The 144,179-nt window shown below is 32.6% G+C and overlaps 11 protein-coding genes and 1 pseudogene across 14 annotated transcripts; 6 read left to right on the plus strand and 6 right to left on the minus strand.

Annotated features, from left to right (window-relative positions):
* Positions 1-7,685: 7,685 nt before the first annotated feature.
* Positions 7,686-10,768, minus strand: LOC142621026 (pentatricopeptide repeat-containing protein At4g13650-like). The gene is made up of 2 exons (XM_075794348.1): positions 8,231-10,768; positions 7,686-7,865 (listed from the first exon to the last, which is right to left on the minus strand). Exon 1 carries the CDS (start codon positions 10,765-10,767, stop codon positions 8,383-8,385), a length of 2,385 nt encoding a protein of 794 aa, XP_075650463.1. The 5' UTR covers position 10,768; the 3' UTR covers positions 7,686-7,865; positions 8,231-8,382.
* An 8,784-nt stretch (positions 10,769-19,552) lies between these two features.
* On the plus strand, positions 19,553-20,989 carry LOC142618312 (transcription factor MYB8-like). Its single transcript, XM_075791222.1, has 3 exons — positions 19,553-19,752; positions 19,843-19,972; positions 20,200-20,989. Exons 1-3 carry the CDS (start codon positions 19,620-19,622, stop codon positions 20,747-20,749), a joined length of 813 nt encoding a protein of 270 aa, XP_075647337.1. The 5' UTR covers positions 19,553-19,619; the 3' UTR covers positions 20,750-20,989.
* A 7,079-nt stretch (positions 20,990-28,068) lies between these two features.
* On the plus strand, positions 28,069-29,389 carry LOC142621214 (transcription factor MYB123-like). The gene is made up of 3 exons (XM_075794532.1): positions 28,069-28,226; positions 28,460-28,589; positions 28,858-29,389. The coding sequence occupies exons 1-3, from the start codon at positions 28,094-28,096 to the stop codon at positions 29,387-29,389; spliced, it is 795 nt and encodes a 264-aa protein (XP_075650647.1). The 5' UTR covers positions 28,069-28,093.
* Positions 29,390-37,945: 8,556 nt separating this feature from the next.
* On the minus strand, positions 37,946-39,560 carry LOC142620930 (cytochrome P450 89A2-like). Its single transcript, XM_075794243.1, has one exon. It carries the CDS (start codon positions 39,519-39,521, stop codon positions 37,962-37,964), a length of 1,560 nt encoding a protein of 519 aa, XP_075650358.1. The 5' UTR covers positions 39,522-39,560; the 3' UTR covers positions 37,946-37,961.
* A 9,554-nt stretch (positions 39,561-49,114) lies between these two features.
* Positions 49,115-49,591, plus strand: LOC142620044 (uncharacterized). Its single transcript, XM_075793485.1, has one exon. It carries the CDS (start codon positions 49,115-49,117, stop codon positions 49,589-49,591), a length of 477 nt encoding a protein of 158 aa, XP_075649600.1.
* Positions 49,592-51,627: 2,036 nt separating this feature from the next.
* LOC142618989 (DEAD-box ATP-dependent RNA helicase FANCM) lies at positions 51,628-64,986 on the plus strand. The gene is made up of 23 exons (XM_075792064.1): positions 51,628-51,733; positions 51,826-52,198; positions 52,972-53,115; positions 54,296-54,378; positions 54,544-54,658; positions 55,709-55,800; positions 55,933-55,987; positions 56,066-56,187; positions 56,287-56,397; positions 57,660-57,853; positions 59,124-59,254; positions 59,460-59,520; positions 59,636-59,706; positions 59,921-59,970; positions 60,036-60,201; positions 60,353-60,480; positions 60,616-60,948; positions 61,034-61,100; positions 61,895-62,548; positions 62,656-63,117; positions 63,335-63,386; positions 63,552-63,698; positions 63,990-64,986. The coding sequence occupies exons 1-23, from the start codon at positions 51,704-51,706 to the stop codon at positions 64,576-64,578; spliced, it is 4,230 nt and encodes a 1,409-aa protein (XP_075648179.1). The 5' UTR covers positions 51,628-51,703; the 3' UTR covers positions 64,579-64,986.
* A 960-nt stretch (positions 64,987-65,946) lies between these two features.
* LOC142620959 (TMV resistance protein N-like) lies at positions 65,947-72,002 on the minus strand (annotated as a pseudogene).
* Positions 72,003-72,949: 947 nt separating this feature from the next.
* On the minus strand, positions 72,950-77,900 carry LOC142619968 (uncharacterized). The gene is made up of 5 exons (XM_075793382.1): positions 76,957-77,900; positions 75,397-75,864; positions 74,672-75,049; positions 74,521-74,588; positions 72,950-73,444 (listed from the first exon to the last, which is right to left on the minus strand). Exons 1-5 carry the CDS (start codon positions 77,575-77,577, stop codon positions 73,231-73,233), a joined length of 1,749 nt encoding a protein of 582 aa, XP_075649497.1. The 5' UTR covers positions 77,578-77,900; the 3' UTR covers positions 72,950-73,230.
* Positions 77,901-98,290: 20,390 nt separating this feature from the next.
* LOC142621163 (transcription factor MYB3-like) lies at positions 98,291-100,110 on the minus strand. Its single transcript, XM_075794480.1, has 3 exons — positions 99,691-100,110; positions 99,446-99,575; positions 98,291-99,089 (listed from the first exon to the last, which is right to left on the minus strand). Exons 1-3 carry the CDS (start codon positions 99,821-99,823, stop codon positions 98,372-98,374), a joined length of 981 nt encoding a protein of 326 aa, XP_075650595.1. The 5' UTR covers positions 99,824-100,110; the 3' UTR covers positions 98,291-98,371.
* A 7,527-nt stretch (positions 100,111-107,637) lies between these two features.
* Positions 107,638-117,240, minus strand: LOC142621374 (O-fucosyltransferase 9). Of its 2 annotated transcripts, XM_075794690.1 has the most exons (10): positions 116,520-117,230; positions 113,678-113,750; positions 112,881-112,957; positions 112,468-112,556; positions 110,856-111,053; positions 109,993-110,197; positions 109,729-109,896; positions 109,133-109,300; positions 108,822-109,012; positions 107,638-108,066 (listed from the first exon to the last, which is right to left on the minus strand). In XM_075794690.1, exons 1-10 carry the CDS (start codon positions 116,931-116,933, stop codon positions 107,898-107,900), a joined length of 1,752 nt encoding a protein of 583 aa, XP_075650805.1. In that variant the 5' UTR covers positions 116,934-117,230; the 3' UTR covers positions 107,638-107,897. The 2 variants fall into 2 exon arrangements, with proteins under 2 accessions (XP_075650805.1, XP_075650806.1); XM_075794691.1 differs by lacking the exon at positions 107,638-108,066 and having other exon boundaries at positions 108,840-108,998; positions 116,520-117,240.
* Positions 117,241-123,269: 6,029 nt separating this feature from the next.
* On the plus strand, positions 123,270-126,774 carry LOC142618258 (transcription factor IIIA). 3 transcript variants are annotated; one of them, XM_075791164.1, is made up of 7 exons: positions 123,270-123,415; positions 123,839-123,966; positions 124,334-124,468; positions 125,224-125,512; positions 125,728-125,963; positions 126,102-126,245; positions 126,366-126,774. In XM_075791164.1, the coding sequence occupies exons 1-7, from the start codon at positions 123,397-123,399 to the stop codon at positions 126,549-126,551; spliced, it is 1,137 nt and encodes a 378-aa protein (XP_075647279.1). In that variant the 5' UTR covers positions 123,270-123,396; the 3' UTR covers positions 126,552-126,774. The 3 variants fall into 3 exon arrangements, with proteins under 3 accessions (XP_075647279.1, XP_075647281.1, XP_075647280.1); XM_075791166.1 differs by lacking the exon at positions 123,839-123,966 and having other exon boundaries at positions 123,285-123,415; XM_075791165.1 differs by lacking the exon at positions 123,270-123,415 and having other exon boundaries at positions 123,832-123,966.
* An 11,726-nt stretch (positions 126,775-138,500) lies between these two features.
* Positions 138,501-139,899, plus strand: LOC142619047 (zinc-finger homeodomain protein 2-like). Its single transcript, XM_075792123.1, has one exon. The coding sequence runs from the start codon at positions 138,717-138,719 to the stop codon at positions 139,623-139,625; it is 909 nt and encodes a 302-aa protein (XP_075648238.1). The 5' UTR covers positions 138,501-138,716; the 3' UTR covers positions 139,626-139,899.
* The last annotated feature ends 4,280 nt before the right edge of the window (positions 139,900-144,179 follow it).

The following is a 144,179-nucleotide window of genomic DNA, read 5'->3' on the forward strand; positions in this document are numbered from 1 at the left end:
TTTTTTACATTTTTTTAAAAATTTCATTACTCTAATCTCACGTTTTTATTTTCCCAAATCTCTTATTTTTTATTTTTTATTTTTAAAAAAACTTCTACTATAAAATCAGTACTATAACTTCTATCCATCCTTATCATTCCAACATCCCCACTAAAAAGCAGTTACTACTATATAATTTCTCATGCTTTTATTTTTGTTTTTCACTTTCTCACTCACGATCTCCTTATTATCACTAACCTCCATGTTTGTTAGTCAATTTTATATTTATATTATATTTGTGAAAGCCAAGTTCCATTTTCATCAATCTCATGTTTCTTTTTCTCTATAAATTTTTTTTGACATTTTGTTCAATTTGTGCTTTTCAATGGTTATTTTTTAAAATTAAGCCAAACTTTAGCAACTAATTGATGACTTCAATGGATTTGATGTTAAAGATACATTTTACGGGGTTTGGAATTGAGATTGGCAAATGCAATCAAGACTCAAACCATTCATTGAGCAAACAGGTATTTTCCTAAATTCTTGGTAGTATTGATTTATGCATTTATGGGGAAAATAATTTTTCATCACATCCTTAGGGTTTTTTTTTTTTTTTGTGATTGGAAAAAGTAGAAATCCCAAATTATAATAAATGCAGATTATTAATCTTTACCCAAAAAATAGAAGAGCCTCTAAGTACGCACGTGAGTGTGTGCTCAGAGGCTAGTTTACATTCTTTGTATGTGTGTGTGTGTATATATATATTAATAGACAAAGCTGAGAGAAAATTCAATTAAATTTTAAATTGGAGTATAATTTTGCGCACGTATCTTATCTAATTTTTAAATTTATGTATCAAGTGAATTATTAGATGCAAAAATCTAATAGTTTAAATTCGATTAGATTTTAAATTGAAATTTAATTGGAGTTCAATTTTATGTCATGTATCCCTTCTAAGTTTTTTATTTTTGTGGCAAATGAATTATTAGGTGCAAGAACTAAAAAGCCCAGATCTAATTAGATTCTAAATCATGTATATTTATTAATAGATGTCATACAAATATATTTGTTAGAAAACTAAGGGCTGCTGTGTATTATTTTCCTATCAATAGTTGTGCCCTTAACTCCCATTACAAAAAAAAAAAGAAAAAAGTTGTGCCCTTAACCAAACTTGGTAATACAATTAATATAGTAAAATAGGATATTGGGTCTACGTGATCATAACTCATAAGCCTAATATTCTAATAGCAGTATTGTAAACCACAAGGATATCATGCATGATGTAACTGCCATGCGCAATAAATTATATTAGGTAAACATTGTTCTCATTCATGGCTGAAAATCGAGCTAAGAATTCATAGCTTTTCACTCAAGAAATATTATTAGGACACCGCTTGGTATTTATTGTAGTTTCTGTCAAACTTATGCTAGAAGATAAAAGCACGCAAAAGTACTCTCATGCCTTTATTAGGTCTGTCCAAACCTAAATTCGCACCTGACAAACTCGATGTATCAGACCGAATTCGAACCGAAAATTAACCCGATTCGATCAATGAGGTAATCAATGGTGGATTTTCTCTTTCAAAATTTGACAAACCCTACCTAATCGACGAATTCCATTTACTTTTGTCAATCTTCATCGTTCCTCACTATGATACGACAGCCCAATGTTGATTAGATTTGACAACTTCGACTGATCTAATAGCTGGAATAATAAAGGCATGGTGGTCGGGTATCTAACGTCATATATGATAAGTGTGTTTAAAGAACAGTTTTTAGTTTTTTTTTTAAAATACGTGTGGATGAAAAAATGTGTGAAAATACGTGTAATATTGTTTAAAAACTGAAAACATGCTTTTAAATACATGTACCAAACATGCCCTAAGTATCCACGATTGGCAATAAATGACATAATTAAATACTTAAAAATATCGGGTCAAGTGGTGGGTGCATTCCAAACCTGACCTAACTTGACTTGTGGACACTTCTACCTTTATAATTTAGTGTGCGTCTAGGATGAGTTGAATTTTTTAGCTTATTTTCACTCTAACTTATTTTTGCTACTATTCATGAGTATCACTGCACTTTTTAATACTATTCATGAGTTCTACTGTACTATTTAGCTAACTTTCACCTTTATCTACAATACTTTCAACAAAAAAATTTCAATTTTAACTAAATAAGTTATTCCCAAACGAACACTAATTAGTCATTTTTGGATTAAACTTCTATTGTATTCCAACAACGCTTTAAAAAAAGAAGAAGATTTGTTTCACATTATGTTGTCATTTTTATTTTTTCTTACGCATCTCAATCATCAAATTTGTACATTTTTAAATCAAGAGTTAAAGCTAATAATTTATGTCAAGAGCCTCTTCACCAAGAGATATGCCTCGCTTTCACTTGTAGAGAATGGATTCAATATAAAGCAATACTACATATACAAAATATCGAGAAACATCATGAATATAGAATAGATTCTGATGATGTGGAAAATCGTTAGTGAGCCAAATATTCCTCACATGCTCTTGACGAAACCTGCAAAATACAAACACAGAGAAGACCTTACAGAGAGTACCAGTGTGGTAACGACCAAAGATCCTCCGAACGTTAAGTTAGAAAGGAATCTCTACAACTTTAGAATGTTAGAGCTGGGAAAATTATGCGTACTTTGATTTATGAGGACTTTGGGATTTTTATAGTAGTGTAGAGTTAACTTTTGTTTCTTGGTAGAGAAGGTTTTTCCTTATAGAGAGGATTCTCATTAATGCTCGTATTTTATGGGATCATTTCCTTGTAGGGATTCATCTGATTATGGTGGGGCGTAGGATGTAAGATATTTCCATACCAAGATTTTTGGAGACCACTCATGCCACATAGGTGCCACGTGGCTTCAACAAACCGTCTCCCTTGGATTCGTCCACTTTAAGGAGTCCATTTGTCGCCCTGCCTCTCCGTCCAGGTTATGAGTCCGTTTACTAGTTCATCGGTTGGTAGAATAACTAGGTTGTCTGTTTTGGCAACTCCGTCACTTATGACCGCCTCCGTTAATTGGATCTGTCTGTTTTGGGATTTATCCTTTTCAGATTCAATATAGAGCAATAGTACATACACAATTATTAAGAAACATTGTGAATATAATGCAATATTACATGCATAATATATTTTACAATTATTGAATTTTTAAATCGTTATTGATTCTTATATAAGTTGACAGTTGACCCATTTTATTTCTACTATTTATAAATCACCTCTTCGTTAAGTGTGAAATTGGTGACAATATTAATTGATTGAAATATGGAGGATAGCTATACCTCCTATCTTTTCAGCCACTTAAATACTAAAGACAGAATTTAAAGTCAGATTTCGACATATTCCTAAATCAAATAATTCTCAATACTAACAAAAATATGGACACTTATTTGTATGGTTACCAACCTGTTAATCACTTGATATTATATTTGATTTTAAATTGATTCTAGAAACATTATAAATTTTACTAACCAATATGTCATCAATTGCAAAAAAATAATTTATTTATTTTATTAACTCATTATAAATTTACAATATCAATTTGTAAAGCTTTTTCTGATAAAATTAATAGAAAATTTTAACAATTTTTCTATATAAAAAAAACCCATTGTTGATTAAGAATCTTACGAGAATATGGGATTTTTCTATTAGTTGTACCAAAAATAGTTCATATTGTTTTATGTTTAATATGCATTAAATTGAGAGTAAAGAGAGGTCTACGTTGGGAGAAATTATAAGGTCCCGGAGTACGGAGAATAGCATCTCCCTTTCTATTTATAGTGGGGTTCACTCATTGAATCCATGGTAGAGTCCACACATAGTATTCCATGTTCATTAGTCTAGGTCTTACCACACTTATGTTATAATTTGTTCATAATAAGCTCATATTAAAATCAAGTACTCGACCAAACTAGTTAATATATTTATTGTTAGTACTATAAGTTGATTAATTGACATAATTGTAGATAGGACAAAATATGACACTTCACCTAATTCTAATTGACCACAAGATCAATTTTTTAATCTTTTAATTTTTATTAAATTTCTCTTGCAGAGAAAATACAATAAAGTACACAGATTTCTTATGAAGTGTTTGCTTATAGCAGGCAAAGAAGCCAATGAAGCTGTCAAGAATGTCTTTATGAATGGAAAGCTTTGATAAGAGGTGCTTAATGAAATAATATTTCATTAATGATTAAAAAAATAAAAAACACAGAAAGTATGGTTCATAACAGACTGTATCTTTATATATACAAAGTGTATTTTATACATGCATGTTTGAAGGAATAAGGAGTTTTTGTTTTTGCTTGAAATGAATGGTACAACATATCCATAATACAGCTGGTTTAGTGAATAATATAACAAAGTCTTCAGCTTTGCCAATTTGTTCATGGCCATGCTTACATAGCCAAATCACCATTGTTTCTTTATAAAAATTTTGACAGATTTTTCCATGCTGCCCATGTGATCACAGATCACAATAAAAAGAAATTATTATTATTATTATTATTATTATTATATACATCCATTGAGACAAATAGAGAATCATCAAGTCTTGTAGTATTAATGGTGGTAAAAAAAATTTCATCACAAAATGTACCATCATTCAATAGTATTGTGCACCTAAAGAGTAGATGAATTAGACTCGTTTTCAGTTTCTGAAAACTTTATTATTAGTTTTTATTTGCAGTATCATTTGAACTTCTTGAGACATTATAGGTTATGAATTTCTTAAAGATCATTGTGGTAAATAGCCATCTAGATCAAACTGAGATGAACTTTAACAACGTTGATGGTCTCTAGAAATAAACATAATTATCATTTAAAATTTTAAATAACGTGACATACTATATATTTTCAAATCCCCCCAAAAAAAAAAAAACCTCAAACGTGAATGGGTCTTTTTCCATTTCATATGAAATTGAGAGAATCCTATTCTCAAATTCATAAATCCAATAAGTTATTCCGGTGTGTGTGAAAATATCAAAATATCATAAAAGAAAGTAGATGTACTAAATCTTATTGCCAAATGCAACATACATAGACTTGGCCCTCTATAATAAATCCAAGTCAGAAACTTAAACCCTTATAATTTCTAAGAGAAATCTAAACCAACATCCTAGTCCCTCTTTAAAAAAAAATCGAGGGAAAACTAGAATATTTAAACCAAAAAACTTTCTAATACTGCACTAAAAAGTCTCACGCAAAGCTATTTTTCTAATAATATATAGCTTTTACATAATAGAACATGAGTAATCTGGATCATAGAATGGATCAATCTTCATTGGTGATGGTGGCTGTGGAAACAACTGTGCTGGTGGCTCATAGGACTGGTGGTGGGGATAGTATGCCATTGGCTCATAGTAACGTGGCTCATAGTGTGGCTCATAGTTTGGATAGTGATGAGATTGGTACAGAGTAGGCTCTGGTCTTCCATAATTATAATAAGGATAGTCATTGAAAGACTCATAATTATGGCCATACATTGTGTCACTATATGCATAGGGATCTTCAGAATGAACTTCAATGAGTTCTGCCTTTTTTCCAGCTTTTTGTATCTTCTTCAAAAGCATTTTTGGTTCTACTTTGCCATAAACACGTGCAACCCCTTCTTTTGCATCAATATCATAAGATAGACCTATCAAGGAATAAAATCAATATAAATAAATAAATAGATTTTTTTTTTTTTAAATCAGTAATTTTTCTTCAGTACATGGTAAATTAATAAGAATCAACATAAATAAATAAAAATATATTATAAAAATCAATTTTTTCTTCAATGCATAACATATAAGAGTTAATATCAGTATGCATTAAAAATGTGTGTCAATGTGTGAGAGAGAGATTCAAATAAGAAAAAGAAAAACCTTTAATATTCATCAACACTTTGCTCAGTGTGGTGTGCCATCCGGGAGATTGGGTATCAACTTTTAGAGTACAACTCTGCAAAAACATAATATAGGAAAAGCATTATATTTTGTAAAAAATAAAAAATGTATAAGAATAATGAAAAAAAAAAAACAAAAGAAAATGATATCAGCTAACCATGTATCCAGGGAAACCCATTGAAACTAAAGCCTTAGAAGTTGATGAATTATTGAGAAGCAAAAGGGATTAAAGAAAATGATATGTGAAAATTTTGGATGATAACAATATTGGGGTTCAGTTTGTTTATATATAGGTCTAGGGCAACCGTTTCTCAAAAAAGGAAAAAAAAGTCTAAGGCAACTAACTAAAAGATTAGATTTCATTTCAGATAACGAAATTTGCACACGTAATAAAATATATCAACCGAAATTATAATTTTATATGGTAAGAATCTTTGGTATATAGAGTTGGTTATGCGGTGAGATTAACTTCCCACATTAAAGGAGGCTATTTAAGGTATGGAATATGTAAATAACCGACCAAGATTAAAAAAAAAAAAAAAAAAAAAAAGAGAAAAAGAATGAAATCATGCATACCTTGGAATGAAAGTCATCTATTCTTACAATTGCTAGAGGTTTCCGAAATTTTGAGGCTTTTACATCTATTATTCAAAAATCTTAGCACATCACTTTCTAAACAAAATAGAAAACCATAAAAATAAAAAAATAAAAACTCAACTTTATGTGCCATTGTCCTTCTCCAAAAAAAAAAACTTTGTGTCATTGTTATATCATACATTTAACATCATAAATGCACGTTAAATGTTAAAAAAAAAATTATATTTAACCATAAATGTATGTTAAATCACACTTTCAAAACTCAAATTTGAAAGTACAGAAAAATATGCATTTATTCAAAAAGAGAAAAAGAAAAACAAACACTAAAAAGTTCCATTTCGGTCATATGTATATACGTGTGTGTAGTACATATATAGATAATAGAGCCTTTCAGAAAAATCATATATAGATAGTATATTGGATTCTCAAAAAGAAGAATATATATAGATAATATATCTGATGTGATATATTAAGCCCGCATCTCAATAACATAGCCAATCAAGCCTCAATTCAGGGATGCTTTACCAATCTTATTAATATATTTCCTGCTATTACTCCAAGTTGAGAAGTTGACTGATTAACATAATTCCCGCTACTGCTCCCAAGTTGATAATTATCACTATTCCATATAGGACAAATATCAAATATGTTAGTAAAGTTACACCAAATTCTAATTGACCCTTTAATAGTTTAATCCCTTCCACCCCAAAATTCCTAAATTACACATTCAGGAAAAAACAAAAGCTAAGTTTTTAGATTTCTTATCAAGTTTTGTGTTCCCATATAGCAGGCAATGAAGCAGTCAGGAGTCAGGACTCAAGAATGTCGTTATGAATTGAAAGCATTAACAAGACTGCTTAATGAAAGTATGGTTCATTACAGCTGTATACAAAATTCATTTACTAGGTACAACTGGTTAATGGATATTATAAGAAAGTCTCCAGTATTCACAACCTTCTTCCAGGTAGTGCTTAGATACCCAACATCACCTTTGTTTGGAAAATGTTCAAACTACCATCAATTTTATTAAAAAGACTTACAAACTAACATGTCAATAAATATGATTAGTGCCACATCAACTGCATTGTAAAAAAAATTGTGAATTATTGTTATTAATTTTTTTTAAAATTTCATGTTTAAAAGTTGATACGTGAGTTTGTAAAGTTTATGTAGTAAAATTACCATGTTGCATGGAAGCCAAGTCTTAATGCAAAGAGATCAAACTCAAAAATCACCCAGTGGCAAGGTCCAATAAGGATAACAGAGTCAATCTGGTCTGGGGACTCAAGTAATCTGTAATCATACTATTATTGAGTTGTTGCAGCCCTCTTAACATGGTCAGAGGAACCTCATAAGCGAGATGGTATCCTGTCAACAAAGAAAAATAAGGCATTATAACACCAATCTGGGGCAAAATTAGAGCTCAACATGTAAGTCCTAAGCAGTAAATAATTTCTACAAGTAAATCAACTAAATTCAAATCTGATCATGATTATTATAAAGAAAATTACAACTTTTCAAACACACACACACACACTCACACATGTAGTTAAGAACTGCAAGAATCATTTAATAGGGTCCATGCAATTATCATCTCTAATGAACAGTGTATAAGGAATGGAAGAGGCCTAATAAATCTGAGCCCCATCATTCTCATTTATGTGCTTAAATTTCAAAACAGGAACTGTAAGGGCTGGAAGTTAAGTACGAATATAGATTAATCAAGTACTCACCTTGGTACTGTGCATTTTAGCAGAACAAGATGAATGGCTGGCAATAGGCAGGTCATCACATTTCTCCCCATCAGAATATGCAAAAACTGCAATGGAAACATACCAGATTTTCATGCCTCAAAGCCTCCTTTTTGAGGGTATCATTCTTCCTTTCAAGATGGAATGTTTCTGCTTTCAATCCAGCTGGTGCCAACCTTCTTTGATAGCCCTACTTTCATGTTCATTAGCTCCCTTGCTTTCATACTATCACCCCATCTCTCATCAATAGCACATAACTTTGAAAACAATGCATAAGTTGAAATTTCATCTCCACCTAGCACTATCATCTTTGCTACAACAACAAAGCCAAGTTGACTGCACCCATGAAGAATGCAATTACTGAGCAATGATCTTAACATTAACATGCACGGAGTAAATTTCATTGCCTCCATGAACTTGACTGCTTTCTTAAATAATCCAGCACGCCCAAGAGAATCTATCACACAAGCGTAGTGCTCCACCATTGGACTGATCCCATGAACATCACGCATCATACAGAAATATTCCATCACCTGATCAGCAAGAGCTCCATGACTGCAGCCAGAGAGGATTGAAAGGAAGGTGATCCCGTCAGGCTTTATTCCACAATTTTGCATCTCATTAAAGGCCTGCAAAACTTCTTTGCTGTTCCCTTGATGTGCATGGCCTGCAAGCAGGCTATTCCAAACCACAATATCTTTTTGTTGTGCTCTGTTAAAATGATGAACAGCATCTTCTATGGCCCCACACTTCGAGTACATGTCAATCAGACTGCTAGCAACAAAGTTTTCATCTTCAAGTCCTACTTTTATAATTAGGTTGTGTAGTGACCTTCCAGTCAAGATAGATGTTGATTTAGTAGAAGCCGTAAGTGCACAAGCAAGTGTGTAATTGTTTGGTGAAACGCCTTCCCTAAGCAATTTTCTAAACCAAAACAAAGCTTTTATACTGTATCCAAATTTTGCATAACCTGACATCAGTGCAGTTACTGAAACAACATTGTAGTCCACCCTCCTAGCAAGAAGCTTTTCAGCACTGCTAAAGCATCCACAGCTGGCATAGAGGGAAATCAAAGTAGTCTGAACAGAACTTTTGGTTCCATTTCCAGACTTGGTGACATAAGCATGTACCATTTCACCATGTTCAGTAGCCTGCATACCAATGCATGCAGTAAGAACACTCACGCATGCAACTGTATCTGGTCTCACACCTTCATTTAGCATTTGGGAAAAATGCTTTAGAGCTTCCATGGGAAGCCCATTATGAACACTACCGGAAATAACTATTGTCCAAATTAATAAATCACTATTGCGACCAACTTGTTGACACACCTTGTGCATATCTTCTAAACAAAAACAATTTGAATACATGTCCATTAAAGCAGCAACAGCAGCTTTATGTATGCTGATTCCGGTTTTAACAATGATGGAATGTATTTGAGTACCCAAACATAAGCACTTAGATGCAGCTGATGCACTAAGAATGCATACTAGCATGACTTCATCTATTGCAACAACTTCATCATGATGCAGCTGCTGGAAAACATCCATGGCTTCTTGAAAGCATCCATGAATGCTGAATTGGGATATCAGAGTAGTCCACGACATCACATTCTCACTACCCAAATAAAGGAGCAAGTCAAAAGCTTCACACATGGCACCAAAACTACAATACATCCCAACAAGCGAGTTCTCCACTAGACCCTGACCTTCCAACCCAAGCTTAAATATAAACCCATGAACTAGCAATCCTTCTTTCAAACTCCCATATCCACTTATTCCACCCAACAAGTTAACAAAAGTAGCTCTGGTGGGTCCTCTCATATCAGACACTAGCAACCGAAAATTCTCAAAAGCTTCTTCTACATTTCCCATTTTCGTATATACCTTTATCATGGTATTAATCACTGCAACATCCTTAAAGACCAGTGCATCAAATACATTCAACGACTCATCAAAGCAATCAAATTCATCATATAGTTCAATAAGCCCATTACCCACAAAGGCATTGTCACAGAGACCAAGCTTAACAATAAGTCCATGAACTTGTATACCTCTACTAAGATCACCATTTATAACACAACCTTTGAGCACGCTATTTAGACTTAAGTGGTCAGGTACAAAACCACAACTAAACATCATTTTAAAGAATATAAACGCATTCCAACCACACCCAATTGAAAGATAGCCACTTATCATGGTATTCCAGGACACAACATCTCGTTCAGGCATTTCATCGAACACCTGCTCAGCAAGTGAAACACAGCCACATTTCCAGTACATATTGGCCAAACTGTTGAGTAAAATAGTCTGAGGCTCTGCTAAGAGTTTGATAATATGGCAATGGAGGGCTTGTCCCTCTGAAATTGCTTTTGATTCTGCACATATTTTTAAATGATGGGTATATATTTTCTCAACATGAATAGTTTTACTATAAAACTCTCTTATTATGCTTCTACTTCTTAATTCAATATCTGTGTTATAGAATTTCAGACATACAAGTCTGACCCTTTGAAGCATGGCCTTTTTACATGACCAAATAAGAACAAAGAAAAAAACATGACCTTATATCTCATGATTAATAGCCTGGAACAGAACAGAACCAAAATTGTGTTGCTTCACCAAGAATGGGCCAGGCCTGAGACCATACTTTTGTAAAATATATTTATGGACTGGTTTAATATCTACCCTCGTTTTAATTAACAATGAGGCCCAAAGCTTTCTTTTGGGCTAGTCCACGCACCTTTGAAAAATTTCCTAATTTTAAGTCTCCTGACCCAGGAGACTTAAAAAAACAAAAAGCCATAGGGAAAAAATTGGTTTTGGAAAATGATTTTTTAACTCTATAGATGAAAAAAAATAAAATAAAATAAATGTGTGAATAGTGTGGTTGAAAACTGACTGAAAACTGAAAACTACTGTAGCAAAATAATTTTTAAATGTGTGAATAGTATCGCGGGTCCCATTTTTAATAAAAAATTGACTGAAACAGTAATGAACAGTGTGCCATAGTGCCTGAACAGTGCGCGCACAGTACGCGCACAGTGGCACTTGTTCCCTTCAGCAGAAACGAAAAAAAAAAAAAAAAAGGTTGGAAACGCTAAACGCTGGACGCGTTCAGCCACATCCAAACACCCTCTAAGGGCTGGCTTGGTTAGCTGAAAAAAGTAGTGCTTTTTATTCTCAACTTTATTTTTTATTGGGACTGACTACAAAAAAAAAATTGTTTGGTTTAAGAATTTGTACTTAGTTGGATCTGAATACAAAAAATAAAAACACATTTTCATCGTTTTCATTTTCATAGAAAATGAATACAGTGGCAATTTAGTAAATATTTTGAAATCACAAAAGACCCCACTTGATTGATGTGAGTGTGTGTGAGTGAAAAAAGTAACTTTTCTTTACAAATAAAAAACAATGCCAAATCATGTATGATGAATTTTATTCTAAAATTATGTATATAAAATAACTTACCAAACACCTTCACACGTAAAAATAGGTCATTTTTTTATATTCAATTTTAGAATTTGAATACATAAAATAGCAAATGAAAAGTGAAGGCATCACTTTTTAAAACCAAATAGGGCCTAAATATTTTCATACAAATTTATGTGGAGTTTTCTTATGAAGACTTTGAAAATTGAAAGTACTAACAAGCTTAATGAGAGAGAGAGTTATATCTACCCTTAGGCCCAAAGTTCTATTAGGCCAGACCATGCACAAGAAATTGAATATTAGCAATAATCAAGGATAAAAAAAAAAAGTGGTGGAGCCGGGAATATATTTTTGGTTGGGCTATATATATGTGTGTATTTTGTGTGCGTATAAAATCTAAAATAGTAATGTACAATACAATTTAATAATCAATATAAAAATTAAGTAAATGTTAACATAGTAGTATTAAATATAATAAACAACTACTAAATGCATGTTAATATAATAAACAACAACTAAATACATGTTAATATATTAGTATATTTTAATCAAGTACATTTATAATATTCCATGGTATACAAAATCTTTATTAGATTTTATTTTTTACATTGCAAATCACCAAACTACAGCAGCCTAAAGGAAAGAACTGCAGGTGCCCAAATGAAAGAACTGAAGAGAAAGAAAAAGAAGAAGAAGGCAAATGGAGAGAGAGAGAGAGAGAGAGAGAGAGAGAGAGAGAGAGAGAGAGAGAGAGAGAGAGAGAGAGAGAGAGAGAGAGAGAGAGTCACCTGTGGTGGCTTGGTGCGGCGAATCAACATTCAACAAAGCTTCTAACCTTTCAATTTTTCTACTATTGTGGTACAAGTAAGCCCTAAATGTGTTGGTATGAAAATTAGAATTTTTTTTTTCCTTTTATTCGTTGAGGTAATTGCTAAAATACTCATGTGTTCATTTTAAAGATGGTGAATGTTAAATTATTGTAATTGTTTGACATATATATTTATCACTAATTGGATTGTATTCTATTTAAATGAAAGTTATATTAATTTTTAGACTTTTTATTATTAAATTTTTACAATTCCTTAGTATACTATTAGGTATGGGGGCCAGAATAATAAGGTTCTTTAAAATTTTCAAATTAGTTAGGGTAATTCCAAAAATATATATTCCTTACCTTTTAAAAAAAAAATTGGGAGGGGGGAAGGCCGCTCAGTCCTTAAATGGCTTCGCCACTGATTAACAAACTAATACTCTTAGCAAAAAATAGTGCAAATCACAATCAATCATCTTTATGTGAGGATTATAATAAGGTGTTGGTTACATATATAACCACACTTAATTATTATTATTTGGAAACAACTTTTTTTTTTTTGAGAAGATTATTTGGAAACAACTTAATTGCATAATTTGATTTGAATACTTGTTGTAACTAGCTCCTTAAACTAAAGGGATGTGATACACATTGTCTATATAATTATATATGCACACACATCTGTAAAGAATCATACAATTTTATGTGGAACTCTCTTATTAAGATTATGAAAATACTAACAAGTTTAACTTAAAAAAAGTGTTATATTCTATTTCCCTTTTTATCTAGGATAAACATGTCCTCCTCTAAGTGATATTCCTGATAAATCACAAGAAGTCTTGCATCATGGATGACATTGACTGACATCAATATCAAAGATTCAAAGTACACATGATAGGATTAGGAGCTGGATTTTTATGTGAGGATTATAATAAGGTGTTGGTTACATATATAACCACACTTAATTATTATTATTTGGGAACAACTTTTTTATTTTTTAGAAGATTATTTGGAAACAACTTAATTGTATAATTTGATTTGAATATTTGTTGTAACTAGCTCCTTAAACTAAAGGGATGTGATCCACATTGTCTATATAATTATATATGCACACACATCTGTAAAGAATCATACAATTTTATGTGGAACTCTCTTATTAAGATTATGAAAATACTAACAAGTTTCACATAAAAATAAAAATGTGTGATATTCTATATCCCTTTTTATCTAGGATAAACATGTCCTCCTCTAAGTGATATTCCTGATAAATCACAAGTCAAAAATTGGTTTTTGCCCACTTCACCTAAAAGATGTAGCAAAATACTCCTGTTTTGAAACTATCTAGCAAATATCTATGTTCTGAAACTTGATTTTCTAAAAATCGAGTTTTACATTGAAACTCGATTTTTAGAAAATCGAGTTATAGGCAATCAAACTTTTAAAAAAAAAAATTTATGGAACTTGAGTTCCATGTGAATTTTTCCAAATAACTCGATTTTCATCAAATCGAGTTTCAAAACAGGGACATTTTGCTACATCTTTTGGGCGAAAGGGACAAATGTCCATTTTGGCCTCACAAGAAATCTTGCATCATGGATGACATTGACTGACATCAATATCAAAGATTCAAAGTACACATGATAGGATTAGGAGTTGGATCTTTATGTGAGGATTATAATAAGGTGTTAATTACATATATATAACCACACTTAATTATTATTATTATTTGGAAACAACTTTTTTTTTAAGAAGATTATTTGGAAACAACTTAATTGTATAATTTGATTTGAATATTTGTTGTAACTAGCTCCTTAAACTAAAGGGATGTGATCCACATTGTCTATATATATATATATATATATATATATATATATATATATATATATGCACACGCATCGGTAAAGAATCATAAAATTTTCTGTGGAACTCTCTTATTAAGATTATGAAAATACTAACAAGTTTAACCAAAAAATAGAGAGTGATATTCTATATCCCTTTTTATCTAGGATAAACATGTCCTCTTCTAAGCGATATTCCGGATAAATCACAAGAAAGCTTGCATAATGGATGACATTGCCTAACATCAATGTCAAAGATTTGCCTAACATCAATATCAAAGATTCAAAGTACACATGATAGGATTAGGAGCTGGATCTTAAATATTAAATCCTTAGGGCTGTTTGGTAACGTTATTTTAGTAACGTTGTTTGTATTTTTTGGAAATATGTATGGATAAAAAAATGTATAAAAATACGTATAATGTTATTTAAAAACTGAAAACATGTGTTTAAATACATTTACCAAACATACCATTAATTACAAGAGTTTTTAAAGAAACTTTGTCTCTGTCTTTTTCTTTGCTTTAAAAAAAAAAAAAAAGTGAATCTATAGGATCATTAAGAGATCCTCATCGTTCAGCTCACCCGAAAAAAGAAAAGAAAAAGAAGGACAACGTGTTAAGAGTCTTTGAGGGAGCATTAATAAGGAAACTTTGTCGTTACATTACTGTTATGTAGTAGTAATTAATAATAGTGCAAACCTAAGAAACATTTATGATGTTCCAAATTATTTGTCATGGCTATATAAATTAATGCAAGCCCTCCAATATCAGTGTCCTAGAAACTTAACATGTACTTCAATTCCCTCTTAAGTCTTAACTCTTAATTGTTAGTTCAGCAATAGCCTCTTAAGTGTGCTTTTAACACTGGTCAGCTCTTCCGTCTGGGTGCAAGTGTCAAAACTCAAAAGACTCAAAACCTAATCTGGCCTAGTTTGGTTTATGAAAGTTGTAAACCATATCACAGGAAGTTTCTTTGAAAATTTAAGTCAAAGTTTCAATAAAATAGAAAAAAGACAGATAGTAAAATTATTTAGACGTTGTATTTGTAACTAGGGTTTTTTAATTAAATTATGAAAAAAAAAATTAATGAATGCTTTTAAGGAATTGGTTTAATTAGAAAGTATTTTTTAAAAAAATTTATGAAAAAAGAAATTAATTGTTTTGACAACTTTTTATATTTTCAATGAAAATTGTATTAAAACTTACTTAAAATGGTTTATTAATAATTTGTCCTAAAAGCACCAGTTAACAGGATTTAGGGGTGGTGCTACACTTTGTTCAGGGGGTTCAAATGACCACTGACTTAAAAAAAAAAAGTGTATAATATATATTTTTTGAAGTTTAATAATTTAATTTATTCCTAAAAATATTTTTACATAATCTGACTTAAATCTTATACACTTTCATTACAAGTATTTTCAACTCTAAAAATAAGAGTAAGTATTTGTGAATTGTAAGTGTCACTCTTTATTGTAAATTTATATTATATGTGTGTGAGTGTGTCTAATATTGATTATGTGCATTAGTTTTTATTATAATGTTATTTGTGTGAATAATAATATATGTGGATGTTTGTGTATATAGTATAAATGTAATATAACTTTATATAATTTAATAATTAGAAAATAGAGATTACATGTATGTGTATCGTTATCATATTATAATACAATAACTTTTTGTTATAAAGTGAGCAAAATTCAAGAAAAAAAATTGTAAAGTTAGTGATTGTTCAAGCATTTGATTGGTTAAGGAGACATATAGTGTTTTATTTTATGTATGAATGAGTGTGGTTGTGAGCGTCAATAATTAATAACGAGCCAATGAGTTGAGTTTAGTCATTTAGTTTTAATTTTTTTTATAAAACAATAACAAATAGATAACAACAACTACATAAAAATAAAAATTTTAGACAAACTTAACAGAATAAAATGGTCATAGTTACCTACATTGACAATAAATATTCATATTGAACTATCATGTAACAATTCAAAATTTGAAAACTTGTAGAAGGAAATTGTAATTTTTTTTTTGACGATAATTCAATATATTCAAGTTCTCTTTTTATTAAAAAGTTTTTAATTTAAGTTTCTTAGTGACCCCTTAAACAAAATTGCAGGAGTCACCACTAACAAGACCTTTAAATTAATTATATGATTGTATTGGTCAATAAATCACATTGTTTAATAACTGTTGTTGTAAAAGACGATACGGTTTGTATTGCATCAATCAATACAACCATATGGTTGAATTTAATTGAAGAATCTAAAATATTACACTTAAGAAATTTTAGCTACTAATCTTCTCAAAAAAAAAAAAAAAAAAAAAAAAAAAAAAAAAAAAGAAAGAAAGGAAGAAAGAAATTGTAGTAATAAGTTTTGTCCCTTTGCAGCTTGTGAGGAAAACTCTTCCATAAAGTGCCTTCATTTGACCTCGAGATTCATTTAAATTTTCTGGACACCTAGATCTCTAACGTAGTAATTAATCAACTAATCATGTACTAATTGTGCGTGACCAACTTTCTTCTAATGTTTATAAAAAAATAAAAAAAATTCTTCTAATGGTTTTCGTTCAAGCAATGAGTTTTTCAGATCTTGAAACTTGATTTTGATAGGATATGTTTCCAATTGAAACATTTAAAATTTGAATCTCTTCCTTCTTAATTATCAAATAAAAATAAAAATACCAAGAATCTTAGAATTTAACTGGTTAATTTCTTCATCCAGGATTCAAATCTCGCACCTTTCAACTATCGAATTAAATTTTTTTTTTTTAAACTATAACTTTAGCTTCAAACCTGCACGTTTCTCCAATGATAGAAAATGTGCAATTTTTTAATTAGACCCACTAGAGAAATAAGTTAGAATGAACATATAGTAGTTTGTCACTATACATGTTATGAGTTGGTTGCCACTTACGCAATCATTTTACTAGAAATCCAAAAAAGAGTTGAATAAAAGCATATGGACATTTGCTCATTGCTCATTCTAATCATTTTTTATCTAATCAAAAATATTCCTTCAATATTTTAATTAACTAACAACTTTTTCACTACGGCACTAGAATTAAAGTATGACATGATTAACAGTTAAAAATGTTACTAAGCAATGTAGTTACTAATTACTATCGTGTTGTGTGTGAGAAAGAGCATTATTGAAAGGATGAAAAGTATAATAAAAATTAGAAGTCAAGGGTATTAGGTGTTGAAATTTGAGGGTCCTCTTGTTCCTATTTATGTTGAGAAAATTTGGATCAGTGCCATTGTGACTGCTGTCATATAAACATAAACAATAGGGTTTCGATTTTTTTTTTTTAATTTTTTTTTAAAACTAGTAGTCCAAAATGAATTTCTAATGCTTCAATCCACGTGCTGAAGTATAGTTGACATTTTTTTTTTTTAAAATGAGATGATCAAATAACTTGGTCTTCGCTCATCATTACCTAGTTACTAGGGTTGAGATTATTAGTTCCCACAATTAGTGTTAGGAAACGGTGATTTATTACACTGCAATGATTTGGGTTCTTTGCCATAACTTTTTTTTTTTTTTTTTTTTTGTGGCAAGGAACGTAATTCTTTCATTTCATAATTATAAATTTATCTTACTCCCTCTAGTTTGTTTGTCCTTTATTCCATTTTAGGATGTCCCAAAATATTATCCTATTTCTAAAAATAAAAGTTATTAATTTACTAGTGTTCCTATTACACTCCTGCTTTAAATTCAAAACTATTTGAAAAGAAAATTAACAAATATTTAAAAAATCAATCTAATTGAGGTACCTTTTTAGTTGCCTCATTAAGAATAATTTTTTTTTTAAATGATAAATTTATTTAAGGATAATTTTGTAAACTTATACATTTTTATAAGGCAGACAAAACAATGAATGATGTTTCCTTAAAAAGTTTGCTTTTTCAAATAAGACAAACAAATTAGGGCGGAGGGAGTATAAATTTAAAACTATACCATAATTTAAAATTTTTAAATAATACGACTTTTTAAATATTTTTAATTTTATAATATTTAATTTAGAATGTAAAATGAATTTCTAAAGAGATCTATTTCTTAAGCTTTTGAATTTTGAATAATCTATACTAGGAGTGCTGTTTAAGGAGCTTCTCCTGTTTAGAATCCTCAATTTAGATGCCCAAAATACCTTCAAATTCATCCATTTTTAAGGCTTAAATTATAAGGTTAGACATGTAAAATTAGTAATTTTAAAACTCCTAATTTTTAGCTAAATTTTTTTTTTTAAAGTTTTTCTCCCACCTCCACATGTCTCTCTCACATTAGTTATTAAGTATTAATATAACTTCTTCTTTTTGAAAATATATAAAAATAAAACTGTTTTTTTTTTCTTCACAAACGTACAATTTTTACTATCACTAAACTGTTATTTTCTCACCTCCACATTTCTCTCTCATATTAGTACTAGTAGTCAAGTATTAAAACAACTTTCTCTTAAAATAAAAAATAGAATAAAACTGCTATAAGTAAAACGTGTAAAACCGAAAAATAAAAAATAAAAAACTTTATCGCATGTGTAAAACGCGTGTAATGAGACTAGTATCATTGAACTGTATATTGAGATGTGCATTAACTTGAAGGGAGTTACTAAAAACACAAAATAAGTATTTTTTTTGGAACCCACCAAAATAAGTTTAATAAAAACCCAAAAGAGTGGGGGTATGCTTTTTTTTTTTTTTTGGGCTTATCATGATTATCTTACACTGTCTAGTATACACCGTCCATACAAATGTTGAAAATGTTTTTCGTAAAATATTTTACAATGAAACAAATAGAGAGTAAAACTCTTCGTCTAGGCATTCCTTCCCACGTTAAGTTGACATTTTGGGTTTGAATGATCCAAGGTGTTGCAAATAGTTGTACTCCTTTGTAGGACCACTTATTTGCTTAAAAGTTAAAATATTTTTCCTTCACCTTTAGCTTTAAGCAAGTAAATTAACAAAACAGAAGCCTTACTAGTTATTGCATTCATATTAACTTGATGTCCCATCCCTTTAACTAGTTATTTTATACCATAAAAGGCACGACCCTTCTATCATGGGTAAGATTTTTTAAATCCCCATGTGATGTGGGACTGGGAGTCTTGCTATTGCGTGACTAATGCTCCGTGCAGAGAGATATGTGGAATTTTGAAACACGTTTGTTTACTAACTCTGTCGAAGGAAGCCTTATAAATAGCATCACACTTCAAGAAGCAGTATTACAATAACTTGCTTTCCAGTGCATGTGTGTCTGTGAGAGAGAGAGAGAGATCTAGAGCTCAAAAATGGGCAGAAGTCCTTGCTGTTCTAAGGTGGGAATGAATAGAGGAGCTTGGTCTGCTGAAGAAGACAAAATTCTCACTGATTACATCGCAACCAATGGTGAAGGAAAATGGAGAAACCTTCCAAAGGAAGCAGGTAAGACATAAAAAAAGTCCTAGCAAACGAAATGCATATATATGCTTTCCTCTTTGGGATTTAATTATATTGTTCCATGCTTGCATGCAGGTCTAAAAAGATGTGGAAAGAGTTGCAGGCTTCGATGGATAAATTATCTCAAGCCTGACATCAAGAGAGGAAATATTACATCTGCTGAAGAGGACCTCATTATTAGGCTCCACAAGCTCTTAGGCAATAGGTATTTTCCCACCTCATTATTCTTTTTAATCTTTATTTTTGTTAAAGATCAACTATTGTATTGAATTGGATAAAATGTTGTATAAAAGACTGTTTTTATATAAATAGAGTCACGAGCTTTGTATAAAGTACAAGTAAATAAAGTACAACGAGTCTAAAGCTCGTTGGACTTGTATTATACATCAACAATGTACTATGTATTGATTGTATTCTAAATTGTTTTTACAGATGGGCTCTCATAGCCAAGAGGCTGCCTGGGAGAACAGACAATGAAATCAAGAACTACTGGAACACTGTCCTTAAAAAGAAGCTGAGCAATAAAGGTAAGGAAGCAAGCGACGATAACAAGAAAATCAAACCTTCAGTTAAGAGTGTGCCAGAGGTGGTCAAGACCAAGGCATTTAGGTTCACAAAGGTCTTTGTTGCACCACAACAAGACAAACATGAAGCTTTTGGTGATAATAATAACAATGTCCTTCAAGAACCCATCTACTCTGAGAACGATAACCTTGAAATGGAATTGAAATCCATTGATCGTCAACAACTACTTCCGTTGGTTTCTTTTGATGAAGACAATTCATCAAACTTTGCACTAAACTTTAGCACGGAAGAGCTTTTGATGTTCGATAATTTCGAAACGGATATTTGGAATTTATGCATGTTTGATGATAATATGGAAGGAGAGGCTAACAATGGTGGTGCCAATGATCTTTGCTCACTTTTGGATGAGCCTCTTCCATTCTATGAAGGGAATTCTGAGCAGATGCAATGGATCTAGATTAATATACTCTTTGATATATAACTTCTTATAAGTTAACCTTAGTCGGTAAAAGGTTAGAATTGACACCCCATGAAGCAGAAAGGCATTCTCACTCTCTCTTTATTTTTTATTTTATTTTTAGCTTCTCTTTGTGATAACAATATGTACAACTTGGTATAGAGATTCAAAGTAGCTTGTACACTGTAACACCAAGTTGACTACTTCTGAATATTGTGAAATAAAACATCTAGGTTAAAATATTATCTCGTCCCCATAATATGGCATACATTTTATTCTCATCTTTAAAAATATAAAATATTCTGGCTAATTTAATCGTTGAAAATTGTAAAATGCTCTAAATTTCATTATTCTATCCACTATCTATTACGCACGGTAGGTATTTCAGTTTCAGTAAAAAAAATAGAAACTATATATATATTTTTTTTTATCCCTTAAATATGCATTCTATTACACACATATTTGATCACCCATAGAGGCATAGACCCCATCCAGGTAAGTATCCAAGAGTTTAGGAAAATTATTGAATACTCCCAGAGTATCATAAATGCGTACTTCCTCCTCTTATATGAATTATAGGTCCTACCATAAATTTAATTAGTGGAACATACTGTTATGTGAGAAGAGGGAGTATGCATTTTTAATACTCCAAGAGTATTTAATAATTATCCAAGAATTAGGCTATTTTAAATATATACCATTGTAAGTTTATTTAAAAAATCTTCTCCCCTCTCCCATGTGTGTTAATACTTACTATTCTCAAAAAAAGAAAAAAAAAATATATTATATACATATGTTGACTGAAAACATTACAAATGTAAATGGAAGGGTGACAGATACAAATCTGTCTATATCATACACTTTTCATACTGATTTTTCAAATTATCTTTACCTTTTTGTATGGGTCACATGCAGAACATAAAAATTCAAAGCCTTTTTTTCCTTATGCTAAGTTATTAGACTACGAATTGTCGGGTCCCAAGTGGCGGAACTATAGTCAATTCTGGCATGTATGGGTTTTTTAAAATTATTATTATTTATAATTATTCATTTATTTTATTTTATTTTTTCCTTATTTAGGACTTGGGACGAGGGATTTGAATCTGACCGACATTTCCATTTAAAATACTAGCAAATATATATAAGACTCTACATTGACTTTTGTGTGGGTTAAAACTTAAAAAGTTAAAAGTTTCATTCGAAGCATATAAGGTGGTTTGAATAATGCTTATTTTGTTAAAATTAAAAGTTATTGCTAAAAATATTATAGATAAAGGTAAAAGTTAGTTGATAAAATAGTACAATGGAACTCATGAATAGTGCCAAAAAGTGTAGTAAGACTCATGAATAGTAGCAAAAATAAGCTGAATAGTGAAATAATTTTAATTTTTCATCCACATCCAACCGCACATATAATGTCAAATATTTCATCTTTTCATACTCAAAAACAGGTTTCAGTGTAAGGATTTATAATTTTATATCCCCTGATCATTTAAGGCATTCCATTGATCATGAGTTTGATTTTTAAACCTTGTTTTTTTTATAGATAAAACTATACTTTAAATTTCAAGTCTACTTAAATGGGGGGAAAAATACTTATTTTGTAATATGGAAATATGAAACTCGTGACAAATGGAGGTTTAGCTCAGAATTATTTTCCATAAAAATAATACGAGAAGCGAGTGATGAGGCTTTGATTACCCAAATAATCTATAATATTCCGTGAAAAATGGGCTAGCGGGCATGTGAGATGGAGCAAGGTCTTGTTTGTTTTCTATATTCTTCGTATCCTAAAAATTGGAATATCCCAAACCCAAAGGCATTTAATGATTCGATGCATTCATCTTGGCCATTCGACTTTTCAGTGAAATTGGGGACTGAAAGGCCATGATAGATTGCAAAGAAAGAGATGCATCAATTTTGAGGTTCATTTGGTGTCTTGTACATATGGGTATCTATTTGGTAGAAATTTTGAGGGGGTAGAGGTGCTTGGTAATTCTCAATTATGATAGAGATCGACCGTGGACAATAATACAGATGATTTACTCTTTTGGTGAGAAAGACTATAATAACTAGTATTTCGGTATCAAAGATAGGATGAGATTTTTTTTTGAGGATTTTTTTTAATAATTATTATGTATTTAGATAATAGAGGTCGAGTCTTGGTGCGACGACAAGTGTCATCCACCAAAAGAGGAATGATGCCTACTATAACCTTTCTTTGATGGCTACAGTTCTCAAGGTGGGAATGTACTAAATATGATGGAGAAAATTTGTTTTCTATGCTTTTGGAGATGTAAATATTTTTACCATTTTTAAATTATTTATTATTCAAAAGTATTTTTATTTATTTATTAGGCATGTTAAAGAATGAGTAATATTATGTCTACAACATTTTCATAACAAAATCTGAATAGTAAGCTGTACGTTATTAGGTTTAATCTGGACTTAACATTGACATCACTTTTTTACCCACCAATAACAACTTAACATGTAAAATTTGTTATGAAATTGTTGCGGATGTGACATTAATCATAAAGGATAACTATTCCAACTGTTTAGAAAAAAAAAATTAAGGACAAAATAACTACTTCTTGTTATTATTTCATTATTATATGACGTATTCCTATTTTCCTACCTCCTAAATTTGGATACGCTGATCAACTTGTTTAATTAATGGCTTGCTCTCATGCTAAGATCAAAATCTAATTTTAAGGAAAAATTATTTTGTAAGACGGTATTATAAAATATTCTCTTGTAACATGTATTCATCCTACTTCTCACATATTGTGAAAGAGATATCTTATGAGACCTACATCTTACATACTATAAAAGAGATATTTTATAACACCGTTTCACGAGATACCTTCTTAATCCCAAAAAGGTAGAGGGGAAAAATATATTGTTAACTAGGTATACACTGTGTTGTGGTAGAAATCTTTAATTACTACCGAATAATTATCATCACTCCTTTTCTCATAAGTTAAAAAATAGCTAATGCCAACGCCCAGGTGCTACGGCGCCACGCCTGCCTCTTTCCCATCACAGTTCACAAGACAATTTTGAACTGCCAGTCTTGTGTTGGACATGGTAAAATTTTGCTCAGCAAATAGTCAACTAGTACTATCTATCCAAAAACCAAGGAAGGACTATACAGTGTCATTAAGTTGAGAAATTGAGATCCTAACAGCAAGTTGATAGCTAGTTGCCAAGGGCTATTCATTTAAGAATAAAATAGATTTTAGGTGGGGATTATAAACTTAGAATTATGGTTATTTGATTTGAGATCCAAGATTCTAGACTTTCCAATAAAAAAAAATGTTAAAAAATGACCAATAATGATGTTGTACGTTAAAAATAATAATTAAAACCATTAAAAACAAAATATAAGTTCATATTCTGAATCTCCATCTATTAAAGAAATATTGTGTTGTTCTCAAAACAGATTAGTCTACCATCAAATCAGCCAATCTATAACATTTAATAAAAATCAGATTCTTAAGCAAGGATTAAAAATAATATTCTCAAATTAACAACATAATTGCAAGTTGAGACTTGGGACAAGATTGTAGGTGGGGATCATTGCTAAAAAAAGACTCGAGAAATAATATTGGGGGGGGGGGGGGATAAGTTCAAAATACTAAAACCCCCATTAACGCTCGGTGTACTATTTATTCCTCTCATATAAATGTGAGTCTAATATGTAAAATTCATATATGGGGTCATTTTTTATGTGAGAAGAATGTATAGTATACTGAATGTACGGAATAATTTTTATGGATAAAATTTAAGTACAATTCCTTTGGTGCAATATATTAAACATTTTTAATTAAATTCAAATACTATTTGATTTAATTTAATTATTCTTTGGGAAAGATAATATTCATGCTTCATTGAAAAATGTAACCATGAGATTGAATATAAATTAAGAAATTTAATGCGCAACATCTAAGTAACTGGCCTTTCTTTGTTGCCTTGGTGGTTGGAGAGCAAGTATTTTTATCCAACTTCAAATGTTCAAATGCTGTTAAAGAGAATGAACTGTACCAAAGTTTTACCTTATCACAACATCCCCAGTCCTTTGATAACTGCTATTATAAGAGATGATTCAAGATATAATTTATTAATGCAGAAAGGGGAGGGAGAGGGTGAGTTTCAAATACTGAAACTTTATATGTATATATATATATATATATACTAGTTTCTGAGCACGCACTCATGCACATGCTAAGAAACTTTTTATTTATTTTAATAAAGGTTAATAATTTGCATCTATTATAATTTAGAAATATTTTTTTTATTTTTCAAACAAATAAAAAGGATAAATTTTAGCGATAAGCAGTAACTGTAATTTCTTTTTTGAACAGGAAGGGAAAAAAAATCCTAAATTTTAGGAATTCTCTTTTTGAATTTAAAATGAAATTTGTTATATGACATTTATGATCCTATTTCTAAATGAAGTTACCCTATATTAATGAGGGTATTTTTGAACCACATAAAGTCCAGTTGAAAGAGGGAAATCCTCTTATATATAATGTGTGTGTGTTGTGTGTGTGTATATATATATATAAGAATTTATTTTTTTCAATTTTGGGGGCCAGTGCCTCTCCTTAAAATGAGGTATGATTTTAATTTGAACTAGAATTCAATTAACAAAAATAAAGATATTAGTTATTGCTTAAGAATTATAATACTATGACTTAAACCGATAATTAATATTTTCCAACAAGGTTTTTGAATTTTAAAATATTTAATGATTAGGAATTTAGGATCCCTAAAATGTTGTGGAGTCAAGGAGGATTTATAAACTATTTTCCAAGAAATATATTTTTCTGTTGTTTACTATGAAACCATGCATCAAAGAGATTGCTCAAAATTTTAAAAACTCAAGTTTAACATATCAAATAGTGAATACAAGTCCTCTATCCCATTTTTAATGAAAAAGAGCTTTGTGAAAAAGCTGAATTGGTGAAATATAAATTGAAAGTACTATAAATTTACAGGATTCTTATATGCTCATTTAATTAGGTACACTTTTTCGGTCAAGAAAAACATATTATGGAGATGAGTAATGTTACTTTTATAACATTTTTACAACAAAATCTAAGTAGTAAATTGTTATTGGTTCTAATCTAAGCTACTAGTATCATTTTTTCATCCATCAACAATAATTTGACTCTAAATTTTGATGTGAAAATATTGTAGATATAAAATTACTCAAGATAATTAATTTTTTTTTTTTGACTGAAAGAGGTAAAAACTCAAGATAAATAAGACAACTAAGGTTTGTCTTTAATAACTAATAAATAGTAAGAATCATTTCGAATAAATTATAAATAGGAAGAATCATATCGAATAAGGCCAAAACTGATACATAGTACTATAATAGTTATTTTTTTTGTTATTTGGCTTGTAACAAAGGGCAATGAGCTTCATCGGTATTTCCAAAGTGTTGATCTGTTTCATGTCTACGAGTTCGAGGTAATATAGGACAGATCCTATCTCTCAGAAGGAAACAAAACCCTCCAAAATCACGTGTTAATTTCTTATATTATTTTAATGATTAATTTTTTGTACATCATGTAGGGATGGCAATAGGTTGGGGCGGAGCCGGAGGATGAGATCTTCGCCCCCATCCCGTATAGATTTTTCTTACTCCATCCCCGCCCCGCCCCGCATAACGGGGAAAATTTCTTCCCCCATCCCCGCCCCTTAAGACTCCGCGAAGACCTGCGAAGCCCCGCCCTACACCATAAAACTTTATTTCTTGTTAATTTTTCCTATAACTATTACCATTTTTTCAAATAAAATGACATGTTTTAATATTAAAAATATACTTGAAATTATAAATAAATTTATCCTATCAAATCAAACTAATTTTTAGCAAAAACTAAATAATATTATCTAAATGTTTAACAAGACAATGTCACAACAAAAATCTCATAGTTAGACACGAAAATCTCATATTATGTTAAGGATGAAAAGTAAGTTGAGAAAAACATATGAATCATGAATGAAAAGACAAAAAAAAAAAGTTAAAATTGGTACCTTATTTCCAACCTTGCTTGAGAGAAAAGAAAGGTAGAACCACGTTAGGTAGAATAAAATAAGCTGATGATATTTTTGTTTAAATAATAGGATTTTAGAGTATGAAAAAATTATAACTTAATCCTTATTAACGTGGGGTGGGGCGGGGTGGATTTAAAAAGTGTAAACCCATCCCCGCCCCGCCTCATGGTGCGGGTCTAAAATCTTGCCCCATCCCCACCCCATCACCTTTGCGGGGCGGAAAAAATCCACACGGGGCGAAGCAGGGAGGGGCGGGTCAAGCGGGGCGGGAAAAAATTGCCATCCCTATGTACATGTACCCTACTTAATATATTTCTTGGACTGAATAATGTTCGGCTGCAATTTCATTTACCATTTTTTAAATAGCAATACTTCATTTTGCTTTTGGAACTGAAGCAAACGCATAAGTCTCTAAAAATAAGATAAAACCCTATAGAAGTAATAAGTTAGTGTACTATTTAGTGACCAATATCATATTTTCTTAAATTCAAATGAGAGAAATATGAATAAATCATGATGGCATGAATGTCATTCAGCTTGCTTGGCCAACCAAAAAATCTAGTTTCATGCTCATTGTTTTTGTGCTGATAATTAAACTATTTACTTTTATTTCATATTTATACATTTCTACCTTATCAATGCCATAGGTGATTTTGATCATTTTTCCTTGATTTTATTCCTTCATGGTAAAAGTTTGAAACTGATAATTCAGCAATGTATGTATAGGACATGAATGGGTACACTACTACAGCAGAAGAAGCAATCTGTGACTGTGTGGTTATCTGGTAAGGACAGCTTTTGGCCACTGCAACCTGTTTTGGAAGACATTTGGAATTCACAGCATTTACTATACGGCTTATGTGTATCGAAAAGTGGATCCTCAAAGAAGCTGACAATTAGCTGCGGTGGCTGTTACAGATTGCATAGACTTGACTTTTAGGTTAATCTTGGAAAAAAGATATGGTCAAATCCAAAAAACATCTTTAAGTTTGGGTGAATTGTTTATTCCGCTCCTAAAGTTTATAATCTGCAGTGGAATGAATGATGGATTTGGTCCATTTGATGGGAGAAAAAATATTGTCACCAATCATAAAATATGGACTTTTTTTTTTTGTTAGATAAAGGGTTTTTGGCCCGAAGGCCATAAGCACTAGTATATATAGCTTGCTTTCCACTAGTACTACTATACATAACTAGCTTTCCTGTGTGCATGTGAGTTTGAGAGAGAGAGAGAGAGAGAGAGAGAGAGAGAGAGAGAGAGATACTAAGCTCAAAATGGGTAGAAGTCCTTGCTGTTCTAAGATGGAAGTGAATAGAGGAACCTGGTCTGCTCAAGAAGACCAAATGCTCAAAGATTATATCGCAACTCATGGGCAAGGAAAATGGAGAAGTCTTCCAAGGAAAGCAGGTTAGTCAAAAACCATAACAAACGCCTTGGCTTAGCTGACATCTTTTAATATTTTTAATGAAAACTTCCAAGTTCAAAACCCCACTACCCCAACTATCAAATTATTAATAAATAAATAAATAAACAAAATATACTTTTCTCATGAGATTTTGTATTATATAACTTAGTGAAAAGCCCTTTACCCTTAATGTATGAGTGATACAAATGTAATATATGTTGTTCTGTGCATGTAGGCTTAAAGAGATGTGGAAAGAGTTGTAGGCTTCGGTGGATGAATTATCTCAATCCTGACATCAAGAGAGGAAATATTACACCTGATGAAGAGGACCTCATTATTAGGCTTCACAAGCTCTTAGGCAATCGGTATTTCCCTTTATTCTTCCTAATTCAATTTGTATAGTCCATTGAGTAAGTTTTAAGGATATATAACATTTTTCACAATTTTTTCATAATTGCTAACATAATTTTTTATAATTAAAGTATCATTTTCATATGAATTTATTACTAATACTATTTTTATTATGCACTTATCACAATAGTTCACCGATACTAGTCACACTTTGAAATTTTTATTATTGCTTTAAATAAGTATGTACGTACTAAATATTGTTTCACTAATTTGTTATTCCAGATGGTCTATAATAGCTAAGAGGCTGCCAGGACGAACAGACAATGAAATAAAAAATTATTGGAACTCTGTCCTTAAAAAACAGCTGAATAATAGTAAGAAGGCAAGTACTGAGAAAACCATTCTTAAACCATCCGATAAGACCAAACTCCCTAAGACCAAACCCCATAAGACCAAACCCTCCACGACGTCGAGTGTGTACGAGTACAAGGTGATTAATAATAATATGGTCATTGAAGAACCTCTTACCAAGGATATACACTTGGTGAATATTGACAACGTTGCAAAGGAATCAAAATCCAGTGATGATGAATCCGCATTGGTTTTTTCTGAAGAGGATAAGTCACAAAACTTCTTGTTAGGCTTTGGCATTGAGGAGCTCAATGAGCTTTTGAAGTGTGATAATTTGGATGTGGACTTTTGGAATCTATGCATGTTGGATGAGAGTATGGAAGGAGAAGCTAATAATAATGGTGGCGCTAATGACATTCTCTGGTCTTCTTTGGAAGATCCTCTTTCATTCTTTGAATTCTAAGCCATTGCATTGGAGATGACTGTTCCCTATTTTTTAAAACTTCTTATAAGTTTGGTGTAATAATTAATTGGGAATCACAACCTATGAAGAAGAAATCATTGGTTCAACTTTCTCTTTTATTTTTTCTTCGAATCATTCACTTATATAACTAGGGATAGAAATTCTATGTGATATGTACCCGAAGTTGGCTTATATTGTGAAATAAAAATATCTTTGGCTAATGTGACCATATCTTTTCTGCTTATTTTTAATTGATCTTTATTTTTATTTACTGAATAGAAATAGGCATGTTTTGCCAAACATTTAATTTTTGCAAAAAGTAATAAAGTCTCTGCTTGAAATTTTTTAGTTATGTAGACATTTTGAAACTCAATTTTGCTAAAATTGAGTTTCAAGTAAAAAATGAGTTTAGTGAACTCAAGATTTTAAGCAAATAAGTACTCACGTGGATCGTCTAATGTGGCATTTTAAAATAAAATATCTCGTGTGGAACTTGAATTTAGTAAATTTTAATTCCATCAAATACTTAAAAATGAAATAGGCAAGACAGATGTACTATATGTTTGATGGAATTCGAGTTTCAAAAGAGACTATATAACTAAATAACTTTGGGCAGTGGCTTTTTAGAAATATTTTTTTTACAAAAATTGGATAATTGAAAGAAAAAAGGCCAATAGAAATCACTATCTTACTTCTTGTGTTCCATTTTATGATCTATCAATTATAATATATATGTCATGTGTATAACTTTTTTTTTTCATTTTAAAATTTTGATATTTATAAGGAAAGTAAAAAGAATATATAACAAGATTTTTTTTTGAGAAACAATATATAACAAGATTATAAATTTATACTATATTCTCTTACATAATAGTACATAGATTCTACTATTAAATTTAGAGAAATGATATGTTCACAATATTTCTACAACTTTTTTATAACAAATCTTAAGTGGCAAGTTGTTACTAGTTGCTATTATTGGGACAAAAAAGTAATCTTAGTATTAGTTTCAAATTTGAACCAATAACAACCAACCACTTATGATTTGTTGTAAAAATATTATGGACGTATCATTTTTCTTAACTTAAATTTATGGTAGACCCACTATTTATGTGAAAGGGGAAAAGTGCACATTTATTGTACTCCAGAAGGGAAAATTATTAAATACTCCCGGAGTACCATAAATGCGTACTCTCCCCTCTCACATAAATGGTGGGTCCTACTATAAATTTAATTAGTGGGACTCACCATTCATGTGAGAGAAGGGAGTATGCATTTATGATATTCTGGAAGTACACAATAATTTCCCCTCTAGAAGCACTATATAATTTTTCAAATTTATGATAGACTCACTATTTATGCGAAAGGAAAAAAGTGCATATTTATTATACTCCAGAAAGTACTATATAATTTTTCGACAACTTATACCTAGTGAAGTATTAAGTGGAATATAAAAGGTAGGATAGAATTTATTTTTTCTTTGTTCACTACACGCCCTAACTTAAAGCTTTGCCCAAGATGTAATAAGGTCAAAGCCAACTATTCATATAAGGTTGTTTAGGGGTCCAGTCCAGTTAATTTTAGATCTCCGCCAAATCTGGACGAAGATCTCCGCTTGATCTGAAATCTCTTTGAGATTTTCGTCATAATTGGTTTGATTGTGTCAGATTTTAATCTGGAAAAATCGACACTAGAACCAAAAGGATTAGTTTTTGGAGAGACTTCAATCCACCACTGACCACCTCTTGCATGCCATCGTAAAATCACTCGAATCATAAGGAGCAGTCTGGGTCCAGCAGTTGGATCAGTTTGAACAAGTCCTTGGACAGTCCTATATAGAATTCATATGTTAAAGGGACTGTTTATTGGGCCCAACATATCCAAGCTTCCCTACCCATACCTCATCAACAAACTTTTATCTATTTTACTGTCTTTCATACAAACTCTGGTTTTCCAGAACAGATTCATGTAACTCACAGTTAATTTGGATTATAATCTTGTTATTGGTTGCCAAGATATAAAGCTAAAATCAGGTTCAACCCTAGTAATTTTCAATCCTGACTCCATCTTGTCATTGATGTCTTGTTTTGTCTATACTGTGAAGTGAACTCGTCTGCAAATGTTTTGGTAAAGAAGCCGAAGCCAACATGAACCAGTACAAGAATATCAACAGTCATTTTTTTGCATTTTGATAGAAGAAGCACAAACTAGGTCAAAGCTCAAAAACTTATAAATCTAAAGTTGAGCCTTAGTTATAGCATTGTATGCACATCGTTAGAAGTATAATGAATATTAAAACGATATATTCATTGATTTTCACCTTTTAGTTTGATTTAGTGTTTAATGAATACTTCATAACCGTGCACTCTTGACGTAATCGATGGTCACTCTGCAAATATAAGTTCTTGTGAGATGGAAAGTAAAGACTAGAGTTCAAGTCTTTAGAAAAGTGCTTCATACATATACATTTAGATTAAACTATAATAGAATTTTTATCTCATCTCAAAAAGGAAAAAAAAAAATCTATTTAGTCAATTATTATCAAGATTTAGTACCTAGTTAATTTATAGTTTTATTGATCCTTTTTTTTAGAAATTAAAAATCTGCCAATTTGCCCTTGGTCGAGCCAAGCAAGTAGTACTCAAATATTAGTACTTATCCCAAAACCAAAAAAATAAATCTATAGAAATGTGTGAAGTTGAGACCCTGACAGCAATTTGGTAGTTACCAAGATAATTGTTAGTCTAATAATAACATAAAATAAATAAAAACCAATTCTCAGAACCATGTGAATTGTAATGTCCAATAGGTTTTCTATCCAGGGCATCCAAGAGCTAGCTAGAAGCTGTCACTAGACAGGCAAGATGGAATTTTTTAACCTCTGTATGAACATGTGACACTGATCAGGTTTCAACAGAGTATTCCAACTTTATATCTATGATTTGGTACTCCCATCTGTAACAGAGTTAAATAATAGAGGGAAATATATATATATATATATATATATATATAGAGAGAGAGAGAGAGAGAGGGCAAAACTTAAGTACAGTATTTAGATGTTGTTCTTTAGGTTTCTCTTTTAAGATTTTGCCATGTGAATTTTTTCTTATAAAATGAAAATGTATTTTTTAATTAAATAGTCATTTGGCTGAATCTTAAGATGAGAACTTAAAAAACACTACCTAAAGTACTATACATACGTTTTATCCATATATACACATGGCTACTTTGAGATGGTCATGTCCATGCATGCAACCTCATATATATTGAGTTTCAACAAGATTTTTTTTTTCTTTTTCATATTTTTTTTCTTAACAATGCTGCAAATCAAATTTTACGATTTATTAATATGATAAATTATGATTAATGTAACATTACTTTTTTATTGTATTATCACTAACATAACTTTTATCATATACTTATTATCACAATCCATCATCTTAACAGTTGTAAAGAATATTGTGAAATTTGTTGTGTATTTATTTCTCCGATCTTATACTGTTCCTTTGGCATGCCGATGCAGGCATGCTTCAATCTTACCTAATCTTGGCAATCAACTTACACATAAAGTATCACCTATAGATAAAGTATAAATCATAAAATTAAATATATTTTTATTCCACATAAAAATAAAAATAAAAAGAAATCTGTTTCCTACTGATACCCCCGAACTTTCCCTTACCCGTGACATGCATGCATGTTCCAAGAGTTGTGGAGTCGAGGAAAGCTTTATTTTTTTTGTTGAGGGAAACTTAATAATATAATTTACAATTACAAGTAAAATATTTGTAGTGTGAGGCGTACTCTTCATCTCATTGCCACATGAAGCCATTCATTAAAGAGAGACAAAAAAAAAAAAAAAATTGGATTCAGGATTGTAGTATTTCGAGTTAATAAGTTATTGTGTCTCCAAGGTAATACAAAATGATGCTCCATTATTTTATCTCTTCCAAGATCCAAAACAGTAAAAAAAAAAATTTATTAAAAAAATCTTGGATCACATGTTCCTTTTATTATATGCAATGTTTAATTCTTGATGTCTCATATATTTCTTCACGACTTATTAGATATTGTATCAAACTCCTATTTCGACTTAATTTGAAATTTGTTAATGTAAAAAGAAATTTTAGTTTATTTTCTATTAAACAAGTAATACTTATTGTCTATGAAAAAAAAAATCTATTTCTTATCCGCTAAAAAATGTATTCAATGTCCATAAAAAGTAAAGACTAAAATCTTATAAATAAACAATATTACAAAAGGTTAGAGACTAAAAACTTATAAACAGACAATACTATAAAAGGTTTGGTGGCTCTAATCCAAAGGACTAGGAAAAAAGTTTGAATTAGTTTGACGAAGCTTAATTTAGAGATAATAGTTGGCCTTTTCCTAGAGAGAGAGAGAGAATATTGCACATTTTGCATGTGAATTATGCAAAATGCAAAAGGGGAAATGGGGAATACACATGACTATTCTTGAGTAAGGCTATATGATGAGGAGGATGTCTCGAAGTTAGTTTTTTCTGAGGCCATAAAATCCGTCTTTGAGTTAACAAATATAACTTTTTCTAGTCTTTCTCAAGCATGTAACTTCAATACTAATTTATTTGTTTGCTCCCCAAAAAATTTAAGATTGGTGAGCCCACAATGCACAACTCTCTAATGTGTACTATTAAGACAATATGATGAGACCGTATGGCTAAGATGAGCAGGTAAACATTTATAAAAGGAGGTGCTGGGAAGTTTTTAGTGACTGCAACTTCCTTGCATGCCAATTCATCAAATACATTCACAGACTCATTCAAAACAATCAAATTCATCACATCGTTCAACAAGTCCTTTCCCACAAAGCCATTACCACATAGACCAAGAACACAAGTAGTCGATGAACTTGTACTCCCACCATGATCATCAGCATTCAAAACACAACATCTGAGCATGCTGTTGAGACTTGAGAGTGACATGGTCAGCAGCAAGATCACAACTTAGCTTGTGTTCGGATTAGTTTTTCTCTGATTTGTTGATTTTCTGAAAATAAGTAAAAGTATAATAGTACTATTAAAAAATTGAAGCTTTAAAAAACTATACATAACCAAATAAGCTAATGAACTAAAGGAAAAAGTTAATCCGGATTCATGCTTAACATCATTTTAAACCGCCTAAAAGGCATTATAAAAATTAACCAAAGTTTGAGAAATAGCCTCTGATCATTGTGTTCCAAGACACAACATCTCCCTCAGTAGGGACGGAATTAGGATTCAAACTTAGGGGGGCCAAAGTTCTTTGTTCAAAGATTTTAAAAAATTGGAATATCAATACTAGAGGTTGATAAAGTTATATTATTAGCATTAATTTATTTATTTTTATTTTTTCTTTTGAAAAAAATTTAATAATAGGATTTTATAATCAAAATTTTTGCAAGTTAATTGGCACGTCCTAATATTTTCATGGTCTAACTAATGTGTGAATGGAGCGATCAATATGTAGCATAAGAGTTATTTCTATGGCTATGAGGGTGGAGTCATTTGAGAGAGGCATAGAGCTCTCAAGTGAGAGGGAGATATTGGGTAAAAGGTTATTGGGTTTTTGTGATTTTTTTTGTTAGGATTTGTAATTGATTTATTATTATTGTTTTTACTTAAACCGAATTTATGATTTGTCCAAAGATTTTTCTTATTATCTGGGTATGTGAATTTTTTTTTTTTTAAATATTTTATTGTTATCTATTTGTTGGATTTCTAGGGTCAATTTGTAAAATTTTTGGGAAGGGGGGGGGGGCCAAGTATATAAATTTAAGAGCCAAAATTAAAATTCTTTTTTATTAATATACATACTAGTATTTTTTTTTTCAAAGGTTGGGAGGGGGGGGGGGGGGGAGGGATGGCCTCCCTTAGCCCTTGAGTAGTTCCGACCCTAAATATTAATGAAACAACGTTAAACATCATCATGCAAACGAATTCACTGAAGCAATATTAATATAAAATAGAAACAAAAAAGTCAAACCGCTATTCTATTTATGCATAAAGAGTAATCAAACTCATAACAACGGTGTCAAGTGCATAAACTTTCTAATAATTGTATACCCATCTTGACAATCTACGTTGATAAGAAACATAGCGATTTTTATCCACCGTGTTCAACTCTAATACAAAGATTAGAAATACACGGCACCAAGCAAAAAGCTATAATCGTGATGTCAACGAATCAAGTAACAATTAATATATCTCATATATTAATCACGGCACATGGGTCTAAAGTTTATAGAACAAAACCACAATGCAGAAAAAACTATTGCAGAATTTTGAATTAAACATCAAGAAAACGGTTTTCTTTAATTCTAAAACTCAATCACATGTTATACAAGCATGATATTGAAGTTTGCTCTGATACCAATTGTTAGAAAAATTAGTTTTGCATATCATACAAAACCCACAGCAGAAGTAACACAATGATTTATTTCATTAATGAGAGATAACAAGTAATCTTGAATTCTAGGACAAAGAAGAGAAAGTGTACCCTGGTGCAGTAAAATTCAAAAACAAGACTTGAGAATACCTTCAATCTTCATCCCAATTCCACATGGTGCCTAAGATGAGTGGTCTCTCAATCAGTTCTTACGTACGTTAATTTTCCTTTAGAAAAATGTATTCCAAAAAACTTGTAGAGAAAAACTGTTTTCTCTTCTTTTAATCATACGTAGGTTTTAACTGCCTTGGCAATTACTTTATTTAATAATTCTGATTAAATAAAAATTGATTATCTAATTGGGTTAGCCTTTTGGACCTGCCCAATTGGGCTTAAGTGTGTGACTTGAGATGGGACCAAAGGGATTAATAAGGCTCTTGCTCCAATGGGCTTCAGACTTATCTGTCAACTCTTGATAAGGCCAAAATTATCATTAATTATATAACAAGAACCACTATGGAAATATAATTGCATTCTAGACTTTATTAATAAATTATTTCCCAAGACTCTAATATGATATCATTTGACCCTTCTATGAAATATCCGTAGTGAATAAAGTCATAATAAACTGTCACTTTGTAAACAACTATTTTATTCCTTGAGTATCTGATTTAATCTTTTAGTTATTCATATTTATGAAATCTAATTTCAATAAATATAAACTTTAGTAACTCTTTACTAAAGTGGCCAGCCCTAAATATCCAATTCCTTTAAACTTATCTCAAGGGGATATTTCATGTCTCTATAAAAAGAGATTATAAATTCTATCTTGAGAATATGTGTTCCCTCAACACTACGTGTGGTTATCCAACATACTGAGGTTTTGACTGTTAAACTAGATCTAATATATCAAAGTAACCTACACTTCATGATCGGGTTTACTATCCTCTCAGGATTGAGAGTCTATGAAATTAGAAGTCGTAAGATTAATTATTCAGGTGACAGTTGTTAATTGAATAATTAATTTCACAGCGGTCTAGTTCAATATGTCGTACACACTTAAGACATATCAACACATTCAAATGACAGTTGTTAATTGAATAACTAATCTCACAACGGTTTACTTCAATATGTTGTACCCACTTAAGACATATTAACACGCCAACTAGAAGTCTTTACTTCCATAATCAAAACAAATTATCTTAGTTGATGCATTATAATTTTCGCAGATGAAATGCCCAATTTCATTACTGACTAAAACTATATTTTGAGTTTACAAGGAACTTGTGATTTATATCTTGAGGGTGAGTTGGACCTGAGGAACCAAGTCAGCCCACCTGGACAAAGCCCAACACGAAGCCCTTGGCCCATTAGGTGATATGGGCCCGATACACATGGGGGAGGTAACCCCGAGCTTCATCATAATGTTCTCTAGCTGAATGCCGGGAATTCTGGCGAACACATCCTGAGAGATTCCTTAGAGGTCAGTAGTTTGAGCTGACCACAAAGGAAATTTGTGTGCAGTCCTAACAAGGTTGGTCACCAAGAGCTAACGATTTTGAAAGAAACCACTTCCGAACACTGTCTGACGTTTGGCACAAGTTCCAATGGTATCTTTTGAATTTGTGAGGATCCCTTAGGATTTTGATGGATATGGGAATGTGTGAATAAGTGGGGAAAGAAATGATAGCCACCCCACAAATGGGGGGCTATAAAAGGAGGTCGAAGCAAGGGTAGAAGGGGTTGGACATTAGAGAGAGAAAGAGAGAGGGGATGAGAGGAAAACACAGAGAAAGGGTGAGTGAACACGCTTGGATATTCAGGGGAATTAAAGGGGAGTGCTTTCACTTATTTGGGGCTTCGATTAGTCAGATTGAGTACAACCCCCCATGTACAAATAAATTGTAAGTCCATTATTGCAGAAGAGACAACTCTAGGCTCACACATATCTTCTGTAATTAAATCACATAAACATACCATACATTTCAAGGACTATAATAATGTCTCATTAATTCATTTATAAATAGTCTCATATAATTAAACATTGTGACTATTTATAACATGTGAATTAATTAGATTTTAAGATATAAACCCTAACATCACAGTAGAGCTATATAATAAAAATAAATAAAACATTATCATAGACTCTTAGTCATAGACCTAACAATTTAAAGTCTTGGATATAAGTGGGCCTTGAGAGGATTCTTCATCACCGTAGTGAACTCTAGCTTCTCTGACAAATCAACCTCATCACCATCAACAGCTTTCCACTCAAAATTCCAAACCAGATTGGCCACAAAATACTCCAAATGCAGTATTGCCAAACCAGAAGCAGGACAAATCCTCCTCCCTGCACCAAATGGCATCATCTTAATCTCTCTGCTTCCAGTTATATCAAACACACCATCATCACCACTCAAGAATCTCTCAGGCTTAAAGTTCATAGGATCTTCCCAAACCCTCGAGTCCCACCCCATTTCTGCCGCCATGAAATTCAAAGTAGCATTCTTTGGTACCAAATATCCATCCAAAACCACATCCTCAGTCACTGCATGTGGCAACAAAAAATGCCCAGGTGGGTGTCTCCTTAAACCCTCCAAAACTACTGCTTTCAAATAAGGCATCTTGCCCAGATCCTCTTCTTTAACTTCCTTTTCTCCATCACCAACAACCCCTTTAATCTCCACAAAAAGCCTCTCTTGGATTTGTGGGTATTTCACCAAATTCGCCATAATCCACTCCAATACTGTGGACGTAGTATCTGTACCCGCGTTGAGAAACTCCGAGCACAAACTAGCCATTTCCTCCTCTGAAAGCTTCCTCTTTTCCTCTGGTAACTCCAAGTCCAACAACGTATCCACATACGACACAACAAACTCATCATCACCATCATTATTTTTTTCTTCATTTACTTTGCTCTGTCTTCCTAGCCTCACTTTCCTCCTCGCTTCTATCAAAGGCCTTAACACAGCATCCTGGTTTCTCCGAATTTGAAACAACTCTTCCCAACGCTTACGAAATACAATCCTTCCAATACTGGGCCAAAAGTTGAGCATACTAAACCGACCTATGCTCAAAAGCAAGCGACGATGAACCTCTTCGACTTTCTTAATCTGGGTTTCTCCAAGTTTGTCTCCGAAACACATAAGCACCAACAAACAAAACATGGAGTATTGGAAATCTTCTTTAACAACAATCTGTTTACCAGATTTAGACTGAGAATCAAGGCGGTTGAGGAGGATATCCAAAACCCACTTGCGGGCGTGGGAGTAGGATTTCACTCGTGAAGGGTGAAGAATCTCCGAACTGAGATTACGACGAAAGAGTCGCCATGTGGGACCGGAATAAGCAGAGCTGATATTGTGCTGGTTACTAGATATGACCGCGTCTGTTGGTGGAGGAGTTGGGCGGTCAGCAAAAACGGCACCGTTTTGGACGAGAGCTTTGTGAGCGAAAGAGCGGTTGGCAACGAAGATAGCCGGGCGAAAGCCTATGTAAATGGTGAAGATGGGTCCGTACTTGGCATGGAGTTTGGGGATGATGTGTTCGAGTTCAGAGAAGGGTTTGCGGAGCCATAGGAAGTTGCCAATGATGGGAATGGTGTAGGGTCCAGGAGGGAGCTTATTGTTTTCAGAGACTTTGTTGTTGGTGGTGGTGTGGTTGAGGAGAGATTTGAGAAGGGCTGAGATGCAGAGAGAGATCATAACGATGATGAACCAGGTCTCCATGTTTGATAAGCGTGTTTGTGGCTATTCAGTTTGGGTAAGTGTTAAAATGAGCTAACATATATAAAGGGAAAACCTTTGCTGAAGAGAGATGAGTACGTAAGGACTTACGCGCTTTTGCATGCAAGGATGTTTTTATAATATTTTTCAGGTGTTTGCTTTTAAAGTCTTCTGACACTTGTGTCGCCTCTTTTATACTTTTTTTACATTAATATACAAGGACAAATATTTTTTTTCAGAGAGAAAAATATAGAAAGAGAGGACAATTATTGAAGGAGAAAAACTCAAAAGCCTGTTTGATCTGTTTGGATGAAACTTGTTTTGGATTATATTATTCAGTTTCTATAATTGAGTTCTCAAAATACGTAAATTTCATAAAAAGAAATTTGTTTGGCTTGATTTTCAACCCTTGTTTCTATTACTCAATTCTTTGATTTTTGAATGATGAGTTATAAAAATTTAAAACACATTTTAAGTGTTTTTAAGGTATGAAAACAAAGTTATGATAATATTTTTGTAATTAAACCCACATACCCAGTCGCGATATTTGACCAATGGACTGATTTTTTTTTTTTTTTTGGGTGAAACCCAGTCGCAATGTTTGACAAATGCTTTGATTTTTTTTTTTTTTTTGTGAAACCCAGCCGCAACTTTTGAAGTTGAAAACTGGGTCTGAGTTAAGGTGTCAAACATGAGTTTGAAAAATTGAAGTATTTTAAGTGATGAGTGATGAAAATTAAATGACTGACAAACTAAACCGCCCGCAAAATTTTTTTTTTTTTTAAAAAAAAAACTGAAAACATGAATTATGCACAAGCTTGTTATGAGAAAATCTCTTTCACACACTGTGTAAAATCCTCTGACACTTGTGTCGCCTCCTTTGTACCTTTTTTTTACATTAAGGGTGCGTTTGGTTGGGTGTAAAATATTTTCCAGGTGTAAAATAATTTCAGCTGCAATATTTTTGGGAAAAGAAAATATTTTTAGGTGTTTGGTTGTGATCTTGAAAATATTATAGAAAATACATTTTCTACTTGTTGCTCACATTTTCTCAGCTTCCAAACAAATATCATTTCTCAATACAGAACAACAAAACCCAAAAAAAAAAATCATCAAATCCGGTCAGAGAAGAACGAAGAGAGAGAGAGAGAGAGAGGCGACTGGGTTCGACGATCAGACCGGCTTCATCAGAGATGGGTTTGAGCATTGAGCGGCGTGAATCAGATCGGCGATGGCGATGGCGATGGCGATGGTGAAGGTACGATCTCGCCGGCGCGGGTTGGGGCGCGATCTCGCTCTCTCTTCGTGCTCTCTCTCTCTCTCTCTCTCTCTCTCTCTCTCTTCGTGCTCTGTCTCTCTGTTTTCTGAAAAATTTCTATTTGAAGGTAAAATAGAAACAGAATTTATTTTACGGGTGGGAAGGGCTTTTTTACGGTCAAAGGTAAGTGATTTTTCGGTTGACCAAATTTTCAATTGCTACCAAACATACATAAATGCGGAAAATAATTTCTGAAACTGATTTACCGTTGAAACAAACACAGCCTAATATACATGACTTCAGTCAAAAAAAAAAAAATTTGGTTGTTGGATGCTAGAGGTAGTAAAAATAGCCAGCAAGGACTTTTTTTCTTTTTTTAAGAGAGAAAAATATAGAAAGGGAGGACAATTATTGAAGGAGAAAAACTCAAAATCTGTTTTTTTTTTTTTTTTTTTTTTTTTTAATACTGAAAACGTGAATTACGCACAAGCTTGTTATGGGAAAATCTCTTTCACACCGTGTAAACTCCTCTACACTTGTGTCGCCTCCTTTGTACCTTTTTTTACTTTTTTTTTTTTTTTTTTGAAGCCACCTTTTTTTACATTAATATACATGACTTCAGTCAAAAAAAAAAATTTTTGACTGTTGGATACTAGAGAGGTAGTAAAAGTAGCCAGCAAGGACAATTTTTTTTTTTTGAGAGAAAAATATAGAAAGGGGGGACAATTATTGAAGGAGAAAAACTCAAAATATTTTTTTTTTTTTATAAACTGAAAAAGTGAGTTATTACACAGTATGTGAAACAGTGAAAAAAAAACAGCCCATTATTGAATGAAAAAAATGAGAAATGATATGTCCACAACATTTTTACAATATTTTTACAACAAATCATAGGTGGCAGGATGTTACTGGTTGTTATTGTTGGGGCAAAAAAGTAATCTTAGTGTTAGGTTCAAATTTGAACCAATAACAACTAACCACCTATGATTTGTTGTAAAAATGTTGTGGATGTGTAGCACCTCTCGAAAAAAATATATCAAAGGAATGCCAATTTTGTTATAAAAAGTTTACATATTTGATAATAAAATGTGATTAGTAGGATAAATTTCTTAATTGTTTTGGTTTTCTATTTAAAGCCAGGCACATTAAATTGTTTTGATTTTCTATTTTTGCCACCTTGGTCCCACTAAAAATCCCTTATACATAATGTTTTTATAATAAATTTTACAGCTGTTAAGGTTTTTTTTTAGAAGATCAACAGTTGAGTTTGTCTACTTGAGTGGTAGACATAAATAAGAATAATGAAACCACAATTCTTTCTTCATCACTCAAGCAGTAATTATAAATTTTGTAGCTAGCGAATAAAATTTGATTCAATATTATTGTACTTTTTTCTTCTCTATTATTTCTCCATTTTTTAATGCTATAAAATAGGAACAGCAAAACATTCTCAAAAAAAATAGGGACAGCAAAAACTTATCCTACATAGGTAGTCTATTTCTATCTTCAAAATATTTGTCTTTCACTTCTCTCTTGCAATGTAACCCACCAAAAAAATGCACCCTACCTTCTTCTTCTTCTTCTTCTTTTGTGTGTGTGTGTGTGTGTGTGTGGTTTTAGCCAAAATGGTGTTGGAATTACACTAAGGACTACAATCATGGTTTTAAAAACCGAACCGGGCATCGAACCGTTTTTTTTTTAATTTTTGGTTTAACCCCAATTTTTGACCAGTTTTTCGGTTTTTACCCAATTTTGGGAGTTTTACCGGACCAGACTGGCTCCCAGTTCCCGGTTGAACCGGTCTGATTGGCTGGTCCAGTCCGATTTTTAAAACAGTGACTAAAATCACAACTTATAATACCTGCATTTTCAACTTTTGTTCCCATTCCTCCAAATATAATTTGTTTTTTTTTTTTCTTGGAGAATTTTTTTTATGTATGTCTTTTTTGTGATAAATTCTTTATATATAATTCTAATCAATACATAATTTTATTTTAATGGTTGGTAGGAATTAATCTTTACAACGTGAAACTTGTGAAGGTTGTTTCTTTCAAATTGGGAAGACAGGTTTCGGCCATAGTTATTTATGTCGGACCTTGAAACTTGATGCTCTCCTTTGATCCTCCCATTTTGGAGGATAATTAAGAAGTTAGCTATTTGAGGAAGAAGACCATAAACTGAAGTCTAGATAAGACATCGGTCCATATTGGCCAAAAGAAGACCATAAGGGGAAAGCATGGCCCCATGAAAGAACAGCTTCATAGGTGGTAGCAAATGAACGAAGCAATCAAACACTTCCAAACATAAAATAATACTCCCTCCGTCCTAGTTTGTTTGTCCTCTATTCTATTTTGGGATGTCCCAAAATGTTGTCCTGTTTCTAAAAATAAAATTAATTAATTTACTAATATTCCTATTATACTCTACTTTATTTTCAAAACTATTTGAAAATAAAACTAACAAATATTTAAAAAAATCAATCTAATTAGGACACATTTTTAGTTGCCTCATTAAGAATAACTTTTTTTTTTAAAAAAGCTGATAAATTTATTTAAGGGTAGTTTTGTAAATTTATACATTTTTATAAGGCAGACAAGACAATAAATGATGTTCCCTTAAAAAGTTTGACTTTTTAAATAGGACAAACAAAGTGGGACGGATGGAGTAATAAAAATTTCACTTCTGAAGTTTTGAGGAAGAAGACCATAAACTGAAGTCTAGATAAGACAGATATGGAAATTCTTCACCGGTGTAAAATTTACTATCTCATTAATGTAGTAACTCATAGTCATGTTATTATTGTTCCTTAGAATTTTTTTTTTTTTTTATACAAGATAGAATTCTACTCTATCCTAATCTAAGTGTATGTGTATGTGTGTGTGAAGCTCCCTTCTAGAGACTTGAACCCCGGCCCTTGCCCCCCCATACTCCACTAGCATTAATTCTTCTTGTCAAAAATAGAAAAATAAAAATAGCATTAACTCTCTGCTCTACATCATCATCTTCATCTTCTCTCCCACTCTCAAAAAATATGGGAATAATAAATAAGGTAGTAATCAGTATTAATAGATTTTTTTTTTTTTTTAGCGTTAGATCTACTTAAATCTAATGGTGTAAAAAAAATATAATTCTAAGGAGTTACACCAGGTGTAACTTGAACTCAATCTATATATATATATATATATATATATATATCAAGTTTTAACAACTTAAAGATCTCATTCTTGCTGGTTTGGTCATTGACAAGGGTGTTGATAAGGGATTTGGCCTTAGCTCTACACTCTTTTCTGAAATGACCTCTTTTTCCACAATTGAAGCATTTTCCTAATGCTTGTGGAATGGGTTTTCTTGTGGATTTGGATTTTCCTTTCTTATAGAAATCATCAGTCTTGTACTTCTGTTTTCTATAATACTTGGTTGTTGTCCTCTTCCTATGGAACTTCTCAGAGGATTCCTTTCCTCTATATCTGGATTTCCTCTTGGAAGGGTTAACTGAGGGTAAGCCATATTGTGTACAGAAGTTTCCTACTTTGTACTTGGCTTTGTTCTTGTTGGCTTGGCTTTGGATTTTCAAATCTCTGCACATCTTCATTCCTTCACTTCGGTTGGTGCTAGATATATCTTCATAGGTTAGGTTATCATAATCTATGACACCTAAGGAGCTGCAAAGAGTTTCTTTGACTTTCTGGCCAAAGAGCGTGGGTAAGCCATTGATGAACTTCTCCTTCCAAAACGGAGAGTTACAATCGCTTCTGTGCATGACTCTGATAGTAAATCATCCAGTAGTTCTAGTGATCAAGAGATCCAACAGTTATATCAGACATCCTATGAAACCTCTAAAGCCTCCTCCAATACCTCTAGCGGCCCGGATGCACCCATACCATGCAAAGATAGTTGTTGTAGGAACAAAACTATCAATGTTCTCACTAAGCAAGAAGAGCTTCTTCTAGACCTAATAGAAGCAATAGAAGACCCAGTCATCAAAGCTTAGAAGCTTAGCATGTTCCATGAAACCTTAGTAAGGGAAACCAGTAAACCTGAACTAAGAATCCAGTAGCCCAAAGTAGATTTAGAAAAAATCTACAATAGATTCACCAAGTCCAAGAAGGAAGTAACGGTTAACGACCTTCAAAAGGAAGCCAAGGAAACAAAGTCAGAAATTAGAACCCTTACGCAAGAACTAACCATTCTTAGGGTTGATTACAATTTCCTTGACCAAAGAGTAAAGAATTTGGAAAATACTTCTCATCAAGGCAATGGGGAAGATCCCTCATTTCAGAACCTTTCTGATGAAGAAGTAGATGAAACAGTTAACCCTACAGCAGACATGATCCAAGAACCATCCAGTGAGAAGTTCTTAGATACCATCAGTAGGATTAACTTCCAAAAATGACATTCCAAAGTCAGGATTGTCATTAGCAAAGATTTTGAATTCGAGGTCATTGTCTTAATAGATTCAGGTGTTGATCTCAATTGTATCCAAGAAGGAATCATTCCCTCCAAGTACTTCAAAAAGACTAAGGAGAGATTAACATTCGCAAGTGGCGGAAAAATGCAGATTGAAAATAAAATGTAACTTACAACTTCGACCGGCCAAACTTAGCTCTGATACCAAAAAGGGGGGTAAGTTACAGACAAAGGTCGATTGAGACCATATAATTACAAAGATAAAGGCTGACTGAGGCCATCTGATTACAAATGTCAAAAGGTGGGTAAGTTGCAGACAAAGGCCGACTGGGGCCATATAATTACAAAGATAAAGGTCGACTGAAGCCATCTGATTACAAATGTAAAGACCAACTGGGGTAATACAAATGTAAACTGGGGTTGTCATTTGATTACAAGACTAAGGGTTGTAATGAGAATAAGGTGTTTTGCTGAGGGGACTGGACCTTAGCTAAAATTGGACTTGCTTCAGAATGGAGTCTTGGCTGCCTTTTATAGCTGGAGGGAGCCTTGGATTCTTCTGAAGATTGCTGGAAACTCGAAAGGTGAATTGCTTTTACTCATAGGTGAAAACCTTTTCTACCGAAAGCTAACATCACTTCTGGAATATAGTGTTGAATACTGTTCACGAATAGTAACTGTTACTGTTCATGAATAGTGTCTTGTCTTTCGTCCTTATTAGGCTTCTTTTGTTCGGAATTGTTCATCAAATAGTAACTGATGTTGTAGATGAATAGTGACTTGTTCGGAATATTGACTGTTCACCAATAGTGACTGGTACCATAGGTAAATAGTAGCCTGTATGGAATTATCCTGAATAGTGAATTGTGCTATCCAGAATTAATCGCTATCCAAATTGTAACCATTATACGAATCCTGGAAAGGATCAATCGGATTGCATTTAATTGAAGCTTCTAAAGAGGCAGGAGAAACCTTTTCTTCTGACTCTAGCTGTTCTGACCGGAGAAGCAGTTGCTGGGCAAGATCGTTTAATTCTTTGCTAGATTTTCCGGTGACCTGGATGGAGTCTAGACTAGACTGAGATCTTGTAACCATTCTTTGAATTGGAAGGGGAAAGTCCTTATGGAGTTGACTGATGACCTGATCAATCTTAAGGTTGCCCCTCTCCATTGCTATTATTAATCAGTTTCATAAGCTTCAGATGGGTACCTATCATAGGGATCCTATGGTGGATCATCGTTGTTGTCATGCTTATGATAAATGGAATACTGGTTGCATAACCCGCAATATATCAGAGGTTCATATACTGGTTCTTTCGTAATGAACTGCCTGGGATCAATGTAACCAATCTTGTGGAGATTTGGGATGGCAGAAGAGTAACGCTTGGTAGTAAAGACAGAAATTCTTCATGTGTTTCCTACGTGATGGTAGTCTTTCCATAAGTCTTGAACAGTGTCAAGGATTTCATTGGTGAAGTAATTTCTCCAACAATCTGCAAGAGTATATGGATAGCTGTAGGACAAGTGGGAGTCTCCTTCATACCAGGGCCCTTGATGAGTATAGCCATTGATGAGTACAAGGTGGGTGGAAGGCTGGACTGTCATCCAGTTGTTTCTTTCCCATCGTGGGATCGTGCTCCAACACCTAATAGAAACAAACAGACTTTTGATCTGAGTCACAACCTGTTGGATGATATGTGGGAATTGGCTTATCTGACTATGGTGTATTAGCTTAATCAATCTTATAAAAAGCCATATTCAAACATCTAGGATAACCAGCTAGGATCCCTTTCTGAGTCATCTGATCCATCCTCATAATTGATGAGAAGACCTGGAAATGGATGATTTTGTTCATATACTCTGAGATTACTCCCAAAGTATTGTTCCCATCTGGCCTGTACAAGAACATCATCAGTGTCTTCTGGATTGGCTGGATCAGGAATAGTAAACTCGCTCCCTTGTCTACCACAAGGTTGGTAAGCATTGAAACTGAACCCAGAAAGCAGCTTTGTGAAAAGTTAAAGATGTGACTGACTCTCCCACCTCTAGCTTATGCAACAATAGAATATACTTATCAAAAGACCATGACCCTTGCAAAAGAACCCTATCCAAATCCTCCATCTCCTGAAACAAAAATAAGACTTTATTCTCTCCCATGTCACTGACCTCAAAATCTTCCTTTGTTCTCCAAATTGATCGTAAAGCCCACCCTATAGCTTCTAAGTTCACTCTCCGTTTGGTGCAAAACTTCCCAGCAACACCAATCCTTAGTCTACCCCTAGGAGTACAAGGTTTACTTCATTTCCTTCCCTCTCTGAGAGTTTGAGGTTCGCGCACTTATTGTGATTGCATCCATTCGTGCTTGAGATCTAATTTCCACCGCCAAAGCAAGGAAAGAAATTGCATAAAGGCAAAGTAGTTCACACCCCCAAGCTTTGCCGAAACCTAGGGGGAGAATAATTGATAATATAATATAATTCTTTGTTAGTAAGATATTGTTGGTTCATTATGAACATTATAATATTTTTATTTTTATTCTTCAAAATCTCTATGAATCTAGTAGTAACTAGTAACTTCGTTAATAATAATAATAATAATAGTAATAATTTTTAACATTAAATGCATTAAAATATGGCAAGATAATATTAACAATATAGTCAATTCCTTTTTGTTAATTTGAACCCAAAACAGCAATTTTAGACCAATGTTATCCAAATAGTTAACTGTGAATACGTGATAATTATAAAAAATGACAAAATTTAGCTACAAAATTGGTTATAGCATAAAATTACAACCTTACTTGATATCTTTTTTACTGAAGGTGAATTTTGACAAATCCACCATTGGATTACATCTTCTTCTTATATCCTCCATGTTTGCAAAATTTCAAATTTAAATATTAATAGCTATGTCATCAATAAATTGTTAAATTGCAATTTTTTGTAGTTTATATTATACATAAAATATAAGCTTATAGATCATATAGTAAATAATATCCGATTAATACAAAATTTAGCATATGTATTAAAAGCATAAAGAACATACAATTCAACGGTTAGATTTTCAAAATATATAGTAATTGTTAGAAACTGAAGCTAGATTGAAGTAAGATTGATGAAGCAATGAAGTGTATAGTTTCAATTTTATTAGTGCTTAAGCTACTTATAGTTTAGTTACTGATATTATATTAGTGTACAAAATAGCATGTCGTTTGTACATAGAGTAGTTGATAGTTAGTTACATAGTAGTGCCACTTGTCATGCTTAGATTGGCTAGATAGTTGGTTATTCTGTTATGTGGTTTTCTCGCTCCTCTGTTTCTCTTATATAAAGAAAAGAGGCAGATATTTATCAATACACGAAATCATTTCACAAGCTTCACAATGTTCACTCTCTCTCTCTCTCTCTCTCTCTCTCTCTCTCTCTGTGTGATTCCATTTCCTCCATTGTTAAACCTTCGAGCTTGTGTGTGATTTCAACATGGTATCAGAGTTGAACTAGTTCAAAGATTCGTTCAAGTCTGGTATTCTCTGATTCTTCCTAGTTCAATTTCGTTCTCTTTGATTTCTTGGTGCTTCTTCTTCAAATCAACTAGAAATTTTATTCATTGTGTTTTGGTTGATTCTTGCACTAAGTTCATCATCTTATAGGTCTTGATTTCTTTAGGACATTGAAATCTTGATTTTTTTTCTCATAATTGGAAATTGAAATTTTGATCTTAGGGTTTTTCAATTCCCAATCTATAGCTTTCTGTTGTGATTCCATTAAGATTGTAAATTGTATCTTGATTTGATCTGTTTTTCACATCATATCACAACATTCATTACTTGTTCCTTGAAGAATTCTCTAGAAAGTCAATTCTTGATTTTCGTTTGCTAATTCTTGTTTGGGACTCTGAATCTTCATCATTTTCTTGATAAAATTGCACTAAGTATGACTGAGAGTACTTCTAGTGCTACTGCCCCCACTGTCCAGCCTTGGAAAAATACTTCTAGTCCATATTTCCTATCCAGTGATGATAATCCTGGTGTTTCATTGGTGGTACAACCTCTCACTGAGGAGAATTATAGCACATGGAGTAGGGCAATCCTTATTTCTTTGGATGCCAAGACCAAACTAGTATTCATTGATGGTTCCATTCCCAAACCTCAATATGTTGATCATCCCTATTACACAGCTTGGTGTAAATGTAACAGCACAGTTTTGGCTTGGTTATTTAATTCTGTTTCTAAGGATTTACAACCAAGTATAGTTTATTTCAAGACTACCAGAGATGTGTGGATTGATTTACAGTACAGAAATGGACAAGGCAATGGACCTAGAATTTTTGAGTTGAGAAAGGAGATTAGTTCTTTGACTCAAGAAAATTTAACCATCAATGCATATTACACCAAATTTAAGGGACTTTAGGATGAATTTTCCAATTCTAGGACATGTACCTGTGGACATCAAGTAGAGGAGTGTACTATGTCTTTTTTGATGGGGTTGAATGAGACTTATGCAGCTGTTAGAGGATAGATTCTTCTTATGGATCCTGTGCCTCCCTTGAGCAAAGTATTCTCTCTTATACTTCAAGATGAGAAGCAAAGGAAGGTAATTCAAATATACTATCAATTTTAGCTTTGTATCTCCTTTCTTGCTGGGATTGTTTGTTCATCAACATAATATGGACGTTTTTTTGTTCATAATGTAGCTCATTGGACAATTTTTTGTAAATAAGACGAGCCTCTTCCCATCTCCTCTCTTCCTCCTTGAGTTTTTTGTCCCAAGGTTGGAAATGAGCTATGCTTCTCCTTGTCTTTTTCTCAATAAATCATATTTATCCATAAAAGAATATATGGTGATGAGCTTAGCTGCAGCATTGACATTGATGCTGACCCAGATTTTCACATTTATCCTCAATTATTAAAAAACGAAAAAAAGAAAAGAAGGAGAAGTCTATTTTGTGTTTGTGCTATGAAGAACTGAGTTAATTTTTGGGTTTTTAGGGATTTCTATACGAATGGATTAATTTAAAGTTTGGGTCTTTTTCGTTTTATTAAAGTATACTTTTTTGCACTTAAAATTTTGGGTTTTTTTATTATTCCCTTTTAAGTTTCTAAATTTTCATTTTGATCCTTCAATATATTATAATATTTTCAAATTGGTTTGCCTCCTTTTTTGTTAATAATTCAATAGTTAAGTGGCGCAAAAGGCATTAGTTATATAGAGTTAGACTGCAAGACCAATATGCTTCAGAAGGCAATAGTTACTAATAGAAATGGACTGTAAGGGTAATATGAAAACATAATCAAATATGAAGGGTCATAATTAAAATTTTGAAACATAAAGGCCCAAAATAAAAACAACTCGAAACTTTAAGTACAAAAAATTTACTTTAGTCTTTTTTGGGGGTGGGGGAGGGGAAGGGGGAGGCCGGGGCGGGGGGGGGGAGGAAGGAGTAATGCAATATATATTTGTAATTGTGAAAGTGGGTTATGCTTCATTATAAACAAACTACTATTACTTGGTATGTTAATGGTGGTTCCTTGTGTTGATAGCTATATAATAATAGAACCAAATTGGACCAAATAAGACCAGATAGACTGATTAGGACCGAATAGGATCAAAGTGGATCAAATAGGACTGGTTAGAACAGACTAGGACCAAATTGGACCAAATAAGACTAGATGGACCTATTAGAATGGAAGTGGACTAAAGTAGACTGACATGGACCTAATATGATCTTCAAAAAGAAAAAAAAAAAAGACATGGGGGTATTGAAGCTATATTTGTTAAACAATACATGTGTGTGTGTGTGTGTGTGCATATTTTATGTGATGGGTTGTCCAGAGGTTGCAAATTGGATATGCCTCTCCTCAAATCAATAAAATTATATTTATTTACAAAAAATGTTTTTTTTTTTTTATATTTTATTTGCTTTAGAACAGAATTTAGATGTTATCATTTAGGTTTCACAGTTGAATTAAATCGTAGGATTATATTAACTAATGCTACTAAAATAATGTTATCTTCTCTAAGGAAAATTAAATTTAATACTAAATTGTGATTTATATACTTAAATTTTGGGGTGATTTGGATTTTGTTCCCTAAAATTTTAGAATTTAGATTTATTATCATTAATGAGATAGTCATTTAGTACTAGAAAAGTCTGCAATCTTTAGAAACGGTCCATAATTTTAAGGGTGTGAATTGCCATTCAATCTATAAATCTATAAATTTAACAATGTGATTGTATTAGATTGTGATAAGATGATTGAGATAATTTACCCAAAAAAAAAAGAAAAGAAAAAGAAAACTGAGATTTGGGCCAAGCCTATTGCTTACTAAAACAAAAGCCCAATAAAAAATAGCTTGCCTCGTACTTCTCATTATGCCCAAAAATTAAAAACGCACCAAACGGTATAAAAACATTTTCAAGCTTTCCCGCCACTCTCTCTCTCTCTCTCACACTAAACTCACCGTTTTTAGCTTCTCACTTCTTCACCCTCTCTCTCTCTTCAGCTTCCACAGTCCCATCCAATGACCTCAATTATCGAAGAAGACGACGACGTAAGTCCCATTCTCTCTCTCTCTCTCTCTCTCTTCAAAACTCACCGTTTCGTTTCGTTTCGTTTAATTTCTCACTCTCTCTGTGTTTTTAGGGTTTTGATTGGGAAGCAGCCGTTAGAGAAATCGACGTGGCTTGCGCCACCGCCACCGCCACCGCCAATGCGAACACGAACGCGAAGCCTTCGACTTCTACTTCTGAGCAATCTTCCCATTTTGCCCCTCCCGAAACTCCCAAATTCCAATCTTGTTCTACTTCATACACCAACAACAACAACAACAAAAAACAAGGTCGGCAATCGACGCTCGACAAGTTCGTATCCAAGTCGGGCCCACCGAGACCGCCACAGTATCGTCATCAAGCTCAGGATTTCGTCGAAATCGATCGAGATTGCTTCGACGGTGGCGATGAGCTCAGCTGCGGCATTGACATTGATGCTCACGCAGCTCAAACTTGGATTTACCCAGGTTTTCACTTTTTTTACTTTTTACTTTTTATCCTCCATTTTTGGGTTTTTAGGGATATTTAAACAAATGGGTTAATTCAAAGTTTGGGTCTTTTTTTTTTTTTTTTACTAAGTTGTACCTTTTGCCCTTAAAATTTGGAGTTGTTTTCATTTTGGTCATTTTAATTGTTTTAGAAGTGGATGATAAGACCAATATGAAAACAGAATCAAACATGAAGGGTTAAAATGAAAATTTTGGAACGTTAAGGGGCGAAAATGAAAACAACCCGAAACTCAATGGCAATATAAATAGGATAATGCAATGTAGTTCTTTAATTGTGAAAGTGGTTATGCTTCAATATAAATAAATTACTGCTACTTGTTATGTTAATGGTGGTTTCGTGTGTCGATAGCTATTTTAGTAATTCTGATGTGTCACTAAACGCAAAAATGTAATTTAAACATTTATTCACTATGTTTTGGAGTGGCGCCAATCACGTTCATTGTCATGACATTGATACTTGTTTATAAGCTTTTTTTGTAGTAAAAATGATAGTCACTATGAAAATTTCCTTGAGTTTTAACCCATTATTTCATACACATAAATTGAGTGGAAAAAGAGTTGTCAATGATACTTGTTGTGTTATAAGTCTTTTATAGTAAAAGTGGTAGAATTTTAGCACTTTTTCATTTTTTTTGGTTATTAAAAATTGTATTATTGTCACCAAGTTCAAGCATTGCAACAACAAGCTTATCTGTTTGTCTCTCTTAAAAAAATTGTTTTGAATCATGCAGTTAATATTCCTCTTCGTGATTATCAATTTGCTATCACCAAGAAAGCATTATTTTCAAATACATTGGTGGCATTGCCAACGGGGCTTGGGAAGACACTTATTGCTGCAGTCGTTATGTTTAACTACTTCAGATGGTTTCCTGATGGTAATACACTCTTGACTATTATTTAGCGCAACCAACATTCAAGTTCAGGTTGAATTTATTTGTTCCCTAATGAGATAATATTTTACTATAAGCTGTCTGATGATGATGATACACAAAGAAAGCACCATTTTTGTACCATGTGATAATTTTGTTGAATTTTAAATGGTTTTTCATAAAATTAATAATTAGTAAACCTCTTCGTGAAATTAATTTTAAGAAACTTGCCATCTGATACCTTCAAAAAGAAGCAAACTTTCCTAGTTCTAAGTGTCAATTTAATTTCAAAGGCCATATTCTTGTTGAATCTACCTCTCAGACATCGTGTTTCTGTTTCTTGGTTTGGTTTAAGAAAAACAACTTTTGTTCTAAGACATCTTTTTGCAGTAATTTTATCTTAGAAGTTGATTTTCTTTCTCCTCAATGTTTGGAAGATTGCCTCTGAAAAACTATTTGGTATGATAGAAACACTATTTGAAAAGTTTATCCCATACGAAAACATTTTAGCCTTTTCATCTCCCCAATCCCACTTTTCAGGTAGGCTATATTGTAGAGTCTCATTGGCAGGAATTTTTTTCTTTCTAAATAGATTTTTTTTTTTGTCGGAGCTCTGGGCTATTAAGGAAAACCCAAATGGACTATGCAAGCAGTGTTATGTGGCATCTTCACTTCTTGCACCATTATATTCATATTTAATACTTGGGGCTATATGTATACTCCATCACTTCTACAAGTTTCTTTGGTGTTATTCCATATATTAATTAACATATAGCCAATGAGCTATAGCTCAATTGGCACTTCCTTCTCCATAATTATTGGATGAAGGGTAAGGTCGTGGGTTCAACACCCATTGGGTGCATGTGTAACTTATTAGTAAAAAAATTTAATTATTTAGCTGGCAATGCTTTGTTGAATATAAGAGAGGTCAATGGGTCACCATTCTCCAAAATTGGTCAAATCAGATTCCAGTTGAACAATTGAAATATTGGGCCACATATGTGGCCATGATTTATTTTTTTCCTTGTTTAATTGCCTCTTTTTATTTCTTTTGCAAAGCATTTGGAAAAAAAAAAAAATATATATATATATATATATATATATATATATATATATGTATATATATATTGGAAGCTTAACTTCTGAAACATTAACATCTATGCTTGGCTTGGTCTTCCCATGGCAGGAAAAATAGTCTTTGCCGCTCCCTCTCGACCTCTTGTCATGCAACAGATTGAAGCATGTCATAATATTGTGGGAATTCCTCAAGTAATATGCTTTCTTCAGTCATCAATGTGGTGATATGCTCACTTTTTTGCCTCTTAATGGACTCTTTTTTTTATTAAAAAAAAGAAGTCATTTGCGTGTTTTTTTTAAAAAAAAGAAGGAAGTCATTTACATGTTTTGGGAAGACATAAATCAAACTTATTGCAGGAATGGACAATTGATATGACGGGTCAGATAAGTCCTACAAAAAGAGCAGGCTTTTGGAAAACAAAACGAGTTTTCTTTGTTACTCCACAAGTGCTGGAAAAGGATATTCAGTCTGGTGAATCTTTGAACCACAACTTAATATTTTTGGGGTTGCTGAATTGTTATGATTAATTGTGACATTGAACTAACATGGGAAGGTATTTTCTGCATGTAATCTGAATTGAGTTAGTGGCATAAAGACTTCCACAATCTTAGGAAGTACTAAAAGAAGTTTTGGTTGGAAGGAGTGATTCACAGTTTATGGAGATGTTATTTTTCTATTTATAAATGTGTACAACTTTTGGAGAATATTAAGTAACGTATTGAGTTTTCAATATTTCAGGGGAGATGTTTATCCTGTCAAATCTAGAGTATAATGGAAACAAATCCCTTGGAAGTTGGAATAACAATAAGTAATATTAAGGCAAAGAGGAAAACAATGGGATTGAAATTTCCTTCTGTGCAGGTCTAGCCATATAAATTTCTATGGTATTAATTTAGGTTAAAATTCAAGAGGGATTTAGTTGTTAATAACTATAGCTACCAGAGTATTATCTTATATTATTTCTTCTTGTCTATAATTTTATTTTGGAATTGCTCAGCCTTGGTATAAATTGAGAAAATCAACGATTGGAGTGTAAATTTATGTAAATTAATTTCACTCTTGTTTGTATTACCGTAGCTTTAATTGAATGATTAATTATTTGTGCACTTGAACTTACAGCTTCTCAAATTAATATTTTTGCCTTTTGTTTTTGGTTAAACTTTTTATCCCAACCCTTTCTAAGTTCAGCATGATGCTTTTGAATTCCCCCCCACCCCCCCCCCCCCCCAAAAAAAGAAAAAGAAAAGAAAAGAAAGGAAAACTTGTATTTTGAGGCCCTAATTATTTCGGGTTCGTTTGGAATCTGCTTATTTTGCTAAAATTGAAAACTTTTTGCTGAAAATACTATAGATGAAGGTAAAAGTTAGCTGAAATAGTACCGTAGGACCCATGAATAGTATCAAAAAGTACAGTGAGATTCATGAATAATAGCAAAAATAATTTTTGCCAAACGCACACTTCATGTGATATTTTTCTGTTCTATCTCCCATTATTGATCACTCATGAAGTAATTTGTCCCAGGTACATGCTTGGTGAAATACTTGGTGTGTTTGGTGATTGATGAAGCTCATCGAGCAATGGGAAATTACTCTTATTGTGTTGCAGTTCGTGAGGTTTGTGTTTCCTTTTTTTTAATTCCAAATCTTTATTTTATTTTAAATCTTCTGGTATACAGGCTTTGCTCAAGCATCTGTTTTTGGATACAATAACTGGTTTGAGATACTAACGATACTCCAAAATTTTAGTTAATGGCTGTACCAGTGCAACTGAGAATACTAGCTTTGACGGCAACACCAGGATGTAAGTTGCTAACATCTACTTTGGTTCTGTAAAGTTTCTAAAACATTTTAGATCCTTATGCTAAATGCAATTAATCAGCAAAGCAGCAGACCATCCAGCAAATTATTGATAACTTATATATCTCAACTCTTGAATATCGTAATGAAAGTGATAATGACGTTAGCCCATATGTGCACAACAGAAAGATAGAGTTGATTCAGGTATGCACAATTTTTCCTCTTGTGGTTTGTAGCCTTTTTTCTTAATAACCATGTGTTTCTTTGTGCGTGGATATCCCATTTTGGCTGCTATGTTACTAGGTTGCAATGGGGCAAGATGCAGTAGAAGTTAATAATAAGCTCTCAGAAGTAATACGTCCAATAGTAGCCAGGCTTTGCGCTGTTGGAATTCTCAATAGAGACTATCAAACTGTATGGTTTCGTATACAGTAAATTCTTTTAATTTTGAAAGTCTACTCTGCAAGGTTAATTTGTTTGTTTTGCATTCCCTCATTTGAGTATGCCATCTAAACCTTATAATATGCTCTGTTCCAAGTTCTGATGAAGTTCCAGGTGTATAATTTTTCTTGGCAATTGAGTTTTTATGAAAAATGTACTCCTTGGTTATGTAACAAGGAGACTCCTGTTTTACATTTTGGGCCTCATCTAGTGCTTTTAGACTAACTCAGGTAGTGGTGACCTTGTTAGAGATTTAGAGTTTGGATACCAACACCTGTTAATTTTACCTATAGCAGCTTCTTTGGAATTCATCCGCTCAATTAAAATCAGTAAACCTTAAATGATTAGTCAGTCGAAGATGGAATCCTTGAAAGGAACAAATTTAAGAGGCTCATGTTCTTGCTAATATCCCCCCCCAAAAAAAAATCCTCTTTTCATCCCGGTTAGAATTTTTTATAAGCTCAATGGCCTTTGTTGTGCAACTTTTAAATCGATCCTTGGTAAGATTTCCATTAATTGTTGGAGTACATTGATACTGTTATTGCATACCCAAGGTGCTGATGCCTTCATTACATCTTTAAATACATAGGGAGATTAAGTAAGTAGCTATCTTACAAATTTTATTCAGGATTCAGATGCAATTCTCCCGATTTGGTGAAAAACTAATTATAATTTTATTTAGCTCTGGGAGAATATTCCTGGTCAAGAAGCTGCTATTACAAATTGATGGTAGTATTTTTTTTGTCCCCTTAGAATATAATGGTCTCATTTTAAGTTACATAGCTTTTGATGGAAATAATCTGTTATCATGATATATGTGTGTGTGTGTGTGTGTGTATTATCAAGTCATTGGAAAAAGTGGTGCTGTCAAATGATTCTACACCATTCTTCTAGGGATTGCTCCTTAAAAGAAATGCATATGTGATCATGTATTTTTTTTGTTAATAGCACAAAGAGATTTCTATTTTATAAATGTCTAATTGCTAGCACCTGGGTGTTTTATTGAATTCAACACATCTCTGGTGTCATATGTTAACATTATTCTTCAAATGAACTGTTGTGACCTGAGATGAAATTTGGTTAATTTCTCAGCTGTAGTTTTAAATTGTAAATTTTAGCAGTGACAGTTTTGCACCCTACTTCCATTTGATATCTTGTTAATCCTTAATAATACCATCACATTCTGTTCTGTTTCTTACTCATTTCTCTCTGTCTCTCTCTTTGGTGGTTGGCAGTTGAGCCCATGTGAGTTACTTAACCTGAGGGATAAATTTCGTCAGGCACCCCCTCCAAATCTTCCCCATATTAAGTACAATGAAGTGGAAGGATATTTTGGAGTTCTTATTACTCTCTACCACATTCGTAAGCTACTCTCAAGCCATGGGATAAGACCAGCATATGAAATGCTTGAAGAAAAGTTGAAACAGGGGTATGTTCTTGTGCACCCTTTATTTTTGCACTGACTTGACAAGTTGACACGTGATCTTTGAAATCATGCGTGCTTGCCCTTCATGCTTGTTATGAACTTGTTAATCTATTTCACAGAACCCTGTCCAATGAATTGTTGGTTAAAATATTTTATTGCTAAAGAACATGGTTTTAATCTTGAATTCAAGTGCCAAAACCCTTGTCTGAGCTCTACAAGTAGTCTTGTATCCAGGGGCAGAGGGAGGGGCCCGAGGGGGGGAGGGGCAGGATGGCCCCAACATTCACTCCCTCCCTCATGTGTTGTAAATTAAAAATATTAAGAGTCTTCTATTTAAAATATCTACTGTTTCGCATTCATCTTATATATTTATGCATTTATTTATTTACGTTTATCTCTATCGTAAGTTGTATGTTTAAGATCTCTTTTAAAACTAATAGTTGTCATTTGTCATTTTGAGATTATTGAGGTGATTATAAATTCTTACTTGTGTCATATGACTTATCAATTCTTTAGACATAAAACCATTTAATTATAATGCTATAGACTATAGTTACAACATCATGTTCACATATTTTTTACTATTTATTTTTAAAAAATGCAGATATCAACAAATATGAGACTAGGGATTCATTAATATCTGTGACAAAAATATTTATGACAACAGTATTGCTTATAGTTTATGAAAGGTGATGGTTGATCGCTACTTAGCAAGCTAGATAAATTAACATAGCGTTTATTAATTTCACATTTGTATGACATAGCATGGAGTTGAATCAGTTTGTGAAGTTTATTACCTTGATGCTAGCTTGTGAATTGTCAAAATAGATTATCCTTCAGATAAAATACTGGCTTTAAAAAGTTCCACACCACTATATAACATTGGTCCCCTTGAAAAACTTTTCTGGCTTTGCCACTACCTATACCCGAGGTCAGAGTTCCAAATGAATAGGACATTTATTCAAAAAACAGAACAGGTTTTTCGAGTTAAAGGCTGATATCCTCCATTGTCCAATAAGAGATTGATTTGGATGGAGAATTGGTACAAAATAGTGTTTGAGTTGAAAGAATTTCACTAATTGGAGTTTCATTTAGGTGGCAAAAAATTTTCCCCCTATTTAAATATAACTAGCATTGTGGTCATTAAATTAAATGCCGATGACATGGAGTTTGAAGCCATTCAGAACATGCTCTCTTTTTTTAAGTGCCACTCAGAACATACTCTTTCGAGTTTAACATCAGTTTTAAGGTATTCTAGTTTAAATTTTTGCAGGTTTTTTGCAAGGTTTATGAGTAAAAATGAAGATATTCGGAAAGCAAAGCTCTTAATGCAGCAAAATCTGTCTCACGGTGCACCAAGTCCCAAATTGTCCAAAATGTTAGAAGTACTACTTGATCATTTCAGTAGGTGACATGTTATCTTACTATTATAGTTGGGATGATTTCTTTTCCATTTGTAAACTATAAATGTTGCTAATAATTGACACGTAGCAGTTTCTGAGATATAATTATGTTTATATTCATAGGCAACCTTAAAACTCAAAATATGAGTGTGTTTGAAAGTTTTGCTATCCATTGGTAAAAGTGACAACTATAACTGTGGTTGCAGAAACAAAGGATCCACAAAGCTCAAGGGTAATTATTTTCTCAAATTTTAGGGGAAGTGTCAGGTGAATAAGATATTTGATAGTCAACTCAGTTATGTTGCTCCCAGTCTATTGTGTATTTCTTAAATTTGATTTTAGTTTTTTTCTTGGTTACCATCACAATTATGCAAACATTCAGGGACATAATGGAAGCACTAGCGAATATTGGGGATTTAGTTAAAGCAACCCAGTTTATTGGCCAAAGCTCAGGTTTGTTGGTCTCTTCCTCTACTTATATTTTTGGGAAAATTTATTTACTTGGTTTTCTAATTACTTTTCCTATTTCTTTTAAAGTTATTATCTTCCTGCACTTCAAGAATATTTCAATTTTGATTCCTAGAATGGATTATCATATCATTATGGGAAGCAGGAAATATGATATACTAATCTAATGATAATATTTGTTATTTATGGTTGCTTATAGGAAAAGCATTGAAAGGCCAGTCACAAAAAGTTCAACAAGCTGTTTTGGAGGTAACTATGATAGTCTTTATTGATTTTCTCAGCTCTTTGCATCAGCTTACTTTGTTCTCCCTCAGAAATTTCGGGCTGGTGGATACAATGTCATTGTTGCCACATCAATTGGTGAAGAAGGCTTGGATATCATGGAAGTTGATCTTGTAATATGTTTTGATGCTAATGTCTCACCATTGAGAATGATTCAGCGCATGGGGAGAACTGGAAGAAAGCATGATGGACGAGTCGATATCCTTTTTGTATTTTGAATAATGCATTATATTAAGTTGGTTGGGGGTGAGAATAATATGAGCATTTTTTTTTCCTCCCACTAATTTCAGGTTTCAATATCTTTACAAGTTTCTAATGCCATTTCAAGTGATTCCTTGACAAGTATTACTAGTTTTAGCTTGTGAAGGGTCAGAATTGAAGGGTTACATGCGAAAGCAGGCAAACGGCAAGGCTGTTAGAAAGCACATGCGAAATGGGGGGATGCACAGCTTCAATTTTCATTCTAGTCCTAGGATGGTGAGATCTTTTACAAAGATTTTTATTTTTTATACTTTAAATTCTACAATTTTGCTTTCTCAGCCTAAATGTTTTCCTATCATTATTTTGATTATTCTTTCTCAACCTATATGTATTTTTCTCTTTTTTGGGTAGATTCCACATGTTTACAAACCCGAAGTCCAATTTGTTGAGCTGTCAATTGAACAATTTGTTCCTCGTGGAAAGAAAGTGAAAGATGACCATGCCATTCAGACATCTGTGTTCGAAGAAAAACTAACTGTTGCTGAAACTACTTTAATTGCCAAGTATTACCCTACCGGTGAAAACATATGGACACCATCTCTTATTGCTTTTCCTCACTTCCAGACATTTCCTTCCAGAGTGCATAAAGTAATGCACGCAAATAGAACTGGGATGCTGATTGACATGATGCAACGTTTGCAAGGACTATCATTTTCTGGAGATAGTGAAGCCACTGTTGTTGAGGTTATAATTGAACTTTTTGCGCATCAGTTGTTTTCTTTTATTGCATTATACTGTCTTTTCTTATTCAACCATTTAATGGATCTAGGATGAAATCATTCTTGGAAAGAGCTTGGTAGTTGATGCAGCTGAACAACACGACCCTGAAACAAAAGGTAATACCATCCTTGATAGCTCTGAGAGGCTTGAATATAAAATAAAAAAAAATAAATAAATAACTGGGTATTCAGAAAGCGTTCTGTTGTTTTCTCACTTTGAAGGGACAGTTGAGATTCTATGTACTGAAGCACTAAGCAAAAAAATAAATTTTGTTGTACTAGCATATTATTCAAAAATAGTCGGGCTAGATACATTTACTTATGTCATTTTTTTTTTCGAGTCCCAATGCTAATGACATTCAAGCTACAGTTATGTATTTTCTTATTTATAGAGAGACGTGTATTTAACATTTATAATTGTGTATCTCTACAAATAGTTTCAAGGAACAAAAGTACACTGCTTATATATATATATATAGGTGTGTGTATATATATATATATATAGGTGTGTGTATATATATATATATATATATATATATATATATATATATTCACTTTTCTTCGTCTCCCAACTCACAAATTATCCCCCCTGTTTATGTAAATAGATATATGCATTGTTCATTTTCGCGAGTGAAGTTGCACCCTGCGTTTGTAAGCCTTTTCAGCCAAGTTATGATGAAGGTTTTGAGCCTTGAAACTTTCAGCTTATATAGTGCGTTGTACATTTTTTTTGAAACCCGACCTCACAGTGGCTTTGGATTTTTACTGCTGTTCCTCTTGCTTTTGCCCCATGTATTATATAGTTATTATCTACCTTTTTTTGGGTTGCAATGTTGAATGTTTAGGAGATGCATGCCATTATAGTCCTCTATTTTATTAGTATTTGACTTGAATCTTAAAATGATGTGCAGGTTTGCTGGTTTCTGTTGATTCTCCAAGCATAGAGTCTCAAAGAGAAGTATTTGATGTATCACCTAGGCAGATCTTAAAAACAAAAGAGAAACACAGTGTGCCTGATTTTTGTGGCCAAGATCCTCCTTTGCACTCATACCTCTTTGGTTCAGATTATGTATCTGTTGATGCTTTTGGAAAGGTCTTAATTTTATCTGTCCCATTACTTCCTTTTAAAGTAGTGTCACATGCTAAGTGTACAACTGCACGCAGTGACAAGTTGTCAAATTATTTAAAGCAAGATTCTTGCCATTTGAGAACTTCAATTGAAGACAAGGAACTGACTATGCAAGCTACTGCTGTTGGAGAAATAACTTCTCTGACAAGATGCATAGAGAATGAGACTCTGCCAAAATCTGGATTATGCGATGCTGATGTCCAGCAAGAAAAGAAGTTGGATGGGATTGAGAATATTCCTGAAACACCAATTTTAAAGGGAAATCCGTCAAATGAAGGAGATAGTGGTGGTGAGATGCCTGATGCTACGGAAATCAAGGCACCCTTGCTTGTGGATGATGAATGCGGTAATGATTTCATAGATGTTGAGCTTAGTCCGCGACTGACAAATTTGATCAAAAGCGGTATTGTTCCAGAGTCCCCAATCAACAATAGAGGTCTGTATTTTTCCTCACTGTATCTAGAGTTTTGGGAATGTAAATTTTGCTTAGATTTGAAATGTGTGCAGGATAAAAAGTTTATGTTGAAAGATTGGATTTTGCAGGCTTATTGAATGGTAAAAACACAAATGAGTTTCTTGTTACAGACTTTGTTTCTCCTGCCCAGTTGCGTACCGCATCAATATTGAATTCTCCAAGTCCAGAAAGAAATGGAACGGTTATCAGAAGAAATAGCTCTGTTTCTCCTATTAATAATGTGATTCAAACTCCTGTATCTAAGTTGAAAAATAATGTCCATATAAGAGGATGTACATCCACTGCTCCAGGTATTGAGGAAGCCCAAACTCCCTTTGCAAACTTGACAAACACTAGCTGTAGCAAAGATTGGCTTTTAAGTTCTGGAGAAAAGTCAGAAAGTATTGAACAGAGGCGCAAGCTTAAAAGGTTGCGTAAGGTTGGAGATTGTGGTAAAAGTAGGAATCTGAAAAGCGTCAAAGAAAATAGTGTTCCAATAGCAAACCTTGCCAGATCATTTTCAAGTCCTTTCCGAAATAAGTGTGTCAGAGGTACTTTCCAAGTCTAATGCATCTAATTGTCTGTACTATCCAGTGTTGGAATTTGCTAATATTTCTAATAAAAATCTTTTCCCCTTAAATTCTGTTGTTTTAGCCAAACTTTTCAGTTGACTGGAGCCTGATTTATATTGGTTATGGTGTAGCAATATGTTTGCCAACCAAATTTTCTATTGAATTATATACCAGTACTCAATACTTGTTGCCTCAGGTAAAAAGAATCCAGTTATTGGTGGCAGAGCCTTCATTGAGGAGGAAGCTGAGTAAGTTCTTAATTAGATAGATAGTGAATTAATATAACTTGTTTTATTGTATGCATAATTTCCCATTTAAAAACATGCCTCCCCTCCCTCCTCCCCCAACTTGAAATACTTGATTTAATTTTTGAAATATATCCATACTGATTTCCATGTGATGTTTATTCTCAGGGTGTCTTCAGATGCTGATATATCTGATGATGAGGAAGATGAGCAGGACAACAATTCAAATGATAGTTTTATAGATGACAGGATCAATCCAACAGCAGCAAGTACGCAAGCTGAAAGTTGCAGAGTTGACATGATGGCAATCTACAGGTTCTCTCTCTCTCTCACTCTCCCTCTCCTTAAGAGCCTGAAGTTATATTAACACGCATGAGCATAAATTGTTTAGAAAATCATGGTATGGAATAAGCTACCATGTTATGGCATAAAATATCCACCACCTTTTACTTTTCTTTTAACAAAAACATCAATTATTTGATGAAGTGACATTTAAATGGAATTCTAATACTGGTCCTGTTTTATGGGAACCAGGAGTTTAATACTTTTGTTTATGACCAAGATTCTTGCCACAAATTCTCATAACAAATCACTTTCCTGCAACAGGCGCTCTTTGCTCAGCCAGTCACCAATGCACAGGCAGCCTAATTGTTCTGCCACTTTAACTCCTGATTCTTTGGCTTCAATGGCCAGGATAAGTGAAAGTGGAAGTGGAATTTCCTCAGGCAAAACCTTGTACTCTCTCCAGACTCCTCAAACTGAATCTGCAAATGGGTTAGCTGGTAGATATTCAGACTCCTCTCAAATGTGCAGGATCTCCTCACAAGTTGTGCCTTGTACAACCAATGTTTCCTCAATAGGAAAACAGGAGATTGAAAGTCGAAAAAGGAAATTGAGTTTTCATCTATCTGAATCTGTTCCTAAAATTAATCTAGAGCCACAATTCATGCTCCAATCTGATGCTACTGGAAGAGATTCATTTCAGCATCACAACACAAATGGGGATGCGAACGAGGATGCATTTTATGATGATCAGTTTTACGAAGGTCTAGACCTTGATGCAATGGAGGCACAGGCTACTTTGCTTTTCAAACAGAAATCTGATTTGTCAATAAAAAAGCAAGAGATAATTCCTCAATTACACACACACAATCCTAGTCTCATCAGTTCTCCATCATTTGATCTTGGGATATGAGAGGCTTGAAACAAGTCTTGTAGAGGTTCAGAAAATAGAGATGGGTTGGCCATTACAAGGCACTTGTTCAATCTTTTCTTCTTTTTTTGTTTCATAGTTTTATAGTAGAAGTGAAAGTGATTGAGGATGGACAGGCTGGCAAGGTTCCAGTTCATATAGATGTAATTTATAATGTAGTAAGTTGTGTACAGTTCATGTAAAGGGGGGAAATGTATATAACACATACATCCATTATGTTGAAAATGTCTAAGAATTTTGTTGATTTAGTACAGCTGGTTGACTACCAAGATTACTTGCTTGAGATAAACTCAGCATAGTAAGTGCATAGTAATCTGTCTTCCGGGTAACTCTTTTTGTAAAATGGAGTTCTGTTCGTTTGGATGCAATTTATTTGATGAATTTTTTTTTTTATTGAAAATTGGTTGAAATATATTTATATCTTAAAAAACTGAGGGCGTAAAAATTGTACATAAACATAGACAAATAAACTAAAAAACTAATGACAAATACACAGTTAGATACTAATAATTTTATTTTTAATTTTTGGCCAAAACTAATAGTTTATTTTGAAACCATATATAAGCGTAGCTCCATCAAAGTGAACTTTTACATAAAGGTTAGAGTAATACTACAAATGCAACAAATGTCACTAGTTTTTATTTTGACCAACCACTAATACCATTTACAACTTGTCACTATGACAATTGTGTAATTTTTTGTAACTTTTATTTTTTGGGCGAAGCAAACTTTCTCCAATTAATTGTCATTTATTATTTTAACAAAGTCATTGCTTGTTTTTATACAAGATCAATAATGCAAGATAATTTCTGCAATTGTTATTGTCCAAGCATGAGTTTGTTAAAACTAATACTAATAATTTTACTTTTTAACTTTTAGCCAAAACTAATAGTTTGTTTTGAAATACATTTTTCAAGCGTAACTCCACCAAAGTGAAGTTCTACATAAAGGTAAGAATAATTCTACAAGCAACAAATTTACAATATATTTCACAACATGCTACTAGTTCTTATTTGAACCGACAACAAATAGCACTTTATCATCTACAGTTCACAACTTATCACCTTAATAATTGTAAAATTATTTGTGACAGTAAATTTACTATTAAGGTAAGCAAACTTCCTCCTATTGATTGTAATTTTTTGTAACAAAGTCAAATTGCTTGTCTTTATACAAGATAAGTAATGCAAGATAATTTCTCCAATTAATTGAAAGCGGATATTTGGGTTGTGCAGTGTTGTCCAAATTCTTAGCAGCTCCAGTCATTGCTAACATGTTCTAAGAGTACAGCTTCAACCTCCGAATTCTGGTCCATATCCTGAAGTTCTCTGCAAGCATCAGTCGCAAAATAATAATAATAATTTTCTTTAAAAAAAAGTGCTGGTGACACTTAAGTTTAAACATTCAATTTTTGCATTGCTGTTGACGCTACCATGGAACCATCTCTGACCATACCTGGTACAAAAACCTATTTTGTTCCTCCTGTAATATTTACAATGAGACCACGATTTGGTTATTTTTAAACTGATGATGATGTAGAGGTAGAGGTAGATGCCAGTGAACTCAGAAGAGGTAGGAGCACTGAGCCCAACACAATGCATGCACATGGCAAGTTTGGACATGTGTCTTCATCGTATCAAGTTCAGTTCATCAGAGTACTAGACCCAACTGTGTCCAAAAGGATAAGGCTTGGGTGCAATGCTCCTCTGTTCAGAACCCCACAGATTGTGAACACAAGACAAGTTTTGAACACGTGTCACCAAATGTAAAGCTAGAATGAAAATAAAAATAAAATTGGATTAGGCTAATTGAATAAAATAAAAGGTCAAACGTTGTAACAGGAAGGATGTTTGAGATGGCTCATTACCTTAGAAAAGAGATGAATCTTTGAACTTCCTTTTAAAAGCTACAAAATGCACTAGGTTATTGTCAAATTCATGGACACCATCCCCATCCGAACCCGCTCAAGTAATGAAGTGGCTACTGTCGCATTGTGCAATTGTTTGATTAAAGTCTCTTCCACATCTTGCTCATATACCAAATTGACTCCACAGTTCCACACATTCAAACGTGGGCCATAGTTCTCAAATGTAACCTCAATCTGGTTGCATTCACCATTCCCAACAGTGGCAAACCAACTATCACGAGACAAATACAATAGCCAAATGTGGCACACACCAGATGTCAGCCTAAAGAAAATGTCAGAGCTATAGTGCCTGTGAAGCATATCACCACCAAGGGCTATCACATGAGCTCTAAGACCAAATGTTTTATCCACAGGTGCAGAAATAACATCGTTAAGTGGGAAAAATGCATCAAAAGGAGCACAAAGAGCAAATCCCATCCACCTACTATTACACCAATTTGGAGGCAGCTCTACCCTTACTGAGTTCCCCAACCTTCTATGAGTAAACCATCACGGAATATAAAATCCGGGAATAATTATCTGAAATTCGGTTCTAGATCCATCATCTTTTCTTTTGGTAGAAATTTCATATCCCATTTTTGGATAAAGGAGTCCCTACACCCAAAAGAAAAAAAACACCTTTTAACAATGAAAGAGAACAAGTTACTGTTAGAATATTGGTAGAATGATTATGTAACAAGTGAGGAAAGCGCTAGTCATAATTGAGGTTAGCCATTTTCCTTGGTCGTTACAAGTTAAATTCATCATTTGCTAATAGCTTAAACTTACGAGAGAATAATTAATTTATCAGTTACCTGTAGGTAATGATTCAATATTGTGAATGCCACTCCGCCGCTGCTCTCATCATATCCATATAAGTGGGAACAAGGTCGTGCCAAATTGCATAGTCTTAGCAGTGCCGGTGATGGTTCTAGGGAAAACATTCTTGAGCATTTATATATCTCACAGTCAATGGAAGCTCTGGCAATGATCGAAGGTTAGAGCAGAGGCACAAATCAAGAGCTTCCAGTTTTGAAAGTTGACTGATGCTTGCAGGCAGGGTGACAAAACTGTTTCGACTTAGTGTCAAATATTTTAACGTGGAAAAGCAACCAAAACTATTAATCCCTATACCTTCAAGTCTAGACATCCCACTTAGATTAAGTTGTTCTACACAAAAATTTCTCTCTGATGGCTCTGTACATCCAATGGTAGAGGGAACTTCACTAATGCTAGTTCCACTCAAATCGAGTTCCTTCAAACACTTTATTTTCCAAAGGTTTTGTGGCAAGTTGGCAAGTTTTAAGCATCCCGAAAGAACAAGTTTTTCAAGAGACATCAAACTATCCATATTACTTGGAAGACATTTGAGATTGAGGCAGTCTTTTAGATCTAGTAAAGTAAGGGCAGTCAAACATTCAATTGATGAGGGTAGTTTATCAATAGCAGTCTTTCCCAGATAAAGTTCTGATAGGCTTTTCATAATTCCCTTAAATTCCGAAAGATTCATAAGAGATTCACAGCCCAAAAGATTAAGAATTCTAAGGGACTCCATTTTAGTAGACATGCTAGGGAGATTGATAAGAGACTCACAGTTTTCTAAATCTAAAACAATAAGCCTACTGAGTCTCAACCAAATTTGTGCATCCAGTAAGGTATAGTCTCTCAAGTGTCGAAACTCCTGTGAAGTCAGGTGTCTGGATAAGGTTCGTGGAATAACTAAGATCAATGGATTTTAACTTGTCCAAATACTGTTCAACCAAAAAAACAAACTACCATTAAACATAGAATTTATTTTAATAAGATAAATATTTTTTATATTACAGCAATATTAATAAGATAATTATACAATACTTAGAGAGTACAATAATGTCATATTCTCCATTCCCACATAATAGTAAGTCTCACTAATTAAATTTATAGTGGAACTCATCATTCATGTAAAAGGAATGAGTATAATATTGTACTCTCGAAGTATTAAAATAACTCCTAATGAAAATAATAAATAAATAAATAAAAGAAAGCCCATTAATGAAGAAAATTACCTTTATTCCCTCCCAAAGATATTTAAGTTTGCTACATTGTAAATTAAGTTCAAAAAGCTCTTTTGGTTGGAAACTGGATGGCAAACATTTTGAAGAATACCCAATCCATTGAAGAAACCTGACGTCATTAGAAACATGATCAAGGCCATTCAGGATGTGCACATCATCAATTATAAGCAATCTAAGATTGTGCATCTTTGAAAACCCTTCAGGAAAGGCTTCTAAGTTCCGGTATCCTCCTTCACATTCATAAGAGTTTATGACTATGGCTTGAATTACTTCTGTTGCCTGAGAATTAAAAGCAAAGGATTAGTTTTAAAACAAATTACTCAAACAGTTGGTAGGTATACATAGACAAATAGATTGTATTTTGATACAAATTAAATTCTCACTTCCAAACAACCAATTATTAATCCAAAACTAAAATCAAACCATACTCATTGGAGGGAGAGAGAGAGGGTATGTGATGGAAAATTTAGAAACACAATGCCAAAACACCAAAACGGAGTTGTAAAAAACACAAAAATTTATCAACTCAAAACAAAGTTGCAAGAAAGAATAAAAATACATCAAAGAAAGAAGAAAATGAGAGAGAGACAGAGACAGAGAGTTGTAGAATAAGTAATGGCAAATTTATAGAAATGTATATGAAGAAAAGAGAAGTCAAAAGAGGGAGAGAAAAAATTGGAAGAAGAGAGGTAAGGTTGGGAATCATGTGAAGATAAGAGCCAAAGAAATAGAGAGAAAGTGCTGGAAATATGAGGTTGATGTGACACAATAGGACATTAGCAAAAAAAATTTTTGAGGGTGTAGCAAAATTAATTACTAATCATCCATTGCTATATATTTTGTATAAATGATACAATCATATTATGTTTTCAAAAGTTAAGAAATTGATAGACAAAAATATAAGAGCTTTTTAAATGAATTTTTATATTCTATATTTCATTACTTAAGTACTTAGGTGATTAGTTATCTATTGGATAAGTTTTATAACAGAACTAACTTATTGAACAAAATTGTGAAATTATAACTACTAAATCTTGTTTACTAAAATAAAATTCTAGTTTTGCCATTTTTCTTACCGTATCTTTCTTCAACACATGAAACAAATCCTTACGAAGCCACAACCTGCTACGCTTTCCAAGCTCTCCACGGGATTCTAGACGAATGATTTCTCTACCCATTTCTTGTAGTAGATCATGCATCCACAGCTTATTGTTTTCTATGGTTAGGAGAGATTTATCCTTGAGAACACTTATACCGATTCTCGCATCAAGACCACAATTCTCTAATATCTCTATTACTCGATCTTTCATCTTCCCTCTAAAGAAACATGCAATATCCAAAAATATCTCCTTCCACATTTCTTCTAGTCCATCATAACTTACTCTAAGTATATCAAATATTTCTCTTTTAGGATTTTTTTTAAAATTTTCCAATGCACTTTGCCATTCATCCATCGTTCTTCCAACCAAAAAGGAACCCAGAGTTACAAGAGCTAATGGAAGGCCTTTAGCATAGTATGCAACATTGTGGGAGAGCTGCATGTAACCTTCTCTAGGTTGCTCTTTTTTGAAGGCTTTCAAACAAAAAAGTTTTAGAGCATCATGATCATTTAATAGATTAGGCTTATAGATTTTATGTACTCCATGTTGGACCAACAAATGTTCATCTCTAGTTGTTATGATGATCCAGCTCCCCAATCCAAACCAACCATGATCTCCAACCAATTTTTCTAATTGGTCCAATTGATTAACATCATCTAGAACAATGAGAACTTTTTTATTACATAGCCTATTCTTGATCATATCAATTCCATGATAAACATTTCGTATCTTTGTATTTCTATCCTCCAAAACTTCTTCAATAAGTTGTTGTTGCAATGGAACCAAACCACCTTTTTCTGATACTTCCCTAACATTAATGATTAAGCTAGAACCTTCAAAATGATTAGAGAATCTATCAAAAATAACTCTAGCAAGAGTTGTCTTTCCCAGTCCCCCCATACCACAAATCCCTATCATGCAGACATTATTACCAAGACCTAAATAAGAAGTGATCAATTCCTCCATTGAAGAATCTATTCCTACCAAGTTAGTTGTAATGCTTGAGAAACTTGAACTTAGTTTATGTAATATCACTTCCACAATGTGTTGGATAAATTCTGATTCATGCCTGTGGATAAGATAGAACAATAACATAGTGATTGTCCAAACCAAACATAAACCCTCAAGGAAGGAAGAAAAATATTAGGCAATAATACTTCTTGATCAAACAAATATGAAGTCATTAGCTCATGTGAACTTATACCACTACCCTATAAGAATTGAATGATTATATATCAGATATAAATGTGACATGAACGGATTGGGAGATGTAGTTTTTGTTGTATTTAGTTTTAACGGATCCATCAAGTTTGTTAATTAAAGCGGAAAATTGTTGCTCTTGCCCAAGACATGTGGGCCTTCCCAATCATAGCACCAAAAAAAGAAAAAAAAATGAAAATCAGCAAAAGAGGGAGTGGGGCAGGGAATACTACTAGGTGCACAAAGATCACAAGGGAAAGCAAGTGCCATCATCCAATACCATTTCTTTGGTTAAGCAATGATATTAGCCTGCTAAATCCATAATCTATTTTGGCTAGAGCTACATTGACCCAAAAAAAAAATTTGGTGTCTCATTTCACTTTTGATTGCTAAGAGAAACCTCATTCGAATATTTTAAGTTCATGACCTTTTGAAGTAGCTTAAGTATAAAAGAATAAAAATCTTTTGTCCCATCCTATGATAAATTATCAATTATAACTTCTAAGTTCTAATAGATGGTGATATGCCACATTCTAATAACTATTTAGATACTTCATGGCATATGAAAGATTGTTTATATATCAATAGAAGTATTCCCTCAAAAAAATATTAATAGAAATGAATTTGTCATGGAAATTACCTGTCTTGTAAATGCCAACCAGAGAGATTAGCCACTTCTGTCAAAGCAGCTCTTCATGTTTTCACCAAATCTATGTTCTCCTTAAAACATTCTTCATGGTCAACAAAAGCTTTTTCAAAAGTTCTAGTTTGTTTCCGTACATCAGATGGGTCCACATCATAAAAAACAGGCAGGACTTTCATTCTCATTTCTTTCATGCATTTGATGATCTTTGTAAGCTCAACCAAACACCATGTTGAAGATGCAAAGTTTCTTGACAAAACAATTATAGCAAACCTTGATTCTTCTATTGCTTTTGAGAGTTCAGGTAAGATAGATTTTCCTTTTTCAAGTTCTTCATCATCCCTAAAGGTTAAGATGCCCTTCCTTTGTAAAGCAGTATATAAATGGTCTGTAAAACCTTTACGAGTATCCATGCCTCTAAAACTAAGAAACACATCATATTTCCCTTGAGGTGTTGAAGAAGAAGAAGAAGATGAGGCTCCTTGAGTGCTTGTGGAAGCCATTGGAAATATACTAGACATGTAAATCTTGAACTAGAATACAACGATTTGATGTGGGATTGTTTCTAAAATTTCAAGGGAATATAAAGAGAGAAATAAGAGAGATGAATGTGTGTGAAAAGTGAAAACTTGCAGATTTGTATTTGCAGCTATTGTAAAGCTTGAAACCCTCTTGAAACAAAGCACGCCATATGTAAATGCCTTTTGATTAACCACTGCGAAGGTGTTTGTGGGTGAGGGAGGAAGGATTTCGCATCCCCTGTTTTCACTCAAGTCAACAATTCCTAACTTGTAATTATTAAATGCCTTCTAGTCAACCACGGGCGGCACATGGGATGAACTCAGCGGTTCATACAAAGGCGAAGAGCTTTTCTTTTCTTTATATACTCGCACTGCATACATACATTATTTGTCTACAAAACTTACCTATTAAACCTTAACTATTAAACTTTACAGGTTCATGGAATTTGAAATAAGTGCTACTTGTTCCTAAAATTAAAGAACAGGCGTTATTGATACTAGTTAACACTAATTTTCTTAGCTGTTTATAACAGAGCAATGAGATGTACCTTATTTTATATTTTAAAAAATGACTCATAAGGGTATTTTGACCTAAACCAATTTTACGTGGTCTACCCACCCAACTCAAACAAATTAACCATTTTCTAAGAAGTTCACCCTGACCCAGCACACCCAATTTCAAACATAGCAATAGAGAGAGAGAGAGAGAGAGGCACTATTTATCGAGCCCCTTATAAAAATAAAAATAAAAATAAAACCAATTTCTCCCCCCCATTGTAGCAAACCATCCGAACACGCGGTTGGAAGAAAAGCAAAATGTCCAAGAACACCACTCCCTGTATTTACGACCCAAGAGATTTAATATTAAGATTTGCTTACAAAATAGTACAGCCATCTTCTATAGCAGACAAAACATGTTGCAACCAATATTTCAACCAAAATAGATAAGCTGCTTAGCAAAACAAATATACATAAATATCAAAGCAACTCTTTTTTCGATTCAAAGAAGTCAAGCTTCAACAAACTAAACAGCAGACTACCAAAGCCAATCCACAACCACTACTTTCTCTACATCGCTAGGAGGGGTTAAGGGTTAAAACCATTTTTACACGAACGAAGCACCTAAACACATTGCCTAGAATGCGTCAGACAAAAACAGATGCCCCAGACGCAATTCTTGAATTAACAGGAAAGGACCATGCTAAAGATTTTACTGGCCTGACATGAACGACATGGCTCGTCTGAAATCCAAAGACTTGAGGGCTGACTCTGGAAAATTCTTCCCATCAGGTACCCATAGTCCACTGTTATGTGGCATCAGCACCTGTGGCTGGCCACTAGTTGCACCTTCACCAGCTTTCGTAGATGCAACTTCGTTCTTTTTCTTCACAAATTCAAAGAACTCTGCAACCTGGCGTGCATACCTTCAACAAAGCCAAATAACAAGATCACGTAAATGAAAAATGCATTTTGGCAATGCAACTAATGCACAGGGTAATGGAAACCACACTCAAAACATAGCAAAAATACCAACAATAACCCTAACCATAATTGACAAGACTTCCAACCAGTCTTTTCTTTCGATTTCTTCTTCAGGGTTTTCCTAAGGTTGGGATGCATAGAAAGGCATGCAGCACATATTGTTTGAGCAAATAGGGAAAAGGAAGACTTGAAACATAAAAGGTGCATGTAAATATTTAGTTGATTAACCTTGAAGTACACCTTGCCAAATTATAGAATAAAAACCATATTACTCAAAGATAAAAATTCTGTTTTGCAGAATTTGATGTTGATGGCCAGCAGAGGGTAACGATCATTTCAAAATGTAGGCTACAGATAGAACCTCCAGATATTAGTAAAAGGATAAGTACAGAAACTTGAGTATCTTTCAAAGGAACATAGAGAAAAAGGAAAATAACAGAGGGAGAGGGAAGGGCAAAGGAACACAACTAACTAGCAGATGATTTTCATCCTTTGGGAACCACCCCTTGAAGAAAATGTAATTCAAAAAATTTGTGAACTTTTTGATATAGCAAAAGGCAAAATGCCATTTGCACATCCAGACAAATTAACCATAGGCATTTACAGGGCCACTAGCCAGATTTCAAACAGATTTCCTAAGTTTTTTTTAAAAAATTGACCCAGAATTCATAAAATATTAAAATGATCACATATTTTCTTCTCTAGAGGGTTAATGAGAATACACCAGAAATTTACCTTCAAAATAGCCCAAAAGTTAAGGAAGTTTAAGAGGAAGGGGGAGGGGGAGGGGGAATATGACAAATAAAACAACTATAACAAAACATAATGTAATCTGAAACAAGACCAGTATGTTCAATGGATAGATAGAAAGTAGAATAAAATGAGTATAACACAACAAATTAAAAATCTTTAATTCCCCCTCCCCCACCCTGGGGAGGGGACAGAGAGAGGAAGAAGAACCAAGAATATTCCAATCCATGCTTATTATAAATATTAAAGAAAGAGGTTGTTATCTTACTGCCTCTTTGCTTCAATGTCTTTGCTGAAATCAATGTTGGGTTCACAGTCAAGAACCAAAGCAGGAACCTGCTCATAACCAAAATATTTTTGGTTAAACTCATGAGTACATAAATTATGATGAGTTAAATTTAAAGCTGCAAATAAGGTACCTTCTGGATACTTGAATGCATATGATTACCCTCCAAATAGAACACACGGTCCCTTATATCAGGATGTAATGAGCTATCCATATGAAAGGGTAGCTTACTGACAGATAATACACCATGATTTCCACTTTGGAAGGGGAAAAGCCAGCTCTCATGCTTTTCGTGCAGGTCATGGAGATACTTTAGGGAGACTCCACCCTCCTCTTCTCTTTTACGTAGCTTCATTCGCTTGTGGCAAGTATCAGGACTTGCTCGAAGATATATAAAACCGTCGGGAATAAGCCCAGGTAAGCATGATACAACTGGATCAAACCATGAGTCATAAATGCTGATCTCCATCTCATTCATCCAATTAGCCTCATGAACAGCTCGTACAAACACCTTCATTGAATGAAAATGAGATAAAATGGATCAGCCTTGAAACTCTTAAGTTAGGTTTTTCTTCCTCTTGAATGGGATCAATCAACAGGAAAAAGAAAGATAACATCTTCCCATCAATTTTAGTCATTGTCAGCCTTGAAACATGTTACAAAATTTCCAAGAAATTATTAGATTCTTTATTTCATTTTTTGCATGGAAAATAAGGATTTAAAAAATAACTTGAGATCAAATTGAGTTGAGGGAACAATTTTTGCCAAATACAAGACTTTAGGGGTAGGGTAAGCATACTTTATTGCATTACATTATAAGGAACTAAAAAAACACAGAGTGAAAAAGGAGATTCTTACCATCCTGTCACTGAAAACACTCCTTTCCATCAATCTGAGGGGCTTGATACCACCAGATGATTCTCTCTCTTGCATAACCCTTGTGACAAAAACATAATTCTGGAAGGTATAGGCATACCTCTCAGGCTCCGCATAAAAAGCATCCAATATATTAAAGTGGTCAGGTCCAATATCCTGCCACTTGTCAATAGGCTCTGGAACAATCTCAACAAGATCACGTAGCTCAAGTGTTTCATTAGCTATTCTCTGAAGGAAAGTTGTCTTCCCAACACTTATATTTCCCTCAACACAGAAAGTAAGTCGTTTCTTCTGGGCCGGCTTTACATCTGAGTTTGAACTGTCCTCCTTCAATTCTTCATCAACACTATCTTTGATGTACGTAGTTATACTCTCAGCGTGGTTTTTGTGTATGATTCCTACAGAACTCTGTAGATACTCAACCATCTTCTGACTAGATTTGCCAAAGAACTGCAAAGGAAATCACAAAAATCCTTATCATGATTCATGAATGAGTTAGAAAAAGTACATATACCAAGTTACCAACTACAGCATGTGTTTAGTTTCTTGTGCAAAAATACACAGTTTATGTCATGAAGAATAACAATCAGACACCTAATTTGCAGAGAGTCAAATCTGCTCAGAGTACAAGGGTAAAAAATGCAGCCATAAGTATTTTTAATCTAATTTTGCCATTATTTACAAAAATGTTAACCAGGAAATTTCTGCCATAACTTTCAAAAGCCCGTAAAATTTGAGTGGAGTAAAGTCCATTGTGAATTCAACAACTCAGAAGGAGTTAGATTTCAGCTAAGACAATGTGATACATATTAGAAACAATTCCTGGGAAAAAAAACCCAAACATAAGTTGGCAGTCATAACAAATTCACTCAGCTAGATCTTTGAGTCATTAATTCCAAATCACCAAACAATTTAAGTACACTAAATTGAAATGTTTGTGGGGAATTTAAGTAGGCTTAGGGCACACTGTGCCCTGCCAGAACAGTGCATTTGGAGCCTTAAAGCTCTTAGTAAAAATTGCCAAATGTTTAAAATTTTCACTAAAGAGCTTTAAGGAGGCCTAAAACAGCTTTAGCTGAAATTTGTAGCTTTTAGGGAAAAGCTCTATAATTCATGTTCATGTTTTATAAATCCAAAACTTTAAAGCACTGTTCACTGTAATTTGCCAAACACACAAAATGCTAAAGAGCTTTTCAGTTAATACCCTATATCACAATAGCTCTATTAAAGCTCTGCTTCCTAGAGTAATGCTAAACGGGCACTTAAACTTCAACCAACACAATTAGGCCATCAGAAATGGCATACACACAACACACAGACTATTTCCCTCACTCTCTAAAAGAATTGACCAATTACAAACAAAACGCATTTCAGACATACAGATTCTCAATACACACACACACACACATATATATATATCCCCTCTACCACCATCTAGTAAGCACCACAGGCTAAAAAAACTACAAAAAAACAACACAAAGCATTCTCTATCCTGCTAAAAAAAATACAAGCATTTTCATAGTTCATACAAACCCAATATACCTTATCTTTGTACAATTGCTTCAGCTCAGCCACTCCCCCAATCCCCTTCTCCACCAGCTTCCTCAAATTCCTCGGCCCCACCCCAGGAATCGCCAGCAAATCCGGGTTCCCCACCACCACACCACCACTTGAACTCCTCTGCCTCCTACTCCCACTACCACCACCACTCATTCTCCCTGGCTTTTCTTCCAACCCCTTTTCGCCTTCGCCTCCATCGACACTCTCCAAATCCTCAGAACCGTTTTCAGCTGAAACCGACACCGACCCATCAGTGCGGGTGTGAGTCCACGCCACCCTGGACCCTGTCAGACCATCCTTCAACACAACCCAAGCTCTAAAGGGTCGTCTTTTATCGATTCCACAGCGGCATAAACAGCAATTTCTAGGCTTTACAGAGACAAAGAAGCGAGAGGATAGAGAACTAGAAGTAATAGTAGTAAAGGGTTTTTTGGAAAGAGAAGAAGAAGGAGAAGTGGGGTTGGGGAAAATGTTAGCGGGCATTGAAATAAGAGTTTTGAAGCTATGGGAAAGAAGGGTTTTTGTGGGGTTTTTGAGAGGGAGAGAAAAGAACAAGCTGTTACTGTTCTTAGGGTTTTTGAAAGGTAAACAAAGCTTCTGCATTCCTTCTTCTTCTTCTTCTTCTCCTCTTTAGCATTTCAAGTTTTCAACTTTCAACCTCAGAGGCCCCTCTTTGTTTTTGTTTTCTTCTGCAAAATACAGTAGAGAGAGAGACAGACAGAGAGACAGAGACAGAGGAAGGTTTGAAAATGGGTGCTGAGGGTTTTGGGGGGTTTTTTGTTGCAAGTTGCCACTACTTGGATACTGAGAGAGAAAGTGAGAAGACAAAGGGATTTTTTAGGGTTTAATTTTTTGTTTTTTTTTTGTTTTGTAATTCCCTTGTTGTTTGGGTTGGGATAACATGGGAGAGGTCTCATTGTGGTTTCCATGTGCTCTTCCGAGGTACTATAATTTTATGTTTTTTTCCATAACTATACAAGGACACAAATTCTGCCCAAAAGATTTTTTTTTTAAAAAGGACACATTTCTTTAATGTTTAATGGCTTTAAAAAATAAAAATCTTTGTCTAGGACATTTTCTCTAATGTTGACCATGTGGTCAACTTAGTTGGTATAGAAGTTGGGTTCATGTACAAATAACTGTCTTACTACTTCGAGCATTCATAGCATCGAAGTTACAAATTTAGTTATTTGACATCATAAAAAAGTTAATTTATCTATTTTACCTACTCGCATGCTGCAACAGTGGATCTACTTTAACTTTCAACACAATAAAATAATACTAGCCTTATCACACGCGTGCAGCATGTGATGAAGCATTTTTATTTTTAGTGGTCCTATTTTGTAAAAAAAATTGTGTTTTTTTTTATATATAATTTTTATTAAAATATAATTTATAAATGAATAAATCAATTTGAAAATTAATAGGAATCTAATTAATAAGTTTTTTTTTTTTTGAGATTGAATCTAAACAACAATCGCAACCACCCGCAACCGCAACCACAACCGCTACCGTTGCCACTACCGCCACTGCCACCGACTCTTCCACCACCACCGCAATCGCTACCGCCGCCGACTCTTCCATTACTGCCGCCGCCGCCGCCGCCGTCGTCACATGATAGTAAATAATCGTCTAGTGTTAACAAGTGATTTTTTTAACTCCAAATTATACTTATACATTTTTTTTTTTTACTAAAACAATTTCTCAATCATCATGATAGCATATAAGAAACTAAAGTAACAATAATATTTTGTTTTAACCCAAATTATATATATACAAAACTCAAACCAAATTATGAAATGGAGGAACTTTATAAGAAAACATATAAAATAGAACACATATTATAGCTAGAACAATGTAGTCCACAGATTACTCACATACATAACTCAAACCAAATTATAATAAACTCACACACTCCCACAAGTTCCTATGACTCATGCTTCTCAACATGTAAAAAAGGAAGTTCCAACGACTCGCCTTGCAATTGCCATAAATGTTCAATGAGGTCCACCTGGAGTTGAAAATGAATTTCTCGGTCTCTAATGCGTCCATACCCCTCAATGTATGACATAAATCGATTACGTTGTTCACGTAACACTTGTATAAGAGGATTATCCACTCCATCAATTTGTTCATTATCCAAGTCTACCACTTCATTATCATCCCGCTTATCTTCAACAATCATGTTATGGAGAATTATGCACGCTTTTATGATCTTTCGAAATGTTTCAAGATGGAAAAATCATGCAGGTTCACAGACAATTGTGAAACGTGCTTAAAGCACTCCAAATGCACGCTCAACATCCTTCCTATATACCTCTTGGGTTGCGGCAAATAATTTTCGCTTATGTCCTTGTGAGCTGGGATTGTTTTCACAAATGTTGCCTATTTGGGATATATGCCATCAGCAAGGTAATATCACATTGTGTAGTCATGACCATTGATTGAGTAATGTACTGCAAGAGCACGTCCTTCAACAAGTTCATTAAATATATGAGACCGCTCTAACACATTAATATCATTATTTGACCTAGGTAACTCAAAAAATGCATATCATATCCAAAGATCATATGATACTACTGCCTCCAAAATAATAGCAGGCTCACGAATAAGACCACAATATTGACATTTCCATGCAGATGGACAGTTTTTTCACTTCCAATGCATGCAATCAATTGAACCTAACATACTTGGAAATCCTTTGCGTTTGCCATGAGCTAACAGTCTAGCAATGTCTTCATTGTTTAGCTTTCTCAAGTATTCCTTAGAGAAAACATCAATTACCTCAGTAACAAATTTTTTCAAACTTTCTAATGCAATAATTTCTCCAATTCGCACATATTCATCTATCAAATCACCCAATATTCCATATGCAAGCATTCTAAGTGTAGCAGTTATCTTTAGTAAAGATAAACAAAGTTTGTTGGCATTATTTCTTTTTTGGACAAAGTAAGAGTCATGAGCTTTTACCTTAGATTGAATACGGAGAAAAAGAGAACATTTCATCCGAAATCTCCTACAAAATAAAGCGGGTGGATATATTGGTGTGGGAGCAAAATAAGCAAGAAAAAGCCTCTCATGGCCTTCCAAATGATTACGTCAGATAGAGAGACGATGTTTAGGTTGTGATGTTTCCATAACAAGTTCTTTGATTATCCCATCCTCATCTAAGTCATCAAGAAGCAACTTGCGAAACAAAGAGTGATTCATGGATGCAACTTTCAAGACAATTGAAAGTAATTATTACTATAGATGGAAGATTAAAGTCAAGTGACACAAGCCACAACAAAATGAATATAACCAATTCACGCAAGTCACAACACAAATATGATGAACAATAAATTTAAAGGTTTACTACCAAAAAATTATAAATTTTAAGCCACTACAAAATACTACCAAAATACTATAAATTTAAAGGTTTACTACCAAAGTACTTAAAGGCCTACATAAGCCACTACCAAAACATAAAGGCCTAAGCTACATCCAAAATGCAATCAAACCTATTAATTACGTGAACTTTGTTTTGCCATGATTTTCTCTTGGAGTTGTTCATAAAAAGCTTTTTGTGTTCCGGTCAAGCCGCTTGTATCTTTCATCATGATTCTCTCCTCCTCTAATATATGTTGCATCTCAAATTTTTTTTTTCTCAATCATGACTCTTTCCTTCTCAATCTTAAGTTTTTCTTCACTTCTTTCCTTCTCAATCGTAAGTTTTTCCCTCTCAATAAACATTTTTTCCTCTTCCAATCAAGTTACCTCCTCAATAAATTTCAATTTCTTAGTCAAATATTCTCCTACATCTGTTCTGGTGGCTTTGTTCTTTTGGTTGGCCTTTTCAGCCTTCCTACCAATTGGAATCGTCACCGAGTCCAAACCCACAATCCCCTTCGCCAATAGATGTTGACTCCGGATTTGGAGGCACAGATGCTCTCGATCTTCTATTAGGATCGGCAAACTTTGGTTGGTCATTTAACATGAGCTAACAATGTTCAAGAAGAAAGGGTTTCTTGTGCGTCTCTTTATACAAAGCCTTCGCCTTGGTAATCTAAAAAATTTAAAAGAAATATAACATGATTAGTATCTTCAAACTATTGGTGAATGGGTATTTTAACACTATTGCAATATAATCTATATCTGATCTTGTTCGGTTATACCACTTTGATGATGCGCGTTAACTTTAGCCATGCACCTTGCAAACTTATTTGTCTTTTCACTAATCGTTCCCCAACGACTTAACAAGGAAATAACAGTACGTGTGGTACCGAATGTATTGAACTGCGTGAAGTATTCCCAAACTTTTTGATGAAATGTATTTTGTGTTTGTTCATTATTGTTTATGGCATCAACACTAGTATTGAGCCATGCTAACACTAGGAGTTGATCTTCCTCTACACTAAAGTTAGAGCCCCGTTTTCCTTTTGTAGAAGAGGCATTTTCAACTTAAGGTGGAGAATTAGAAACTGACATAGGAATATTTTGAGATGTTCTTAAAAGTTGTGAGTCAATTTCTATATCCTCATTCATGATACGCGTGTAATATGTTAGGTCTCTACGTGACTCCATAAAATTAGACAAAAAAAAAATGTAAACTTCCTTGCACACAGAAAATTCCCAAACTAACATTTATATCAAAACTTAAAATACTTAGAATTATAACAACAGAACTTGATTATGCATAAATACTTAATTTGACATATAGCTTAATCCCACTGATAAAGAAAACCACACAACAGATTATTGCAAACTGAAATTTTCCAATACATTCCAATATAAATACATTCTGTCCATTCATGGATGCTCTGAATCAAAACGAATGGATGTTCTAAGATCAAATGACAGAACTTTTCATTGAGCAAGAACAGCAAAACAATTATTGCATCTAAAATAATAAACTGAAAGAATAAGAAAAAGAAATCATTGGCCACACTCTTTGATGTTATACCCAAATAAAAAATCCTACATTCTTTGATGTTATACCCAAATCAAAAATCCCAAGCATCCACGTGAAGAAGACAGAAACAACTGACTTGATGTGGATCAGCGGAAGAGAAGTGGGTCTAAGGGTGATCGGTCGCTTGGGACAGCTGGTGGGTCGGTGGCGGTGATGTTAAAGACGAGTCAGGCCGACGACGGTGAAACAGAAAGGTAAGAGTTTGAGAGAATGAGCTTGAGAGAGTTTTGAGAGATGAGAGCTTCAGATGAGATGATAGTGACACAGAGAGAGAGGCGTGAGAATAAAAAAAAATGTAAAAAAATAAACAAACATATATTATTTTAATTCAGGCTCGGAATAAATTTTTTTTTTTAGCTCTTAGCTACAGTGCACATCTATTTATAGATGTGCACTATAGCAAGGAAGGTAAAAAAAAAAAAACCTTTAGCTCCATTGCTGTAGTGTTGATTTTTGTGTTTTGGTGGAGCTAAAATGGCTATATAGCTATTTAGCTCCATTGTTGTGAGTGCTCTTAGAGCATTTACATCTGGAAATGTCATCCTATTCTATTTTACCATCTTAAAAAGCTACTTTATCAACTATACCGTATTATTTTACAATATACCCAACATCCCAACTTTTATTTTCCTATACAACACATTAAAATAATATATATATATATATATATGTACACACAATAAAAATATGTTTCTTTCTCTCTCTAATATTTGTCTTTCTTCCTCTCTCTCAAAAACTCATCACCACCATAAAATATTAATAAAAATTATACAAGTTTGCTACAGTACCATCCTACATATAAGATGGTATTGTAGTAGTATTGTAAAAAAGTTTACAAGTTTAGAAGGCTGGATAGAGTGGGTTTTTTGTGCATTAATAATAAAATACACTAACATATGCCATATACAATTGCCAATGGGAATGCTCTTACAATGAAGCATTTAAGTTGTGACAAATAGAATAGTACTATAACAACATTTTTTTTTATATAGGTATGATTAAATTTGAACTACAGTGTAAGTTGCTTAATGATTGATTTTTTTCCCCAATGGATCTTTTTTTTTTTTTTTTTTTTTGTGTAGACAGGCTTCAAGCATGAATCTTTTATTTGTGGACAATTTTAATCATGATTTATATATAATCAAAGTAATATCAATAATAGATGTAATAAAAATGAATGATGAATTCAATTGGAAGTGATGTTGCTTCAACCACAATGACTATATCAAAAATCTTAAATGTACTGTATCCTTAACATTAATCATTCTAATTCAGAACAAAACTAAGTATTTTTTTAAAGCAACATTTTAAACACTTTTATGCACTATATATATATATATATATATATATATATATATATATATATATTTTTTTTTTTTTTTAATATGAGCTATTCCAAACAAACAATTATTTAAGATTAAGATGGCCACCACCACACATTTTTGATACGATGGTCACTTCACAAGTATAAGTGTTTGTGAGGTGTGGAGGGTAAGTAGAGAGTTTTGCATACATATACACTTAGATAATTCTATAGTAGAATTTCTATCAAAAATCTCTGCATATTGGAGAGTTTCATTCCATGTCATATCACTACTATTTATTGCAGTTTATGAACTTTATTATATAGGAGATTTATTTTTAATGCAAATATATATGGTATAATAAATGCAATATGCTTTTGAAATGCAATAAATCTTTCTTACAATGACACAAGGAAGGAGTATCACTCTCCCCTTTCACATGAATTGTGGGTCTCATTATAAATTTAATTAGTGAGACCCACAATTATATGAGAGAAAAAATACGTATTTATAATACTCCAAAAATGCTAAATAATTACCCATGACACAAATGAGGCAGGATATTTCCTTCCATAAAAATATATATATATATATATATATATATATATATATATATATTTAAGAGAAAGGTAAGAAAAACATTTTTTTTTTGAGAATCAGAAAGGTAAATACTAACTTTAGACTAAATATTTTACATGGTAAGGTAATAAGTGGGCCTAAAAAAATTATTTTACATGGTAATAAGTGGGCCTAAAACAATTAAGACGACCACTAATGAGAGAGAAAATCCTCATATCATGGAGTTCAAAAACAAAAAGTTATCACATCATGGCCATGGGGATGAACATAGCACGTGTAAGATGTGATGAAAACTTAATTCAAGAGGGGCCCATCTTGAAAGCTACGGGTGGAAGCTTTTTTATCGTCGATTTATGTTTGATTTTGTTGTCTATACGTTGTGGGCATGAGGTGGAGTACAGGTGATTATTAATCTGGTGCAGTGGGCAACGTGCCACGGATTTAGGGAGAAGGATTTGGCAGAGACAAGACAAGTTTTGATTATGGTACCGCGTGCAGGTTCTGTGAGCTGTAAGACAAAAGATTATTAAAAAAGGACAACAGATTATTAAAACCATTATGGATCGGTTTGGGTACTGATTATCACGTCTATGTTTGGATGCAAAACGCGTTTCATTTTTTTTTTTTTTTTTTTTTTAATCAGCACTTAGTTTATAAATAGTATATTTAGACTTATAAACAGTAATTTTTTTATTTTACTGTTTTATTGTTTTTAGTAAAATAAATAGTATTTAAATTCATTCTAGTGGATCTCGTGTACTATTGATAGAACTCACAAACTTTTATATATTAAAATTTTTATTTAAAATGAATACCACGACATTGTTTATATATTTAAAAATTATTTTATTATGTTATTTTTAATTTTTAGTTATATTCAAATAAAGCCTATGTGTTTTAAGAGCACATAATAATATATTATTTTTTTTTAAAATAATTATTGTAATTGAAAAAGTTTTCACAATTCTTTAAATTTCTGATAAAATTTAAAAAGGACAAATTATCCGTGGCACTACCATATCATCATCACAAAAGTTATATGGACCCCATAGATCATTGCCCAAGAAGATATATAAAGCTTTGATTGGATAAGTCTGACCATATGATGTCCAATCTGGTTCTGCTTTTAACACGTCCTCGTTCAACAAAGTGTAGGGCCCAGCCCACTAGTATGTCCATTTGACCTGTCTGTTAATTTGGTTTTAATTAAAACTATCAAAAGAAAAATGGTATTTAGCTAATTTTCAATAAATTAATGTCAGGGTCTATGGGATGGAATATAATAAATGATCTTCTCAATAATTCATATGCTAAATTGTGAACGGAGATTAATGATTTTCACAAGATTCACTATTGCCTACGGGTGTTTGTGTGCCGTGTGATGCAATTTTAGACAATTTTTAGCACCGTACTTTGTGGGTTGAAATTGGTATAATTTTTTTTTTCTGCCCAGTCCAAAATTGATTTTTCCCTTCGTTTTGGGTAAAGTTTTAAACAATTGAGCTAATTTTTCTTTATTTTGGGTTGGTTTTCCTAATCAAAACTAGTTAGGTTTATTAAACTATTACTTTTTATTTTTTTGAAAACTAAGGTTATTAAACTATTTATAATATATTTAATATTAAAAAAAAATTAATATATAGAGAAGATGAGATGCGGTATGGTGCAGTTTGGTACACTATTACTTGCAGTGCAATGTAGTTATGTCATTTTGCAAGTGGTTTTGTTGGGACTCTGCTTCATGCCCATATCATTTACGTTGGCTATATTAGGCCTCACAGCTTGGATTTACTTCAATCCAAATCACCAAGTGAAACCCATGAATTGTTTCTTGGGCTTGATTTGCAAGTGTTAGCTAATGGGCCTTGCATCGATTTCTAGGAAGATTTTCTCTTGCTCAAGCTTGGCCCGTTACTTCATCCATATTAAAACCTCAGACCAAAGAAAATTCTATTTTATATAAATTCCACAGATCAGAAAAAATAATCATACTGCATGGCACTCTGCTATGCCGCGGTGTGATACACTATTACTTGCAGTGCAGTGCTGTTATGTCATTTTGCTGGGGGTTTCATTGCGATTATGCTCTGCTTCATGCCCATATCATCTACGTTGGCTATATTAGGCCTCACAGCTTGGATTTACTTCAATTTAAATGACCAAGTGAAACCCATTAATTGTTTCTTGGGCTTGATTAGCAAATGTTAGCTATTGGGCCTTGCATCGATTCCTATAGCAAATGAATTGGCTTCTAGGAAGATTTTCTCCTGCTCAAGCTTGGCCCGTTACTTTATCCACATTAAAACATCAGACCAAAGAAAATTCTATTTTATATAAATTCCACAGATCATAAAAAATAATCATTGTGGATTGTGGAATACAGCTTCATTGAGTAAAAGCGGAAAGCCCAATAAGAACTTCAATAGATGGCAATAGGGCCCTGGCTTTACATTTAGAAGCCCATCTCTCTAAGTTTGTGGATATCATACAAAATTATAAATCCATAAACAAGGATACAAGCACTGACTAAGCGAACATGAACAATTTTTTTTAAAAATAATTTTATTCTTACAAAAATAGGAAGAGTGAGATTTAAACCTTGATTATCTTAATAAAATAAAACCAACTATACCATTAAGTTACAAGGTTCTTAATAAAGTAGAGGTGTTATGCACAACAAGTTTTGAAGATGTGTGTGCTTTTAAAATTAAGTAGATAAAAAGGGTTCAACATGGATTCTCTAAAATATAACAAAGAGGTGACTAGTCTAGAAGATAATAAGAATAAGGTAAGAAATCACTGAGGGATTGAAAAACTTTAAGGATGGAGGGGGAAAATCACCTATTCTTTACATTTTTAAGTGCCAAGTAATTGTACTTTGAAATGGTATTTTTTTTTTTTATGAGATTGAAATGGTATGTTAGAATAAGAATATAATATTGTAGGTTCTAGTTAGTTCAACTGGTAAAGTTTCTGATGGTTAAATAAGAGATTTGGGGGTTCAATCCCCGCCTATACCAAAAACCTGATTGGTGAAGGTTGAAACTCTCTAGAAAAAAATATATAATAGTAGTAAATATAACATTTTTATCAAGTTGTGATCGGTGAAAATTTGGACCTACTAGTATATCTACTACTATTACTTTATTATTTATCGACATAGTTTATCATTCCAGCTAGTCGTGGAAAACGTGTGAAAATAGGTTATGTATATAGATTTACTCTATTAGAATAAAAAAATAATTAAAAACCCATCTTTACTAATCATGTGATTAAGATTTACAAAAAAAAAAAAAAAATCTATAAACTGAAATTAAAATTTTAGAATTAAGATAGTGCAGAAAAAAATTCTTAAGAAGAGTCCAAAACACCTATATACTACTATTAGATGGATAGTATCAACATTGACTGATAGTCTGATTGTACTATTAATCTGTATTATGAAGTTGTGGAATACTAATTAAAGGTAGGTTAGAAGAAGGAATTCTTAGCTTCTGTTCCAGAAAATTTTAAACTTTTCTTCTATATAATCCTAACTTAAGATAAACTTGGAGACTTTTGTGATATAAACCTTCACTGCCTGTAAACTGAAAAAAAAAAAATGTGGCAAACATTCATCAAAGCAAATTGAAGAATTGGAAAGTCACATATGTGTTAGTGATGTCCATGTTCATGCACCGACCGTAGTAGCTAAGCAAAATTTATATCCTCACATAAACGATAAACCATGGCTGCTTGAAAGTAACAAGTGATAGTGCTGATGCCCATTACAAATTCAAAAGTCAAAACAACAAAAAAGGAAGGCAAAATTAATGGGTTTCCTAATAAATCTTATATATGAGTATGACCCGTGTTAGTTCAAGAAACCACAATCTTTTTAATTATTTAATTTAATTATTTTTGTTTTTAAATAGAATTTTTTCTAGTAACTTTCAGACATCACATATATTTGTCACGCCTCTACAACTAGATGGGGTACCTTTTTTTTTGTGTGCGCTAAAAAGCCTGATCAAGAGGAAAATGTGAAAGCAACTATGAAAGTTCTATCAAAACATCCAATCACCCATCTCAATAAGTTTGGACCTTAAAACAGTGACACTTTTCTATGTCACACTTTGGCTCCACGCAATAAGGTGCATTATCAGCTAGGATTGACACTCAAAAGGGTGTGTCACATTCTCGATCATATATATATATAAGATAAATAGTAGTATAAAAACAAAGTGAAAGTGGCAGCCGAATAAGGTGTGGGTAACGTGAATCTTGCCTAGAGTTCTAGAACAAAGTCCCATCGATCCCACCTTGCATAGCTACTTGGTCATATCATAATTATCTAATCTATAATAATTACGTGAGAATAAAATAGTTAGATAGAAACAATAACTAAAAAGAGAAATAAAGAAGCAGAAAAGAAAAAAAATTGTAGACCCCAGGAATTGATGAAAAGAGACACAGGTAGTTGCATGATTTAAACGTCACATTTAGTGAAAAGAAAGTTGCAATTTTTATAAACAAATATATATAAATATATATAATATTATATATATCTCTACCAACCTTTACCAACCATCTATCTTTTTCTTACATAGACTCAAATGGCGTGTCCATTCCAGGTACCCAAGTAGGTAGAGTTTATCCAACTTTTGCTGCCCCCACAGTTTAGATTTTGGTAGGCTTCTCATGGGAATGAAATGGGAATTGCTTATACAATATGTATTTGTTAACCTTTGTCAAGGTATGGACAAAAGAAATGGAAGAAAGCTTTATTATTGGGTTTCTTTTTTTCTTTTTTAACATGTTATGGTAAAAAGTAAAAAGTAAAAACCATTGAATCCACATGGTAGAAGAAAATCTCTCTGGAATTTTATTTTTACGAATAACTTGATGTCCAATGAACTATGACCAATACCTCATATAAGAAAACATTAAAGAAATCTTAGGATTGTCAAGAAAACTAGAAAAAAAACCTTAATTTGAGTTAAGCGAAAAAAGATTTTTAAAAAGATAATAATATTCTGAACTTTAGGAAAAGTTTAAAGACTCACGGTATCCAAAAAGTTTAAATCACGAGTTATGACAAAAGGAAAGTTAATATAAATAACAAATTCATTAAAACCGAGGTTGAAATGAAGGAGCTTGGTTGAAAAGCAATGTCATTCACAACTATACGAAGCAGGGCGGCTCTACTCTATATTCAGGAGTTGAAATGAAACCCTGACTTCAAAAAAAAATATATATAATATTTTTTTTATTAGTTTAATATTTTAATTTATTTTTAAAAATATTTTTGCACTCCATGATATAAATTTTGCACACCATTATTACAACTATTTCCAATTTTAAGAGTAAAGTGTAAGAGTTTGTGAATTGTAAGTATCACTATTTTTTTATAAATTTATATTATGTGCGTAAGTGTGTCTAATATTAATTGTGTGCATTACTTTTTGTTATAATGCTATTTGTGTGAATTATGATATGTGTGGACATTTGTGTATACAATATAAATACAATATAATTTATATAATTTAATAATTAGGAAATAGAGATGGTTTGTTACATGTGTGTGTATTGTTATCATTTTATAATAACTTTTTGTTATAAAGTTGGTAAAATTTAAGAAAAAAAATTGTAAAATTAGTGATTGTCCAAGCATTTGATTGGTTAAGTAGACACATAGTGTATAAGTTTATGTATGAATGAGTGTAGTTTTGTGTGTCAATAATTAATACAAAGCTAATGAGTTTTGTTTAGTCATTTAGTTTTAAATTTTTTTATAAAAACAATAACAAATAGATAATAACAACGGCATAAAAATAAAAATATTAGAAAACTTAACAAAATAAAATGGTCATAGACTTATATCTACCCATATTGGCAATAGAAACTCATAATGAACTATCATATAATAATTTAAAATTTTAAAATTTGTACAATAAAATTGTAAAACTTCATGTATTATTATTATTTTTTTTGTCGATAACTCAATATATTCAAAATTTTTTTTATTAAAATTTTTTAATGACTCCACTAAACAAAATTTCTCGAGCCGCCAACGATACGAAAGTTAGTTTTGACACCCGTGTCAGTTACTTCTTGGTCTTCAAATTTCAGGTAATTATGACGTTGGTATTGAGCATTTCTACTAAGGTCTTTCTACCTTTTGAATTTCTTGTGTTGCAACTAAAAATGTCCACTAGTCAAGAAAAGTGAGTTATCTATTCTATATTAAGAACCTGTTTCATGAAACTTTCTATGGTCTCAGCCTCTCACTAATTGTCTTATTTACTGTTAATTAAATGGATCTCACATGGAATGCTGATCTCATAGAGCAAGATTATAAAATTAGTATGATTAAAACTAATTGACTTCTACCTGATCCCACATGGTCACTTCTACCTGAACAACTCCTTTTCGAATTGTGAACCTGACAAGTGATGTAATGAAAATTTTCTCCTACCATGTTCTGTTATGTTCATTGGTACACGTTTGATGGATGAAAATCAAAGCAAAAAAAAATGGTGCTTTATAGGGCTTCAAGCCAAGAAAGTAGCTCATCTTTTTGTCAATCGGATTTGAACCAATTTGAGTGTTGAAGAAAAAATCCATGAAAAAGACATAAGCCAAGTCAATATTTTATATTAATTTATTAAACCCTGATTAAATCGATGAGCTTAACATTGTTATATGATTAGCCTGTCTCTTGTTGACCTAAAATTTTGTTAATTGTCAAAATCCATTTGATAACCAACCCAATTAACTTTGCTTGCTTTTCATTTCAATATTCTGTCTTGTACCTTCTTCTTTTGTTTTTTTTTTTTTTCCCTTCCCTTCTTAATTTGTTTCTTTGATTTATTTATTCTTTGTCTCTGAAATTGGTTAATAGAAGTCAACTCACAATCTTCTACACTCTTTTGAAGCATTTTATTTTCACGTTTTGAGTTTACATTTTAAAAAGAAGAGAGTTACTTGAAGTTGGTCTCCAATGTGAAACCTTAGTAAGTCAATTAGCCGGAAAATTGTCTTCTAATTCTTGAGGTATTGATAATTGTAGCCGGTGCATGTACGCTTTTAGAGCATTCATTAATCATCAATTTTAAGAAATATTTTATGATAAATTGAAAAAGCTGTAAAAAAAAATTTTAATCTTTTTTTTTTTCATAAAAGATTTTAAAAATGATTTATTAATGGATAACCTAAGAGCATAGATTAATGAAACACTAAAACCCTTAATAATTTGATATTGCAGAAGATAAACAGTTTTCTTAAAAGATTATTTTTCCTTCATTATAAAAGCCACCCTAACCACCCTAATGAGCAGTTTTTAACAGGTTTGACACGCTTATATCATGTCAAAATGACAAGGCAGAACCTCTTTAGAGAATATTATGCAAGACTTTGCAAGCAATTACATTTTGACAATAGATAGTGAACGTGTATTAATTAATTTTTATATTAATTTTGGGCATTTTGTCAATGGGTTTTCGTAGAATTAAGTACAATTAAGCAATTAAAATAACTTTATATCTCAATCTAGTTTTGCAAATTTGCTTTGCCATGTCAGATTTTGCATTGAAGTTCAAAGGAGAATTGATACGTTTCCGTAGAAACACAATTTAACAATTAAAATAACCATATACCGAAATCTGATTTTGAAAATCTACTTTACGTACCCATTTAAATTATGCATGGTGGTTGATGAAAATTCATGATTACAAAGCTTATAGTTGAAAGAATTAAGAATCAATGAAAATTTTTAATAAGGTATCGGTTGGGAAAAAAATTTGAGCAAAAAAAAAAAGACAAAGTTTAGCTATAAAATTAGTTGTAACCTTAACCTACAACCTTACTTAATAAAATCAAAATTACTACATATGTTGAAAATCTAATCATTGAATTGCATGTTCTTTACTCTCTTAATACACACGTCAAATTTTATGTCAATCAGATATTATTTACTATATGATCTATAAGCTTATATTTCATGCATAATTTTAAACTATAAAAACTTAGAATTTAAACAATTTATTGATGACATAAATATTGATTTTTAATTTTCTAGAAATTTTACAAGCATGGAGTTTATAAGAAGAAAATGTAATCTAATAATTGATTTGTCAAAATGCACTTTCAATAAAAAGATGTTGAGTAAAGTTGTAGTCTTAAGTTACAACTATTTTTGTAGCTAAACTTTGTCCAAAAAGAAAAAGTAACAAAAAGTTAACATGCACATCTCAAATGAAAATACTTACTGATTAAATGTGTACCCTTGGTAAAATCGAGTTGAAGGGGTTCAATTGTATCAATTGGTCATATAAGAAAAACTAGAAAAGTCGTATGAAGAAATGCCTGAAATAATGGCTACAATTTGGACACTGATCATGGTCGAATTGCACACAGAAGAGGGCAAACAAGTGAACAACTCAATAACGTAAGTACAGAAATGTGTCTACTACTCAAAAGGCAAATGTATTATTGTTATTTTGATTAAGTTCCCATTGATTAAGAGAGAGAGAGAGAGAAGGAATTTCCTAACAAAGTGAGGGTGTGGAGGAAATAAAAGACAAGAAGGGGACAATCTTTATGTCTTTTTCTAGTCACTATTGCAATGTGATTTCTAAATTTCAAGTTTTCAACCATTATAGAGAAAAAAAAAAAAAATCTTGGCGTGCTTCATAATTGTGAGGAAAAAGACCCTCCAATGTCAAGTCAGAAATCCAAATCGTTTATTATGTAGATCCAATAGTACAAATAATTCTTAACCATATCATTTTTACAATGCATAGCAACTTTTGTTTAGTCCCAACAAACACTAGGAGCCAGAGTCTGTTTTTTAATTAAAAATATACATCTTGATTCTCAAAAATAAATAATTAAAAATTAAAAATTAAAAAACAACAGAAAATAGTCAATTGGCCATGCAATATAGATGTTAGGTAGAGAGTTTTGAGGGGTGTGTCTTGCTTCTTTACTAAACTAGGCCTAGACCGTTCATCTAGACCGTGTATTATAAAAGAATATGCATGCACATGCACTCTATTTTTATGCTTTACCGATGATTAACGTATGTTTCTACTTTATGAAACACATAATTATTATTATCAATTTTTTGTTAATGTGGGTGTTAATGACTTTCAGAACACTTAACTAATCATTAGGTATATATATAGTCTCATTGTCTCACACACATGGATAATTACAGGAAAAAAAAAAAAAAAAAAAACTCTCTTGAATGACGCATAAAGTATTGATCAAGGACGAGGGAAATCATGTTTCAAAGCCCACATGCCGTGAGAGGAAGGCTACATGTAACCGAAACATGGTATAATTTTCCGTTGGTCAAGAGATTTGAAATTAAAATTTCATAAATCAAAAGGCATGAAACCATTGTACTAAGAATACCAACCCCCAGATTATCAAAAAAAAAAAAAAAAAAGAATACCAACCCCCGAAGGTTGAAACATGGAATTACAAATATGTTTATTTATCTATCTTAATATTAAAAAAATTGAAGAATAGAATCAAATTAAAAGGGACAAGCAAGCTAATCCCTTGAAAGTCACCCTAAGGTGTTAGGTTAAGAGACTTGAAATCAAGATCTCATTAATCAATATTGAGGCATGGAAACCATTATACCCAATACTTGGAAGCTTGAAACAAATATTATATTTATCTAATCTAAATATTAAAAATTAAAGCATAGGATCAAATTAAAAGAGCAAGCAAGCAAGCTTAGCTGGAGAGGATGAAATATTGTTTAATTTGACATATCTTGAAAATGGGGTAATGTTGTAAAATAAAAGAATAGAAAAAGAAGGGAATGGTGTCATGTTTGGCTGGCTTTTAAACTAAAAATCCCATTCCCATTAATTCAGGAATCCCATACCTCCCTGTGCACATGACCCCCTCTTTTCCTTTTGACTCTCTTCCCCACCACCACCTTCACCCAACTTTAACTAACCAACTGTTTCCTTTCTAATATTTTAATTACAGATTCGGTTACCTACCTCCCAAACATGTCACATGTTCTCCCTCATCTCTTTTCTTTTTTTTCTCTCTCTCCCAATCACAAAGATGCTAAATGCATTAGATTCCATTTTCACAATCAATAAATTACTTGGACAATAGTACAGTCGGTATTAGTATAGTACCACTTAAAAATTAGCACGAATTAATTCATGACTAATTGATTGGCTTCATTAAGGCACAAAAATTGAAAATTCTGACTCATACATACACATCACGTAATCATGTATTTTTTTTATTATTATTATAGAGTTTAAACCTATGACGTCCGCTTCTAATGATTATGATCATCAGACCAAGATATCAATTGGTTTTTGGTGTAGGCGAAGATTGAATCACATATCTTTTATTCAACTATAAAAAACCTTATCAGTTAAGTTAACTAGAACCCACTATGTAATCATGTATTGATTTTACATAAGTAAGTGTTTGTCACTTGGCATATTTTTCTTGGTTTACAATTTTTATTTTGTGAATTGTTGTATCTTTTTTCTCTATTGAGAAGGTAGGCCATAGATTTATTTGTAAAATATTTAAAGTTAAGAAATCCAATTTGTTTTTGTGAACTATCACAATCTCTTTTATTTTATATATTATTTATAGAACAAATTATTTCAATGAGTTTTAATATACGATTTAAACTTTCACTTTCAAGCTTTACCAAATCATGTATTAGTAGTACTAATATCTATCATATCAAATAATTCTTATTATTTTACATATTTCCTAGAGATTATTCCAAATCAAATTCAAAGGACTTTTCTTTTTATATTGGAGATATGAAAAAGGGCTTCCTTATATATATATCATGCAATATTATCTATAAGAAGATATATATATATATATATATATATATATATATACGTGTCATAAACTTCTTTATAGGGAGGTCAAAAGAGCTGAGTTGGAGTTCCTCTTTGTAAATAAATGTATGCCCAAATCAGCACGCACTCAATCCTGTACAACTCTACAAGCTTCAATTTTACACCTTCAAACCTGTACTTAAATGCTTTAATAAGTCGGAATTCTAGGTACAGAGGTATCAGCCATTCCCACTGGACCCTACTATAAGATTCCAAACACGTGGGTTTTTCTTTATCTTATCAAACTAATAATAATCAATCACCGTCTAATAATTTTAGTAGTTTCTACGCAATCCAATGAAGAAAACCATAAACTAATTCTTTTAGTTAAGGTTCTGGCAGTTGAACCAACCATAATTTGACAAACTGAGATTATATCCTAAACTTCTTTTTAGGTTTTCAAAATAAAAATCCGCCATTACATTATGAGTATTCCACTTTATATTTCATCATTGGTAATATATTATATAAAAAATATGATAAGATGCGACTGATAGAGCGGTACATAGAATAGATGATTTTTATTTTGACCGGACATATCAATTGGTAAAGGCTGCGGTTCTTAAGGAAAGCTGACTAATAGTTTTATGTGTTTGTTACATGTTAGATACACCATCAAGAATATTCAAATCCTTTCAACTCAATCCCACTTTCACCTCTATAGAAAGCTTTAGGAACAGAGGAATTGAACTTTAACCTAATCTCTCTATTCTAGATGCAATTTTACTATTTGAGCAGTGCTGAGTTTGCAACATTCTTTCTTTTTTTAAAACATCATGCATAAATTGGTGTCCATATCTTTCAGCACAAGCATGATTATGCGTTAACCTTAACCAATCACATGTTACTTTAAAAAATATATTACATACCAACTTAAACTCGTGATGGATAAACATTGTAAGCATTAATTGGTGGAAGGGAATAATAAGGTGCAACTTGGAGCAAAGTTGGGTTAGTCAGACAAATCTTGTTTATAATAAAGGTACACATTAATACAATTGTACCAAGTTTACCTAAATCCACTCAGAGAATTGGGTAATATTTTAGTTAGGTTGACATCAAAATCGAGTCTGGCGAGATAGGATTGGATTGCTTGAGTTGAGAGGCATAAATGCTTAAGTATCATTCATGCAATTCCATCTTTCGGTGGAATTTAGGAGAAAAAAGTTTCTAGCTGGGAATTACCACTACCTCAATTGTCCACCCACTAGTGCAATTGGTTTATTATGAGGAAAACAGACACCTAAATTGATGTTTTCCAGTGCATAATTAGTCACTGGCCACAAGGTCTAGTCCCTAGGGTTACTGCCAAAACTCATCATCCATCAAGGTCATTCCCCACCGTCCCATTAGAGATATATATATATATATATATATATATATATATATATATATATATATATATACATACTTTTACTAACATTAGAACGATTTAGTGATTTACTCAATTTTACGGCTCTCAACAAAAGGAGATATTATATAGTCTGAATTTTACAATCACTAGAAAAAGAAATGAGAAAATTAATACACATTTTTCACTCTAAACTTTCATCGCATTTATAATGTTTTTGAAGATTATCAATTTGCTCGATTAATACTCTAATTTGAGACAAAAATCGGATGTAATTACAAAATAAAATCTCGTAGTGGTATGAAAAGCCACAATTTTCGTGTAATTGAATTCTCAATTTAGACAGTTAGAGGAATAGGATAAGCTTCTCTCAAATTAGGGTGTCAATCGAGTAAATTGATAGATTGGGAACATTAAAAGCATGGCAAACTTTTAGGATGAAAAAGTAAATGTTTTCCAAAAATAAATACATACTTTAAGTTTAAAATAATAATTATTTGTCAAAATTGGAAAAGCTATAGTCACACCTATTTTGCATTACAAAAAGATCGGTTACAATAATGAGAGTTCTCAAAATCATTTATGGAATTCACATTACACCGCTGCACGATACGCAATCACATATTAAATGTGAGACTTCACATATACCTCCATAATAAAAATTATATTTATAGTTTAATAAGACTTTAAGTCCCTGCAGCACAAAATCCATACACTCGGAATATTACAGTAACATTTTGCTCATTATATGGTTATCAAACTGACTAAAATGTATTATTAATAATAATAAAAAATTGACTAGAAGGTATTTACTCAATAGAAGGTAGTTTTAAAAAAATAAAAAATAAATAGAAGGTAGATTTGTAGAGAATTTAAATATAATAAAAATAAAACACTGAATCATTAGCCTACGTGTCAGAAGACTCAGAACATACAAGTTTACTTCTGTGCACATGGCTTTACCTACCCTGTGCACATGGACAAGGTATGAAAATCGTGTACTTAAGTACGTAGGACCATAGTCTATTTTTAGATCATATAATATATATACAGACTTTGTAATCTGACTTACTGTAACATGCTTGCTTTTCAAACTATAATTTACAATCTCTATTTTAAGGAAACTATACAAGATGACGAATCAAATAACATTTTTTTTTCGCCCAAGGGAAGCTGTGAAGTATATATAAAATTTTTATGCTTAGCCCTTGTATTCACTTTGAAGAAATTAATATTAACAGAAAATGTATTTACGTATTTTTGTTTTTTGTTTTTGTCCATTACAAAAAATATTTGTTTTTGTTTTTTTCACAACGTCACCCATATCGCTAACTTTAAATTAAAATTAATGAGTGTAATACTAAATGTGTTATAAATTTTACTACAAAAACCTTATAAACTAGTATTTCAATTTTTAAACACAAGTATAAATCTACAAGTATAACTGCTTGTGGGGTGTGGGGGGCAAGGGTCGGGGTTCAAGTCTCTGGAAATGAGCTTTACACACATATACAATTAGATTAGACTAGAGTATAAATTCTATCTTATATTAAAAACAAAAGTATTTCAATTTTTAAACACAAAAAAAACTATAGAATTTATTTATTATATTTATTAATGTTGTATATTTACATTAATCACATTTATTATCATATCTTTTTATTTATTTATTCAATAAAAATTCACTATAATATCAATCATTTGGCAATAAAATTAATGGTGACTTTTGTATATCAACAAATAGTTTTTATCTAAACTTTTTGTTTTTAATAATTCGATGGTTTTTTTTTTCTTAGATAAATCAATAGTTACAATCAGATGAAAAATTTGAAACTTGAATGCCTTCATTAGAACTACCGTAAAGTACTAACCGTTGAGTTATAAGATCATTGAAAATAATTAAATAGTTACAAGTTACAGCAATGGGGAGAAAATGGATAAAAACCAGCTTTGTTCTGCTTATAAAAGATATGAGGTTATGCGATTGAGTTATAAAGTTCTTAAAAACGCTATCAAAACTAACCTATGAATGTATTGATATTCCTCAACATGGCATGATTAACATATATATCTCTAAAAATAGGATATGATTACACTGCCAAGTAAAACCATCAAACAAGCATTTAAAAAAAAAAATCTAAAACTACTATTACTTTTACCACAAAAAAACTTATCAACTGACATTAATGTAATTAGCTTCAATTCAGCAACATAATAAATAAATATATAAATTGCTTTTCTATGATAGGTGACAAGTCCGTTGGTAATATTGATGTAGTAAAATTTGTACATCACTATAAAGGACAATAGCTTATAAAAAAAAAAATTATGAATTTAAAGGTCTGTAATATCTGTAGACCCCATTAGAGTTCTTGCAATTCATACACAACTCAGTACTATTACTGCTCTGATACCCTAATTGGCAACACAAACACACTGCCTGTGCTACCATGGTTGATTGCACTGTCCCAAACAACTGGTTATAACCACCATGAACTTGTTGTAGCTTTGACTCGGCTGTGTGTGCACTTGACACCCTGGTTGACTCTGTCTGAACCGGCTTAAGTCCAATAGAAAGTTCCAAGTTTAGCTCACTCTCATCAAACTTGTCTTGCTTTTGTTGTTGTACTATTTGTTGTGGTGGTTCTTCCTCAGTTGTTGTGCCACTACTGGTGCAATTAACATCTTCAAGTGGCTCTATCTTCGGGTAATTCAACGTGGGTACAGTGATTGTTGTAGCACTAAAGTTGTTGATGTTGTTGTAGTTGTACGTGCTGTTTGTCTGGCTGTTCTTCATGAGGTTGAGCTTGGATACTGGTAAAGATGGTAGAGACGAATTATTGCTACTGAAATCTAAGTGGGAAATTGTTGGTGTTGATGTTGGGACTGTGGTTGTGGTGGTGGTGGTGGTAATTTCATTGAGAGGACGGTGAGTTTGAGGGTCTATGCCACGGCTTATGAGCTTGCGTTTGATGTGTGTGTTCCAATAGTTCTTGATCTCATTGTCTGTTCTTCCGGGCAATCTTCCAGCAATCAAAGACCATCTGTGAAGAAGCAAAGTAAACCTTATAAGAAATTGAATTTCATAGCTTTTTCTTCACTTTTCCTTAGCACCCAAACAGGGTCTAATAGAAAACTAGAACTCAGGACTAAACAGATAGGGTTTGAACTTAAAACTACACTTAGATAACCAAAGGTCGAGAATTTAATGATTGAAAGATATATTCCAAATTGGATCAAAAGGAAATTAAATAAGGTTTATGAAAAAAGGTTGCAAATTTGGATTGAGACAGGTTTTGAAAAAGAACCATGCCTAGAGCCAGAAATTTAAAAGTTGAAAAAATCAATCATTGATGTTATGTATTTGTAAAACTAGATGAAAAAGAATCAAAGGGCTTACTTGTTTCCCAGCAAACTATGGAGCTTGATGATGAGTTCATCTTCTTCCTCAGTGAAATTGCCACGCTTGAGATCAGGGCGCAGATAGTTTATCCACCTCAATCTGCAACTCTTGCCACATCTAAGTAATCCTACAAAAGAAACAAAATTTATGAGAGATTGCTATAGAAACAAGAAGAGGGGTATTGAATTTGAGATATATTTAACATCAAGATATATCTTGTGTAACTCTTTCTTTTTTTGTACCTGCAGCTTTGGGAAGAGAGCGCCAACAACCTTCACCGTGGACTCGGATATAGTCCATGAGGCGCTGGTCTTCTTCTTTGGTCCAGGCACCTTTGTTGGTGTGTGCTTTTTCACAACAAGGTGAGCGTCCCATGTTTTGATAAAAATAGTTTGAAGAGGTGGGATTTGGATATAGATATAGAAACACCCAATACAGGAAATGGATAAGTATGCAAGTGTTTGATATGTTTACTTTCTTTGGCTCCTTTGTTTGTAAGAGTTTTTTTTTTTTTTTGAAAGTAGAAAAGATAAGAACAGAGTAGAGTAGAGAGAGAGAGAGAGAGAGAAAGAGAGAGATGAGGGGGAGGATTGGTTTTGAAGGAGTGGGGGAGAGAGAGCAGAGAGGAGATTATATATATGTGGAGAGAGAGAGAGAGAAATGAAAGGGAGGGAAGCAATAGACTCGGATTCTTAATGGGGGAGAGAGTGTGGTGTGGGGGGGGAGATTTGACCAAGTTGGTAAGAAAGACAAGTGGTTAGTGGTTACAGATAGGGCTGGATTTGGTAGGTAGCTCTACTTTTACGTCACATTGTGGGCTCTCTCTCTCTCATTCTCATTATGGAATGAGCTAACTTAGCAAGAAAAAGAAAAGAAAAAATTGAATTTGATTGATAAAAAATAAAAGTGGGAGTTAAAATTTACAAAAACCGACAAAAAACAGAGTTAAAACTTAAAAGCAGAACAGACAACAGAGAGAGAAATTCAAGATCACAACAATATTGCTTCTATTGAGATTTGAGAGTTTCTAGCTTGAGAAAAACTGTGGACACAAAAAATTTCACATCTAATTAATATGGCAGATCGTTAGTAGTAGGTAAAAAGTTGTTGCCAATGATTAGTTTGGATAAGAACTAATAAAAAATTGCTAACTCGAACTATTAAGGAAATATTGTAAAATTTGTTGAGTATGTAACGATACTATTTTGGCTCTAGTTTGTACACATAGAAAGTAAGAGAACATGTGTAAGAAAATAAGAAGATGGATGGCAATAGTGATTCACATGTCTCTGTGGGCCTAGGTTACCTTCAGCTGCCCTTTCCAGTTGGTTCAACTGTATAATAATTGGTGTCATACTCAGGCTATGATTGTCGTTGGATGAAAAATGAACACTACTTCTACCAAAAAAATGAACATTACATTTAAATTATCCATAACATGGTAAAATTCATTTAGTTTATTTTAAAATGAATAGATAAAAGTTTAAAAACTCTATATTAGAATTACAGTGTAAGAACTTTAAAGATTGATAATCCATGTCATTGGCGCTATAAGAAACTAGGACATGGGACTGGGAGTGAGTTCGATGTAATAGAGAATTTTGTCTCACTTTACAATTATTCGAGTTAAATTTAACAATGAATTTAGGCTTGTTTGTCAACCGAGAACTCTTGAATTAAATTCTAGACCTTAATTTTGAGGTGGTATTATAAGTAATTATTACATATAACATTCTTCTCACATAAAAATAGGTCTCATTACTCATGTGATTCTCTTTATGTAAGAGGATATTACATGCAACTGTTACATAAAATAATAAATCATTGATTTTCTTATCGACAAATAGAAAATTAGTAACTCATGACAAGTACATAAATGAGTTTAACAAAGTTATTTCTGCAGAACACTTGCTGATATTACATCTCTTAATAAATTTATTAAAAAAACATTAAGAAATTAAACTTTTATAAGAATCAGACAATGCTAAATTCTTTTATTATATTAAGTGTCATCCTATATGCATTAAAAATGCATCTTATAGCTAATATTATATTCAATTATTAATGGGCATACAAAAAACATATTAATATAATCTATCAAACAAATACAAAATATGTATTAATATGATCTAACAAACTACGTAAAATTAGCGAGTTTTAATTAAGACATAATACTTTCCAATTATTCTTTGGAGAAATTAAGAGTATTTTTTTCTCTCACATAGATACAAAATTAATGTTGTTGTTTTAGCAAAAACGAGAAAAATAATGAAGGAGAAATTTGAAAAAATATGACACATATCACCAAAAAAAAAAAAACCTTATTTGCTGAACTCAATATGGATCATAGCTATGGGCAAAGACAATCAAATTACTTAGGGTCGGTTTGAAATCCGCTTATTTTACTGAAACTGAAAACTTTTTGCTAAAAATACTGTAGATAAAGGTAAATGTTAATTGAAATAGTACAATGGAATTCATGAATAGTACTAAAAAGTGCAGTGGGACCTATGAATAGTACCAAAACTAAGTTGAATAATAAAATAAGTTGGTAAAAAATAAGCTAGCCAAACAAACACTTAGTGTATAATGAAAATTATTACCCTGCATGAATTTTTACTACACAAACAATCTGCCTGAAAACATAATAAACATTGAGAGTTACCAAACAACATTGCACTTAATTATCAAAAAAGAAAAAAATCCTTATAATTAAAATAAATAAAAAACATCAAAATACTATTGCACTCTCTATGTGACTTTTTTTTAAAAAAATTTATAGAGTTTTAACTTATGATGTCTATTTTTTTATAATTGCGCTTTTTATGATTAAATTAAGACACCAATCAGTTTTTGGTGTACGCGACTACGCGGGAATTAAACCTCAAATCTTTTATTAACCATTAAAAACTTTACCAATTGAGTTAACCCAAATTTCACTATCCATGTGACTTTGTTTCACACCACAGCCCTCTATTTTTTGGGTATAAAACATTTTACGGAATGAGGTACTCTCTCAGGAAGGAACCTCTTTTTGCTTTTAGTTAAACTTAATTAAAAAGACTCAAGATTCAATTCTCATGTTTTTATCTTCATATTCACCTTTTTTTTTGGTTACACAAGCAATAGGGATTAGGGAGTGACGAAAATAATTAAAGAAAAGGTGCATGCGTTGAGATGACTAGTGCAAGACCTGTCTTTCAAGCAATTAGATAGAGTGCAAATGCATTGTAACTAGGAATGCTATCACTTGACACACAAAGTCACAAATACTCTAGATTTGTGAGTATGATTGTAATGTTCATTCCGTGATTCAATGTACTTGATGCATATATAATGGTTCTTGTGTCTCTTTTGATGTATAATCTTGTTTGTTAAAATTTTCACGTTTTTATCACCAAAACAAAGATGATTAGATTTGGATAATTGGACCTCTCACCATTCAATGACATCAGAAGCACAAATCCAATCAGGGATTGGAGGTGAATCATTTTCTTAAGACTTTGTTTTGTTGATAATTAAGGGTCTGTTTGGATAGAACTTATTACTGAAAATTAAAAACTGAAAACAGAAAACACTATAGCAAAATAATTTTTAAATGGGTAAAAAATACTGTTCATGCCAAAAATTACTGTTCATTGGCCTAAAATCACTGTTCATTGGCCTAAAATCACTGTTCATGGCCAATGAACAGGGATAGACGCGCTTGAAAAAAAAAAAAAAAAAATCAGACGTGGACGTGGACGTGCAATCCAAACACCCTCTAAGAGCTTTTAATACAGAAAACAAGCCAAAAAAAGAAGGAAGTGGACCAAAATAAATGAGGTAACAAGGAAGTTAATGAAAAAAAAGATGAATACCACAAATAAGAAGATAGTGAATAAGCAGAGCAAGAACGATTAAGAAAGGAAAATAATAGATAAGATAGAATTTCAACTTATATGACGCATACTCAATGATGATTACTCTTATTGTTAAACGATTATATCAATTGATTTTTAGTATAAACAAGGTTTGAATCCCGATCTCTTATTCAAATATAAGAAATTTCACCAATTGTGTCCTATTATAATCATTGAATTATTAAATAGAAAAAAAAGAGAAGAAAGGAAAAGAATAACTAAAATACCCAATAATTCGACTACATGTCATATCCAATTGTTCATATTGATGAAAAAAAACTTCGGTAGTCCAGAGCACTTCTCCATAACTATGTAAGAATTGCCCCATATTGAGAAACAGCTGCCTCACTGCCCATGCTGCTTTACCAACTACATGCATAGAGTTCTTGGGTTGGACTGGCATGGCCTCATGGGGAAGGTCATAACGCGTGTAGGTTTCTCTTGAAGATGATCCTTGGCACGAAATTCAAGCGTGTATTAATGCCTAAGCTTTATTCAGGGAGATCACAAGTTGAGAAAGTCAAGCCTGTATTAATGCCTCAGCTATATTTAGGGAGATCACAAGTTGAGGATTTGCTTTGTTTTCAACTTTTCCTGCTACTATTATTATTGATGCATTTTGTCTAACCTCTTTTCAAAACTCTTTTTATGATACAAGTATAGGACCACTTTTCATTGATGCATGTTGTTTAAGAAATAAGCTGGATAAAAATATAATGAATCATTCATGAAATCATGCTCCTCAATCTTCACCCCCACCCACCATTGATTTTTAAGTATCATCCGTACTTTTGTATTTCCAATCCAACTTTATGGCTGATTAAAATTTGTTTTCCAGTCATTTTTCACAAATTTAAGATATTTCTTCCCATAGATGGTGGGAAGCTAACTTGCAGGTAGCTATAATTTACGAGGTGAATACAAAATCCATTTAGGAATTGGGACCTTTAAAAGCATCACCAACTATAGATGGCAAAAAATAGAAAAAAATAAATAATATGACCTAAGATAACTTTAGACATAGCAAGTACAAAGAACACAAAACAGCTTACATCCCATGCTGATCATCACATTAAATAAATAGTCAATTTCGTACACTGACAAACAATTGTTTAACTTTATAGGCCTTTTTTTGGTTCTGAGGCTCAAAGTAGAGAAAGAACGCCACCCTAGATAGTTAAATATCTCTTAAATCAGGCTAATATACGCGTTCAGGCGTTAACAGCTTGCTCAACCATGATGTTTGCTAGACAGTAGACACGGCACTTGTTCATAAATTATTTTCAAAACTATTAACATAGTCTATCGTGATTGAAGTAACATAACTTTCGCTTAGATCATACACTGACATCGCCTTTACGAGTTTTATCTACTCACAACTGATCATGTCATCAACTATAATGAAAAAAGGTTGTGTGCATGGCCTTACTGTTTCATATTTCAACAATCATCAAAGAATGCAATGAGCCAATCCGACTTTTGCAACAGAGGTAATCTCTCAAATGTTTGGCAGTTAACCTTGACTGTGTGAAAAGTCATAATCACAACTCACAAGCCGCTGTCACCACTAGGGTCAGCCTTATATGCCTCAAGTACGACGCCACCACCGCTAACCTTACCACTAACATTAGCATGGATCATCAAAGTTGCACTAACTTTTTCACCTAACACATGCCAATGTTGGTAATACTTAGTACCCCCATTGTCAATGTCAACCAAACCCAGCAATGCTATCCTGGTTTTACTATACAACAATTTTGCAAAATAGTCTTGTCAATGAGTTTCGGAAGTGCTTAGATTAAAATTGATTTGTCAACTTCTTATAATGAATCGTGCCAGCAACTTTTAGTTAAAGGGTATTTGATTATTATTATTTGCTACTTTCTAATGCGGTGAGATTCGTTCAATTCCTTCTTAACGAACGCAATCGAACATTAATTTACATATTCCTTTCGTTCGTTTCCATTAGCGAGGAAAAAAAAAATCAAAACAAAAAATGAACAGTTGAAAAAAGTTAATTTTCCAAAAATTGGTCATATTTGGCCACCAACCAGGTTTTCTTGTTCATCGCTCCGGTACTTCTAGACATAAAGTAGTGAACAGTATAGTTTCCAAGTTAATGTCATTCACATATGTAGCTAAAATAGTCAAGTTGCTCAACCAAGTACGCAACACTCTATTCCTCTATTGAAAAGCAAGTTAGGAATGGAACTTTTCAAGGAAGGATTGTTATAGAAAACGTGGGCGGATTTTTGTTTTCTTGCTTTGTTTCTTGGTAGATTTTAGGTTTCTTCATCTAAAGAAAAGAAGCAAGAGTAACACTAGTCCCACCTCCATATGATAACAAATATGTCAAGCATGCATGGTGCACTCTTGAGTTGAAGTTGTAACTTACAATGCATGTCTAGGGGAATTCACACGGTTGATACCAATGCACTCTACAATTTTTTTTTTTGATAATCCAATGCACTCTACAATAAGAACATCTAATAGAACATTTAAGATTGAAATACAATTCTAGTTCTTAAAACCCAGGATTATTTTCATTTTGGTCCTTTCGATAACTCTATATCAAAATTTTAATTTTGACACTTCAAAGCTTAGGATTTTTTTTCATTTTGGTCCTTTCTATAATTCTATATCAAAATTTTAATCTTGACACTTCATGCTTGATTAATTCTATTTTTATATTGACCCATTACATTTTAAAATTTTCGTTTGATTAAGTTTTTTTTGTTTAACCCTTCACGTTTCAAAATTTTTATTTTGACTTGTCATTTTAATCCTTTAATAATATGAAATTGGAAAGATATGGATCCAATATGGAAATGAATAAAAAATGAAGGGCCAAAAATTTCCAGACATAAAGGGTCAAAATGAAAACAATTCCAAACTTTACCGGTTAAAAGTAGGTGAAACTACGATATTGGTCCCTTAAGTTTACCATGTGTAAGCAATTGGACCCTTAAGTTTGCAATGTGCACAATTAGTACTTCAAGTTTTCAAAATGAGCAAGATAAGTCTTTTTACTAACTGCTATTAACGGTGTTACTTACGTGGCTAACAAATAATGACTTGGCATTTTATTTTGAGGTGGCATATTTTAATTAAAAAATTACAAATTAAAATTACAGAAACAGGTCCCAGCATTTTTTTTTTTTTTTTTTGCGTAAACTGAAATTTTATTAAATGTAAACGAAACACACTTTAAAAGGTCTTACAACACCACAAACTTCACAGCCCAACCGGGCTGATAAGATACATACACTAACAAGATATATATTAACACAACAACTACACATAACTGCAACAAAATACAGAAACCGAATAAACTAAAATAGCTAAACATTTGCAGACACTCTATGGGATGAAACAAAACCCATGGAATCCCAGTAGAGGCATAGCAGCAAAAAAGCACGGCATGTATAATATAGCACTTCGCAGCGTCTTTGCTTCTTTTTTGTTGTTTCTTTCTTTTATTTTCTTTAAATGTTTGATTTGGTTTTTGTTTTGTGGTTGAGGGTTAAACTCAAATGGGTTTTGTTTTCTGGGTTTGAGATTCTATTTTTATGAATTTTGTTTTGTTGGTGGGGTTAAATTCAACTGGGTTTTATTTTATTTGAAACAAGAAGACCACCAAAACAGTAAACACCAAAAAACAAAAAATGAAGAAGAATACCTTAGACCACCAGTGTGTGGGTTCGTGCTAGAGAGATAGGAAATAAAAATAAAAAGAAGAAAGAAGAAGACAATTAGTGGGTTTCGTGCAGGACCAAAAAAAAAAAGAAGTCACATTTGGAAGAGAAGAAGAAGTTGTCTATGTTTACATCAGTGGATCCCACGAATTTTGATATATTTACAATTGGTAGAAAAAAAAAAGTTTTTTTTTTTTTTAATTTGGTGCCGTTGTAAAAAAAAATTTATCATGTGTACTTTTAATTTGTAATTTTTTAATTAAAATGTGTCACATCATTAAAATAAAATGTCAAGTCATTATCCGTTAGCCACATAAGTAACACCGTTAATGAAAGTTAGTAAAAAGACTTATATTGCTCATTTTATAAATTTGAGAGACCAATTGCTCACGCTTCAAACTTAAAGGACTAATATTGTAATTTCGCTTTAAAAGTATATGCAAACATAAAACAATCAAATAGTCGTTTTACATTACCTAAATTAGAAACCAGAAATTATGCAATATTTTTTTATAAGTAGCCATTAAGCAATATTAATGGACAACAAATCTACAGGGAAAGATTGAAGCATGTCACCAAATCAAAATTAGTCTTGACAAAAGAAAAAAATGCTACATATAATTTAATGCTAGATTCCTTTAGTAAATCATTACAAGTTACAGCGTCATGTACATTGAATTTTGAGTACAAAACTACCAATCTTACTGAGTCAATGAACCTCAAAGAATCAAAACCTCAAAAGCTCTCCTATCAACTTAAACGAAAGAATCATTTAAGAATTCAATTGAATAATACACTAATAAATACAGGTGTGAAAAATTTGTGATCCTACGTATTTGTACATTCAAAGTTTCAAGCAAGTCTTGTTGTGTTACTGCTTTCACTTCTTGCTTCTGCTAGTTTACACATGCAATCTGGCATAGGAAAGGTGTAGAGTGACCCGCTAGGCTTCTTCACTTCAAATCCCTTATGATCACTGTGGCGAAGCATGTCTTGCATTGGTCGACTAAAGTCTTCCCATCTAGAGAAGTCAAATAAAAAAAGTAATGAATCAAATGATAAAATTCTATGCTTATTATGGCTATTATTGAGAATAGAAGCAATAATGAAATTTAATAAAAAAAATTTTTGGAGGGAGGGTTGGGAGTGATATTTGAGGACCGATAACATTCATTACAAAGTACGTGCTTATTAAAAACAGGGAAGCTAGAAATTATTATGCAAGGAGCCAAAAATCTTACGAGGTAGCACCAGAAGCCACTTCGTGAAGGTGCACATAGCCTGACATACAATATTTGCATGCTGGGATACTTCCAAATCAAGGATATTTCTCAGGACATTTATCTACATTTCATCCTTTTTTGAACATAACTAAGACCATTTTGGACACATCCTACATATTTCAAGCATAATTTTAAATGTTCTAAGTGCTTAGGAACCATCTGCTGTGGATCTATAGCATAGTGCTTTGTAGATAACGACAAGTTTCAAAACATGTAGTTCTTTAATTATTTTCATTGTCCAATGGGCCATATAATCTAATTCAAACTGAACAGAAGACAAATAAAATGTATAAATCATTCAAGCTCTTTTGTTCTTGGTACACAAACAAGAAGCAAAGTGAGGGAGATTGATTTTGCATCAACTGATTTGATTTTTAGGATAACCGGTAACTATTGATGATCAATTCTGTTTAGCCGAATAAAAGTTTAGTTTCAGAAGTGCTACTTATAGAATTCAGAAATTAAAACTGAAAAATGAAAGACTGCCTTGTACCTGATATCAGGCCTATCAAATAATAATGCTAGTTTCCTCTTATCAGGTTTGATTGTCTTAGCATGTCCTCCATAAAAGTAGCGCCTGTGACCCATCAAGAAGTGGGGAAAATTTCCACCCTGAGTTGTGACAAACACTTCACTGTGAAGACACACCGTATAATCAAGAGCAGCCAACCTAGATGAATGGCCCTACATCAGAAACTTCAGTATTAAAAAGACTGACTTATTCCTAGCTCTATCTTCTTTTCTACTAGATGATTGTCTGGTTCCTAGTTGTAAAAAGGGCTTGCACCATAGCTTGTAGGATACCTTAAATGGAGCAAGTTCTTCAGGAGTGGCTAAAGTATCTTTTGTCTCTAAACGTGGAAACATCTGTTTAAGCGGAGCCATGTACTTTTCCGCTTTATAGATTTTTCCAGCTGCAACATATACTGAGGTGTTATTATCGAAACCCATGCCCCTAAGCATCATTCCAACCTATAGCACGAATAGGAAGTGAACAGATCAGCAGACATGAATCAGAATCCAAGGACATGAAAAAGTCACAGTTGCAACAGTAATGCCTTAGTTTTTGAATCAAACTGAGTTTACCATCAGGTTTAGATGAAAGAAACGTGTTCATATGCATTTCACAAGTAATAAATAATGATTGACAGGAGACCTGAAATATGCATGCTTATGTTTTTAAGAGGCCCACTCATATATTGTGAGGGATTAGAGTTTTTAATAGTAGAAATGAGAACTCTTAGATACTGCTAAAGACTCAAAGAACCCAGATGGCAGATATTTTCAGAGCTTTGAATACTAAGATTTGTATAAAGGAAAAAAAGAGTATATTACAAGACAAGGGGGAAAAAATAGAGAAATTACCAAAAATAAGAATAAGTTAATGCGTTTGTGTATACCTCCAATGGAGTTAAAGGGCATTTTCCATCTACCCGATTTGCACCAGGCCTTATTACTCTACCCCTTCTTCTGAATTTTCCTCTCCAACTTCTTTCACGTGCAATATCCATTTCACGTTTCTCTTCCTCCCCTCCATCATACTCACAGCATGAAAATGCTACCATGTCCTTTGAAAGAGGAAAATTGGCACTTAGAAATGATCTAGGACATGGCTACTTTCATAAATCATACAAGACAAAAGAATGCAGGGACAAGAATAACACCTCCTCAAAACGAAGATGCACTGAAACGTATTTACCCCCACTCTGGGAGCTATTCTTAACCATCCGATCAACCATATTCTCTGCAAGCCTTCTTATAGGCCCTGAAAACCTTAGTGCTTCATAATTGGCTAAGCATCTAAGCCATTGGACATTTGAAGGAACTTCTTGGGCCAACCTATTTGAGAAGGGTGCAATGCGTACAGCCCTGCACCAAGAAATGTGGAAAACATATAATTTGTCAAAGACATGTTACAAGCCCATCAATAGAAAAGAGATCAGAGGGTTGCATAGGTAACTGTAGGAAACCTGAAGGCAATTTAAATAATTGATTGCAGTAGAAAAGTATATACGTAATAATGTCCCCAAATATTGCATAAAACAAGCTTCTATATATGCGTGTCTTTGATAATTATAGCCCAATGCTAATGATAGATGGCAAAATAATCACATCCCTAAATAGAACAAGCAGAACATTTTTAGGAGTTCTGTCCACGCATCATTATTTTTCAGTTGAAAATTTTTATTTTTTCCTTTTAAGTATTTAAAACACAATTTTTGTCATCTTCATCCTCAATTATGTGAAACAATCCACTTTACCAAAAGGTGGCAAATGTTCTTTGCATCAGTTGGACAAGAAGTCAATTATAATTTACAGATATAACCACAAATCAACCTAACAAAGCATTGTCTATACTTGTCCATTATGTGAAAGTAACAGACAATGCCATGAGATTATGCAAAAACCATGGCGTAAACAAAAAGGTATTAAGGTTATTTTTTATTTATTTTTAAGGTTAGTTTATAATAATTACCATTGTGAATTGTTCACATACTCAGAATTGAAAGAGACAAAAATCTCATACCCCATTTGCACCAGCTTTGGTAGGACCTTTTGAAGATAGTAGGTTGGACTTGACCAACCTTTTACTCTCAAATTCACAATCTTACTTATGTTATTGTCAAACCGCTGAAGTATATCTTCTGGGAGCTCTCTGACCACATTAACGTGATTTTTGAGTGCATATATGAAGAAATCTTCATCAAAAATGTCCCCAAACTTGCTGCAATTCCAGCAAAAATAAGATGAGAAAATCATATTATATTTGATTCGATCAAGATTCAAGGCTCTTTCGAATGTAAAAAATAAAAAAAATAAAACTAACAAGAAAATGTTAGGCGAATATATGTTTTGGAGTGTATGCCTTGTTTTTGTTATAGTCATAATAACCTTTGTTATTCCGCAACAGTTTTTAAACTGTCAATTTCCAAAGTATAGATCCCACTACAGAGGCATGCCAATTTACTCAAACCCATTCACTGATTTAAAACAAATCAAGGTTCACTTATCCCACATATCAAATTTAAAGTACATCTTAATTCAAAAATAGGTAGCTGCTTTAATCTCTAATACGTGTCACATGTTCTATATATCATAGCCATGATTCACAAATATGATTACTTAATAAATTCTCCCTTTCTTTACCTTCATAACAAAATTAAACTTTAATAAAACTTAAAACCCTTAGAACAACAAAATAAATCGTTCAACTCCAACCATGCATAATGTATCAACAAAGAAGCATCCCTAACTTAACAATTAATACTACACAATGCAACTTCCTCCCTTACATGAGCAAGGTGGCAGGTGAAGTCATGGGTTTAAAACCCACCTAGAAAATTAATCATCCATGCCTCCTCAAACAAGGCATCACCCACATGACCACAATGTTTACTAACTACAAAGGTTAGACATTCAATCAAAATATATTTTCCACATATGGACACTCCCTCCACCCTGCTTGCCTTAATTAAAGACCTTGAAAGGATGTTGTTAAGAAGGAAGAGCTCCCATTCTGCAAAAACATCTCATTGTCCGCGTCACGCTTGCTAAGTTAGGGGCTGGAAGACAGAAAACAGTGATAATGTTTTGAGAACTTAAGAACAGAACATGAAAATAATTTGTCTGTTCCCTTCAAAACTGATTTTGCAAAAAAAAAAGTTGCAGATTTTCACCTTAAAAGCTTGCCTACAGATATTTGGAACTAATCTGCAAACCCATGGCCCTAGACCTAGTAGGATGGTGTAATATGATCTATGTAATCAAGGGAAGAAGTTGGCTTACGGGAGTCTTGAGTTAATTTATGCCTATATTGTGAAGAGCTTTTTTACCCTCATAACTGTGCAAAACTTAGAATAATAGGAAGGATGCGGTGGTCAACATGAAGATCCTCTAGTAAAGAAGGATATTCCAGCTGTCAAAGCGGCTGGATCTGCCAGATTGGCCAGAAAAACCAAGTTGAAGGAGCATTTGTCCAATAAAAACCACTCTGGCCCCATCCTAATACCTAATTGCTTCCATGTATCTTAAGCACCACTAGGCAAAGTTATTTAATAAAAATAACCATAACAAAAGAACCACTAAATATGTGGATGAAGATGATGATCATAGAAACACCAACAATAGCAGCAACATACCTGGAATCTCGCCAAACACTATTTAAATGAAAAATTGGAATGACAAGAGTTGCATTCAGTAATCCAGCCACCGCAACTGCATCGCATATCTGTGTAGAAAGGATGGAAAAATTACCAAATAAATTTTAATGCAGTGTAAGATATACTTGAAAAATCTATTACATTCATCCCATTATCATTCAATATCTGACTAATCAGAGATATATGTCAGCAAAATGCTCTAATGTCTTCCAACAAAATCTGAATTGGAGCAGATTTACCATCAGCCAAAGACCAAAAGTCATCAAGGTCACCAAATCATCCTGTCTAACCCACAGAATTATTTCCATCTATGATCTAAGGCAGTATTACCATATTCAACCAATCTTTCTAGGGAAAAAAAGAGAAATAACATTTGAAGAAACAAAACATACCGATAAGCGCTGTTGGTTCAACCCACCATTTGCTTCAATTATTAGGAAACCATTTGACTTTGGCAATTCTGAGAAACCTTAAAGTATAAAAGACAGCGCTCAGCTACTCATAATTCCTTGACATGCAAAATGTAATGTCCAAATACAACAAAAATGAAATATTAGGAAACACAAATAGTAATATGATGAGGCATGCTATCCTCTGCTATTAAAATTTCCTATCAATATTTCACTCCTAAGTTACGCGCAGAGGCCAATTAAATCAAACATAGCATTACACGTGTCAAAAAAAAATGGTATATGCATTATGCAGCATGCTTCAAGTTATTCAACATATGCATGATGCTGAACAGAAAATTTAGCGTAAGCAGCTTTGGCCAGGCATCATTTAACAAGAAGAGGAGAGAAAATTGCTTGAGATGGTCTGATCAGATGAAAGGTAGATCCATACATATACTATTGTCTAAAACTGGTGTGAGGAGTACCGGTAAGAATGGATCTCATCATTAATGATGCATGAGAGAATATTGCCTTAGAAAGAACCATATGCAAAGAAGGATCACTACACCCAACCCCAAACAGTCTGAAAAAGGAATTAGCAATTAGATCCCATGAGCTCTAACCTGAATAGCACTTCCTCCCCCATAAGAATGGGGTGAAAAGTGTAGTAGTAGTTTAAGATCTCATGGGTGTATGAGTAACTAACAAAAGAAAAAAAAACAATTATAGACTATAGCGGGCAATCCATTAAAATAAATAGTAGTCATGTTAAGTAACACTCTATAGAAAACCCAAACCTGTTGTTGAAATACTCTTGTCAACACAAGGCTTCCAACCTTGACGCCCAGTTGAATTCCATGCCATCATCAACTGCATGATTTCCATTGCAGAATATTTTTAGTCATATAAGTACACATAGGGTGTAAATAAAATTTAAAAAAAAATAAATAAATAAGGCATAACAATTGAAGATTAATTCCTGAAGCAGCACAAAATATTAAAAATAATGATATAAAATATTACACTCAAAGTCATTTTATTGAATGACTGCACAGTTCAATATAGGAAAGGAGTTGCATCAAAGAACAATAGGAAACAATGTATAAAGAAAGAAGGTGGGGAAAAAAAGAAATGTCATTTAAACAATAAAAGAAAGAAAGAAAAGGTAAAAGTAAAAGATGCATGACCTATGGAAATTACTAAACAACAAATCAACAAATGGAGCCAAAGCATGCCAAACACATTTCTGATAGGGTTCACCAATGAAAATATAACAAAAAATAATACTAATAATAATAATAACAACAACAAAATCTGGAGTAAAAAAGAAAACCATTCACTGTAGTTATATGGTTTAGTAAAGACCTATGTCATCACAAGAAGGTAAAGTACATTGTTGATAGGGTACAAAAGAGAGGAATTAGATGTGGATGTCATTGTGGATTACCTGAAAAATGTAAAATCTGGGACAGAACTTAAAACAGTTGGACATGAACAGAGTATTTCTCCAATTTAAAACAACATGCTCGAAGGAACACTTCAATGAGGTAGGGTGTTATTAATCATTGTCTTTCATGTATCCTTTTTGGCCTCTGGCCTCCCTCTTAACTTTGTAAATTCTTTGGCTCACAAGTAAAACTCCCTATTGACAACAATAGTAGGTCCTCAAAAATCCATATTAATTCCTCAACTTTCCTTTTTTCGCTTAGTAGCAACTCTACCTTTAACCTACTAGGCTCATTAATATTTGAATCTTCTCATCAACCGAAATGAATGCATGTGCGCTTACCGTTACCCAAAATTATCTTGTGATATTTCTAATCCACAGTTTTAACTCATCAAAACACGTCTAATAATCTAAGAGCATCCGTAGTAGATGTGTCAAATGTGCCAAATGCCAAATATTTGGCACATTTGGCACACCAAACACAAAAACGAAGCATTATCAGATGTGCTATATGTGCCATAATTATGCAACACTAAATAGTACCATGGCAATTTTGCCACAGTACGGATGGATGTTGCAAAATATTTTTATTATTTTTATTCAACTTTTCTCTCTCCTCCCACTTCTTTAATTCATTTTTTTCTCTCTCCTCACAATCTCTCTCTCTCTCTCTCTCTCTCTCTCTCAACTGGTCTCTCTCTCCCTCTTCAAATCAGATTTCCGGCCTTCTCAACATTGAATTGAACAAACATTTTTCTCAAAAATTCCAGCCTTCAAACCCGAAAATCTTCCCTGCCGATCTTGATCTCACCAATCTCGGTCTCGGTCTCGATCCCTGCCAATCTCGATCTCGATCTCGCCTCTGTCAGCTTCTCCTTGCCGATCTCAATCTCGCCGCCTCATTTTCCAATCCTAGCCGCCGATCTCGCCAGTCCTCGCCGCTAATCTCGCCATCTCATTCTCCACAGCTCGCCGCCGACATCCACAGCCCTCACCTGCGTTTTCGATGCTCCAGCATTTTCGATGTGGTTGAGTTTTTTTTTTTTCCTCTTTTTTTGAGGTTTTTGGATTTGGAATTTGCTAGTGTTGTTGGTGTTGTTTCTGTTGATGTTGTTGGTTTGTTGCTATTGTTGGTGTTGGTTTGTTGCTGTCGATGTTGTTGATCGGCGTTGTTTTTTTTTTTTTGGTTAACATTGATCGGCGTTGGAGAGAATATATCATTTTAATGTATAGTAAATATTATTTTAATGTATAGAATTGAAAGATAAAACATCTGATAAATGGGATGTTGTAAAATGATGTGGTAAAATAATAAAGTAGGCTTTTGATGTTAGAAAATGGCATTTTTTTTGCAACATCTGCTGTGGATGCTCTTAGTGTGCGTTTGCGTTTTTTTTTTTGGCTGGTTCCATGGCACTGTTCATGGACCAGCCAACCCTTAAAAAATGCATGAACAGTGTTTTTGCCTTTTAAAAAATATTTTGCTACAATATTTTCAACAAAATAAACGGTATCCAAACAAACCCTCAATCAACGACAACAATGCAACTTAGCATAAAATCTTTATTCCAAATCAAATGCAACATGGCTTCAAAGTCATTCATCAATCTGACAATTTTCGCATTCTTAGAACCAATAAAACCTTACATCTACATACACTCCAACCATAAAAAGAGGTCCATAAACCCTTAATTTTCTTCTATAAGTTAGTTTTGACACCAAGGGAAGAGGGAACAGCAGATTCGAAAGTACATTGATGTCCATAAATTAAACCCATTCTTAATGCATACCCTCCTTTCTAAAGCATTAATAGATACCAAATGATTTGAACTGAGTTGGGTTCTCCAATTGATTGTTCTTTACCATTACAAAGACGCCAAATTAGTTTCTTTTTAAGTCTTGGCGGGATTCAAACACAACAAAAAAAACTCTTTACCAGCTAACCTAACTGGAACCCACTACTACTTTCCAAAGCTTGTTGAACTACCATACTAATTTTTCAACCGTTCTCAACGAGATTTCATAAACCAAACCGTAAAAACACAATAAATCAAAGTCAATTATAACACATTTTTCCAAACCCACAAAAATTCACACAAAGCATAATAAGTAACATTAATAAATACAACTAAAAATTCATTCTTTTTCCACAAATAAGCTAAATTTCAAAGAGAGGGGCAAAAAAACGGTACCGCATTGACTCTACTCCCATTACTCTCAGCCTCCATTAACGGCCACAACTTCTCAAAAACCTGAGGGCTCCGATAAACCGAACCGGGCGCCATTGCCGTCGTCCGATGCTTGCTACTATGCACAACAACTCCAACCACAGTGTGCTTCAAATTCACCACATCAAACCCCACCGACCCCATGTACAGCAGCATCAGCGAAATGTACAGCACCGGCGCGAACAACAGCACGCCTCGCCTCCGAAACACCGCCGACACGAACACGTACACCACTCTCTCCACCGCGCTCGTCTGCTTCGAGCTCCGGCCGCCGGCGCAGAGCTTGTTCCGGCCGTGCCGGAACCGCGGAGACGACGGCGGCGATGACGTCGACGACGAAGTCCTCGCCGATGAGCCAAGCCTACTGTAGCCGTGCATTTTTGAAAAAAAAAAAAGCTAGGGTTTCTGAATTTGACAATTGAGCTAAGCAAAATTCCGCATTTTTAAAGTGAGAGTTTAAAGTTTAAAGTGTGATTATATAATTTATAGATTGAAAAACTTTAAAAATTGCTTTACAGTTGGAAAAGGTTTGAGCTTTTGAATTTGAGATTCTCGGGAAAAGGAAAAGGTTTTCCGTTGAAAAAGATTAAACAGAGAGTGAGTGAGAACTGAGAACTGAAGAGTTGAATAGAATTGTTGTTAAACACAGATAGAGAGAGAGAGAGAGAGAGAGAGAGTAACTGTGGAATAAAGAAGATCACGTGGTACGGTCTGTCGTTTTATAGAGAGACAGAGAGAGAAGAGCGGAGGTGGGGTTGGTGTGTGATACTGATAGTATCTGACATGTGTAGTTTTGTTTTCTGGGTAATGAACAGTGTTGGAATTTGTAGTGAGAAGTGAAGTAAAATTTTTACTCTGTTTTGAAGGCAAGTGTTTTATAGTGGCGTGGAAGTTTTTCTTTACTTTTTAGGCAAGTGTTGAGGTGAGAATGAGATCAAGTTATTCATGGATGAGGAAGTATTTTTAGATGAGTTGTGTTAAAGGACACCGGAATGAGAAAGTATTTTTAGATGGGTTGTGTTAAGGAGTCTAAATCTTCTGTCTCACTTTTTCTGCTCCACTTTATACTCCACTAATAAAAACTTGCCACGTGTCCACCTAATTAATTAAATACTATTATTATTGACTTATTAATGCTACCGTTATTAATTAATAGTAGTATTTAATTAATTAAGTGAACACGTGGCAAGTTTTTATTAGTGGAATATAGAGTGGAGCAGGAAAAGTGGGACAGAAGATTTGGATTCTGTGTTAAGGAACACCATAATATACTTTTGGGTAACTTTTTTAAATTTTAGCAGCTTTTCAGTTTTTGACAATTTTTTTAATTTTTTCTTTTGACAATTTCTTTTCTTTAAGTGAAACACAAAACAAAAAAAAAAAATTAACAAGTCTCGTCAGGTGCTTGTTAACATTTTCCTTTTTAGATTTGAAAAATGAGTGGAGGAGGAGGTATTTTTAGAAAGGGAAAATTAATGGATTGAGGAACTATTTTCAAAAAGGGAAATTTAATGGATGAGAAAGTATGTTTTTTGTTTTTGTTTTTATTTTGAGAATTTACAATTTTTTATAGTAAATAATAAAAAAACAATTAATTTTTTGATAAATTTTTATATTTTCTAAAAGAGTAGTATTAAATTTTTTTTTAAATTGTCAATTAACAAATGGTCACACCAGTTAATCAAACCTATATATTTGTGATGGTGTCAAAAGTTTTGTAATAATATATTTTGTCTTTATTATTACATATTTTATTAATAATTACCATAATTATAAATTTTCATATTATTTTATAATAATAAAAAAAGATGAATAAAACATGTTATGTTGAACCCTAAACCCTCAAGTACATTGTGCAGGGCATGAGTTATTAACTAATAAATGGCTATTGCTATAATATCAAGTTCCACATAACACATAAATAAAATAAATATCTATTAATATCAACCATAATTATCAAATTTCAACAAAAAATAAAATTTTGAGAGAAAAATATCATATTTTATAAGATTGATTTAGTGAGAATTTATAATGATAATAACAACATCAAATAATTAATTCAGTATTAATAAGCATAATTAAGTTTTCTCACTTTGTATTATCCTTAAATATATAATTAATTATTTTATATAATTAAAATAAATATAACATAACAAACTTTTAACTTCTTTATTCATAAAAAATTAAATTATTTAATTAAAATTTTAAATATAAAATATAATTTAATCAATAACTATCTATGTATCTTCCTTAAAAAAAAAAAAAAAAAATTATCCATGTATAACATTATTGTTTGTGTGTTTATGGGTTAGAGTGAGTGTAAAAGTGTCGGTGTCGGGGGCATCAAGAAATAGTCTTCCGATCGGAATTATGTAAAACATCCTTTTTCATTTTACAACAATGGTTGTGCAGTGATTGGCGGCTTTGGCTTTTTCAAAAAAAAAAATAATTGAGACTTTTAGCTTTAGGTGGGGCCGATATTTTTTTTTCTTTATTTAATAATAGTGTTCACTTGATTACTTCTAAAGCTAGTTTATTTAATGATCAAAAAAGTTGGTTTATTTAATTTATTAATTATAACATTTTTTATATAAGATAGAAATTATACTATAGTATAATTTAAGTGTATATATGTGTGAAACTTTCTCTTGGAGACTTAAATCTCAGCCCTTGCCTCCCACACCCCATAAACACTTATACTTATGGAGTAACTACTGCACCAAGAATACAATGTAGTTATTAATTATAACCTTTTAAAGTGGATTATATTGTTCAAATTTTCACCAATTTATAGCAAATCCCACAATTTAAAAATAAACTAAATATGTCACAAAATTTAAATCATACCAAAAAGACACTTATAATATATTAGCGCGTGCGAAGAAGCTTTTTAGTTTTTTGCCTAGAGATTTTCCTATTTGAAAAAAAAAAAAGAACGTAAAAGAAGCAAGAAAAAAAAAAGTGTCTATTTAAATAAATAAAAAAACATAAGGGATGAGGAAGAAAAGATTGCAATATATATATATATATATGTGTGTGTGTGTGTCTATTTAAATTTAAAAAATAATTAGATAAAGATTAAATATTAAACTTGTGGGGGTCAGTAATTCTCAAAAAGATTCTATAAACCTTTAAGAGAAATTCTTACCTAGGTGACGGATTGGCACAATTTATTTATCTAATAAACAAGGTGAAAACTCTACAACGAGAAGCTCAAACAACTAATTTAAAGAAGCAAGATTGTATTAATATTACTAGCAATAACCATTACACACTTTTCCAGTGGTACTGGGACTCAAAGATAAAGGAATATCTCATCTCCTATTTTTGTTATCTCTTCCTTAGTCTATTTTTTCTCATCCTCCCCCCCCCCTCTTTGTTGCCATCCTCCCTTTTTTATAGGCATTCTCCTTTCCTTATCCCTCTAGCCGGTTTACCCCTAACTGGATCTTTTTGAGATATTTTTCCCTCTTCTATTGGTTTTCCTTCCATTCTTATCTTGAAACAGGACTTTTGGGGGGGGAGGGGGTGTTTGTGTTGTTCAAGTTGTTCTATATGTATTTAATATGGCAAAAATTAGGTGAAGAACCTCTCATTAATGTGGAGGTGGCAGTCTCTGTGATTCTTATCCCCTTAGGGAATTTCCTGAGGTATATATAGTGAGAATGACACCTCGATTTAAGAAAATGAAATTGGTTTTTCGAGAGCACTCATTTTTTCCAAGATCACCCGTGTGTTATTTCCTAGGATGAAAGTTCCAATGTTGGTGACATATCCAGAACTCCTCGAGAATTATCTGAGGGGACACTTCCCTTTATAATTCATATAGATGGGCCTAGCCCGTCCTTTCTAATATGAGCTTTCAAGCTTTTTGGGATCCAGAATTGAATCCACTCCCCCACACAAAACTCTTCTTAATTAATTATTCAAGGTGGTGGCATATGAAATATGAATATAATAGAATTTCTCAATCTAAATTCTAATGTTAATTTATTAGAGTCATTCCAAATTATTAAAATAATTTGCTAACAGAGTTTATAAAATCTATTATCTATATATAATAATATTGCAAACACACGACTGACAAAACTTTTTCATCCAATGTTGTGACACATCACACATGATCATGAACCAGTTATGATTTTAATGTCAAAGCTGGACCCATTGACTGAACTCGTGGTTTTAGAGAGAGAGAGAGAGAGAGAGAGAGAGAGAATATATAAGAGATTGTGTTGTTGTGTACTTCTTATGTCCAATACTTACCACTCCTTTGAGTTTTGGACAGAGAGACCAGGCTGGGAGAAATCAGAAAATCTTGAGAGTCGGTGAGGTGCAAATTGGCAAAGCAATATATGCAAGTGGGACACCAAGAAAATCTTCATCAGATAAAGAGGGTTCCTTTCAACTTTAATAACCATACAATGCTTGTCTTTTAACTTTAACTCACTTTTCTTCCCTTCTTTTCTTTAATCTGGCCTTTTGTTAAATAATAGTGTACTTTTTACACTCGGTTTACCGTAGATAGTTTTTCACATTTTTTAATGTTTGGTAGCACAAAAAAAATTAGTTAATAAAAAACTATCTTTAGTTAATAAAAAATCTTAATAAAAATAAGACTTATTTTTTATTGGATGTTTTTCAAATTTTTTTTTTTTTGGAAAACAATCTCTCTCTCACGCATCATATCTCTCTTATAAATATTATCTTTTTCTTTACCCTTTATAGCTGCGAGAAACAACTTATTTTAGCGCCTACTCTGTCTCACTATCTCACGGTAAGCTTTCAATTTTCTCATTCTCTTTACTTTTTCTCTCCTCTCATATTCTCATTGCCTCTCCCCCTCTGGTCTCTCCTCTTTTCACAAATCTCTCTCTATTTGTCTCTCACGGTCCACAACTCTTCCTTGCACTGGTAATATTTCATTCTTCTCTACAAAAACCCCAATTTTATAGTTTGCTTTTTGTGTCACTAACGATATATATACTAATTTCATATTTTTATAAGTTTCTTGATTTCAATTACAGTATTCCCATGTTCGACGTTTTTTAATATTAAATTTTATGACCTTTGGCATTTGTTGTGGGGCGGGGTAGTTTGAGTTGAAAATTTGTATGAGAACAAATAGACTACAATTTAGGTGTTTTATATGGTTTTTGATGTTAGTGAGGTCCTAGGATTTTTTTAATTTACACTTTCATTTTTTTTATATAGATATAATAGGGTTTGAAATATACACTATTTTATTCATTATATTTGCTCTATTCAATCTAATTAGTGTAGGTAGAATTTGAATCTGTTGGTTGTACTGTGACAACAAATTTTATTAATTAAACTAATTATAACTCACTCTTTTTTTTCCTCGTTTTTTTTTTTGTTCTATGCAACACTTAAAAAGTTTAGCACGTAAGTTTTAAGTGAACAAATATGACATGGTCAAAAAACAAAAAGGAATTCCCTTAAAAAAAAAAAATATCCTTAATGTTAGTTTGGATTGTGCTAAAGACATTTTTCAATGCGTTTGCGTTTTAAATAGTGAGTCCTGTGCATTATTCACGAGACTTACAAGTATGGAATTCAGCAAAATTTTCATTAAAACTGGGTCTCACGGCATTATTCGTGCATTTAAAAATTATTTTGCTGCAGTATTTTCAGTTTTCAGTCATAAATAGTATCCGAACATACCCTTAATGGAAGACCTCATTTGTTTATAACTGCTAAGTTTTTCCTCTTCCTAGTTAGAAAAGAGAATGGATGAATAAACTCTAATTGAGGAGAATTTAATCATTCGATTTTGTTGATGACATTTATGAGATTAAAGTAACAGTCTATAGTATTGGTATCTTTTATGATGTTTTGTGTATATGGTTTGAACCATCGTCCCATCCCCCACTTTTTACCTATAAAAAAGAATTGACAAAACTTATGAACAATACCTTAGGTGCTGTTCCTTAAATTTACCTCTTAAAATTCTATCATGTGGCTACTTAACTTAAAAAATACACTTTCATTCATAAAAAAAAAAAGTCATATGACAAAATCTTAAAAGAAAAATCTAAGGAATAGCACCTAAGTACTGTATTTATGTCTTGCTAAAAAAAAAAAATTAATTAAGGAATAAGCATACATGATGAGTCACAAACAAAACTAGAATACCTTTTATTGCAACTAACCAACAATAAAGTTAGAGATAACTAAGAGCTTGTAGCTTAATTAGTATTTTATGGTATTTTCAATGGAAAAAGAAAAACCTAGAATTCAAATTCCTTTACTTCTACAAATAATGTAAATAAAACAAAAAATAAAGTTAGGGATATGGTGACAATTTATAACATTCTTTTTTTTTATACAAAAAATTATAATATTCTCAAATTGGACTAATACTACATGCATAAACATTCATTCATATGTGTAATTTTTTTCATACGTGTAAACCCCATCAAATTTCTAGTGGTATACATGGCATTATTTTTACCGTCACATGATGTGGTATCAATGAATCCAAAGTGGAAACCTTTTTGTTTTTACTCAGCAAAAAAAATAATAATAATAATAATTTGGAAATTTTGTTAATTCTCCCACCCCAGAAAAAGAAAAAAAAAAGCCTTAATTTTAAGTTTGGAGTCCGAAAGCAAAAGGCCCGGAAGAAAAGCCCACAAAGCCCAAGCAAAGCAGTACTAGGGTTGTGATTTTTCTGTTTGCTCTACATTAACCAGATCTCTCGTTGACTCGCCGCCTCTTACATTTGGCACCACCACCAATATCTCAGATTCTCAAACCCTCAATCTACAACCACAACAACCATCACCCTTCACAAAATTCGGCTTCGCTTGGCACAACAACCATGTCCGATCTGTTATCAGGTACTCTCTCTTTCTGTATCTCTCGCTAAACACACAGACAAACATGAAAAGCACATATTTTAATCAGAAAGTGGGAACTAGAAAGATGAAACTGAATCCATCTGAGATTAAAATCAAATGGGTTCACCTTAAAATTACTTAATCTCAATTGGGTTGAGTTGGGTTTTTTTATTTTAATTTATGTACTTGTTATTTCCTTATTGTAAAAAAAAAAATGAACAAAAAGTAAAGATTTTTAGCATGTTCAATTAAAAAAAATTACTCAACGACCCATTTGAGCTTAAAAACAAATGGGTTTGGCTTAAAATTTATAAGCTCAGCTGGGTTTTTTTTTTTTTTAAAAAAAAATTTATATAACTTTATTGCAAAAAGAAAAAAAGGGATAAAGTTAATATATTTAATATGTTCACGTTTGAATGGCAGAGATGGATGAGATGGGTGAGATTGAGAAGCCAATATTCAGAGACATAAGGCGTTATTACTGTGAGTACTGTGGCATTTGCAGGTCCAAGAAGTCTCTTATTACTTCTCATATGCTCACTCACCACAAGGTCTGCATCTCTCTTTATAGTAGGGAATTTTGATTAATTGTTTTATAAGGTACATATATGATCAATGCGTATTAATAAATAACATGTCAAATTAGAGAATTATAGAAAAGAACAAGCCTTAATTGAATTAGAATTTGTTTAGAGAAGATAAAACCCAATTTTAATTAATCACAAATTTTTTGGTGTAGGATAGTTTTTATCATAGCACTGTTTGTAACTCTAAAAACCAAATTAAAAAATATATCTTATGCGATGAAATGGAAAATGTGGGATTTTCTTATGTTGACAACCTTTAGAGGAAGATATGCGATTGTAAATCTGTTTATTGAATTTCGTACTTAGTTTTTAGTGTTTTCCTTTTGTTCAGGAAGAGATGGAAAAGAATCGGGTTAATGGGGAAGAGGATAAAGAAGGAAAAAAGTCCAATACGTGTCAAGAATGTGGTGCGACATTCACAAAACCTGCGTATTTGAAGCAACACATGCAAAGTCACTCGGTTGAGGTATCTTTCTTTTACGTGGCTTATTTGACATGATTATGTGTTGGTGTTTGATGCTTATGAGCTATTTTGATTTGCACACAAGATATCTGTGTAACTATGTTGGTCCAAAAATTTAAATGTCTTAATAGACTGTGAGTTGCTTGTTGGACAAAATTTAGCGGATATATAAATGATTGTTCTGTTTTAAAATATAATCTTATGTGGTGAATTTTGTTCAGGAAACTTATTTGCACTTTTAGTTGAGAATTTAAATTTTTGTAGAAAATGCATAATTTGAATTCATGAGTAGTACATTTGATTTGTAAGCTGCCAATATTTCCTAGCAAATGTGGGAGTAGTGGTTGTGCATGTTTGAATGCATTTCTCAGATGCTTCTGCTTTATTTCCTAATTGCTAATTGTGTCTATGGCCAATTGCATTTTGTCAGACATTTATTTAGTTTGTGTCAATTGAAGGTGAATTATTTTGCAGGGATTGTTAATTATTTGAGAAAAAAATCTCATGGATGTTGAAAATTGAAAGTGTGAAGCATTGGATCCCATACAAAAGAACTCCAAAATGCGTGAGGCTGCATCTCTGACTTGAATGGACTAGTATCAGGTGGGGAGACCCCCTGAGAAGCTCCATCAAGTGAGCCTCAATCACGCGATGTTCCTAGTTGAGGTTTGAAGGCTTCTTGTTCATGCATATCTAGATATAATTGTTAGTAATATTTGCTAGTGTACACGTATTTGATACTTTTGACTTTGTTGCAGAGGCTGTACACCTGTCCAGTTGATGATTGCCATTCCAGCTATAGAAGAAAGGACCACTTGACTCGGCATCTGCTTCAGCACCAAGGAAAACTCTTTAAGTGTCCAATTGAGAACTGTGGCCATGAATTTTCTTACCAAGGGAACATGACACGGCATGTGAAAGAATTCCATAGCAAGGATTGCCCCCCAATTAATGCTGAACCCCAGAAGCAATTTGTCTGCCAGGAGATAGGGTGTGGAAAGGTTTTCAAATTTGCATCAAAACTGCGAAAGCATGAGGAATCCCATGGCAAGTTTCTCTGCTTTCCAACTACTTTTAATTTTTTTTGGACATTTCTTTGTCTTCTTTAGTTTGTATTGTAGATGATCTAGTAACATAGTTCTTTAGTTGGTGTTGTAGATGATCTAGTAACATTGTTCTTGAAATGAGAAAAAAAAGTTTTCTTAGTAAATTTTGGAAATTTTATCTGTTGCAAACTCTGACAAATGCAATTACTGATCCAGTTAAATTAGACTCAGTGGAGGCACTCTGCTGCGAACCTGGCTGTATGAAATATTTTTCTAACGATGAATGCCTTAAGGCCCACATCCAGTCCTGCCACCAACATATTACTTGTGAGATATGTGGGACCAAGCAACTGAGAAGGAACATTAAGCGGCATCTACAAATACATGAAGACACAGTTTCTTTGGAGAGAGTCAAATGCCACTACGATGGTTGTCTTCACACATTTTCAACTGTAAGATACTGCACTTTTTTAGGATTTTCCTTTTTTTCACTTGCTTTGCTAAATGTTTGAATTAGTATATTACTTATGTCAAAAAAAATTTATTTGCCTTTTTGGGTGACGTTTACTCACTTGGTTATATGTTTTCAGAAATCAAATCTCTATCAGCATATCAAGGCTGTGCACCTTGAACTTAAACCTTTTGCCTGTAGCTTTTCTGGTTGTGGCGTGAGATTTGCACACAAGCATGTGAGAGACAAGCATGAGAAGACGGGGTGCCACGTTCATACAACCGTAAGTATTTTATGCTTGGATCATTTGACACTATCTTTGGTATGCATCTGGGTAGACATCCTTTAACGACAAAGTTAGAAAATGAAATTCATGACTGAGATCATACTGCTTTGGGTTCAGGGTGATTTTGAAGAGTCAGACGAGCAATTTCAATCCAGGATTAGGGGTGGCCGGAAGAGAAAGTGCCCAACCATAGAAATGCTGATCCGGAAGAGGGTTTCTCCACCAAGTCCACCAAGTCAATCAGATGAAGAGTCTGACTACCTTGGTTGGTTGCACTCACAGAGGACTGGCAACGAGCTGTAAATCATAGCCTATAGTTTCACACAATATAAATGGGGTCTCCCACTTTAAATATATAGAAGTTTGGGTCTTTAGAAGGATGATATGTATATATAGGTTATTAGCAGCCATTTACAATCTAGGTCTGTTCCTCAATAGCTAGAAGTAAATTTTATTCTTTATGGGTTCCCTTATCAGTGTATTACACTTGTTAATGAAATATAAATATAGCATTCGGTCCCGTCAACATACCTTGTTCTTTTTCTTTTCCTTTTTTCTTTTGGGGGGAAGAAGTTTCTGCTCCATGCTCCATTAAAAATGTTTTAGCAAAGAGAATTATTTGCAAGACTATGAAAGGACTAAATTAAAAATTGTGTAGCTTTAAATCTGAGGCTGGAAAATTAAAGGAGCCCATGTTTCAATAACAATACATAATTACATATGGCCCAGCAAAAGAAAATTTGAAGATGCTTTTCTTTTTCTTTTTCCCTAGTTGCTCTGCTTGAAAAAGTAAAGAGCTAAGACGGAACATTTGCTGCTATTAGTGTCATGGTTTTTAGTTTTCGTTAAATAGATGTTTCCTTTGGCATGCGTATTACTATTAGTGCTATGAATGTGAAGATTGACAATGAGCTATAAAGCACTCTCATAATAGACGAGGATGATCTGCTTAGTCTGGATTAGTGTCAGTTGCTCATAGGAGTTTGATTCTGGATTAGGGTCAGTTGCTCATAGGAGTTTGAATAAGTAACAATGAGGTTAGCTGTTTAGTAAATTTTGCGGCTTACAACTAATCTGAGCAAAGTTCTTCTATGTCAAAATAATAATAATAATAATAATAGATGGAGGGTAAGGTCGTGGGTTTAAAACACTAAATAGGTGTTACTTACCAATAAGAAGTGCTATTCATGCAAAGAAGAGTAACAGCTTACCTAGATCCAGAAGTCCTTAGCAAGACTATGGAAGAAAGCACCACTCCCCATGTGGGGGATTGTGATGAATGTCTCGCTGAAAGGAGGATCAGGCAGGATTGTCCTAGTGGACCAAGATAGTGTGGCATGTCCTACTGTCAGTAGCAACTAGCACAAAGGGTCATAAAGATAAATCGTTTTCCAACTCAGGTAGTGATTGAGAGTCGAGGTTCTAGACCTTCAACTCTTGGTCTGCATGTCTTGTTGTGTGAGACAACCCTGCAATGGTAGTTGTGCCAAACGTTTTTTTCAACATGTACTTGGTCCACATGGAGTTCTTGTTGGATCATCAGCATATCATGTGGTTTAGATTTACTGTTTCTATTATCTAATTTATGTTAGTTGGATGTTTCCTTAGTTTGTTGCTAAAGGAAGCCGATGAATATGCATTGTTTGAATCTATTCTCAGTATTATTCATTGCTTTCCTTCTCTGTTTCGTCACTGTCAGTAATGATTTAAAAACACAAAATGGGCCATTGCTAATCTAATCCCCCTCATGTGTGTTTCACAAAAGTTTGCCCACATGATTCTCTTTATTTCTGCATTTACGCCTTCAGGGTCCAAGTGCTTTTAGGTTTCATATATGGTCAAGATTAATTGGTTTTTGATATAGATAGAGTTTGAATTCACTACATATTAGTTGTTAATATGAATGTTCAAAAACATTTTAAAAACTTTGAATACTTTGTCATGGAATTTTGGAATTCCAGACTTTGGACATTAATTATTCTACCATGAAGTTAAAATAAAATTGCCTTAACATAATGCTTTATCTTTAAATTATCCACACAAAAAAAAAAAGAAGCTTCCCTGGTAGAATAGTTGGTATTGGTTTTGTTACATGCTCCTTCAGTTTTACCATAATTCTTCTCAATTTGAAGTGTCTAGGTTCTGAATACAAATTGATGCAGACAATATTTATGATACAAATTGATGCAAACAATTATTCAAAATCTGTGTTAAATTTAAGGTTGAAAAGAAATCAAATTACAATTTTATATTTACTTTTTTTATTTTTCCATTGAAAAATATAAACCAAATCATCAATGCGTCATATTAAAGTGGAAGAAACAATATATTGTCACTCAAAAATATTACGCTTCTCTTTTTAAGATAGGTAAATAGTGGAACAAGGAAAAATGAAATATAAAGTACTATAAATGATCTCATTATTATTAGACTATCACTTCTATTTTTCTAAGTAAACGTTAGACCTCTCTCAAAAAAAAAAAAAAAAAAAAAAGGAAAAAAGTAAGCGTCAGACTATCACTTGAATCTCAAACTTACCTATCTTTAATATTGTATGAACTAATAAAATTTTAATCTATAGTTAATGTACTTCATAGCTTGGCTCCACTATTGGAGTAGCATCATATTATTAAATGTTAACTAATAATTAAAGTTTCCAACATGTAAGTGTTACATTGGAAACTTTCCTTTTCACATTGTATTATAAATTCAAATGCGTTATATTAAGTCAAGTTCTGGAAGCAAAGACAAAGACTTATGTCTCCAACAATTTGACGTAACTAAGAACTAATGATAATGATAATGTTATATCAAGTCAACATACCTAGAGACCTCTTTAAAGAAAAAGCCTATTATCTCCCAACATAGCCAAAAACATAGATTGCTTTAGACATTCTAGTAAAATCAATCAATTTAGGTCTCTTAGGTCACTGCATTAAAACTAAACCATTCCAGTGGGTCCTTGCTTCTGCACCGTCAGGTGGGGTAGGCTGACAGGCTTTGAGGACCACTGAATTATTATTATTCAAGAATCAAGATTGTTCTTCATAGCTTTTCATATTTCTTTTCCCCTTGATTTTTAATTGCTATGGTATATATGGTTTTCACTTTTCACATGTTAGGTATGAATGATATACAGTATCTATCTCTTTCTTGATAAGAATGATAGTATCTATATCAAATCTTACTTTGATGCTTGATTGAGATGTAACTTGTTTTTACATGTTTTTATTTATTTTTATATATAAAAAGTATAGAATAGCTTTGGTCACAAAAATCAGTATTTATAAATATTTAAAGCCCAAATCTGTTATCTCAAAACAAAAACAAAATAAAAAACTCTGTATTTTTCACAGTAAAAAAAAGTATTATTTAACTTAACTATAAGATTATTGGTTTTCAAAGATGTCATGGTTACTTATGTTATCATTTGTTTACTAATTGACATCAAATTTATAATCTAGTTCCATTTTTGATTATTTGGCCAACTAATTTTATCTAACACTTCAAATTTTCTTACATAATAGGTGTTAACTATATAAGACTCATTTGTCATTATGCCCTCTCTCATATAATCGATGATTTCACATTCATATATTTATTGTGTATATGAAAAACATGATGTTAAAAGTATTATAGATTTTATTATATAAATCTTACAAGTTGATATATCATCAATTATTAAAAAATAGTAGAAACCCTTTGAAAGCAAAAAATAAAAAATAAAAAATAAAAGAAACATTTATTTATTATTGTTGAAGTGACATAAATTATATTATTAATCACTTTACTTTGTAAATTTTTTGTGCTAAATTGATCATTGTCAATTAACGCATTGTGGTTCACATAATAGGGCTCTGATGATATTGGTTGTGGATTAACGTCATAGAAGCACTTTCACCTTTCTTAGGAAAATTGCAAACTGGAAATCAAGAATAAAAGATGAAAATGGAAGAAGATTTCCTTTGGCAATCATTTCACTATAACACAGTAATTTAAAGATGTCAACAAGACCACTGTTTCAATGAATTATGGACTACGCTTGTAATGATTCATCTTTGAAAATTATATTAGAAAAAAAGCCAATAATGTAGGATGTTTTTGCGAATGACCACTAACTACTATATATGTCAAACTATAATAATTTGCCTCCTGTGCTTAGATCCTGTTTACTAATTGATAACCGGCTTTATAGACTATGAGTGAATTGTGATGGAGGAAGAGATGTCAAAGTTTCAAACTATACTATTGTGTTATCAACAAGTGATTATTAACCAAACCCAAATTGTTATTGTAATTAGGGACTTTTTCTTGTCCATATTTAATCGATAAATTAGTTGACTGTATGAGTGCCGTAAACAATTAAGATCTGTCCACACAAAAAAAAAAAAAAAAAAAAAAAAAAAAAAATATATATATATATATATATATAAAGAGAGAGAGAGAGAGAGAGAAGAGAGACATTGGTATCGTGTCAGTTACAAAACCTCCAATGTTTTAGATAGTGGATATTTCTTTTTAAAAAGCAATATGGTTTATTTTTTATTTATTTTTTATTTTTATATAACTTTGTTTTTTATAAATACAATAAAATTTTAAGTTATGATATTGTTCGGTTTATGGTGATTTCTCTTTATTATTAAACAAGACAATAATTTATTTTTAGTGTAAGCAGATTTTGATAACTTGAATGAATGATTTGATTTTCATATATAGAGAGTTTTTATTGTGCTTTATGGTTATTTGCTTTCTTCAATCTCTGATTGTTGTGGTTAATTTTAGATAATGGTTGTAACTTGTAACAGCTAGTATGGTTCTGAAAAAGTATTTAGTATTAAAGTTAACCAATTTTTGGTTGAGCTGAGGTGAGATCATGCTCATTTCTTCTGGACTTTCCCAACCAGCTGAGCTATCTCTCTCATGAGTTTGTGGTCGATTTGAGCTGGTGACATGGTGAAAAGATTGGCCAAACTGGATGGATGATGTGGTCCAAGTGTTAGCTATACGTATGGCTTAAAATCTGACAGTAATAATTGACTGACATTGTGTATTTAAAGGGTCAAAATTATGTTCATTTCAAAATTATGCTCTTATTGTTGTTGACATTTAATATATGTATAGTACAATCAAATTAAAGTTTTTGTAAGTTGAAACAACATTTCCAAGTTTCCAACAATAAGAGCATTTTGGGGTGGGTGGGTGTAAGATGAGCTTTGTTTTCGAAAAGACACAAATAAATCACTTTGTAAGGACACTAAGTTTTGTATTGGGGATGGATCCCATTTCTCATTTTGATTTTTTGTAATTTGTACATTCCTTCTTAGTGAATCACATAAATACTCATTATGAAATTTTTAGTAAGGATTTTAGGTTTCATTTAGCAGTAATTGTCGTCAAATAAGAAATCTAGTATTCAAACATCACCTATACAAAAATTAATTGATATCTTTACTTAATGATTCCGAGCAATTATTAGGAAACGGATGTCATACCTCATAAATTGAAATATTATTGCATAAAAAAATAAGAAAAAAAAAACTTTTATTGAAACAAATTAGTAGTGACAAAAGTGTGGTCCCTTAAATTGATTTATAGTTGTGGTAGTTACATGGGAGCTTTATTGCAAAATCTTTTCCGCAAATTGATTTCTTGCAAATCTGTTTATTAAATACGCTTGCTTTTGTTTTAAGCACAAGTCTAAGTAGCATAAATAAGACAATTACAAAGTTAAGAATGGAATTTATGTCCTAATAATATTAATAAAATCAATAAAGTTGATATTAATCCAGATAAATATGGGAGGCGTGCGAATTCAACTAGATGCAAAGCTTGTCGGAGCAATATTTTACAGCACAAAATTCTTGTAGCTTCTTAGGCTCCAATAAAAAAAAGTACACACGCAAACACACATATTATATAGTGTAGTGTTAGCTTTTCAAATCCAACCTTTAATTTAAAATCATACATATATAAAATACAAAAAAAAAACACATTTTTCTATATATATATATATATATACATATACACACATACATTTTATGCAATTAAAAATAAATTCAAGTTTTGAATATCTTCGTTAAAAAGACTAGACTATATCAGTGAATTATAAAATTCTTAGCAAAAATATAGATATTAGCTACTATGATTGCAAGAGGGAAGAATTCTTCTTTCAATGAGACTTCGTGCTAAATTTTTCACCCCAAAAATGAGTGCAATAGGGAAAATTAATGTGCATTTTGGCTGAGCATAAATAAATAAAATAAAATCACATGGAATGAATGGATTTTTCAGTTAATTAATTAATGATCAACTTAGAATAATTATTTGTTAGATTTTATGACATAAAATTTTCAATATGCTTAGAGATACAAAAAAGAAATTAAAATCCTTTTTTCACAATTGTTAAGGTGGTGTGTTTTGATTAGTGTATAGAAGTAGGAAGTACAATTTTTTTTTAGATAAGTTTACTAACAATAACTCTAAGAACACAGAATTTTACACAATTATACCTACATATTAAATCCCAACACACGTTAGGGTTAGGTGTGTATCTGTTCTGTGTTGACTAACAGGCAACAAGCAAACAACCTATAGCTACTCCTGAAACCCTGACTTAGAATCAAGCATGGTTGATTCTTAAATAATCCTAAACCCTACTGCTATGCTATCAACACCACAAAGCTTTACAGCTTTGTCTTTTGTATACTGTAAAGCTAATAAATATGTTCTCCATTTTATTAGCTTTTACTTTTGTACGAAGACAAAATGTACAAGTTTTTCCTCATTTATTCATCAACACAACTTCTGAATTTCATTCCCCCTAATGCCTACCTATAAGGGTCGACCGACTTGTGAGAAACACCAAAAAAAAAAAAAAAAAACTGGGGTTATATTAGCATTTTTAAACCGCGGTTACAGTCTCAAAAGCTGTCGGTATAGGTCCAAATGAACAATCCTGGTGGTTTTCATGAGTTTTCTTATTTTTGAGCAATAAATATAATGATATTATAAATTTTATAATCTTTTACTTTTATTTTTATTGTTAATGACATCTTATAATTGGTGTATAATAAAAATAATATTACTGTTTTGTAAAAATGATGTATTAAGTATAATTTATACCAACTTAAAAAATTGTAAAATTTGTTGTGTATGTAATATTTTTTGAGAGATTTTGGGTATGCCTAACAATTACATGTCGTTAAATTAATATTTTTCTCATTCCAAGATTTGGAAGGAATTCTTTTAGCATATTGAGCAACCAAACAAAATAAATGAATAAATAAAAGGCTATCTCTTAGATACATCCTTGAGCTAAAAACATATTAAAATAGTCTACATTCTCCTTTTAAGATTGTGAGAATTTTGAGTGTGGAAGAGAATGCCTAAATGTCAACCGTGGTAATAATTATATTATGCATTTTCTAAATGCATCATTCTTTCTTACAGTGTAGGTCTCATAGTTATGTGTAATTCACATGTTGTAAAATTGATGATACGCATATTTGATACATGAGATACTTTTCCTATTATGAAGTTTTAGGAAGACAAATATTTGAAATGGACTTATTTTTAATTATGATGTGTGTATACACTTACAATTAACAATTATTTTAAAAAAAAAAATCACATTATCACATTATGAAAATAATATCAAATTAACCCTGGCATATTGTCCAACTATAAATAATAATGCAGGTCATTCCATTATAGTTTTTTTTTGCATGAATCTTCGAGCTACAAACATTTTAAAATTAGTTTCATCTCTTTAGTACTTAAGGATCTGAATTTAATAGTAGTATAAAGTCAAACACAATCAAGTATCAACAGCCATTATCAGCAAGTGTGAACCTTCTTTTTTTTTTGGGAGCATTGAGCAGGCAAGCAAGTATGAATATTTAACAAGAACAACAACCCCATCAGAACTAATAAGCTAGCTTTTCCATAATCAAATAGTTCAAAAAAAAAAAAAAAAACTACTCTTGTATTTAAAAACAATAATCTTAGGAATGCACTCAATTTCATTCTTATCTATTTTTATAATACGGTAGAGGTGGTTAATTGTGTGTAGTTAATACTTTTTGTGCAATGCCCACTATTGTTTATATGTACCATTACCTTTTGTTTTTGTTGAATAAAAAAGAGAGCTTTTAGTATAAACTCATCGACCTAAGCTATTATCGTGGGAACAAAATACTAACTAAAGAGTTATTACTTCAAGTCTTAAACCACTTAATTTATTGACCTCATTTCATGTGATAATAATGAATAATATCACGTTTAACATTAAAGTTTTAATTGAGCCATTATCATAGTCACAACATATTCGTTAAAAGAATAACACTAAACTTCTACAAAGTACCATGGGAAGCATTACAATAATTCTTAACCTGCAATGATCATAATTACTTTAGATTTTTTTCTTTTCGTTTAAAAAAAGTGTAGATGAGGGTAGACTAGGACTACTCTATTCTAGGGTCAGGCAAGCTCCAAGCCACTTATAATATTGGACTTACAGACCCCCACCAAAAAGAATTATTGGCAGCAAAACTCGAATTTAAATCTTTAGGACAAAAGAATTATTGGCCATTACTCTAGATTCACTGATTACAATAAACATCATGTAATGAAATTAGATGCAAAATTTAATAAACCTAACTTTTATAATATATGAGTTTGGTTAAACTTTCTATTTTTAGAAATATTTTATAAAAAATTATAAAAATTATAAAAAAATTTCAATTTTCGATAATTTTTTAAAAAAAAATAGTAAAGTGCCCTTAGTGGCACGTTAATAAAATCCATAATAATATATATATATTTTGGATTAAACAATGGAGTTTAGGATTCCTTGGGATTATTACGTGTGGCAGAGAAAGTGTCAGTAACTACATCCCCTATTGGACGGTGGTGGTGGGCTTCTGTTTTCTTCTGTTACCTTGGAAGCCACGCTCTCTCTCTCTCTCTCTCACTCTCATTATCTCTCTCTCTCTCTCTCTCTTTCTCTCTCCTAAACTGTGTCACAATTTTCTGTGGACCCCCCCCCCCCCCACACAGCATGGCGGGAAAAGCGTGACGTGAGGGAAAGAGAAAAAAAAAAAAAAAAAAACTTCATTAATGAAAATATAAAAAATAATATCATATTAGATTTTATTATATAGCTACCCATACAGTGCAAAGATCTCGTCAGCGCTTAAACTGCAATCTGGGCCGTCCGATCTTCTCTGATCGGTTTTTATCAGAAACCCACGTGGTGGGCCCCACGATTTTAGATAATGAGACGTCGACCTTTCACGAGCTCTCTGTGGCAGGACGTTTTGTGATTGGACCAATCGGGTACGGACACGTGTGTGTGTGGCATCTACAGTACGATATTCCGTTCTTGTGTTTTTCTTTTTTTTCTTTTTCTTTTGTGCTGTTCTGGTTTTGTTCTGTGGAATTCTTACGTGGTCGTTTGAGACAGACAGTCAGGGTGTGTTTTACGGAAATCAGTAATCACGTTTTTGGCTTTGTCAACTCTAAATTCCTGTGACTGACACCACCCGGTTGAAGGTTAATTTTCTTCATGGATATTTCCGGATTATAGTGAGCTAAAGTTTCTCATCTTTAAAGTGGGTTTTAATTAACTCAACTGATAAAATTTTTTAATAATTAAATAAGAGATTTGAGATTAATTTTCACTTACACTAAAAACTGATTGGTATCTTGATCTGATAATAAAAAGTTATCATCAGGAACAAATGTCATAGGTTGAAACTCTCTTTAAAAAAAAAAAAGTTTCACATCTTCGAGTAAAAAATTGAGTTAAAATCTCACTTATATATATATAAAAAAAATTATTGATAAGTACTTGATCTGATAAAAACAGTTATTGATTGCTTGATCTGATCATAAGAAGTAATCATCAGATGTTACACTGATAAAGTTCTTATAGTCAAATAAGAGATTTAGAGTTTGATTAATTTTTACTTACACAAAAAATGGTTGATGGTTTGATTTGATGGTAAATAGCAATCATTGGATGCTAAAGGTTCAAACTTAAAAAAAAAAAAAAAATCTTTATTGTGTGCAAAACTTATATCTTTCTTTCACAACTTATAAATCTCACATCCAAATAAATAAATAATAGCGTGAGTTAAGAATACATTTATCAATAATTTATAAAGTTGTTTATATAAAGCTCTTGTAATTTTATGCATTTTTTTTTCTCGAATACATAATTTTCATTTTGTGCACGGTTTTAATGTTTGCAACACTTGATGATGTCTTGAATGTGTGCATATAAGTTGTAACACAATCATGGTTTTAGACATATCTCAGCCTTTTGAGCAGATATGGTATTGTCCTATTTGAAAATAGTTTTATAACAATCATGGTTTTGAAGACCGGTAAAGATTTTATGAATTTTGGGTTCTTTCTTTTTAGTTTTCTTTTTTTACAATGAAATCTTAATTCAACTTAGGAAATAGGAATAGCTAGGAAAACTTTGGCCAAGGACACTATCAGAAATTCAAGTTGGAAATGCATTCGAATTTAATGGCTTTTTTATATATACAATATTTGAATTCAAGATTTATTATAACAATGTCCCAAATTCCAAGGATTAATCACCTCTGAAAGATTGAAAAAATTATTGGAAAATTGATTAAAATTCAATTAAAGTTGAAACAACATGGTTAAGTATCTAACAAACAACTCATATCAATCAACTGATTTTTTCCAACAAACAACATGATAAGGATAAAATCGCAATATTAATACTCACTCATAACGAGGCAAAAGGCGACAACATCATAACATCTACAACTCCACACCAAAGCTGACAAGCCTACCATGACGACGACGTAGGGAGCTGACGAGAATAAGCCGACGGGGATAAGCTAAAGAGGATAAGCAGCCACTAATGGATCTGATGTGGCCTTGCTTGATCTCCACGCATGCGTGTGTAAGGAAACATCTTGTGCTCCACGCTTAACCCTAATCAAGAAGAGTCCTACAAGGAAAAGAACTTCGGGAGATTCGCGAATTAAAGAAGTCCTCTCCTATAAGGATATAACTTCTTAAACAAGGCACGAATGTCAACTCTACACTACTATTAAAATCCCATAACTCTCACAAACCAAAGTACGCATAATTTACCATAGCTCTGGCACTTTAGAGTTGTGAACAAGAGATTTCTCTAACTTAACCGTCAGAGAGTTTTTGGTTGGTACCACACCGGTACCATTCATAGGTTCTTCTTCTTCTCTTTGCGTTGTGCAGGTCCTACTTGGAGCACGTGAGGACTGTGTAGCTCACTGACGATTTTCAGCATCATCATACAATATTTGAATTCAAGATTTATTATAACAATGTCCCAAATTCCAAGGATTAATCACCTCTGAAAGATTGAGTAAATTATTGGGAAATTGATTAACAAGCAACTCATATCAATCAACTGATTTTATCCATTTTAAACAAAGCTTTTACATCTCAACTTTACAACAAAAACGATCTAGAACTAACAAATTTAATACTTTTAGGAAAAAAAAAGAAATTCCATTAACAAGAATTTGTTGTAGCTTTCATTCCAAAGTTTCCAAATTATCATCTTTTGCAATTTTACTCAAGACAATAATCTTCTCTATTTGTTGATGAAAACAAGACATTCCATATTATGATCAAAATTTAATTATTATGGATTTAAGGGTATATGTAATGCCCATGTCATACAAAGTCATTTATTATTTTTTATTTGTCACTAGGATAGTAACTCAATAGGTTAAGTTGTTAACACTTCTTGGTATTTTTAAAGAAGATATCTATAGTTCAATTTTCTGTCCCTCACTGTATTGAAAAGGAAAAAAAAAAAGTCTTGTTTCTTAAATTTATAACAACACAACACTATATACATTCTTAATCCTTGAAAATTATAAATCATAATATGAAACAAACTCTCTTAATTTCTTTTTAAACAACGAGAGAGTGCAAATTTTAGTTAATTTTTCAACCAATAAAGTCATAAAATAAGAGACATTAATTTCGAACAGTGCTCACACTAGAAAGTCTAGAATAAACAGCAATAAGCATGAACCAAAACATTATTAGACTGTACAAGAAAAATGTAAACAAAAGTAGAAGAGAGAAAAAAAGAAAAAAGAAACCGGCACGTGTAAGTTTATAGGCCTATAATCTATTCTATAATATCTTTGTTCTTCTGTAGTGACGCTTGTCTTAAATGCATTTCACGCCTCATCTTCACTGAATTACCTAACGATTATTATCGTCATGATGACCACGACAACCTCAACCTTGGAATCACAATTCCTCCATTCTTAAAAACAAAAAAACCAAACCCACAAAAACCCCATTCTCCTACCTTAACTTTTTGTCTCAACTCCCAACTCTTTTCTTTTCCTCTAAATCTAATCCCCATTTTACCTTTAAAAAAAACCCAAGACACCCAAACCCAACCCCTCTTTTATTTTCATGGACTTAACCGTTGTACCTTACAACAACCACACCTCCAAGTCCGAGAACCAAAACGACGACGTTAAGAAGAACCATAACAACAACAACCATAACAACAACAACAACAACAACAATGATGTAGCTGATCGTGAACCGGTAGTTATGAACCCGTCGAATATGACCGTTAATAATACCGTTATTACCGTTAACTACAAGGAATGCATGCGGAACCACGCTGCCTCTCTAGGTGGTCACGCCAACGACGGCTGCGGCGAGTTCATGCCACGTGGCACCACCACCAACAACAACAGCAACAACAACAACAACAACGTTGTTGTTAAAGATCAGCAGCATGAGGACTACTCGCTCACGTGCGCCGCATGTGGGTGTCACCGCAATTTTCACAGGAGGGAAGTATTCGGTGGTGAGCCGCCGCATCACCTTCCCGTGCACCTGCACTCTCCGCCGCCAATGTTCGCGCTGTACAACGGTGGACCCGCTGCCGTGCCACGTGGACACCCTCATCACCATCACCATCATCAGTATCATCAGCATCACGGTGGTGATCATCATCACGATCGTGGACGGTCAGAGACGCCGGAGAGAGTGGTGGGACCCGTGACGATCACGAGGAGCGGTAGTACTAATAATACTGCTAGTGCGAAGAGGTTTAGGACCAAGTTCACGCAGGAGCAGAAGGAGAAAATGCTAGAGTTCGCTGAGAAGATTGGGTGGAGGATACAGAGGCACGATGACGTGGCGCTCAACCAGTTCTGTTCAGAAATTGGTATCAAACGCAATGTGCTCAAAGTGTGGATGCACAATAACAAGAATGCTCACCGCCGTAGAGAATCAGGGCCCGATGACTCACCTTCGGAACCACCACCACCACCACAACAACAAGAAGAACAACCTATTGGATTATGAGTCTAATTGATTAATTAACTAATAAATATTTGACTTTTTATGTTTTTATTATTATTATTATTATTATTATTATTTTTGGGTTTAATTTTTATCTTTTTAGTTTTGTGTAATGACTAATGAATACTAATGTGAAATGGGCTTTTTTTTTTTTCTTGAAGAAAAGTTTTGTTGAGGTGTGTACAGGTGAAATAATTGTGGGTTCTGGTTTGGTTTTTGTAACTTTTGATGATTCTAAGTTCAACAATGTTGGTGCAGTTCTGACATTTTAGGAACAGTAGAATACGTGAAATTCTGGCTTTGAGTATGGGGGCATTATGATGTTTTGCACTTTGCGAAAACTTGGATCATTGGACTGACAAGACCATATTTTTAGGTTTGCATGGTCTGAAACTGAGAAGGGAATCTAAAGAGAGGAGTTTTTACATGGTGGGTAGAAAAGGCATACAATGTCAATGATTAAGTCTTATCTCAAAATTTTGAATGGTTTTGGATTTTTAAGAAACTAAGCAATGCTGATCACATATCTGTGTTTGTAATTAATTAGTATAACATAGATAAGAGAGAATTGCAGAGTAGGTTAAGATCATACTAAAATCTAGTGATGAATCCACAAAAGGCAAAAGCAACTATAGATAAAAATGCATGACAAAATTAAAGGACTTTTGAGTTATAGAAAGAGAAGGATATGCAAAGATATATACATAACGCCAATGTCAACTTGATATGGATACCTCTTTTCCATGTAAAGAGCATTTATGCATTTGCAACTATGGTAGCAAGAAAGGTAGCAGTTTCGTTTTTATTCAGCATGCTGGTTGGAAGGGAAAACCATCAAAGCAAGCCGAAAAAGAATATACAACAAGATGTTGAAAGTTTAACATCTTTGTTTGAGTGTTTCACCATAGATTATATTTGGGGGTAGATATTAGTTGGGTTTCACTGATTGCTAATGGATTTTTTTTTTCCCTGCAATTGATTACCTCGGAGATATGGAACATGTATTGCCCTGTTTACATGCTTTTTAGACATTGAGTGTAATACCCCAATTTTATTTTATGATCATTATCATTATCATCATTATTATTATAGAGTTAATGTATTATATATGTGTGCAAGTAAGATGAGAGTAGACAATTTTGTCGTGCTACAAAATAGGTGAGAAAATTAAAATTTTAGTGCATACAATTTAATGCGGCAATTAAAATAATAAATAAATAAATAAATAAAAGAGGAAGATGTAATAGGGAGTCTTACTTTGCGGGTTATTCATATAAAACTTTTGGTCTCTTTATCAATTAAGAAAAATGATTAGAGAATTAAAACCTATTTGGATTAGAAGTTTAAGAGTTATTAGAATCCATTGGAATTCCGGCTTATCTAAACAAATAAATCTCAAATAGTTAATTGAGAATTAAAGTCTTGGAAGCCTATTTAAGTTTTATGAGCTTCTTAGAGATTAAGGAGATAAGTTTTAGTGGGTCTTAAACTCCAGCCCAAGTAAGAAGCATATTTAATGTGTAAAGCTAAAGAGTAGTCATAGAGTTTCTTGCGTGAAAGGTAGAGAAAGACTGCGAAAATACAAGAAACAAAGTTTTGCATCCGTGTGGTCGTATGGTCAGGTATATCTCTCTCTCAAAGATCTATGGGAATGACCTACCATCCTAATGAATTTTAATAGGTTTACATGATTATTCTATATGAACGCATGAATAGGTGATAAGCTTTTAGAAGTTTGTTCCTGGAGTAAACGCAACTTTGGAGTAGTACTAAATTCTTGACCCTTATTGTAATCTATAATATTGTATACATGCTATAGGTTGCTAAGTCCTATGGGTAGAAATTTTCTATGGATGCTATATATATATATATATTTGGATCTTATAGAGTATTTCAATTGTGGTTATAGAAATTTGTTTGAACTCTAATGGTACAGATTAGTTTTGGGAAATATTGTTGCGGTGGGACTTTGATAAGGAATATTAAATTGCTTAATTCAATGGTATATACGAAAGTAGTTTTCATATTTGATTTTTGTAGGATAGTGGGAAAGAAAAGGTTTCTAACAATTAGATTTCATGCTTACTGATTAAAGCATTCTTTTGTTTAGAGCTTACAAAAGATTAAAGTGTTCAGAAGTATTTAGATATATTAGCAAGAGAGGTAAGAAATTATGCATAATATGCACTAGTTTTGTTTATTAGTTTCTTAAAAGTCAAAGGTTTTCAAAAGTTATGTTTTTAAGCTTACGTTTTTTAAAATTTATCAAAAGAATTTTTACATCATTGAAAGAGAAACTTTGGCTTTTAAATAATTTTTTAAAGAGAAACTCCAAATTTTTAAATAATGTTTTGAACGTCTGAATCTCATTTAAAAGATGATTTCTAAACTAAACTATTTTCAGAAAAGAATTCAGTTTCAATGTAAGTTTTCTAAAAATGTTCTTGCTCTTTAAATTTGTTTAAAACCAAGTGATTTCAAAGTCATATTCCTATTTTTCAAATGGTATTTAAAATGTTTTTTTTAGCAAATTGAATTTTTAGATTTACTCAAAAATTGTAAAATATTTGTATAAACTCTTCAGTTCCTACTTATTCCCCAAAAGAGTCAAGCATCCTTTGATTTATGTTCAATTCAATATTGTGATCTTCAATAAGCCTCTATATTTGGAATGATTGTTACTAATGAATAAATTATTTTACTTTGTATGAACTTTGCTTTTGTGATATGTGACTCATTAAGTGTTTTTAAAATTGATAAGATATATGTGTAAGCCCGCTCAGAGGGTTGTACATGAGAATAAGTGTTGATTTCTCACCAGCAAGGGTTAGATGTTGGTATCCGCTCACATGATTGTATGTGAGAATATGTGATATGTGTATATGTGACACTGTGCTCTAATCAATTATATGTATGTGTTTTCTAATGATTTTAAGATTTGATCACATTTGTATTAAGTGGCTCATTATATGTTTGGAACACTATATTTGTTATCTTTGAGTGAATTTGTGAAATCTAAATACTCATACTTAGCTTGATTCTATTTTGTTGTGTATTGTGCATAATTGCTTACTAGATGTGTGGCTCACCCCATTAATTACAATTTTTAGATTAAAGTTTAGTTGGGGAACAGAACCTTTAGAAAGCTTTGTAGGGTGCAAGATAGAGCGTGAGAATTTTTAGGCGACTTCAATAATGCTTGAAGCCTTATAGGATTTTTAGTTATTTTTCACTTAAGATTTTACAGTATTTGGAGATTATTTTTTAAATTGTGGAGTTTATATATTGTAAGGGGTTTATTAAGAGCATTGTTTATTTGGAGTTTTCTTAATTATTAAATTAATTATGTTTATTGAGATATGCAAGATCAGCAAGTTAGTCATGCATTTAAATTCATATTCCATGAATTTGGGTCATGACATTGAGCATGCTTGGTTATTGGTGTACCATATATGTATTCTATGATTGATCTGTCATGTGGGTCAAGTCTCAATATCCTGGCTTGAACATTTATAAACACTGCCTAGCCATGCCCTAGCTGAACTAGGTTATGCAGATTAGTATTCATTACTGAAGGATGTATCATCAGCTTTGTTTACTCCATTCTTAAGGCCTTTGTTCATGATAGCACCACCATTTACGTCAAGGGCAGCCCTTGATACATAGATTTCATAGCCCTTTTGTGTGACATGTTGCGCTTACATAATTGGTACAAAGATACAAGGCTCAGTGTAACGCAGTCCGAAAAGTGCTGCAGGAAGTTTGGTTGTTAGATGGGCTTACCTTTCGGGCCTGTTGTAGTGTCCTCTATATTACTCTCTTAGTTGTTAGGAGTAACAATGTGATGAATGGGCCTTTCTGGGCGTCCTTTTTTGTGATGGTATATGTGAGATCGGTTTAGTTTTAGTTTTTGTTTGTTTATTGGTTTTCTTTTTTTCTTCTTAATTTTAATTTTTAGGCTTAAAAAAGATGAAAGACAAACAATCTAAAGTTGAATTTCCAAAATGTTTTGAAAAAACTTCACAAAAAATACCCTCAAAGAAGACAAGTAGACAACCACCAAAGACATTCTTAATTTGGAGTTTGAATCCCCATTTACGCCCAAAATAAATTACTGAACTCAATTTATTTATTTTATGTAAAAAAAAATTATAAATTCTTTTAAAAAACAAAGCATATATATATTTGTTTGAAATAGATAAGTAAATAAAAATAAAAATAAAAACTATAGCAACTAGTATATCTCATTTCGCCTTCATTTTGCTGGCATTTGCAATTTATTTAGCTTTTTCTTTAGTAGCAGGAACCAATGTGTGGATCCCACCTTCAGTCCACGTGAGAACCAAAGTGTAAAGTCTAAAGATTCTTTAAAAAGCAGGGGTCACTTCTATCACTTCTATAAAAAAAAAAGAAAAAAAAAAAGTAGGGGTCACATTGAGGACCTACGCTTCAATAAACTGAATCAAGTCATGTTAAATGAGTTCTTGACTGACTTAACTCGAGTTTAGAGTAGATATTAGTTGGGTTCACTGATAGACAATATTGGATTTTGCGTAT

Source organism: Castanea sativa, chromosome 12, assembly GCF_040712315.1.
Source record: "Castanea sativa cultivar Marrone di Chiusa Pesio chromosome 12, ASM4071231v1".
Classification (NCBI taxonomy): domain Eukaryota; kingdom Viridiplantae; phylum Streptophyta; class Magnoliopsida; order Fagales; family Fagaceae; genus Castanea; species Castanea sativa.

Bases quoted from the DNA above. Each gene is read 5' to 3' on its own strand.
- LOC142618312 (XM_075791222.1), top strand. From the start codon at position 19,620: ATGGGCAGAAGTCCTTGCTGTTCTAAGGTGGGAATGAATAGAGGAGCT. The intron at 19,753-19,842 runs GTAAGACATAAA...GCTTGCATGCAG, and splicing joins AAACCTTCCAAAGGAAGCAG to GTCTAAAAAGATGTGGAAAG. The intron at 19,973-20,199 runs GTATTTTCCCAC...TTGTTTTTACAG, and splicing joins CACAAGCTCTTAGGCAATAG to ATGGGCTCTCATAGCCAAGA.
- LOC142620930 (XM_075794243.1), bottom strand. From the start codon at position 39,521: ATGGAGACCTGGTTCATCATCGTTATGATCTCTCTCTGCATCTCAGCC.
- LOC142621163 (XM_075794480.1), bottom strand. From the start codon at position 99,823: ATGGGACGCTCACCTTGTTGTGAAAAAGCACACACCAACAAAGGTGCC. The intron at 99,576-99,690 runs GTACAAAAAAAG...TTTCTTTTGTAG, and splicing joins CTCTCTTCCCAAAGCTGCAG to GATTACTTAGATGTGGCAAG. The intron at 99,090-99,445 runs GTAAGCCCTTTG...GCTTCTTCACAG, and splicing joins CATAGTTTGCTGGGAAACAA to ATGGTCTTTGATTGCTGGAA.
- LOC142621374 (XM_075794690.1), bottom strand. From the start codon at position 116,933: ATGCACGGCTACAGTAGGCTTGGCTCATCGGCGAGGACTTCGTCGTCG. The intron at 111,054-112,467 runs GTATGTTGCTGC...CTGGAATTGCAG, and splicing joins AGTGTTTGGCGAGATTCCAG to CAAGTTTGGGGACATTTTTG. The intron at 108,067-108,821 runs GTACAAGGCAGT...TGACTTCTCTAG, and splicing joins TTTGATAGGCCTGATATCAG to ATGGGAAGACTTTAGTCGAC.
- LOC142621026 (XM_075794348.1), bottom strand. From the start codon at position 10,767: ATGCTTCAAAGGGTCAGACTTGTATGTCTGAAATTCTATAACACAGAT.
- LOC142619968 (XM_075793382.1), bottom strand. From the start codon at position 77,577: ATGCAGAAGCTTTGTTTACCTTTCAAAAACCCTAAGAACAGTAACAGC. The intron at 74,589-74,671 runs GTACCTTATTTG...GGTTATGAGCAG, and splicing joins TGCATTCAAGTATCCAGAAG to GTTCCTGCTTTGGTTCTTGA. The intron at 73,445-74,520 runs GTAAGATAACAA...GCTTTGTTGAAG, and splicing joins GACATTGAAGCAAAGAGGCA to GTATGCACGCCAGGTTGCAG.
- LOC142618989 (XM_075792064.1), top strand. From the start codon at position 51,704: ATGACCTCAATTATCGAAGAAGACGACGAC. The intron at 56,188-56,286 runs GTATGCACAATT...CTATGTTACTAG, and splicing joins GAAAGATAGAGTTGATTCAG to GTTGCAATGGGGCAAGATGC. The intron at 56,398-57,659 runs GTATGGTTTCGT...GGTGGTTGGCAG, and splicing joins TCAATAGAGACTATCAAACT to TTGAGCCCATGTGAGTTACT.
- LOC142621214 (XM_075794532.1), top strand. From the start codon at position 28,094: ATGGGTAGAAGTCCTTGCTGTTCTAAGATGGAAGTGAATAGAGGAACC. The intron at 28,227-28,459 runs GTTAGTCAAAAA...CTGTGCATGTAG, and splicing joins AAGTCTTCCAAGGAAAGCAG to GCTTAAAGAGATGTGGAAAG. The intron at 28,590-28,857 runs GTATTTCCCTTT...TTGTTATTCCAG, and splicing joins CACAAGCTCTTAGGCAATCG to ATGGTCTATAATAGCTAAGA.
- LOC142620044 (XM_075793485.1), top strand. From the start codon at position 49,115: ATGACTGAGAGTACTTCTAGTGCTACTGCCCCCACTGTCCAGCCTTGG.
- LOC142618258 (XM_075791164.1), top strand. The intron at 124,469-125,223 runs GTATCTTTCTTT...ACTTTGTTGCAG, and splicing joins TGCAAAGTCACTCGGTTGAG to AGGCTGTACACCTGTCCAGT. The intron at 125,513-125,727 runs GCAAGTTTCTCT...TTACTGATCCAG, and splicing joins AAAGCATGAGGAATCCCATG to TTAAATTAGACTCAGTGGAG.
- LOC142619047 (XM_075792123.1), top strand. From the start codon at position 138,717: ATGGACTTAACCGTTGTACCTTACAACAACCACACCTCCAAGTCCGAG.